Here is a 121,896-nt window from a genome sequence, read left to right on the forward strand (position 1 = left end):
ATTACCTGCCACAGCTGTTAGTCACCTCACAGCACTGCTCCTCCTGTGCAGCTTCTTTTGTTTCTCCTGCCATTTTATATAACTGTACCTTCAATAACTTAATTCCAAACCAGTATGCCCAGCAACAGCACTTAATGTTCCAGTAATGTTAACTGGGATTAAGTACCAACAGTAGCTAAATGCTAAATGAGAAATTTAGGTAACATTTTGTGTCTGTGCTAACGTTAGCTGACACACCTAACAGAAGCTCACAGAGCTTTTGTTGATTTTAAAGACACTTTTTATTCGTTTATTAGTCTATTAATTTTCTGTTTCAATCAGCTTCTCTGCTTATTACATCAATAAAATCTTCAATAATCACATTCGACAGTTTCAATAAAAAACTTTCTTCCGTGATATTGTCTGATAACAAGGTTCAAATTGTTGTTCCAAATGCTAATTAATCAAACCAAATTCTTTAATATGATCCTTTTACACTGTTTGTGTTTGTAAATTCCCTCTGAAATCAAACTTAATTTAGTTTAAAAATAGACTTCAAGACAACAGTTCAAGTGATGAGGAGGAGATAAAAATAGGAAACACGCTGAAAAGAAATTAGGCTAAAAGGAAAAGAATGTGCCCTCCTCGCCGTCATGTGGACTGTGGGAAGTCAGGATTTATTCCTCTGATATCATGTGAAAGCAAACTGGTTTGATTCCCAAAGCTCTGCTGAACACTGTCACACAGAAACATTCATCAGGAACAAATCGGCTGTTTGTCTGAGGAGATACGAGCTTCACAGATTCACTGTTGATTTTCATTCGCGAACATGCCGAGAAGAACTGAAGCTGTGTCTGTCGCTGTCTTTGTTTTTGCATCAACCTGCACATTCATACGAACAGAATGACGAGGATAATAAGTTGCTCCAAAGCACGACTAAAAAACTCCCGAACAAAGTTGTTTTCTCATGATAACAAGAAAAAAAACCTGTTAAAGCAGGAAAACACCTTGTTCTCCTGAGATGACTCGTTATCTGTCACTGTTTGTGTCTAAAGGCCTGAAGGTTAGCGCTCTCATCAAGTCGTTTCCAGCTGTTCTCATCAAACCAGCTGTGATAGAACTGCTCTACAGTTAGAGTTGAGCGCTTAGCAGCTGGTGGAGACCAAAACCAGAGCTAAAACAGAGTGAATATTGGACTTGAGTTCATCAGGTGACACAAACACGACACCATCTGTATGATCACGTTGCTCCGTTACTGCTGGATGTGGAAATGAGCAACTAACAAGTTCACCATGTCAGCATCAAGGTGAGAAATTTGTTGTGTTTACAGCCTTGTTCTGCTGCCCCCAAGAGGACAAAAAATCATGCCTCATGTCTCCATGGTTTTTCTGTGGAGTCAACATTTTGGTCACACTGTTACAGGACTTCACGTCTGAACGTTTGTTGGTGAAAGAAGAGTTGATTTGGTTCATCTCAACAGACGACATAGGTGTGTGTGTGTGTGTGTGTGTGTGTGTGTGTGATTCCATGAAGGCAAGTCGTTGCCAAATCTGCAGCAGAGCTGGTCGGACTGCAAACACACACACACGCACACACACACACACACACACGCCTTTGACAGTTTGCTTAATTGCTATAAAATGACTGTAAGCGATATTTTGTTCACGCTGAGCCAAAGACAGACAGACAGTTCATTACCTGGTCAAAGGAATTCTGGGTAATTACTTTGTGGCTATTTTTACTCCGATCTTGTTGTTACTATAACGGTTCCCATAGCGACAGTTGAGTCGAAGTCGCACAGCTTCGCCACATTTGTCTTTAGAAATCACCACGAAAGGCTCAGTTCTTTAGCTCACTTGTTTTTTAAGATTTGTCTAACAGATTTTATGAATGTGTCTAAATATTTTATTCGTTTTTTCCACATTCCCCCAAAACTCAGGCCAACTTATTCCCACTGAAGCTGAAAATAAAGGTTTGAGGACGATGAAGACGAAGAAGTCGAAGTTAATGGGATCAACGCTGCGACAGGCTTTTTTCCTTCATAGCAGACAGGAAACATTCAGTATAGATATGAGCAGCCAAAATCAACAGTGCTGCTATGTGGTTCGTCCTGTCAGAGACACACAGCTGGCAGACTGAAACAGCTTCTGTCCCTGCTCGCATCCAGGTTTCACCAGGAGCCCGAGTCTGGTTCAGATCTACCGGCCACACGTCTCAAAAACCTGATGCACGACGCTTTCTTCTTCCTGACTCAAGTAATTTAATGTGGTTAGTTCACTGTCTGTAACAACAGCAGGACAGTCCAGTGTCTGTGGTTAGTTCACTGTCTGTAACAACAGCAGGACAGTCCAGTGTCTGTGGTTAGTTCACTGCCTGCGAAAACAGCAGGACAGTCCAGTGTCTGAGGTGAGTTCACTGTATGTGAAAACAGCAGGACAGTCCAGCGTCTGTGGTTAGTTCACCGTCTGCGACAACAGCAGGACAGTCCAGTGTCTGTGGTTAGTTCACCGTCTGCGACAACAGCAGGACAGTCCAATGTCTGTGGTTAGTTCACTGTCTGTAACAACAGCAGGACAGTCCAGTGTCTGTGGTTAGTTCACCGTCTGCGACAACAGCAGGACAGTCCAGTGTCTGTGGTTAGTTCACTGTCTGCGACAACAGCAGGACAGTCCAATGTCTGTGGTTAGTTCACTGTCTGTAACAACAGCAGGACAGTCCAGTGTCTGTGGTTAGTTCACTGCCTGCAACAACAGCAGGACAGTCCAGTGTCTGTGGTTAGTTCACTGTCTGTAACAACAGCAGGACAGTCCAGTGTCTGTGGTTAGTTCACTGTCTGTAACAACAGCAGGACAGTCCAGTGTCTGTGGTTAGTTCACTGTATGTGAAAACAGCAGGACAGTCCAGTGTCTGTGGTTAGTTCACCGTCTGCGACAACAGCAGGACAGTCCAGTGTCTGTGGTTAGTTCACTGCCTGCAACAACAGCAGGACAGTCCAGTGTCTGTGGTTAGTTCACTGTCTGTAACAACAGCAGGACAGTCCAGTGTCTGTGGTTAGTTCACTGTCTGCAACAACAGCAGGACAGTCCAGTGTCTGTGGTTAGTTCACTGTCTGCAACAACAGCAGGACAGTCCAGTGTCTGTGGTTAGTTCACTGTCTGCAACAACAGCAGGACAGTCCAGAGTCTGTGGTTAGTTCACTGTCTGCAACAACAGCAGGACAGTCCAGTGTCTGTGGTTAGTTCACTGTCTGCAACAACAGCAGGACAGTCCAGTGTCTGTGGTTAGTTCACTGTCTGCAACAACAGCAGGACAGTCCAGTGTCTGTGGTTAGTTCACTGTCTGTAAAAACAGCAGGACAGTCCAGTGTCTGTGGTTAGTTCACTGTCTGTAAAAACAGCAGGACAGTCCAGTGTCTGTGGTTAGTTCACTGTCTGTAAAAACAGCAGGACAGTCCAGTGTCTGTGGTTAATTCAGTCAAATTCTGTTTTTACATGAAGAGCTTCACGGTGAAGAAACACCAAAATAAAAAGTCTGAATTTGGGAAAAATATATATCAAACATGTGTCTTTATTCCTCTCTCAGTTTGTACATCTTACTCAAGGGTCGGCAGCTTAAACAATATAAATATGCTGGAATAGTATTATCATATGAAACACATTCAGCATCTCTGATTTTTCTGTTGCACAGAACGACAGAAGGAAAGGTAACAGATTCTTGTTATTTAGCTGATGTCAGAGGACTCTGATTTCCTCCGAAGGCTTCAGATGAACTGTGAAACTTGTTTTTAACATGTTTCCGTCATCGGAAAGAACAAAAAAAGCCACAACACTGCTGTTCTGCAAGAAGCAGAAAAGGTATTTGGTCGCAGATGAAAGTTTCTGTCGAGACCTGCGTTGTGATTTCAGAGCAGCGATCCTCCTCGTTTCAGCTCATCGTCTTCCAGAAAACTTCCTGCAGCTCCATTAGAAACTGGTAGAATCACCTCAAATCATCGGAGGAACGTTTGCTTCAGAAAAATAGATATCCAGTTTATTCCAGTCTCAGTGTGAGAGACTAGAGATCCTGTTGATGCGAGGGTCAGTAGAGTCCAGTAGAATACAGCAGTGCTGGACTATTGCCAGGCTGAAGTCATGCAGTCTGATCCTGGCATAAAGTAAAGCTGAACGGAGTAAGACTGAAGAAGACTAGCTGAACACATGAACTGGACGACCTCACAAACCCAGCGAGAAGCCAACTGTCACATGTTCTTGTACCAATATTAAGATGGATGCAGCCAGCAGCGGGAACTGTTTCTAGGCAGCGACATTTGTGCTAAAAAGGCTAAAAAATTAGTAGAGTTTGGTGAGATCCTGGATGGAGAGCAGGTAGCACTACAGAGGGAACTGGCAACAGCTGGATCTGAAGACTTCAGATGACACTCTCTACATATCACGCTCTATATGATTCTATCTGCAGACTCTCAATATAAACTGACCCAGACTGCTGCAGACCTGGTCTAACCTGGTCCCATCAGTCGTCACGCAGAGTTAAGTTAGCGGCAGGATGAGATGCTCGTGGGCGGAAAGCAGACGAGAAGAGGAAACAGTTCATTGTGATCGCTGTTGGCAGCAGGTGGCGGCAGTGTATCGGAGGCGTTTCTATTGGCTGGAGGACTTCATCTGCTCGTCAGTTGATGGACCTCGTTAAGATGCTTGTTGTCACGGCAACACTTCCTGTCCAGAAGCTGTTTTATTGTGAGAAAGAAGAAATAATTAAAGTGAAGCTCAAAAACCTGATACTAAATCAAACATAACCAAACTGGCCCTTTAAGCAGAAGCTCGGTCGGCCTTCAGCTGCTTCAAATACGACGTAAACGTCCGGCTGGTTCTTTTTCAGGGTGCAGACGAGCGATTGGCGCTCTGAATGCTTCCCTGATTGAAATCAGGAGCTGTGAAGAACAGCAGTGAGCCGAGAAGACGAGAGGAGCTGCAGTGATAACAAACTCCGAGACAGTCAAGGTCAACAAAAGCGAAGAAGGAGTCACGTGAAGGAACATGATCAGCTGTCATAGTCCACCACTCTTAAAAGACGACTCCACTGATTAAGTGTTGCTCTTCCATAAAGCTGAAGGACTAAAGAGACAGACTAACTGTAGCAGAGGCCGAGTTATCCTGGTTTTACTGAGTCTACAAGTTCCACAGATTCAGGTTCTCTTGGTTCTACCAGTTATAGAGACTTTTTAATCTTTAGGTTGCACAGTGTCCTGGGTCCTTCTAATTGTATTTAATTTACAGGAATTTACAGGTTCTCAGACTCTTAGGGGTTCTACAGACCGAAGGTCTAAGAACTTTACATGTCATATAGCCTTTATGCCTCACAGGTTCTACTGATGTTTGGCTCTACTGGGTCTGTATGTTGTAAAGTGTATTTCATGGGGTTCTCTGTGTTCTATAGGTTCTGCTGACCAAAGGCTCTACAGATTCTTGCGGTTTGAAGATTCTTTGTTCTCTGGGTTTTTAGGACTCTCTCTGCTGGTTTATCTCATGGTTCTTTAGATACTCCTGATCTGCAGGTCCTGTGGTTCTGTCTGATTTACAGTTTTAAATAAAATATGGGTTCTATGGGATCTAAAGATCGTACGGACTCTGGGCTCTACAGGCTCTCCTGGACACCACAGGTTCTTTGGCCACTTCTGACGTTAGAGTCTACAACCTGCATGTCAAACAGACCCCAATGCTCTACGTGGTCTCCTGACCTCTGGCTTTCCACAGATTTACAGGTTCTTCAGTATAGGTTCCACAGACTTCAGGGCCTTCAGGATCTGTAGACTCTTTCTAATACTGACTTTGCAGACTCTGCAGGTTCTACTGACCTTAGTAGAACCTGGCTTGGCTCCTACAGGTTGCATTGACAATAACTAACAGGTTCTATACACTCTAGGTTCTGCAGGACTCTGTGTTCTGTTAACATGTAAAACCAGGGAAAACAAAGTTTAGGTTCTACAGGTTTCATAGCCTCCAAGTTTAGATGGTTCTACAAACTATGTTCTGCAGAATTAAACAGACTTGGGCTTCGACTGATTTGAGAGACTTCTTCACGTTCTTCTGACCTTTGGGCGCCACATACTTTTCAGAGTCTGTGTTCTAAAGGTTCTAGAGGCTCTGGGTTCAACAAGTTCTACAGCAGTGGTTCCCAACCTGGGAGTCTGGACCACTCCAAGTCATCACATCATGCCTGGTGGGCCTTCTGGTTCTTTAGTCCTGCAGTCTCTGCAGGCTCTGTGGTTCTGTCTGGTCCTTCGTCTCTCAGAACTTTTCAGGCTTTGGTTTCAGATTTGGACTGAGCAATCGTCACATTGTGCTGTAGCTGTTTCTTCTTCTGTGGTCTCTCTTGAAACGACTGCTTACTGTCAGATAATTAACGCTTAATTTCACACAGAAACGCTGGGCTGGTTTCTGGATACGTCGTTATCATCCAGCGTTCTTTCATTCGTTCCACCTGCTCAGACCTCTGACTGCTGTATGTTTGGTCCCTGCTGGTTCAGGACTAAAATCTATTGGTTTAAGTCCACAGGAGGAATAAATTACAGATGTGTTCTCCTCCTCAGAGAGCCTGGACACCATGCTAATGTTTCAGACGTGTAGTTTGTTCTGTATATGAAATGTCTGAGCTGGAACGCAGTCTTACCGTCTCTCAGAGTGTTTATCTTTCTGCACAGCGAGGGCTGTTGGCTAATCGAGTCAGCAGACGAGCACATCTCTTATAATCTGCAGGAGAGGAAAACAAACACAACATGTTTGTCTGCAGTTCACAAAAAACACGCTCAGTTTTTCTAAAAACAGACGCAATCTACAGCACCAGGGTCACAAGGCCCAGGGTGTGTTTAGCCTAGCTTAGCACAAAGACCGGAGATAAGGGGAAAGCTGCTAGCCCCGAGCAAACGTCCGATTTGTTTGTTAAAAGTTAGGAAACAGATCATGTGAATTCTTTAATTAAATCAAGGACTCCCAGACTTTTTCCTGTCATACTGAGAGCGTGTCCCACCTGGCTCGTTGTGGCAGGAGAAGCACAGGTGGAACTTATCAGATTCCAGCAATGCAGTGCTGCAAGATGATGCATAAAACTAGCAAAAGGGGTTCGCTCAAGCTGAAATTCACTCCACATTTTTAGCCCCTGGATACGAGCCCATCTGTAAGAGGTGTGGTGTCATCCATGAAAGTCCACACAACATATCTGCACTCTTTAAAATGAGAAAATGACGTTTTATCTAAACTCAGTTTGCAGCACATCGGGCAGCCGAGAAGGCGCTTTATCACGTTTAATCTCCCACAGGAGCATCCCTCACTGTTACTGTGTCGTGTCGCTGCAGGAGTTTGTTTGAGATGGAAAACAGGATAAGACTTGTTTTAACACACACACACACACACACACCTATACATAGGTACATACACACATTTTGTTCACGCACACACTCACCCTCTCCAAGATAAACACAGTGCAGCATGCATGATTTAAGATCAGAAGAGCTGCTGTTGTTCTGACATGATTACACTGATAACCCAGTGTGTGTGTGTGTGTGTGTGTGTGTGTGTGTACTCACAGGCAGGTATTGTGCAGTCTCTGGTGCTGTAGTACAGTCTGTTGAAATGTTTCCTGCACTTTGGTTTGAAGTAAAGGGGTCCTGAGGACAGAATGAAACACACTTAAGAATACTGGACTGTGATTGGACAGAAGGCGCGTGTTACCTTCAGGGACCCACACAGCTGTGATGTAGCATCTCATTGGAGCTTTAATTTAAACTTAATCAATCTTTAGCCACAGTGTTGTCACATCAGGCACCCCCAGGTCAACCCCGGTGACCTGAAATGTTTAAGTTCGAAAACTTCATGGTGAGCAACAGAGTTCATTTCTGACCTTTGACAATAATCAGCCTCTTTCAGAGCTTTAAGCCACAGGTTTAACGGTCTTAAAGCTGGATCAAGACCAGCTGTGGTGATGATGATCATGGAGTTAAAGGTCATCTTGTGAAACAAAACTCTATCCAATAAAACTGGATAGAATAACGCATTTTTATACGAGTTTTACAGAGGCTGAAAGGAGGATATTGATGATCAGGGTTTGGTTTATAATAGATGCCTGTGTCTTTGCTTGTGGTGTATTTACTGCTGCAGGGTTGGACAACCTGCTGACCTGCAGCTTCTCGTCTGTTCTAAAAGAGATGGGAGGCCAATGGAAAGATTACAACCACAGCATTACAGTCACCTGTGTCCTCGTGTATGACAAAAAAACAACGAAAAAATACCAAGAAAAAGAAAAATAAAGACCTGCTCATAAAAAAAACTGCTCCGTAGCTCAACAAGAGGTCAAAAACTTAACTTGAGGAGCAAAATAACAAACAGAGGCAGGAAACTGGAGGCTCAGAGGAGGGTGGGGGTGTTCAAGCAGCGCTGCTACATTCGATGGTGTTCGTACCTGTCAGGTGTCTGATGAACTTCTCCTTGTGTCGTGGATCTCTGGGGGGGTCCTCTGAAATGAAAACAACCTCTGGTTAAAGACGTGCGCTTTTAATAGTCGCACTAATGTCAGCAGCAGTCTGATGATAATAAAGTTTGCTTTTATGTCGCGTTCCACAAAGACCCTATTCAACTTTTTAAGACGGCTCCTAAAACGCAGTCGCTTGAATGTTAACAGCTGCTGACATCACATGTGGACAGATCCATCTCCATGACAACTCAGCCAACAGATGATGGCGGTCACTGACTGTCACTGGAATGTAAACACGTGTTGTTTTTTGGGCCTTTTCTGAATGGAAGAATATATCAAGAACTAGTCAGCAGTCTTTACAGGTCTCAGATCAGTCCTCACCAAGACCAGGAGAGACCGCATCAGTTCTTGTTTGTCAAGTGCCAACAAAATCCAATGATCATTTTGCTGATTTTTTGCTTCATATTCAAGCTGCACAGCAAACTGAGGCAACATTTAATCCAAATATCAGTCTTTAAATCAGTCTGACAGCAAAAGGAAGCAGAAGCTGCGTCTCAGACTTTCATGATCATGATCGAGATCTGTCAGTCTGGACCAAACAGGTCCGAGCTTTAGCAGCTGAGGTGCGATCGCACCGCGGCCTCCGAGGTCTGATCATGTCTGAAGGTCTGGCACCAGCTGACTGCTCTAATGGACCCGACTGTAAATGCTCTGATGAGTTAAAGTGGACTTCGTCCCACTGATCCAAACAACGAAAAGATCTCAAGTGAGCCTTCAAACAGGCTGCAAGACACGCAGAGCTGCATCTTTTCTTTCTGCAGTGAACGAAGTCTGACCTCAAAACTGCCACAAATTCACTGTTAGCTGTACGAAACGATGCGCATGTGATGATGAAAACTGCAAAGGAAACACGCATCATGTCATTTACCTTGAAAAACAATCACACCGGCCTGCTGAACATAACCCACAGTTTATAATCTCCTATAATCTGGACAGGATCACGACATGCTTACTTTTGTATGTACACTGGAGTCAAATTGATTGTGTCTCCAAAAACTCGGCAGTAAAGAAGCCAACAGAAATGTGAAAAACTACAGTTTTTACATACTTATACTTCAACTGCACTACATTTATCTGATGACTTTAGTTGCTTGATTCATATTATTAATACACAATATAAATCAAGTAGTAAATTATGATGAATGTTTATAGATTAAACTACAGCAGTAGTTAAAATCAGCTCCATCTTTAGCAGCTGCACATGAAACTGAGGAACACGTGAACGCATCAGATTTGTGATGGTGAAACTGGTGATTCTGCTGAACGAGCTCTTCTTCTTGTTAAGAGCTCAGATGAGAAACCAGGAGTGATGTTGCCTCCATTCATAACTTCACCTCATCGTGAATGGCTTCCCCAGTTCCGACAGAAACCACAGACCACAGTGACACAGATGTCATCTCACTGTTTGAAAGCTTTGATCAGCGCGCACACGAGGAGCGGCAGGTAGCAGGTCTGCAGGCCTGCCAGGTTCAGTACTGACCCGATCCCTGGAGTGACCTGCTCTCTCTCTCCGGGCTTTTAACCTCCGCCGCCGGCTCGGTCCTCGACCCCGGGTTCCGGCCTAGCAGCTCCAGCATGCTGCGTCCGTCCAGACGTCCGTCCGCTCGGGTGCCGGAGCCCCTGAGCAGGGCCGCCGCGGTGCAGCGTCCCGCGGCCAGCAGCAGGACGAGGAGCGCCGACAGGACCGGGAGCCGCGGGAGCAGCATCACTGCGGACCTGAAGGAACACACTTTGGACTTTTATTGCGCCTGCTTTCACTGATTGATTAGTTGGTTGACTGTGAATAGCTCTTGGCTTTCAGCCACCTCTCATGGCCTGAAAAAAAACTTTTCCCTCAAAAATGTTGTTTCTAAAAGCAACACTGATTCTTCAAGATAAAACAACTGATTGATTGATGGTTTGACCTTTTGTAGCTGCATCTCCGTTTTATGATTACCCTTCATTAACTAAAGTACATTTATTTATACTATTCATCCCTGGAAAAGTGCAGCTTCTAACAATAATAATAATAATAATAGTAATAATGATAATAAGCACATCCTATTTTCCTCTTTATTTGTAGCAAATTGCACAGCTGGTAAAAAGATGCTTGTTGGAAAAGATCCGGACATTCAGGACTAATGATAATAATCAAGCGCAATAAATGTGATTTAATTCAAAAGTTCAATTCAAACTGGTAAAACGTTTCTTTTCCACACACTAACGACAGCTGAGTGTTTGACAGCCGGACAGTGGAAGGTGAAGTTACCTGTCTCCTCTCTCTGTCGCTCTTTGCGCGTCTCACTGCGCCTCTGCTCCCCGGCGCGCCGCTCTCTGATCCACGGTTCTCCCTCCCGGCTCGTCCCGGCTCGTCCCGGCTCGGGGTGACTCCCCGAGTTGCTGGATTTCTGCTTTTGTTTGAGCTTCCCTCTGTGTTTTTATAATCCGGGCTATTCTGATCCGAGCCGCGTGCTGAGCGCCGGGGCCCGGTGGCATCTTAGACCGGCGCGGATCACTGGTGGAGCGCGTGGAGCTGGGGAAGCACCTTCATCATCATCATCATCATCATCAGCTTACGGCAGCGGCTGCAGAGCTAGACGGGTTCATGTCTCTGCTCTGCGGACCGAGGAGAAGACTTCAAGTCCTGTCCCGAAATTAACTCTTGTGTCCAATTTAAGGCGCGTTTGGCACGAGACGCCCTGCAGCTGTTGACTGTCTCTGTTCGGTTCCGTTCTAATCAGTCTATCAGTAATCTATTGGGATCTATTTCTGATCAGGTGTGTGCGCACCGCGTGCTCCTCTGTGGAATTAATCATGCGCCTTTTCTTCTTTCCACACGCGCAACTCTGCCAAATTACGGAAATACAGGAGGAGGAGGAGGTGGAGGAGGAGAAGGGAGGTCCGCGCGTGCACATGCAAGCGGACAGCTAACGTGCACACACGCCGACACTAACAGACAGTTTGGCAGATCGGGGGTGCAGCCTGTTGCCTTGAGCAGTGCACCACTCCCTCTCAGCGGAAAGAATTAAAAACGCTTCTTGTCTCCATGTCTTCTTTTAATTCAGTGCGTTTCATTGACTTCAGGCTCATTTCTATAACACAGCAACTATGAGAAGAGCAGAATAACACTGATACTAGCACTGATATTGTTTCAGTTCAGTGGTTTCTCCCATGAAGCTCCCAGGAGTCACTGGAAATATCTGAGGAGGTTTCAGGGGTTTGGACGTGACCTGGACGGAGTCAAAGACCAACAGTTCACACCTGCCTCTTAATTAACTGTGATCGTGATCTCTCACCTACCTTTGTTAAGTCTTTAAGTTACATAACGTAACCATTCTTTAACCATATCATACTGGCTGTAACCAACCGCACCATAGTTCTCATGCACAAAGACGGCAGAAAGTGAGAATTTCAAAAAAGTTGTGATTGATTGTGAAAAAGTGGTCACTGAACAATCCAAGGTTACTGTCTGGTGAAAGCTCTGGGGCAATGTTGCTCTATAAAGCGCTTATTATTTCAGATTACACCCTGAGCTAGTGGTGCACGTCTCCAAGCAGTTTAAAACCACATTACCACAGACCAGCTGACAACCAAAGGACATGGTGCCTTCACGGTCCCTGAAAATCTAGGATCCTGGTGTCATTGCCCTTGCCCGGTTGGTAATCCCATTTTGCTTGAGGAGCTACCTGAGTTTGACAGGGTTTGATGATCATTAGGTTCTGAGGCCATGGTCTTTGAAGGAGCTCCGAGCGTTCCTCAGGGGTCCAGTGGTTGTACAGAAGGCCAGAATCTTGCTCCTTGTTTTTGAGACTCTTTAAAAGGAGTCAGGAGTTTTTGAAAGGGGTTTTAGTCACATTTGTAAGATTCCAGAGAGAGAGAGGTTATTTAGAGGGTCTTTAAGAAGAATTGCACTGATCCTCGTACAAATTCCAGACATCATTTAGAAAGTTTCAGGGAATCTTCAAGAAGATTCAGGAATCTCTGAGGGGTCTTTGAGGTGGTCCCTTGAGTCTTTGGAGATGGAGGGGGCTCCCAGGAGTCACTGAGGAGAGTTCAGGTGTCATTGAAGGCAGTATAAGCAGTGCCTGAGGAGGTTGCGGGTGTCTTTATGGGTTCCTTGAAGAGTTCTTCAGAGGCTGCTGAAGTGGTCCAGGCATCCATTAGAAGGTCCAGAAGGCAGATTTCAGGGAGGTTTGGACATGTTTTACAGGGCTTCTTTTGTCTTCACAGATACATTGTGAACAGATTCCTTTGGTTCCTGGGGGGGTTCCAGTGATCATACAGAAGGTGCTGGAAGTCCAACAAGATCAGTTCAGGAGCTCCGAAGCATTTTTCAGGGGCCTCTATGTAGATTTTAAGGTTTGCATGGGAGCTTGTAAAGATTCCAGAGACCTTTGAAGAGGTTTCAGAGGTTGTTTCGAGAGTTTCACGCATTATTCAGAAGGTTTTGGGGGTCTGCCTCGTGAAAGGTTCCAGACGTCTTTGAGAGGCCGGCACCGGATCATAGAAGGAAGTCTTGTGTATGTGCAATATGTGCTCAGGTCAACAGCCAGAGATAATGCACAACAAAACAACTGCACACAGAAACACAACAGCGAGGCCTTAAATAAACCTTTAGACAACACATTACAACAGAGAGCGTAGAACACGATGATAAACAGCACAAAGCAGCAAGATAACGTTCTACAACAACAGTAACGGAACACTGAATGAGAACACATGAGTGATGAAGACTGGGAACCAGCCAAACTGTCAAAACGTCAGGATTCACTCACTCACACACACACACACACACACACACACACACACACACACATACACACACACACACACACACACACACACACTCTTTCTGTTGATGTGAATGGCCGTCTGTTCTCACAGTTCCACCCTTATTTGTTCATCTGCTCTATCAGATATCAAATCACTCAGCTGCTCTAAATGTGTGTGTGTGTGTGTGTGTGTGTGTGTTGGACTGTAAATGTAAACACATTTGCACATTAGTGTGTAATAGTGGTGATTTACTGGAACCAGGAATTACCAGGAATGTATGTGGAGACGCTGCCAGCTTGCATGTTTATGTACACAACATACATGTACGTGTGAGTCCGTGCGTACATGTGAAGGAGTGACTGCTAATGTTGTTTAAACCTGTATTTATACAGGGCTTAAGGGGAGGTTTGCGGAGGAGTGACACCCTGTATCTCAGAGTGGAGGCTGTTTATTCACACAGGTCAATGCAGTCAAACTTTTCTCACGACCATTAACTTCACTTTGTACATATCCAGGCCTGTAGCACAGCACTGTAACATTTATTATATGCCATGTTTTGGAACATCCGCAAGAACCTCTGGACCCTACTTCAATTCTCAAAAGCCAGAAATGGATATTCTACCAGAATTTGTGGGCCTTGACTGAAACTTCCACCCAGAGCACCTTAACTTCTTCTTTGTTCACCTCCTCTAACACTGGAACCTCCTCCTGATCCCTCCCTTCTTCAGTCTTCAAATGTCCTCAAACCTCTTTAAAGGCCTCTTGTCTCTGGAACCACTGGACATCTACAATCTCCTAACATATGACTGGAATCTCCTGAAGAACCCTGCAGGGTCTCTGGAGTCACCTTGAATGACCCTGGAACTTGGCTAACCATTAAAATAGTTTTTTTTTTCTCTACTTGCAGCTGTCTCAAACACCCATGGAAAAACACCAGAACTTCTGGAGTCTTTACACCTTGATCCTCTGGGATCCACAGAACCAATGCCCTCGAACCTGGAGAACCACTGAAGCATCAGTAATCTATCTGATGAGCCAGGCAGCTTACTTTAGAATCACTGGAACTTTCTTCAGCACCTCTGAAACCTCTTCATGAAACTCACAAACTTTCTAAAACCCCCAGAAAACCACCTAAAACACTTCTGGAGCCTTCACAAGAACCGCTGGAACCTCTTTCAAGGCCTGTTTGACACTGTCGATTTCTCTGTGGGGTGTTTTGTTTTTCTCTAACCAATCACAACAGACCAACACATCTGCCTGAGTCAGTTTGAGTGGACACTAACGCATAGCCATGCTAACATGCTGCCTTTGCAGAGGTTTTAAGAGAAGAGCGAAGCAGCAGTGTCTGTCTTGTCCATTAATGTTTTCACCCGTCTTTGGTTCTGATAACGTTAGCTCCGCCCGTGGCGCTTAGAGCATCGATTGCTTTTTCAACCGCTGTTTCACGTCATGACGCCAGGGGATTCAGTCAACTCGGTGGAGTGGCCGTATTCAAAGGTCTGAATCCAGGTCAAGTCAGAACTGAAATGCTTCCACAACCACAACAGTCTGATGTCCATCAGTCACAGCACAGTGAGCGTTCTACTGAAGGAAGAACAGCTATGAAAGTCTGACTCATCTGAGGAAGAACCAGTTTGTAGCCTCTAGCTTCTGGAAACATCTGCTCAAGTACTCAGATCATTGACGGGAACAGCAGCAGTGCCACAATGTGAGAAATGATCTTTCAAAATTAGATTTGAACAAAAGTACGTAAGTATTACCAGCAAAACCTACTTAAAGTATCCAAAGTAATAGTAGTAGTTATTATGTGGAATGGCCCCTTTTAGAGGGCTAAATTATAATTATACTGTTTTTTTATCTTATGAACACAAAATGGTATCTAGTTCACACCAGTTCTGAATGTGTAAAAAAAATACGATCAAAATGAGAATTTCAGGGCTCTTCAGGACAACTTCATCATTCTTACCGATGATTTCACACAAGTCCCAGCACAGCAACTCTGACCTGAGCAGGTAACTGAAGACACCTGCGAGGGTCTGCGGGCCCTTTAATCTTTAATAACATTAAATATTTTATGCGCCGATCACATGGTTTCTACTCGCATGTGGAATCAGAGTAACTGCAAACATTAATTAAATGCAGTGGAGTCGTCATGAACAGAAAAGTTCCTCAGCTGTACTGAAGTCCAGACCTTCAGTTAATGTATTTTGTCTTCAGAAGTGAAGTGTCTTCAAACACTTACACAAACTTGTCTGAAGTGCATGATGACCTGAGGAAGCAGAAAGAATCAGAGAAGAAACAAAGCACATTTGTTGACAGAATAAAGCGGATAAAAAGTTTGTGCGATGAGAGATGTAAAAAAAACTAAACACACACTCAGTGAAAGCGTTCCGTTCTGCCAGGTTCACTGAGTGTTATCATTCCACACACACGCACACACACCTGCTGTCAGCAAACTGTTGCCACGACGACAGAAAAGTGCACACACACAAATTCTTAAGCACACATGTGATTAAGTGCAAAGCCAAAAACAACACCAGGTGTGTGCAGGTGTGAAACATGTGATCTCTCTCTCTGTCCGCGATGCACCACGCTGTCCAGCTTTGTCTCATTCTTCTGACCTTTTAATGTTCATATTTGTGAACTTGTTGCACTGTTGACCATCGCAGGCTGTCACTTTAACACAAAAACAACCCGCACTGAAGGACAGCGGAGAAACCAAGCAGAATTAGAGCAAACTGCACGCTAATAAAATCGGAAAGAAAAAGAAAAACAAAACCGCTGATGTTTTTGGCTCAACAGTCAGACAATTAAAACCTCTGAGACTTCCTAAAGACACAGACAGGGGTCAAAGGTCAGAGGGGGTCGTGGTAAACTATGTGTTCGTGAAGTCTTGGAGACTGTGGCGACGTCTGAACACACCAAGTCTAAAACATGAGAGTGAAATCTGTCTCGTCTGTCTTAATGATTGACTCTCTCTGTGTTTTCTGTCCCAGATTGATCTGTTTTAGTTCATTCTGTTCTCAGATCTGATACCTCCCCAAACTACCACCACGCTGCTGCTCGGCGTTTCACCCGGCAGCCACACTTGTCCTGGTTTCAGCCTCGACCCGGCTGGCATAAACGCTGGCATAAATAAAAAAAACCTCATAAATAAAACGTCTTGTGTCTTGCCTCTTAGAGCTTGGACGCAAGAACATAACGTGTTATTCCTCCAGGACAGACATGCTGCTGCATCGTCGTGACAAAACAGATACTTGTCTGACAGTTTGGTGTGACCTCCTTCACCCGAACACGCACGTATTTGCAGCTTCTGGCAGTTTGAGGAACAGACGGTTTAATTATTCCCTCAGAAACCTCAGGACAGTGCAATGGAAGGTTTTATGGAATTTAACTGAAGACAAAATGGCTGAGCAAGCACAAAACTAATCTCAGCAGTGATCAATCTGATAAAAACAATAATATTAATGTAGCTGGTGAAGATAAGAACATGTGGAAGCTCCTTCACAGCCCCTGAATCTCACTGCCTCGCTGGGAACCTTAAAACGTCATCTGAATCCTTTCAACCTCTCTCCTTAAGAGGCCCCTTAACAACCTCCTCATGGACCACTTGAGCCTGATCAAGAACCTTTGGAGCAACCATCTTCCTGATGAATCTGGTACAAATCCCAAGACCCCCTCAAAAACCCTAGTAACAGCATCTGGAACCACCACAACCTCCTAGTTGACACACAAAGGAGTTCTGAAACCTCCTTGAAGACTCCTAGAGGTTCTGCAACCTCGTCATGACCTTCCCAAGAACCTTTGAGGCATCCTAAAGGACCAAGGACCCTTCAGACCTTTGTAAGAACCTTTGGAAACCAATCACCTTCTCTGAAAGACGCCCTTTGAAAACCCCTGAAACATCTTTAAAAACACACTGGTCCTTTAGAACATTCTCAGTCATGTGTGAAACCTCATCAGAACCTTCAGAAAATCACTTTGAATCTCTGGAACTCTGAAAGGGACCCTTGAATACCCCCAAGAACTTCTTGCACTCCATTAAGGATCCCTGTAATCCTCTCCAGAACACTTCAGAACCCAAAGAACCTCGGGAACTGCATAAACCGCATTAAAGGCCCCTGAAATCTTTACAAAACCCCTTTAAACCTCTGGAAACTGTGCATGCAAACAAAACACACAGTCCAGGCTGAAAAAAACAGCCTGAGAGGAGGCAACACCCGACAGACCTCATTGAGGGACTAGAAGCAGTGATTTAACAATTCTGAACTTGATGGATCACCAGAATTGACCCACAGCGCCACTCAGTGGTTAGCGTTACAAACAGCACCCTGACAGACGACGATATCCATCAGACACTCTTTAACCTTTGACCTTTAGGAGCAGCTGAACAGTGAAGCTGATTTTCTCCACACATTCAAGCATGTTTCTCCTCTGGTCTGACCAATCAGAGCAGGCGTTTCGCCCCAGCACTGATGGAAAACAACTGCTTTGACTTCAATAAGCAGAAAGTTGCAAAGTAATATTTGGATACTTAACTTGAAAATACTCCCATTACAAGTAAAAGTAAATCCTCTTTAAGTGAAATCATTTTTCAGTTTCATGCAGTAAAATACTGGTTTACGAGTGCAGGACTTTTACCTGCAATACAAAGTGCTGTGTTGGTATATTTACTCAAGTGAAGGATCTAAATACTTCTTCCACCACCTAAAAGTATTATGAATCAAAACTTTCTCTTGTTGCAGTTTCTTCTTCTTCCCGTTTCACAATAAAAAAGACAAGAAATGAAATGAATAAATCGGTTTGTCCTTTATTGCTTCCGTTTCTCTATCTGTCCATATTCATACACTTTCCTGTATTTACATTTCAGTGTTTCCAGTTCCATCTTCTTTCTGTCCAAACATACCAACACTCTTTTCATTTACTTTTCACCATATTTCCAGTTTTCCAGTTAAATTGTTTTCATTTTTTGGTTAATAGATAAAATCTGAACTGCTTACATTCGCACAGAGAAGATACTTATGTTGCTAAATTCAAAGTTCATCATCTTTCTGACTTTTACGTCGTCTTTACTATCTGCTACTTCGCTGAGGCTCCGTGACTCATTGAGATGGAGGCTGAAGCTTAACAAGTGCAACAGAAAAGAAGTGAAGACCAGCAGAAGCAACAAAAAACAAGATAACAGCAAGAAGAGAGGAAGAGGAAACAGGATTATTTACAGTATCAGACAAACTACATCCCTTATTAATTACAGCGTCAGTCAGTGTGGCTGGTAATAACAGAAAAAATGACTTTTTAATTATGAGGAGTCAAAATAAAACATGTCAGCAGGAGCTGCTGTTAAAATATTTCCAGTGAAGAAGAAGCACAAACGGCTCAGCGTGACCCTAACCCTTTAAAACGTTTGAAATCATAGTAATAATAAATAGATCCAGTTAGTTTCTCTTAGTTCAGGCGTTTGGAAACTGGCAACGTTTTGATCGTCATGATGTTGAAACTGGCTGATCTATTAACTGATTTCATGTGACGAAGTGTAAAAAGGTTATTGGTTCAATATATTAGATTGGATGTCATTAGAATCTGTTGAAATTAAAGAAATACATATTATAAATCAAATTATATGATAACGGTTTAGTTGAAATGTCTTTATTTGACCCCTCCGTCATTACGAGGTGGTGTGAAGATGACTTTGGGGAAAACTTTACAACATAACAGCTTAAACTTATTATACTATATTATGATTATCGTAACATTTACTGTGTGATCTCAAAGACCGCAAGATCTCGTCAAAGTAAAATAACTCCACGTCCTCTTTGGTCAAAAGTTGTGTTTGCTACAGTGCGCCAGAGAGAAGGTGGACGTACGTGGTCGTGAATTTAGATTTAGCAAAAGACAAAAACGCAAGATGATTTAAGTTTAAGTAAATTAACTGGAGTTAATTTTTGGGGTCAAAAGAAGATTATTGTGTTATTTTTTTTCTTGAGATCGTGATTCTGCAATTGTGAGAAAAAGCGTGAGGGGTAATTCCATGCATGGCCCTTCCAGGCTTCTGTAGTTTTCTGACACATCAGTGTGGCTACTGAAGACATGTCCTTTATCAGAGAGTTGCCAAGTGTGCTTCAGTACATTCAGTTATTCAGTTAAATGCTTCCGGCCGCAGTCCAGTCCAGTCCAGTCCAGTCCGGTTCAGTTTGCTGAGGCAGTGCAACAGGGAACAGTTTTAACCTGATCTGCAGGAGATCTGACATCGTCACATTCAGGATTGTTTGTGATCTCACAGAACTGGATTTGGGGCAAAGAATCACAGGGATACCGTCCATCTACTTCCTGCCTAATCCAAGTTGCAACTGCGTCTATAAACTTGGTCTGTCCATCAAGAAGTCTCAACCAATCTCTGGCTCAGTTCTCGTTCGGTCCCTGGAGACTCGACAAAAACCTCGTTGTCTGCCTCTCCGTCCTCCTCCTCGCTTTCCACTTCAAAGATGGCGGTCATGGGGGCGGCGTAGAGGCGGCAGCGAGCGGCAAAGCGCCGGCTGGCGGAGCAGGGAGGAGTGAGGGAGCGAGGCCGCATGGAGGGGGAGGAGAGGAAGAAGAAGGGAGAAGAAGAGGAAGAGGTGAGAAGGAGGTGACTGTGCATCTGATCCCTTCGCCTCCATCTGAACATCATGGAGAAGTTCTGAGTGCACGGAGATGTGGGAGACACTGGAACGTCTAGAGTCAGGTGGGCGTTGATATCACATGTGTCCGTGGTGGCTTTGACTTGGTCTGGTGGTGGTGACAGCGTGCTCTGGTGGTCAGCAGCTGTCGTCGGAGAACCAACTATGCGAAGCCGCTCGACGGCAGAGATTCGAGAAGATGAATCAGACCGACTACCCTTCCTCAACACGAGAGCCTTAAAGTTTTCGCTCCTCCCTGATCTCTGACTCTTAAAAGACGCAGGTCGCGTCTGGCAGGGCAGGGGGTCTGTGGGGGTGACCGGAGGGGAGGAGGAGGAAGAGGAAGACGAGATACGTTGTCCTTCGTCTTCAGTATCCCTTCTTCCTAGCATCTTTCTCTTGGACCTGAGAAAAACAGAAAAAGACCAATCACATTCTGGTTCTGTTCTGTAACAAGAACATGCAAGGTCTGACAAGTCGAACGGCCTCTGAGCAAGCCACTCAAACCAGGCCTGTGGCCTCACTTTGCAAACGATTTTGCACGACTCCAAACAACAAAACTCCTGGGTGACCACAAAACCAACTCTTAAATAAAAAGTCAAGATGTGAGAGGATGCAGGGGCAGATTTGTGAGGAAACTTCCAATTTATGGGCACAAGAAAGAAGGAAGGTAGGAAACAAAACTAGAAGCACCGGAGTTTGGGAACGAGAAAGATGGAAGCAACAATAGTGACAGAGCAAGGATACAAAGAAAACAGATGGTTAGAAACAAGGGGCCAGTAAGCTTCAACTGAGGGTACAGGAAATAAATAAGGTCCTATTTCTGGAAATTAAGCCAGGAAGGGAAAGTTAGTACACATGATTGAGAAAAACTAAAGAAAGATAACTGGCTATGAGTGGCAGTTCATCTAGTAAAACCTACCCAGGGTCAAGAACTACTACTACACATTCAGTGACCAATCACAGGCTTTACCTGCAGTCAAACCCCGCCTACCAAGGGCTTTCATGCTGTGCCTTCCCATACTGCACTGCTCCACAGAGGCAGAGGGAGGAATCAAACAGACAGGTGAGAACACGATCGATTGGCTATCATAGCAGCAGGGTTTGAGTGTATTTGTGTGCTCCTACCTGTGGATGACAGCGAACAGATCCTCTGTGGTTCGCGGTTGACCAGAGACAAACAGCTGATCCGCCGAAACGCTGACGAACAGATCAACTAGAAAGAGAAACAAAGAGAAAACTGAAACAGATATTTCGGCTTTTAGTCACACATGACTCAGAATAACAGGGTGTCTATGATTGTGGAGCAGAAATCTGAGCTCTGATTTAGCAGCTTTCTGACTTTTTCACTGATGAAAATAAGACCATAATTAAATACAAACTAAGTGATGATGAGCTAGGAAGAGATCCAATCAGAACAAATCTCTTTGTGTTGTGGTGAGAGAACAGACATATGGATAAATTTCACATCCGATGTCAAGGAAAACAAGACGTGTTGTAAAAAGACAATTGCCAGTAAAAACACAACGACATTTGCTGACGAATCATCCTGAAGTCCATGCAAAGGTAAACATACTTAAACGTTCCTTTTTTTCAAGCTAACTTTATTTTATCAGCCAACCCGAGCTGGTGTCTTTTGCTGAACCTGGAATACAATACAAGCCAGAAGAAACCACCACTGCCTGCACTGACTAGAGAAGTGAGTCAAACTCTGGTCAAATCCAGCAGCCATATATATGCCAGAGCTGTCTGCACTGCCAAAAGCATGCCAACATGTCGGACAAGACAGGCATACTGAGACAGAACAATCGAGTGGTGACATCTCTTACCATCTGGAGTTCCTGTGGCCTCTTTCACCTCCTGCCTTCTCCTGTCTGCTCCCTCCTCGGTGTTCTCCTCCTCTTCTTCCTCTGGTTCCTGTATCAGGAGGTCTGGAAGCGACAGCTCCGCCCGCAGGCTGTCAGTGGACAGCGCACTGCTGATGGAGTACTTGCTCTGACCAATTAGAGCACAGGAGCTCTCTGAGTCACTTGTGTCTTGATTACATACTTTTGTCGCCATCATCCTCGCGCCAATTTGCATTGTTCCCTCTTTCACCACATCTTGTTCATCTCCAGATGAGGATGAAGATGATGATGAAGAGGATGATGATGATGATGACGAAGGGGAAGGCTCCATTGCAGATGACATCATTAGCAGTTGCCTGCCTGCCCTCCTCTTCCGCCTCTTCCTTGCTTCGTCTTTTTTCTTTGTGGTGGGTGGCATCATGATCATTGTCGTCTTTATCCCGGACTCTTCCACCCTTGCCTCATCCTCTTCATCTTCGGCCAGTGACGACCTCATCGTCCTCTTATGAAATGCTTTCTCTTCATCCTTACAAAGTCTTGTCCTGATGACCTCAGCAGAACATGGTTCGGTTGTTCCTCGTTGGGCGCTCCCCTTCTGGGTGGAAGTTCCATGGGCCTCTGAGTTACCTGAGGTGCAACAGATCTTCAAGGTTCCACATCTTCCTGAGCTACCACAGTTCTCCAAAGTGCTCATGGCCTCACTGATAGTGTTTGGGGCCCCTTTGATGCTGCGGGTGCCTGAGAAACCCATGATCTCAAAGGCGCCACAGTTCCCATAGATGCCCATGGGCCCTAAGATGCTACTGGTCCCCATTGTGTCACAATTTCCTGAGGTATCACAGTTCTCCAAGGTACCCATGGTCCCATTTAAAGTGTTGTCAGCTCTTATAGTAGCCAAGATTCCAGAAGTGACCATGGTCCCTAAGGTACTACTGGTTCCTGTGTTGCTCTGAGTCAGTGACGTACCAGTGGTCCCCAGGGTGTCAAAGGTCCCAGACGTACCTTTGGATGCTTCCAATGTATTTCTAGGTGCAAAGAGTGGTTTTGCTCTTTTGGGTGAGGTCAATGAGAGATTTGGCTTTTTGTGCAAAATCGGTGGCTTCTGCCTCTGAGGGGAGCTGGCAGGTGAGTGTGTAGTGATGTCAGCAGGTGTTGTGTTCACAAACAAAGAAGCAGCATTCACTGAGTGAGCAGGTAAAGTTGCTTTGTCAGAAATTGTCATCTTGTCAACAGTGGTGCATGTCAAGTGCTTTGGTGAAGGTGTACTATGGGTCAGATGCATGTGCAAAGGAGTGCAGAAAGAATCAACAGGAAGCTGTGATTGGCTGCTGAGCCCAGGAGGAGGTGCTGTCATTTGTCCATTGCTCTTCCACCCATCTGGTCCTTGTCTGGCCTCAGATGACGCCATGAGACCCGGAATGCAAAGATCAGGCTTCTTTGGCAGGATCGGCTTCTCTGGGGAGCAGAGCCTTCTTGGACTACCCGTCTTACAGACTCTATTATTCTGTTTTAAATCACTATATGCTGTGGAATCCCCTTTAGCTGCACTATGACTGCGCATTTCGGAATTATTCTTGTCATTTATCTCGACTTTATCTTTGCTCTCTGACAGTATAGTTCTGCTTTCTTTCTGAGACCCTTGTTTTGTTCCAGAGAGGGTCCAGTATGAAGGATCTGTGTGCCAAACACCCTCAGTGTTTTCCAGTTTCTCTGCAGGGTCAGTTAGCTTAGCATCTGCTAACACTATATCTGTGACCTGTTGTTGCAAAGAAGTGTAATGGATAGATGTGTTGATGTGGTTTTTGCTAGTACAATAAGACATTTTGTCCAAGGGGTTATCAGGACTGGAGGCTGGATTGTTTGCCAGTGTAGCATACATGTCTGAATCTTCGTTCTCTCGTTCATTGTGCTGGATGTCTTGGGGAGTTTCGCCATTCGCCAACCTATACCCAGAGCGTCTCTGGTTAGCCGGGCTAGCAACAGTGCCTCGTAGGTTCTGCAGGTTAGCATACGATGGCTCATCGTTGGGTGTTCTCACACCACTTTTTGTTATGTTGTAGGAGCCATAATCTAATTTGCATTCAGGTCGCTGAACATCAGTGTTGGCTGGGCTATGAGGACTAGCATTCCCCATTAAAGCACTAGTCGTGTTAGAGTCATTGCTACCTACATGACTGACAGTATTTTGTGATCCAGCTCCATCTAGTTTAACATTAGTGTTGGCCCTGCCATCCAGTTTAGCATTTGCCAACACAGCGCTGTGTGGAGGAGCTTCTTTGCTTGGTAAATCATGGAGAGTATTAGCATGGTTAGCATTAGCTGACATCTTGTCATCTTGACTGTGGAGTGTAGCATCACCAGAAGCAACACTGGCTAGTTCGATGCCAGTGAGCAGGCCCTCCTGGTTCTTGATGGAGCGAAGCTTGACGCCCTGCAAAGCTTGGGCTGTGACCAGGGGGCAGGTTGTGGCCACTCTAACCCAGAGGTTTGGAGAACTACGGGGGGGAAGTGGGGTGGCAGGGGATATGGGGAAAGTAGGCAGAAAAGGAAGAGGAGGTGGTGGTGGAGGAGGAAGGTCAGCAATTGGCAATTCGGGGAGTTCTGGTGGGGGTGGAAGAGGAGAAGATGGTAGGGGAGGTGGGGAAGTTGGGAGGGGTTGGAAGTTGGTTGATGACGACATGGTGGACATCAGAACATGATTGGAGGTCTGCCTGATGGCATAGGAATAGGGGGGAGGAGGGGGCCGGGAGGAAGAAGGAAGAGGAGGAGGAGTAGGGAGGGATGAGGGTGGGAGAGGAGGAGGTGGGGGAGGGGGAGGAGGAAGAGAAGAAGGTGGTGGAGGAGGAGCAGCTGAGAGTTTGTTGACAGAAGGAGGAACAGGCAGGCATCGCTGAGAAAGGGAAGGAGCACGAGGAGGAGACGTTTGAATGGGGGAGTAGAAGGATGGAGTGGAGGAGCATTCTGGTAGAGGAGGAGGAGGAGGAGGAGGAGGGAGAAGAGGATGCTTGGCAGAAGAGTCTGAAGAGGTACAGGAGGAGAGGGAGGATGTGGAGGAAAATGAGGAGGAGAGGGAGGAAAAGAGTGATGACTTCCTCTCTGGCACTGGTGGCTTTGGCCTCCTTTCGCCCCGAGACCTCGACCTGGGCAGAGAGGAGACGACAGGGGACATGGGGGAGGAAGAGGAGTGTGAAGAGGAGAGGGGGGAAGTTGGGGGGAGGGAGAAAGCCCCATGGCTCACTGCGAGAGGGGAGGAGGGGGTGAGGGGGGAAGACACAGGAGTGCCAGGAGTGGGGGTGTTAGATTGGCTCGAGTAGCCACTTGAAGGCGAAGCAAGGCGCTGGAGCCCAGCAACGGAAGAGGCAGCTTGTTGGGGGTTGGGAGTAAATCTCAGCCCCTCCTCCTCTGAGCCTGGAGACCCAGGGGTGAGGACATGAGCATGGGAGTGGCCATGGCTCGGTGGTCGGTGCTCGGAAGGAGGGTAGTCAACGGAGGTTGGTACCTGGCAGTCCAGGCTTAAAGGTTCAAAGGTTGTGACTGTCCCACAGTTAAACCCACTCTGGCGCCTTTTGGTGTTGCTCCTGGGCACCCAGGGGTCATGGAAGGTCTGTGGAGACAAAGGGGGCGTCCGCTGGGTGGTGTGCTCCAGATGGGGGCTCTGTTCCAAACGGGGACTGGAGGAGGAGCGGAAGGGTTTGCTACGACCGGGACGGCGCCTCAGAGAGTCAGAGCGCAATGGTGGAGGAGGCGGGCGCTTGGACTTGCGGAGGGAGATGCTGCGGGTGATGGTGCGAGAGTAGGAGGAGGAACTACTGTACTTCCTTCTCTCCCGGTTTGGCGAGGGGGAGGAAGTCATTTTCTCTGAACACAAAGAGTTGCTGTCAGTGTGAGTGGGAGAAGAGCAACCAGAGGAGAGCAGGGGCTCACAGTTCCAACCTTCCCCAGAAACACATCTCATCTCCTGGGTGATGCTATTCCAGTCACCCCCAGTCTGGCTGCTGTGGACACTGGAGCTGGGGGAGAGAGGCTGGTAGCTCCACGTCTCCCCATTGTAGGTGTCACCATTGTAGGAGCACCGGGTATTCTGCCGGCTGGCAGTCTGGTAATGCAGAGCCTGGTGGCTAAACTGTGAGTCTGAGTCTGTGATGGAGGAGGAGGAGAGGTAGTGGGAGGAGGAACTGTCATTCAGGAGCTTATCACTGGGGTAAGACCACTCTGATTGGAGGGAATGGCTGGGGGTGCCTGGGAGGGAGGAGGTGACGGGAGAGGTAGGAAAAGAAGAACAGGAGGAGGAAGGAGACTGGGGGATGACTCTGGCAGTGGGGTCAAAGGGCAGAAGGGGCTGGAGGTCACTGGGGAAACCCTGCATATCCTGTGAGTGGAGAAGAAAACAGGAAGAAAAAAAGAGAAGGAAAAAGTATTTTTATGTTGTTTTAGATACTATTCTCCTTGTGTCAAAGATTTCTCCTCAAACTCACCTGGCAACAAGATGAGGAGGCGCTGAGTGTCCTGTAGGAGGTGCTGTTACAACTGGCCTCAGAGTTCAGCGAGGAGTTAGTTGCCAGACGTGGCAGGCTGCAGACCTCTGAGGAGGAAGAGCAGCAGGAGGAGGAGCAGTCATGACAGGTGACTACAGGTGAGGACGAGGTGAGGGAGGCCATGAGGCTGGACATCCCCTGTCCTCTTGGGGCTCGGATCCTCCTTGCTGGTACCTGCCCCTTCTCTCTGACTTCTCCCTTGTCATTCTCTTCCATCTCGTCCCCTGCGTTCTCCTGCTGGTGGGCAGAGGTGCAGGAGGCAGGTCGACCCACGGTGGAGAACTGACCGGGAAGAACCGAAGAGACTGAAGGCGAGTCTGGCAAGACAGAAGGTAAGAACAGAGAAGAAGAAATGCTTTGTAAGAAAAAAAGGTGACTATTTGATGTACGCATTGAGTGATAGAGCGCTGCAAGAAGGGACATGAATGGAAGATGAAGTGACTGATTAATGAATGGGGCGTTGAATGGATGGAGCGTATACCCAGCTTGCGGTTGACATCACCAGGTATCCCAGTAACTGTCTTACGGCGGCTCAGGTTACGGGATCGCCGGGATAACGAGTCAGTGTTGGAAACCACTCTTCGAAAACTGGCCTGACGATCAAAGCTCTCTCCTGAACGTTGCATACATACAAAAACACAACAAACACAGGAATATGAGAAAACCCTTTTAGAGATTTTATAGAACAAGAGATTCTGTTTGTTTAACAGGTTCCAAGACCGAGACAAATCCTTACTCTGTCAAGTCTCAAGTCCGACTTATGCTCCGAATCATAGTTGAGTCCTGTGCTAGAGTCAAGTTTCAAGTCTAGAATCCAGTCTGAAGACCTGCTTAAGTCCAGAGTCTGAATCAAAGCTCTATTCTGAGTTAAGTCTTAACTTCAAGTAGAGTTTCAAGTCAGAATGTCAAATCCTAAACCCAGGGCAAGAATCAAGTCTGAGTTTAATCTCAAATCCATGTCATGTCCCAAGTCTAAATTGAGTCTCTAGTCGAAGTCAAGTATCAACTTTGAGCCTCTTCTCAAGCGGGAGTTGAGTCCAAAAAAAGTTTCAAGAATAAACTGAATCTCAAGTCCAAGTCAAGTCCAGTCAGAGTTGAATTTAAAGCTTGAATCTTGGGTCTGAGTCAAGTATGAAGTCCACATCAAATTTTTAGTCCGAGATTACTCTCAAAACCGAGTCAAATCTCAAGTTTACGAGTCCTTAATATTCAAATCTGGATGAGAGTCCAGTCCCCTACCTGTGATATTGATGGGGACTATATCAGCTCCGACTGCCTCAGCCTGCTGCCTCATCCTCTCCTCTGGAGTTGGAAGCCGGGGAGTTGGCTCCATCTCCACCTCAACTGTTGGCTCATAGGTGGGGGCCAAGACGTTCCAACTGGAGGCAGGGTGGACAGGGTTGAGGACCAGTGGGGTCTGAGGTCGAGTGTTGTTCAAGATGAACCTCTCATCTTCATCTGTGAAAGCTGAGGACTGAATACACACACACAAAAACACACTATTAACGTACACATTTGTCTGTCAGCAGGCCCTGGTTTAATCTGGTAAATTCAAGTTTTACCCCCGTAGGTCCATCTGAACTGCAGTAGAGTCAAATCTACCCCTGCAGGGTTGGATTAAACCCTGCTGTAGCTGAATTTAACCCCAGCAGAGTCTAACAGCCTGAAAGTTTTGAGGTTAAGCACTGCAGAATCTGTGAACTGGAGAGTTAGGTTTAACCAAGGTGGACTCTGGTTTAACTACAGCAGAATCACAACTAAAACAGGTTAAGTCTGGATGAACAAGAACCAGTCAAAATTGAACTCACCAGAGTGGAGCTGAATTCTAGTTTAGCCTTGTAGTTTAATCTTAAAACTCAGGTTTAACGTCAGGATGGTCTTTCCTGGTTCTAGCTAAACCCATCTAGCATCCCATGGAATCTGATAGGGACAATCTTAACCACGGCAAAGTCTAGTTTAGCCCCACTTAAATCAAGATAGAATCCAATATAATCTAGAGTCTAGTTTAAAATTAAGTATCCAGGTTAAACCCTGTAGAGTCAAGTTTCACCCCAGTTAAATCCAACTGGACTGCAGTTGAGCCAAATTTGTGGTTTATGGTTGGGTTAAACCCCAGTACAGATGATTTTAACCACAATATAGTCCAACCCAGACACAGTCAAGTTTAACCTCAGTAGAATCTAATTTAACTCGTTCTGTTAAACTGCAAAATGTATCTTAATCTCATTGAGTCTGGATTAACTCACTGGTTTAACTCAAGATCAAGCTAGAGTCAAATTTAAACACTGTTGGGTCTGGTTTCAACGAACAGAATCTAGCTGTGACCCAGTGGTTGGTGATTAACTTACCCCTGGTTGGGTGTGAGTAGGATAGTACTCTAGTTTAGTCTAGTTAATTCTGGTCTAGTCTACTTTAGTCTAGTTTTGATCTAAATTTACCTTTCTCCTCCAAACTGAAAACTTGAAACAAACTGTAAAGCAAGAGTGAGAGAAAAAGTCCAGGACTCTGGACCTCTGAGAGGAGGGAGGAAGAGTAGAGAGAGTGAGAAACAAAAGAAGAAGAAGGAAACAATGTAAATGAGTGAGCAGGAGAGAGGAGACGCTCTGTGGTGAAGACAATATGACACACCATGGTTTCATAACTGTCAGTAGTTCAGTTTGACCAGCAGATGGCAGCAAAACAGAGTGATTATCTACTAATGCAGGGAGTTCAAACCAGTCCAGAACTGGATCGAAGCTGATCAGACAGCATCCGGCTGGATTAGAGTGGGTCCACAATCAAAATGAGCCTGTCGGGTCTGAAGAGTTCAGTCCTTGAGTTTTTTCTTTTTCACCACATCTCAGAGGGAAATGATCCTTTTTACTTCATGACATTTATCTGACAGCTTTAGTTATGAGTTATTAATTTTTACACACAAAAACATGTGAAAAGCTGATAAAATATGTTTGTTTAACAATTATTGAATTAAGAAAATTAACTTGAAAGACAGTTTAAAAATCATATTAAGTTTGAGCTTCTCAGATGTTTGATTTTTCCTCTGAATGATCTGAATGTGTTTGTAATAATGTGGAGCTTTGGACTAAACAAACACTGTGAAGGCGTCACTTTGGCCTCATCGTCACCACATTTCTCACTATTTTCACAATGTTTCCAAACCGAACGATCGATCGATTAATGGAGGAAATAATCAGCTGATTGATCCAGAATGAAAAGAATCATTAGTTCAAATGAAGCTCAACCAGCTCCAACAGTAAAATCCTGCTTTGACATGAACGACTGAGTCACAGTAATCTGATGAGGTCAGAGAGAACAGGAGAACAGGAGAACAGGAGAACAGTCACAGGGTGACTTTAAGTACATTTTACTCATTATATTTACATACTTTTACATTTTCAATTTTTACTTATAACAGTGGGTATTAATACACTGGTTGTGTATCAGTGTCAATAATAATAATAATTAACCTGTGACAGCTCTCTTATACGCAGTGGTGGAATTAAACTAGGAAAGTGTATTCAAGTACATCACTTAGTACAAATACAGTTTTAAGGTACTAGTACTTGAGTATTTCCACACTCTGCGACTTTATACTCGTCCTCCAGTACATTTCTCACTACATTTTTGTACTTGCTGGACTGCAGTCGTTTCAGCCTCATTAATATTCACAACACTGTACCCATATTAATATCATGTGTGTGTGTGTGTGTGTGTGTCACTAACCATCTTCCTGCTTTTGTCCCTCCACCGGCTGCGTGCTCTGCTGCCCTCTGATTGGTTGAGCCCAGAAGAGGATGGACTCTGTGGGCGGGGCTGAGAGCTGCCGGGGAGGCTATAGCCATGCTGAGTCAGCCCGTTGCATGCTACACACACACACACACACACACACACACACACACACACACACACACACACACACACACACACACACGAGAGAATAGAAGCGAGACAATAAAGATGTTCACACAGCAAATAACCAAAAAAAAAAAACCAAACAAATCCACAACTAACAAAAGGTTTTCAGTCAATTTATCAATATTTCAGACAATTTTATGATCATTTTGGGCCAAAAATATCTAAATAAAAGAACATGATTATGATATTTATTCTTTAAACTGCAGTAAATCAATAGATCAGATGAGAATATGTGAGTTTATGATGCCGATTCCTCTAAATCAATCAATCGAGTGGAAATTCTGCTCTAACGGGTGAGATGAAAGGAGGTCCTTTGTCTGGGAATGGGGGGTCACATGTAGTACTGCAGCTGCTGTGATGCAGTCTGCAGTACTGTGTGGTGTGTGTGTGTGTGTGTGTGTGTGTGTGTGTGTGTGTGTGCTGCAGCCCTCTGCAATCTGCTCTCAGTATTCAATAATTGAATTCATCAGTTAGAGCCGCAGAATCAAGAGCTAAAGTCACCAAAATAAGAAAATAAGAGCTTTTAAATCTGGTTCAAGAGCAAATACCTGATCTCTAAAAACCCACAAAATGGGGTTTTATTTACAGACAGTCATGAAGTACTCACATCTTTTACTGAAGTACCACAGTGTAGAAATACTCTGTTACAAGTCACGACTTCAGTGAGACTGATTTGATGATTAACGTCTGAATGTTGCTGAAAATTCAGATTCAAGTAAAAATCCACCTTCTTCTTGTCAACATAAAAAGACCCAAACCAACAAGGTGTCAGCGCGTCTCTCAATACTGTCTGACTTCCTGTCTGCAGCTCTTAGCTCTAAGCCCATTGGTTCCTTCCTAAGATGTGAATCTTTAAAAAGCACCTCACAAATATACAGTTTCCCTCCGTCACTGCGGTTTCTAAACAAACAAACAGGAGGAAATAGTGCATTTGTATGGGACTATTTTCAGCGGCGGATTAATCCACGGCAGGACGGTGCACAGTGTGAGTATTCAGGTTCATTATCAGCACAGGTGTTGTTCTCTGTTGACCTCTGACCTTGCAGATCATCAGCGCTGCCGGATCGTCTTTTTCCAGGGATGAAGAGCAGACTGTTCTGGGGCTTCTGGGTAGTGTAGTGAACAGACCACTTCCTGTCTGCGTCCCCTGCTGCAGAGACAGACACAGAGTGCAGCACAGTTCAGTGTGTGTTTAATCTAGTTCCAGCACATTCACACACACACACACAGAAGTGATGATCAGTGTTGCAGCACTCAGCACTCCTCAAGGTGACCTCAGACACACACAGTACCAGAGGGCTTTTATTCTGAAGGAGCAGCAGATTGATTAGTTCTGGTATTTCGTGGACAGATGTGAAGTTACAGTCTCAGTTTAAAGGCACTTTAATTTAAATATTTCTCATTTGACGGACCAGAACAAGCTCTCAGTGATTATTCGTAGCGAAACAACACATTACATTTATCTGGAAGACATTTCTGTCCAATTCGTCCCCCGTGGAACAAGTTTGGGGTTTGGGGTCTTTCTCACGGACACTTTGCCATGTGGACCAGAGGTGGCAGCAGCTGATATATAAATCCAAACAACTAATTTATTTAAATTTACAACATTTTGATCTCAAAAAGGATTTAATCATGAATCATCTCCAATTATTGACGACAGCACTCAAACAACATACAGCACAACTCATCATGAGGCCATGCAGTGATGCTCAATGATGCGGCACAAAACACACCAGGTCACTAACTATCTGCCATGACGCCATGAATTAGAGACTATTTTAAATGCTTTAAAAGCAACATTAAAGACAGCACGAAGTCTGAGGTGTGAAAACGAAATGACACACAAGAAGAAGAGAGTGAAAAATCAACAGATGATCCTTCTGAATCCAGCAGATCACCAGAGCCTCCATCAGGTTTAATGCATGCATCGTTCCAGTCCTGCATGTTGGGCACACGTGTTTCACCATCGCCCAAACAAACTGTGATGGTGATATTTCAGCCTCCTGAGAGCTCACAGACCCTGATGAATGAACTGTGCTGTTGACTGAACAGAAGCTGTCGCAGGTGAGAGACTTCCATCACCTCTGCACCTGAGCGCTCAGATAACGTGAGAGTCCTGTGGTCAGCACACACGCTTCAACATCTTCAACCAGGTTGCACAGAAAGCAGCGCTGAGTGAGACAGGACAGGTTTCTCTATGCCGACACATAAACTGACATAAGTGGAAATGTTTGAGAATTGAAGACATTTTCTGAGGTGGCAGGTTCCACAAATCACTGCAGGCTGAAATATGTTTGGAATGACTGTAACTGACGCCTGCCAGCCGATCAGAGAGCGGAATTTTCTGTTGCCGTGGTTAATTTGGTTTCCAGTCTCCACGTTCTGGGGGTGCTTCAGAGGTCCTTGAGGAGGTTCCTAAGAACCCTAAGTGTCTCCAGAATCTGAGGGGTCCTTGAGATGGCATCAGAAGCCCTTTCAGAAGCTTCCCTGGGTCCTTGAACCAAGCGTGAAGATTTAAAGGGTCCTTGAGGAGGTCATTGAAAAGGTTCTAGGGGTCCTTGAGGAGGTACCAAAGGTTTAAATAATCCTTGTGGAGGTCCCATGGACTTTGAAAAGCTACCAAAGCTTCTTGAGGAGGTTCCAAGGGTTCTTGAAAGAGTTCTTCAAGTTTAATGGTCCTTGAAGGGATTCTGGAGGACCCTGGGTGTTAAGGTCCTTGAGGAAAGTCCTGGGATCCTTGAATCAGTTACCTGTATTGTTGCTATGGTTACCTGCGGTTTAGCATGCCTTGAGCGCGGATTTCGAAGCGTGGCTGACCTGAACTATGATTGATTTTAACACCTGACAGCCAATCAGAGAGCTGCTTGTTATGAGGTCATCTTTAGAGAACTATTATACTGATGCTCTGCCGCCCAGCAGCACAGATCTCAAATCAGTTCATCATCGCCGAAACACAGCAGGAACATGAATATAACACAGACACACAGACACACACACACAGAGAGACACACACAGACACACACACGCACACACACACGCACACACACACAGACACACACACACACACACTCACCTCTGGTCTTGTTGAGATATTTGAGGACAGATTTGATCGCTGCTCTGATCAGAACCATAACGACGCCCCACACACACACACACACACACAGACACACACTCACTCACAGTGGACACACACACTCCTGAGGCTGCAGCAGACAGAGCAGCAGCAGTAATGCAGCTCGACTCTCCTCCCACCTCTCTCTCGCTCTCACTCGCCCCTCTCTCGCTCTCTTTTTCTTTCTGTCTCTCTCACTCACACACACACACACACACACACACACACACACACACACAGTCACATTTGTTGGCAGGAAGCCAGCACACGTGTGTGTCCTTCATGTGTGTCACCAGGTGATGAAGGTTACCCACAAATACTGCATCAACACACACACACACACACACACAAAAATGATGCTTTGAAGATGAAGGCAGATGAAGATAGAGGATTTTGTGTGTGTGTGTGTGTGTGCTTTAAATGCGAGGCTGTTCATCTTTTATTCTGTGTGTTCTCCGTCTTTGCTGTGGTTCTCTGTGTTCTTGGATTTCTGTCTCTGTGAGGACTAAACTGAGGGAGGACATCCCGAGGCTTTTTCAAACAGCTGTTTGCAGAACAGGACGAATGTCAGGGACAGAACTGAAAATGAGGAAGGGCCTGGAGCGCTTCCATGGATCCTTGAGGACATATAACAGGTGCTTGATAAGGTAAAAAAGGTCTTTGAGGAGGTCTACAGGGGCCAGGGGCGGGGTGGGGGTCTCTAAAGAGGATCAAAGCTCTGAATGGAATCTCAAAAGGCGTATTAATATAATACCTAATATTTAGCACGATACAGTATGACAACAATCCAGTGATATGATCTACATTACTCTGAAATGAGCCATACTTAAATTTGAATGCAGTACTTTTCCTGTGGTATTACTACTTTGACTGAAGTAAAAGATCTGCAGGCAGATGTTCCACCAGTGCTTACATGTAATAACATGCAGACGTCATCGTTCTCTACAGAGAACAACACATGAAGACTTAAAAGTCACAATAATCACATTTAACGAACTGATATGAATGAAAATGACACTGAATTAAAACGAGCTTTATCTCGGGTTCGATTGGTGATCGTGTGTCTCTACTTCTGGGTTCTGAACAAGTCGGACAGGAACCAGCTGTCAGGCCTTCAACTGATTTTCTTCTTTCGTGGTGGATAATCTGAGACACATCTGCAAACATTCAGAGTGCCACAAATGAAAATGTCAGCTGTCCTGGAGCTCAGCAGACAGTCATGTTTCAGCCGGATGACGGCATCGGCACAACTGTCGGAAAGATTTCCGCTGAGCGCGTGTCTGAGCGCAGGACTGTGCATCTACGGCGCAAACTACATCCACACCGCCTGCAAACTACATCCACATGCCTGCAAAAACTACATCCACACGCCTGCAAAACTGCATCCACACCGCCTGCAAAACTGCATCCACACGCCTGCAAAAACTACATCCACACCGCCTGCAAAACTGCATCCACACGCCTGCAAAAACTACATCCACACCGCCTGCAAAAACTACATCCACACGCCTGCAAAACTACATCCACACGCCTGCAAAACTGCATCCACACGCCTGCAAAAACTACATCCACACCGCCTGCAAAACTGCATCCACACCGCCTGCAAAAACTACATCCACACCACCTGCAAAACTACATCCACACCGCCTGCAAAACTGCATCCACACGCCTGCAAAAACTACATCCACACCGCCTGCAAAACTACATCCACACCGCCTGCAAAACTGCATCCACACGCCTGCAAAACTACATCCACACTGCCTGCAAAAACTGCATCCACACCGCCTGCAAACTACATCCACACTGCCTGCAAAAACTACATCCACACCGCCTGCAAAACTACATCCACACCGCCTGCAAAACTACATCCACACGCCTGCAAAAACTACATCCACACTGCCTGCAAAACTGCATCCACACGCCTGCAAAAACTACATCCACACCGCCTGCAAAACTACATCCACACCGCCTGCAAAAACTACATCCACACCGCCTGCAAACTACATCCACACGCCTGCAAAAACTACATCCACACGCCTGCAAAACTACATCCACACGCCTGCAAAACTGCATCCACACGCCTGCAAAAACTACATCCACACCGCCTGCAAAACTGCATCCACACCGCCTGCAAAAACTACATCCACACCACCTGCAAAACTACATCCACACCGCCTGCAAAACTGCATCCACACGCCTGCAAAAACTACATCCACACGCCTGCAAAAACTACATCCACACCGCCTGCAAAACTACATCCACACCGCCTGCAAAACTGCATCCACACGCCTGCAAAACTACATCCACACTGCCTGCAAAAACTGCATCCACACCGCCTGCAAACTACATCCACACTGCCTGCAAAAACTACATCCACACCGCCTGCAAAAACTACATCCACACCGCCTGCACCAACAGCAACATTTATGTTAATGCACAGTTGTAAAGGGGGGTTGAGGATCACCTTCATCCTCACCTTCATCATCCGTCTCAAACTGGGACACTTCCAGTCTGTAAGTGTGCCAACTATCTGGGCCAGCGGAGCAGCTAATTACTTCTGTCTTCATGCCTGACAGCCTGTCTGTCTGCGCGTCCGTCTGTCGGCCTGTCGTCACCTCTCAACTGTTTTAATTAGTTTGATTAATTAGACGGTAAGTAGGCCACATGATCATTATGTCACAGTGTGTATATATAGTTGGAATATGTTCAACTCTGATCTCTGAAAGGTTTTTTTCTCTGCAGTCCAATCAGAGGAAAGAGGGGCGGGACTTCCTGCGTGATCATGGATCATCACCTTATGACCCTGTGGTCCAAAATCTGAATCTACAAAGTCAAACAACTTTAGTTTTTTCGTGGATTTCTGTGATTTTTGGAGTCAAACAGCAGTGGGTGAAGCTAACAGCTGAAGCTAACAGGTAGCAGCTGTTGCATGGTAAAGCCTGTTCATCTGTTATTACAGGAATTAGCCATTAGCCTAGCGTATGGAGCTGCAGCTAATCCCTGCTCACACACGCACGCATGCACGCACACACACACACAGATTACACACACAGGGGAGTTAATTAAGGGAGAACATGGAGAGTGTGTGTTTGTGTTTGTATTTGAGTGTGTGTGTGTGTATTTGAGTGTGTGTGTGTGTGTGTGTGTGTGTGGTTTTGCATGTTATCTGAGAATAATATCTGAGTGGAGCTGTGATACATTATTGATCAGATGTGTTTTAGAGTTATCAGAAGAGATCTGCAGGCAGAAAGCAGCTTTGTTGCTGGTCTGACTTACACATGAGAGACTGAAGGCTGAAGAATTGTGCAAAACTGGACCAAACCGGGACAAACCAGGCTAACAGGACTTTTTCACAGCAGACATTTGGACTTGTGGAGGCAGAAAAAGCGAACAGAACAAAACCAGGCTGGCTGAAACTGTGAGGAACCAAACTGGGCCAAGCATGGAGCTTGAAACTTATCGGACCAAACAGAACAAAAGCAGGAATCACTGGGGACCAATGAAGACCCGCTGGGAACCATTCAGGACCAAGAGTACCCAAGCAGGCTAGCTACGACCAAACAGAGCCAACCCTTGGTAGCTGGGAGGGGGGGTCATTCGGGAACTGGAAGAAGTACTTGTAGTGGTATAAGAAGTTCTTTGTATGAAGACAGTGCACACAACTAATGGTCTACTACCCAGAATTCCTAGCAGTACCTCTGTGTAGAAGGGGCGTGGTTTGTGTGGCCTCCAGCCCAGATTTCCTCCCACGACGTGTTCTGAAGCAGAAGATGCCGGCCCGGTGCGTCCTGCTGGGCCGGTAGCGGTACTGCGGCGGTGCCTCCGGCTCCTTGAAGCAGGGCGGGGAGCTGAGAGGGGAGGGGACGGGCAGGGTGTAGCCTGGGCGAGGCTCCGGGGTCGGGGGGCATGAACCTGTCCGGCTCCTCTGGGCAAGGACCGGGCAGGTGGAGCGCGGTGGATGGAGGGGTGGAGAGTTCGGGATCGGTTTCCCATAAGCTTCTGGAGCGAGGAAAAGCTTCCCATGAGCATCCGGAGAAAGAGAAGGGTAGACATGAGGGCGTGGTGGGAGGTGCTGTCGGCGGTGCCAAGTGCTGTTGCCTGGATACTGAAGGTGAGGTGGGAGGGGCTTTCTGTCACCTGAGGGCGTCCCCGGCCTACCACCTGCATTCAACCCCAAGATGGCATCGTGGTGCTGGTGGATCTTGGCACTTAGAAGGCGCCGCCGCAGGCTGCCCTCCGTCTTGGGCTGCAGGGCGGCCATCTTGCGTGGAAGAAGCTCATCCCGCTCTTCATCTGGACCTGTGTTCCAGCAGCGCGCCACGCCAGGCCCCGGCCCCTCGCCGCCCAGACACTCTACGTATGAAATCATCCTGTCCTGGCACCTGATTGGCTGTTAGATGTTCAGCTGCACCCTCAGGATAGATCGGACACGATGAAAGCTATTTCCACAGGAACCATCTTTTCACAATAAAAGCTGCAAAAAACTTCCAACCTTTCATCATAAAAGCTCCTTGTGTCTATTTTTTTAAAATTTTATGTCAGCTTCACAATAAAGCAAAAAATCCCAAAATATTCAGATGTTTTTTTGTCTTTAACTGTAAAGCAGCAAGGTTCAGAGTAAAAGCCCAGAGATCTGATCTGGTTTGAGAAATCCTCAGTTCTTTTTAAAACAATCAATGCTTCAGTACATCACAGTAGAATTTGTGTTTTTTTTAAATAAATATCAAATACTTTTTGTCATCATCTGAGGCAGCTTCAAATTAAAGTCCAAAAATGTCATTTTTCAAAATAAAAACACTGAAGATTCAACTCATAAGTCCAATTCAGAGTTAACACAGCAAACACTTTCGCAACTTTCACAATAAAAGCATGAACATTGCCCAAAAGCTCAAAAACGTTCCAGTTCTCCACAAAAAATGTGTTCGGTCTTTCATAAAAAAAACAAAAAAGCTCAAACCCTTCCTCAAAATATTCAGAGGAGAGGAGCTTTAAAACATCGACGCTGCCAAATGTTTTTCTGGCAGCCACAATTAAAACTTTCAGCAGCTCCGGCAACTTCTTCTCCTTCCTTCACAATAAAAACCTCAGACTTTTACCGCCGAACAACGAAGCCAAAAAAAATGAAGCCAAACTCGAGTCCAAAACCGACGAGAGTCCAGAAACATCTCAACAGTAAACGTGATTCTTCTTCACTGTGACTGTGTGTTGTGTGTTTCGCCTCCTCTCTCCGCCTCTAATCTCCTAACAGGGATTATCCAGGTCTGCAGATGGCCTGTGAGACACAGGTATTTACCTCAGCGCACCACATGTTGCTTGATGCTCTGCTCCTGTGTCAAACTGGGTAATTCTATATTCAGATCACAGAATCAGACAACACAAGGTCAGTGTGGAACAAAGACTCTTCACACTGTCCTCTGAGCTGCACCGACACCACCTCAGGCCGAAGAAGAAGAAGAGGAGTGAACAGAAGCAGGATGGAGTGTCTGCAAACAGCACAAAGTTAGTGCAGTGTTTTTGAATTGTTGGACAGTGAGGAGCAGCGCCGTCAACATCCAGCTCTCAAACAGCTGTTTGAGGAAATGACTGCACCTTTTAAAAGATGAAACTATGTTTCTGTGAGGTTTATGTGTTCAGTAGGAACCAGACCGGTGCAGACAGGAAGTCAGAGAGACGGTGTCTGTAAATGGAAATAAACAGAAAAACACCAGAGCGATCCTTTCAATCATGTTTCATCAGCTTCATCATTATTTATGCAATAAGAAGAAAAGAGTCCTGCTCGATCTCAACTATCTCATCTCATGATCGACGAGCGTGTGAGCAACTCGTCCACTTACTCCATCCACTGACACGGCTTGTGACTGAGCTGAAAGCTCCAGAGCAGGCGAGTAAGTGGACCTTGAGTTGAAGAAATGATGACACGCTTGTCCACAGAATCACTTCTGAGGCAAAGAACAAGCATCGAAAAGCATCGAGCAAACTGCTGAATGAAAGCGGAGCTTCCCGTCTGTGTCTCAGTCACACTGATCTAATGATTGTGTGCAGAGAGTCATGTTGTGGTCACCTGACCTTCAGTCACCGTCTCCTCCTTCAGTTTTTCAGGCGGACATCGTGGACTGAAGTTCTGCTGAGGGCAAAGTTTTGTTCGGTCTGACAGAGAAAACACAAAGACAGAAGAAACCTGCTGTGTTTTTACGAGTACTTCCTCCTCTACATTTATCTGAACACTGTGGTAACGTTAGGTTTGTACGCTTTTTTGTCCACCGGAATAAAAGCGTCCAATCAAAAGAAAGCAGCAATGAATCGCTTAATGCTTCAAATGATTGTGATATTAAAGGTGCAGCTTCTGCGTTTCTGCAGCTGTTGTCTCCATCATGGAGGAATTCATTAAAATCTAAAGCTGCAGATCCATTCAGTCAACATCAGTGTGTGTGTGTGTGTGTGTGTGTGTGTGTGTTGTGGAGAAACAGCTGTGTTTTGGAAGCTGAATGGGATGTTTCAGCCTGCCTCAACAGGCCAGCAGTGATTACTGAGACACACACACACACACACACACACACACACACATATACACACACACACACACGTGTCAAACTCAAGAATGCCTCATGCCTCCCAACCCAAAACTTCCACTTTTGCCACGAGCCACAAAGATTCAATTTCAAAACAAAATATCACAGGAACCATTTTAGCTGCAGCGGCAACAGTAGTACTAGAAGTAGTAAAGTAGTAGTACCAGTACAAGCAGGACTAGCAGTAACCATAGTAACAGTTGCACAAAGACAGCACAAAGGACCGCAGCAGCTGTAATCCGTAAAATACTAAATCTAGTGCACACTTTCCCTCCATTAATCTCTCTCCCTCTGCTCAAAATAAAGCTCGCTCGACCCCCTTTTCCTGCTGACGACATATATGCGCGCGCGCGCGCGCACACACACACACACACACACACACACACACACACACACACACACACACACACACACACACACACTAAAGAAAAGGTTATGGAGATAACAGTGTGAGAGTGCGTGTGTGTGTGTGTGTGTGTTAACAGAGTCCTGACAGCTAGCGGACAAAATGACCTACATCTGATACATCTGAGTGCAGGCGCGCACACACACGCACACGCACACGCACACACACACACACACACACACACAGCTGGTGTCGTCTTCAGAAGCTCTGTGAAGTTTTTGCCAACACACACACACACACACAAATCCAGCACAAATGCACACACACTCTTTTATCTGCAGCATTTCGACTAAATTCTTCATTGTGCATCGTCTCTCTCTCTCACCTTTTAAGCAGAGCATGTTGTCCTCGCTCGCCCGGCGTTGCTCGATGTGTGTGTGTGTGTGTATGTGTGTGAAAGTGAATCTCAGCAACAAAGGCTGAAAACACAAGTTCAAACACAGATTCCTTCCTCGCTCTCCCTCTGCCTCGTTCTTCCACCATAAAAGCCCCCTCCTTCCTCTCTCTCTCTCTCCTCTCAAACCAATCCTCGATCGACCCCAGCTTCCTCGCTCCCGTCACCCCCTCCCACAGTGGTGGAAGAAGTATTCAGATCTTTTACATCTAGTTTTTATCAGCAACATGTACTTAAAGTACCTGAAGTCAAAGATGACTTGAAGTACTTTACTTGATGTATCAGTAAACTGTTCCTGTCAGTGTTCCTCCTCTCCATTCCTGCTGCAGTAATGCTGCATTTTACTGCTGCAGATGTTTCAGGTTGAGCTCAACTGAACTACTTTATATACTGTTGGCTGTTGGATGCATCATATTCTATAAGATCATTCTATAAGATTTGTCCTGTGAGAACCTCGTATCTCAGAAAAACAGCTGATCCAAGAGGCTTTTTAAACAAGGACGAGAATTTTCTCACTTCATCCTTCAGTTTATCACAAACATTCAACACATCTGGAGATACGGGCTTTTCACTGCAAGGGGATGAAAAGTAACTAGTAACTTAAGCTGTCAGATAAATGTTGTGGAGCAAAAAGAACAGTATTTGCCTCAGAGATGAAGTGGAGTATAAGCATAAAGTTGAATAAACTGTAATTACTCAAACTACAAGCACCTCAAATATGTGCTTGAGTACAGTTCTGGATTTATAGTCTCTGTGTTGAATCACAGAAACCAACAGACAAAATATCTCCCCCAGCAGCCAATTAAACAGCTGCATGATGGATGAGATGTCCCACACACACTCACATGCTGAGATGGCTGATGGGAGACGTAGTCCTCTTGTCTGCTCTCTTCCCTCCACAGCAGGTATTTGCCTCTTGATAAAAATAGCATCATTAATCACCTTAGTGTGTCCTGGATGCACACACACACATGCACATGCGCGCGCGCGCGCACGCACGCACACACACACACACACACACACACACACACACACACACACACACACACACAATAACCCAGTTACTCAGCAGTATATGAATCATCTATAAAATATTCTGTCTGGCTTTCAGGTTGCATAATGTTGTTACACAACAAACTGTAAATTTCTTTTTCAGTTCTTCAGCTTTTTGGCTGTCACAGCAGATAAAATAGTAACAGCAACTTTAAAATATCTAAATGAAACACTAATTTGAGTAAGGGTTAAAATAAACTTTATATGAACTTCTTGGGCATGGCAGGGATATTTGGTCATTTATTTTTAATAATACTTGTGTTGAAAATTTGTTTCTCTCAATGAAAACTGTGTTTATTTGGTCGTTCTTGCATCTATAAAGGATTACATCTCGGAAATTATTGTGTATTGGATGTTGGACTGATATCTCGTGATAACTGTGGCTGGGGCGAGACCTTGGTTACAAGCGCTGTGGTGATTGGTCAATCGCCAGACTGCTGAAGCGAGCCAATTGGCTGTGCTGGAGGTAAACAGGGAAACGAGTGTAAGCGTCCGAGCAGGCTGGATCTTGTCGGTGAGTTCGATCCAAATACGAAGATTTAATAATAATAAATTGTCCTCCGGAGTGATTTTCTTGCCAGTTCAGGTTGAGGAGCTTTATTACACATGCACATCTGGTGGTAGAGGCATCCGGTTGTATTTAGACCATTTAAAAAGTAGTTTTAAGCACGTTAGCCGGGGAGTTAGCCAGTTAGCTGCGGTCCGCCCGACTGTTCACTGTTAGTACATTGTTGTTACAATTCCGGAATAACGTGTGATACGGTGAGACAAATATCCGTTCTAAATGAGTGCTATTGTTCCCACAATGGAGTTTTGATTGGGACAACAGCATTAATATAATCCACATCTGGTTAAAGGTTGTTTTTTTCTTTGGGTGATGGAGAGGGGTTGAAAAGAAAACGTACGCAATTAATTTGGTTCAGGTGACAAAGGTGAAATCAAATGTTGGGCTGTTACTTACCATTAATCTCATCCTCGGTGATCAATTAGTCTGTAAAATATCAATAAAAAGTTATTAATGCCCATCACACTTTCCAGGGCCGTAGCCAGGATTTTCTTGAAAAAAGGTTTGGGGGAAAACAAAGGTGGATGAACTCCTGGTGCCTTTCACATAATTTGCATGCCAGTATACATTTCCATCACTTTAGTAATTCAACAATATAATCATGTTATTTTCAACACTTTGCTGTTCAGGGTTACTCATCTTAAGTGTTATTGTCCTTTTTCAGTCACTGCGGGTGCCACATGATGGCTATAGCTACATTTGAAGCACCATATGCAAACTGTGCAAGTCTCTGAATTTTCCAGCAGTCAGTAGAGGGCGAACTCGAGGATCATGGCACCCAGACGGAAATTTGATTTTGAGTTCAAAGAGAGAGTTTTGCAGTATGCAGAGGAAAATTCAGGAGAGAAAACTGCAAAGCACTTTAACATTGACACGAAAAGAATCAGATACTGGAGGAAACAGAAGGAGGAACTGCTGATAGCTGACAGGGGGAGAGCACGACTAGCCGGAGGCGGGAGGAAGAAAGTTAGCCTGGAGCTCGAGAAAAGGCTTTCAGAGTGGATGTCCTCAATGCGATCCAAACATAAGCAAGTATCAAGGAACATGATCAAAAAGAAAGCGCTGGAGATCTACCCGTCAGTGAGCGACGGCGGCAAGGCGTTTGTAGCTAGCACGGGTTGGCTACAAAGGTTTCTGCAGCGCAACGACCCCTCACTTCGGCATCCTGTCGCCGCGGCCCAGAAAGAGCCAGATCTGCTCACTGACAAACTTGTTTCCTTTGTTGACTCCGTTGGCAAGGCTGTCAGCTCCAAGGGGATTTCAGAGAAGGACATCATTGCAATGGATGAGACCGTTATTTGGTTTGACATCATGTACCCCACCACTGGTGGGAAGAGTGAGGCCCCGAAAACCAGGGGACAAAAGCAAAGCCACCTCACCGTTACTCTCGCCGCCAAGGCCGACGGCACCAAACTCAAGCCTTATATCGTCTTCAGAGGGGCCGTCGATGAAGTGAAGGCAGTGCAGCAGCAGATCTCCAGCGCAGTGATCACCACTTCTCCGAATGGCTGGATGAACGATGCGCTCACCGCAGACTGGCTGCGGTCTGTGGTGGGAAAGGTCAACGCGACCCCGCGGCTCCTGGTGTGGGACTCCTACAGCTGTCACATTGGCGATGCTACCAAAGCCGAACTTCAACGTGGCTACAATATCACAACAGCAGTGATCCCGGGAGGCTGCCCCAAATACGTTCAAGCCGCCGATGTGATGTGGAACCAGCCCTTCAAGCAGAGTCTGCAAGATGCCTACGACCAGTGGATGGCCGGGGACGCGGATAAGGAATACACAGCCGGAGGTTACTTAAAAGTCCCGTCCCGCCGCCTGCTGGTGGACTGGGTGGTCGCAGCCTGGGACAAACTGGACAAGGATTTGATCAGAGAGTCTTTCAAAGTTTGTGGACTGTCTGTAAAAACTGACGGGAGTGAAGACGACCTCATCCTCTGCTTCAGGGAGGGGCAGCCGTGCGCCGCCGGGCGGGAGGCTCTGATCCAGATCCGAATGCAGAGTGAGGCGGACGGGGGCGAGGCAGCCCAGGATGAGGAAGATAAAGACAATTATGACAATGAACTTGTGGTTGTTGATGATGAGGAGAAGGCTGATGATGATGGTGAGGATGCTGAATCTGACGATCGTTGGTGAATATTTGACTAAGCTGTTAATCAGAATGGCCATTAGTGTTTGTACCTGGAGTACCTGGGGAGGGTAAATACTGGGTGTGTTTCCCCTCCGGTACCGGACTGCTCGTAATAATGAAATTGATCGTACGTGTAGATTGATATTGATGACAAGTTAACTTTTAAGAATTTTCCTTTAGAATTACTGGCACTTTGCATGAGCCAGCTGAAATGTACTGTAATAACTTTGTCTCGGGAGAATCTGCTTTCCAATAAATGTATTTTCACAGGCCTCAAACTGACACAGTGGTGTTGTTTAAACCTTCATCCGTTCATTCAGTCACTGTCATCATTCAATCGCCTGCACTGAAACTGCAAACATGTCACAATAAAAGCCTCGTTAGGAATGAATGATTGTGTCCACGGAGGCATGAATGAACAGATCAAAATAAAGGCCTGGGACCCTCTGCTGGGGGGCGAATTAAAGGCCCCTGCCACTGACCTGTACTGAGGTCCTGTCCTCCAAAAAATCCTCCACTGTCAAGAAAGTCCCCATTTTGCAATTTAGGATTATTTTCATGATCGATTTATGTGCAGATTATTTTGTCCTTCCATGGTGGGGCTTCAGCTAACAATTATTTTCATGATCAATTAACATGTCAGTTGTTTTCTGTGTTTATTGTCTGCTGAGTGAAATGCCAAAAAATGTCAATCACAACATGCCGTCTTTAAACGTCTTGTTAAAACCTGAAGATCCTCCGAAGAAAACCTGCAAATATTCCCAGTTTAGCCAACTGGAACCAGTGAATTGTGTGTCTATCAACTAACTGGTTGACTAATTGTTTCTGCTGTATTTTCTTTGTCAAACACGATCGTCGATTTGAATATTTCAGTTTTTTGTCCTGATGGTCTGATATAAAAGTCATATTTTACTGTGATAAATTCTAAAAGGCACTGTTGCACCGAGGTCTCGTGCCGCCACGTGAATCTCAGGCTTGTCATGTGACCACTGAAGACTGTTTTTGAATGTGTGAACCTTTATTCGTCTCTGTCCAGCCTCTGTAGAAGCAGCCATGTCCGTCATCATACAAACTCGTGGTGAAGTGGGCGGCGGCGTCGCGGCTCACCTCCAGTGCCCCCTCTGCGGCCATTTCTCCAAGAGCCACGCCCACCAGCTGTCCCACATGGCGGCCTCTCACCCCACCTGCCTGGACTGCGTGGCGGTCGGTCGCCTCGGCAACATCCTGATGTACCAGAGCACCGCCCGGCTGTTCCACTGCTCCGACTGCTTCTTCACCAGCCGGGACTTCACCAAGCTGTACAAACACATCATCTCCAAACACTGCGTGGATGAGAGGGAGGGGGGAGGAGGAGAGGAAGGGAGCGAGAAGGGGGAGGAGAAGGCGGGGGAGGAAGAGGAAGGAGAGGAGGAGGAGAAGGAGGGAGGGAAAGACACTCGGAAAAGAAAGAGGAGCAGCGAGGCTGAGGAGGAAGGGGGAGAGGGACATGATGAAGACAGCGCCCCCCAGAGGGCGGCGTCAGTTAAAGCAGAAGGCGAAGGAGAGGACGGCGTGCTGATGTTCGACGGCGCCGGTTACCGCTGCCTGATCTGCGGCTGGAAGAACAAGCTGAAAGGTCTGGGGATCAACCACGTGGTGCGCAAACACAACATCCCCAAATCGTACGCCACCCAGGCCATCAGACGGGACGCCGCCGCCGCCACCCCCAAACAGACGCAGAGCAGCGGGGCGGAGGAGGAGGAGGTGGTGGCCGGGCTGAGCGGGGAGCTGCTGAAGGAGGAGATGGAGGCCACGGCCAAAGTGGTCGGCTTCAGCTCCAACCGCTTCTTCTGTCTGATCTGTGGCTGGAAGACCAAACTGAAAGGTAGCGAGCTGGTTTGGATTTACAACACTGTCAGGTTTAATTAGTTCTTATTCATACTTTTAATTCCACAACGTTTGTCAGCCCCACACACCTGGCACCCACATTACCCACATACAGCTCGCCTGCTGACAGCTGGGCGGGAGATTTCAGCAAATCATGAAATGTTTTTACATATAAAACGACGTCAAAACTTATTAAAATAGTTCATTTTCTATCAATCGACAAACTGATTAATCGACTAAACCTTTCAGCTCTACTTGAATTAAATGTTAATTGATAACAAAACATTTTATAAACTTTACATTTTGTGTGAAAATCTTGCAGTAAATACTAAAGTTATTGTTTAGCGCTCTTCTGTCTATGAGCACCACCTTCTTACAGATACAGCTGTTTCCTCCACCTGTGGGCTCACCTCTCCCTGTGCGCGTCCTTGCAGGTTTTGCCATCAGTCACGTGGTGCGCAGCCACGACGTGGAGCGTCCCTACAGCTGCAAAGACTGCAAACGCTCCTTCTTCCTGCCCAGCCGGCTGCAGCAGCACGTCAGAGCGGCTCATCGGCCCGGACGCTACGCCTGCCCCTTCTGCTGCTTCAGGTCTCACTTCCTGGGCGGCTTCAGGAGGCACTGCAGCCGCTGCAACGCCCGGGAGGAGGGGGAGGCGGAGGCGGGAGGAGTGGGAGTGGGAGTGGGAGTGGGAGTGGAGGCCGAGGAGGAGGAGAACGAGGAGGAGGAGGGAGAGGAGAGGAAGGAGAGGAGAGGGGCGAGGAAAAGAACGGGGAGGGTGATAAAGGAGGAGGCAGAGGAGGAGGATGATGATGATGAGTGACAGGGTGGAGAGGGAGGAAGGACTCTGTTTGTTGACATGTGACTGCTCAGTGCAGGTGAGCTTGGCCTGGTTTTTAAACACATTCAGAACTTCATCAGTTACATTCAGGAATTATGATCCTTCATCACTTTGATGTGACTTCAGTCAAACATTAAATATATCGTCTTTGTGCTGTTTTCAGGTGAGTTTCTGTCAGAGGCATCAGCAGGTGATCACACTCTGTCTGAACTGTTTGCAATGAGTTTTATTGTGTCATATTGAAAAATGTTGATGAACCAATACTACAATACTGTAGCTGCTGTTTATGAATTCATTTGTATTGTTTATTGGTGACAATATTTGGATGAATTTTTTCATCAGTTTGGGCAGATTTTGATCAATTATTGGGCTGGAAAACATCAAACCGATCTGGCAGCACAGGTCACTGTGACGTCAAACACAATGAGCCAAAACAAGATCCAGCCTGACTGAATGGTGAATAAACGTCTTTTTGGAAACTTCTTCCTCTGATATTTTCTGTCATTATTTTACAAGTGAGCTGGACTTGCTGATTATTTTAGTGTTGCAGAGAAGAAACTCAGGTTTGAAAGGTGTTTTCAGGTGTTATGTATTTTTGAGGCTTTGAGGCCGTTTGTGCTGGAAACAGGCTCAGGTGCTCAGTGGCGACACCTGCTGGTAGAAAAAGTTTACTACAGTCAGCAGCGTCCCTTCAGTCGAATTACAACTGCAGCAGAACAAATGTCTGAATTGTTTCAATCATAGATTTAAACACTTGTCAAGTATTTGTCAGACAACTAATTCAGGTTTTATGAAAACACAGGAAACAAACTGCCGGATCACGGAGCCTCAGAGCTGCATGTTTTCCATATAACGATACTGATGTGAGTTTTCATTTGATTCATTCTGTGTTTGTAAAGAAGTTTTTCTGTGGTCTCAGGCGTGCTCAGATCTTAGTACAAAAGTATTAGTATCATTATATACTTATAAGTACCAAAAATAGAAGTACTCATTATGCAGAGTGGCCCATTTCAGAATCCTGTCTTTTATTCTTGAAATAGAATTATTGATGCATTAATGTGTTCATTCATCATTTTAACTTCTTTTCTCACTGCTGGGTACTTTAATAACACATCATAATTTATCAGTTGATTTGTATTCAAACTAAAACTTTAAAATGAATGTAGTGCAGTAAAAAGAACATCTGAGATGTGGAGTAGAAGTATAAAGTCATAGAAAAGGGAAATACTCAAGTACAGAATTGTACTGAAGTGTAGTACTTGAGTAAATGTACTTAGTTACTTTCCACCGTGGCAGATTGCAGGTTTATCTGCTGATCGTCTTGAACCTTCGTCACAGCTTCACATCAGTAAAGTGTGAGTGTGTGTTTTTACCTGATTCCTGCAGTGACGACACCAACAGCGTGGTCACATGACAGCAAACAGCCAATCTGCAGCAATGAATATTTGTTATTTATTTAACCAAAACATACAAAACAAACCCACCAATCACAGCAGAGAGCCACACGTGGTCCAGCACACAGAGAAGGAGGAAAATCTGCTTTATGTGATGAACAGAAGAAGAAAACACCGTGAAGCACAAAACATGAAACACTTCAGCAGCCTCCTCTTCCTCCTCTTCTTCTTCTGGCCTCGTTAAAAACCTCCTGGACCATCACACTCACTGAAAAGAGCTGCAGGAACCCAGAGAATACATGATTTGTAGTTACTGAAGAACGCCACCGTGATTAAACCCTTTTCCACTGCAGGAACAGCCGTCGTCCCCGCTGATCTCAAGCCAGCGCTTCAGCAGCCGGCGATCGTGATTGGCTGAGCAGATGTGACGGATGTTAAGGGGAGTCTCCAGTCACGCTAGCAGCTCTGAGAGGCTGAACTGAGGCCAAAGATGCTCTACAACAAAAGATGACTCATTTCGAAGCTGTGAAATGGTAAAAACTGGGCGTGGTCACTTCTCTCCATCCTCACTGGGCATTTTTAACTTTAACACATCACTCATGGACTGTTGCTCGTCCTAAAAAAATACACTCGAGTCAGTACAAATATAATGTCCTGATTCGTCATCATAGGTAAGGTCATAATCTGTGCTCACAGACCCAGGACCTGCAGGAGGCGACAGTTTTGCAGATATTTGGTCATAAACCAAAGTACTGGAGACATTTTGACCTGATGGGGGGGCTACAAGAGAAGGATCACCACAAACAGCTGGATGAATCCTGTCACTGACATGAATGTCTGAACCACATTTCACCCAATATTTGTCCAAATATTTCAGCCTGGATCAAAGGACTAGCCGTTAGCATAGATGCAGCCAACACAAGCTGCGTGCAGCCTGGAAGGCAAAACCCGGGGCGAAAACACTCTTCAAGTCTTCTCTCATCTGGATTTCGGCAGCTGGACAGTTTGAGGACGACAAAATCAGGCTCAAACTGTAAAAGTGTGGGACAAAGACGGTCCAGCTTGTGTTGATTCATGAGCTCACACACAGGTGGTTCGGGTGGAGTCCAGGTGTCGGGTTCCTGCGGTGGAAAAGGTCATTTTAAGAGCCTCCAGCATTCCGACAGAGGAACCTCTGCAGATCGACCAGAGACAGAACATTTTACTGGCTCGCTCCCGACTGGCCCAAAAGTCTCACATTTGCCTTTTTCTACATCTGCAGTCAGAAACCGGCGACGGCCGTTCTGCGTCCCTGCTGAGTCGCTGAGTCGTTAGAAGAAAACGGCGTCCCGTGGTTGTCTGAGCTCATCAGACAGTTTCATATCTAACAAAAAGGTTTAAACAAGAAAAACATCTTTTCTATAAAACTTCTTTCACATTATCTTATTTGTTTGATACACAGCTGGAAGTCGACGTGATTCTGTCCCGTGTATGGCTCTGGTTGGTACTTCCTGTCCCAGAATCCCCTGCTGTCTGTCAATCACTCAGGCCATCGAGGAGGTTTCAGCGTCATCAGTCAGACCTGAATGACTGACAGTCCGTCCGGCCTCCTTGACAGCGCTGCAGCGGGGGCGTCGGGGACCGGGGTCGGAGGTCAGATGTGTCGAGGGCACCACGCTCCCTCCAAGGCGGCCATGTTGATTCCTCTCAGGTCGCCGAAGTCGTCGCCGTCTCCGTCGCAGTACTCGCCGTCGTCGTCGTGGTCGTCGAAGCGGGGCGCGTAGCTGGTCGATGCCTTCTGCTGGAGAGGTGTCAGTCGGGAACATTCGCCGTGAGAAACAGGTTTCATCGCGTAGGACAACGACAGCAAGCTGCTTGAACTCTTTAAATCTGAGACGCACAGCGGCGCCACAGCAGAGGTTTGTGTCGAAAACAAAAGGCTCACTTTACCGTTCGAACCACCGGCTCTCTGAACGGAGGGCAGACCATGTGGAAGCGAGGGATGGCCACGTGGAAAACTTCCTCTTTATTGGCTGCAAGAGAAACAACAACAAGAGTTAAAGAATCACAACTGCTGCACAGCGAAAGAAAAGCTGCTCAGACAGTCCAGAAGTTACCCAGTCTGTGGAAGGTGTAGTGACCCTCCATGTACTCTGACGGCGTGGAGAAGGTGGTGCAGCTGGCGTATTCATGGACTTTTCCAGGCGTCATGACTGGAAACTCTCCTGCACAGACACAGACACAGACAAACATTGAGCAGGTAATATCTCAGTGGAGCTGTGCAGCTGGTCATGTGATGCGAGCAGCGTACCAACCACGCCGGGTCCCTGGACTTCCTCCACGTTGCCGTCGGACGTGGTGATTTTCCAGTAGCGGCTGTCGAGCTGACAGGCAGCTTCGGGCGAGGCGCTGCTCGACATCTCTATTCTGAGGACACACATTCATTAAACCGCAGAGGTGACGTGTAGTGTGCAGACAGACAGACAGACAGACAGACAGGTACCTGATGCGGTAGGTGAAGAAGAAGTGCGGTGGATGGACGGAGGAAAGCTCTGGCAGGAAGGAGGTAGAAACAGAGACGGTGATGTCACCAGTGGTCGCCACGCAACCCTTATCATGCACATACCTGCAGACACAAGTGCACAATGATGAACAGGTAGATTTTCAAACCACCAACTCTCGTCAGTTTCATCATTTATTGTAGAATTTGTAATGTTTCATAACGTCCGAGAGAGAAAAACTAATTCCTCTTTGTCCACGAGCTGAACGTGAAGCGTTTTGCTCGATATTTCAGATCAGACATTTCACGGAAATGATTTGATGTTAGTTCAGGTTATCCATAAATGTAAATAACTGTTAAGTGACTGCAGTGTTCTCCTCTGTAAAACGAACCGTTCTCACCTGAAGATCTGGTCTCTGATGATTGGATACTCTCCTGTGACGACGTTGTGGACGTAGGTCGTGAACCACTCTAAGAAACAGGAACCTGAACACAGAGAAAACGTGGCAGGAGTCTGACATAATAATCTGATTGTAATCATTATGTATGTCTGTTTGGGGGATGTAAACAGGAAGTATAACGTCGTCATCACTTAGTTTCTGATTTTAAGTATATTTGTCTCAGCTGTTAGCAGCTCGTTTGCACTGTACGCCTGTATGCACTGTGGACGAACAGACAACTGTCACTGCTTCACTCTGATAGTGAAGAAAGCTTAAAAACAGGAGGATTCTCAGGCCTCCTCACAGAGGAGATGAATGAACAGACCTGTGATGAACATGTCGATGGCTGAAGGATCCTGAGCCGTCTGATCCTGAAACACAAAAACAGTCGACGCGTTCGTGAACACGTTTCACACTCCGCTTTGTTCGCGCTACACGCACACACGCTAAAAACTGCTGGTGTTCACTTCTGAAATAACCTCTGCAGGACTCAAAGGGACAGAATCATGTGTGGCCACAACTCGATCCACAGAAATGTTCATCAGATCTGGTGTGATGGGATCCTGAAGAGCATCAGCCGTGATGTGTTACTGCTCACCGTGTTAAATTCAAACCTTCTTAGAGCCTGTTTTAGGAAGTGTGGAGGAATGATGGAAAACCAGCTGGGACGGTAAGACAAGATTTAACACGTTTGTCTTCCTCCATCTTTAAACTTTTAGGTCAAAGTGAACTTAAAGGTCACGTTGTGCTCGCGGCTGAGCCCACAAACATCTTTTAGGTCATTCTGCTCTGAAGGAACTTTAACTTTCATGTTTTGGTTTCAACTTTTCAAGATTTTTTTCCCTCTTTTAAGCCTGTTATGACATTTATTTTGAAAGGCGAGACAAGCAGGAAGGTGACTGACGGGGCAGGGGTAGAAGCTCTCGAACATCCTGCGTCCCTCCGCCGGCTCCAGGGCCATGTACTGGCTGAGTCCAGTGTGGAAGCAGAAGGTGAGCGGGAGGCAGCGTCTCATCCCCTTCCTCTGCTGGAAACCTCCGGCCGCCGTCTCCACGTCCAGCAGGACCTCCGACCGGTAGTGGTTGGACAGGGACATGCTGCCCATCAGCCTGAGGGCAGACAGACAGACAGGCGGTGGTTAGACAGAGAGCCGACCAGAGTAAGGGGGACTCTGTCAGACGGATACCGACCCGGGGATCACCAGCTTCTGTCCGTTGTGGATGCGGTACGAGCAGCGGTAGTCGTCTGGGAGTCTGCAGCTAATCTGAGCCTCGATGTCATTAAGCTCCACCTCTGTGGCGCCCTCTGACGAGCAAAACAAACATCTTGTTGAACTCTTCATGATGATTCAGAATCACAACAGCTGTTAGATGGATATTGTTTGTCCTTTGGCTGCAGTACATGATCACACATGACTTTAATTCATCCCCACCAGCAGGTGTCAGCAGTGATCTGTTACTACAACTGTTGGCCGTCACCTTTGAGCGATGCGATCATGCGAGGACACCTCTGCTGCAGGAAGTCCTTCAGCTGCTCCCAGGCTCTCTTCAGGACCGGGTAGTACTGGATGTAGCGGCCCAGGTCCCTGTAGTACTGTTTGAACAGAGAGTACCAGGACACACCACTCTGCAGCCGGTCCACACTGAACACACACACGCACGCACGCACGCACACACACACAGAGCAGCTAATTACTTACTTCTAGTTATTTGACACCTTTCTGTCACACGGTCTCTAACCAAACGTAAACTAACCAGTCCACCATTGTTGTTGTTGAACCTGATGAACCTGTTTATATTTTCAAGCACATAAGGCCTGGTTTCAAACCTGAGATTCTTTGCAACAAAAATAGTAAAAAGTCAAAAGTAAAGTTTGGGAGTAAATAAATGTTTTCATGTTTCCTACTGATTTTAACTTCACACCTGTCCGGGAAGTACAGATGAAAACTCGCCTGTTGGCTAATTCTGTCATATTTACAGTAATAATGAGTAATGTCTGCTGTCCCTGAGAAATAAACTGAATAAACAAAAAAACATACTCTTTAACAAGAACTTGCTCGAGCACGTAACTCCCCCTCAAACATTTCGTTTGGTTACAGATCAAACAAACGAGATACAACATGTTCATGAGGGAGCTTAAGACGGTTTAGACAGGCTAACTGTTTCCCCCTGCTTCCAGTCTTTATGCTAAGCTAAGCTAAGGTAAGCACATTCCAGCTCAGAGTCTCACAGAGAAAGAGAGAAGACAAACAAAACCAAGCAGAGGAACTCACTCTGTCAGCAGCCAGTGTTTGGAGCAGAGGGTTTTCCACAGCGGGTTGTGTTTGGACAAGTCATTCAACCTCCTGCTGACAAAACTACAACTGGAGACAGCAAAGGGGGACAGAGACACAGGTCCAGGTTTTAGTTCCTCGTGTAACAAACACACTGAGGTTAGGTCAAGGCATTTGAAGACGTCACCTTTAATTCTGGGAGATTATGATGCACATTTCTCACGTTTCTGACGTTTTATGGACGAAACAGCTGTGTCTATGGATCAATCCCTCATTCACGAAATTAATCGACAAGTCGGTCGACAGAAAATCAATCAGCAATTTTGGACATTTGAAAATCATAACTAGATCACAGAGTAGAATAAGATCATAGTTAGTCATGGAAAGTAGTAATTAGTACATTTACTCCAGTACTTTACTTGAGTACAATTTGGAGTACTCCACTACAGAGAGGAATACTGTACTTTTTACTGCACACCATTTGTCTGACAGCTTTAGTTACTTTACAGATTTTCCATAAAGAAACAAGTTTATCACATACAACATATATAAGCTGCGTCCTGTTGTGTTCCTTATATAAAATAAATTGCAGTTGTCTCTTGTCATGTTTTGATCATTCATTTCAATACCTAAATAATACATTCTTCAATATTCCGATAAAAGATCAGAGATGTAAGAATAAAACCCAGAAACTGAAAACAGGTTTTGTTTTTTCCTCATTCTCCCATTAATCACCTGACGACCCTCAGATTAGGTGATCTAGTGACTCTTTAGGACTCACACTTGAACTACATGAAGCTGACAACACTTCAATACTTCAACTGCTGATGCTTCAACTACATGAAACTGAGAAAACTTGAGAACTTAATTTAGTTTAATAAAGTATCTGAAAACTTCCTCCAGCTAAATTACACCCACTGACAGAAGATGAAAATCAGCGATTAATCGTGAATCGAACAAGCTAAGACATGTAAACAAAGTTAGCAGCTGCTAACTGCTAACTCGTACTATACACAAGATCGTTATCGCATCGAAGTCGCCATGCTAGCTCGGTGCTACATGACAGCTACCGTTTAGCTGTAAATCGTATTTATACTTCTTAGACTCGACTAATAGAACATATTTCGACCACTCTATTAAAAGTTAGCACAAAATCAACAGCTAGCTACAGATATTAGGACAAGCTACTGGAATGAACGGTATTTAAGCAGTCGCTCTTTTGACATTAGCTTTAGCGTATACCCTGACAGTTACTCCTTTTCCATTAATTTTCCTTCAGCACATTTATTTCTTCAGGTATCTTTTGTTGCCCCGTGTCACAGAGCAGCTTCGGCTCTGCTCACTGTCACCGCTGGGGTTTCTTCATGTTGTTGTTAGCCGCCTGGTAGCTAAGCAGCAGCCGCTAGCCTGCTCGCATTCTGCACCTTGTTTACTTCATTTTTTAAAAAAACAACACCGTTTACTGTCACTCTCTGCCGTGTGCTCTGGAGGGGTCGGCTGTCAGATACATACTGGATCAGGTCTCTGAAGCCCAGGAAGGATAAAATGTGCAGCAGCGGGTCTGAGGGGAGGTGATCCATCCGCAACTCCATGGAAGCTGCCATTGTTCCCAACACTTCTTCTTCGTGCGTCTTTTTAATGGTGGCTGCTAACCAACGTTCGGGGCATCACCGCCACCCTCAGTAACCAGGTGAACTGTTGTAACTCAACTTTGACCCACAATTCGGGTGACTTTTTAACATCAACAACTATTTGAACCGAAACAAATTCTCGAAGGAACAATGCAATACAAATAAATTTACAAAACTAAACAACACCAAGGCTACAGTAAAAAGGTACACCGATATGAAAATAGATGAATGAGATTAAACATTTTTTTTCTAAATAGTTTCTCTTCCAATCACTTTGCATGACCTTTAGTACATTTGCCAAGAAATGATAGAGGCAGGTATGAGTGATGTTTGGATCTAATGAAGAGCAGATTATCAGTAAACTGACCACCAGAGGGCAGCGTTAGCTCTCTGTAACCTGAACATCTGCAGCAGTAACTATATAAAATATACATGTGTGCTGTATTATATTAACTCTCACTCTCATTTTGAATGCAGGACTTTTACTCATAACAGAGTATTTCTACACTGTGGTACTTTGACTGCAGCATGAGGTGTGAGCACTTCATGCAGCTCTGTTTAGACGTCAGGCTGCAGGCAGAGTGGATGAGTCTCGTACTATGTGACCAAACTGTGGTGAAAGACTTTCCCCTCAGTATCTGAGAGTAAATATTTGCTGTGACGACTGCTGAGTCAGATGAACTGAATCAGCGGAGATCCAGTCTGTCTTCAGCAGGTGTGTTAATCTCTAGATTTCTTTTTGATCTCCTGTTTTCATTCCCATCGTGCTGTCACTGTGTTTAGTTTGTGCAGTTTTAAAGGTGAGGTGACTGACCTCTGACCTCAGCAGTTTACTCAGGTGACGTCTTTGTGCGGAACAAAAGTTCATACAGTCACTGCAGAGGTCACGCTGACGGCTGTGCCTGGAAACTGCTGAAACAATTTATCGTTTGCTCTGGCGCCGCCGTCAGGTAAAGTCACGTCAGTGAAAAACACCTGGAGGGCAGATTGTCATAATATGAGACGTTACAGGCAGGTTTTTAAGGTGTATTCGGTGGTAAAGCACTTTAAACTGCATATATTACACATTATCATGATTATTACCACTTTTTTTTAACCACCATTACTATCCTACTACAGTACTTAGTGGTGGTACATGTTGTGTACATGTACGTGTACTGGTTAAGTCAAAGTAAACATGTCGAAGATTCACATTAAATCGACTCATCGGTCCAACTCACACTTTGACCCCCCAGTCAATACTCCCCCACCCACACAGACACACACACAGACTGACTGACAGACTGGGACAGAGCGACAGACTGAAGAGGGACTCTGCTGGATTTGGTTCTGTTTGCAGGTCTGGATCATGGTGGAACCAACACTGAGACCAGCTGCTGTTCTGCTGCTGTTCCTGCTGCACGGCTGCCTGGCGGACCACGGTACCTCCACCCGCTTTTTAAAGTAGCTGTAGTAGTTTTTGTACTCTCAAAGTATGACAAAAAGAACTACATTGGTCGTAATACTGTGAGTTAGGACGCTGTAGTTGTAGAGTAGCAGTGACTTCTAGTGCAAAGTGGTAATAATCCTAATAATCTATATTAAAATCATGTACAAATACATGCATCTTACTGTGCTGGATGGCCCGGCAGCCAATAAATATTTAAACTGTTACTAAATGTTACTGCACTTCCTTCTCTTCTCTTCTCTTAAAACCACTTTCCAAACTGACTCCAGTTCAGTACTTCAGTACAGGTTTGTACTTTGAGTATTTCCATTCTCTGCTAATTGATACTGGAGCTCCACCTCACTTCAGAGTACTTTTACTGCAGTACATTTATCAGATAGCTACTTTTCAAATATATAAATATGCTGCATTGTTACAGATTAAACTACCTGTATTTAAAGTAGTTCAACATTAAAATACTACAACAGTGTATCAGTCGCAGGGGCCTCTTTAAAAATCAAGAGTACTTTAACTTTCAGTACTTTAAGTACATTTAAGCACTTTTTGCTGATAATACTTGTGTACGTTGACTCATTGCAGGACTTTTAGTCGTATCGTATTTTAATGTAAAGGATCTGAATACTTGTACCACTGCTGATCAGACGTGTCTGTACTCCACCTAAAAACTTTAATCTCTAATCTAATGTCATGTGAACTTCATTTAGATTTTCTGTCTGTCTGTAGTTTTCCTCGACGGTCACCAGGCCTCGCAGGTGCTGGTCAGGAACCGCCGGGCCAATCAGCTGTTTGAGGAGGTGAAACCAGGTAACTCGTGTACTTCATTAATCTGTTTTACAATGGCAGCTCCTGTTTGGCTGCAAGAAAACTGATCCTGTAATTCATTCATTCATTAACCCTTATGTTAATCATGTGACCCCAACAGTAACTAAGTACATTAACTGAAGTACTGCACTTTAGTACAATTTTGAGGTTACATGTACTTTACTTGACATTTCCATTTTTGCTACTTTATATTTCGATTCCACTTAATTTCAGAGGTAAAAATATACTTTTTACTTCACTATATTTTAAAGCTATAATAACTCTAATAATTCTGATTATTTATAGAAGATTTGAGCTAATATTTGCTGATGTGTTGTTAAAGTACCCAGCCGGATAGAAAGTGATGAAACGAGCTGCTTCACTGAACAGATGAAACGAGCCTTTTGCATCGGGAGAAGTTTTACTTTTGAAACCTTTTAAATGCAGGACTTTTACCTGCGGCAGAGTACATTTTGAAGTATAATATCGCAGTATGTGTATTATGATTTTTCATGTGTACTGTTTCGTACCAGGGAACCTGGAGAGAGAGTGTGTGGAGGAAATCTGCGACCATGAAGAAGCCAGAGAGGTGTTCGAACAGACGGACAAAACAGTACGAGTCCACTTTGATTTCATTCACGTCACTGTCGTCTAACAGTACTATTAATTACAGTACTAGTAGTACTGCTGAGTTTACAGTCTAACCAGAAACTCTCCCCTCTTCAGGAGGACTTCTGGGCGAAGTACCTGGGTAAGTCCGACTGCTCCACCACACAGTCCTTCAGTCAGTTCAAGTCATAAAGAAACATTCAGTCACAGTAAAATGTGTTTGTATATAAATGATGTATTATATGGATTAAAGTACCTGGAAGTACAGGAAGCCATTGAAACGAGCTCCATGTTTACCAGCTTTGCCAACATTTAAGTAACGAACACATTAATTCATCGATAATCATAATCCAGTCACATTTTTATTCTGAATTATTCCGTGCTGCAGTCTTATTTATATACAAACGTCATCATACCATTCAATTCTAAGTTTAATTAATTAGACTTCTCGTTTTGCTTTACTTCTGATCGCATGCAAACGTTTTGCAGCCTGAAATAAAAGCAGAGAAGAAGAGTTTCATTTCAGGAGTTTGTTTGTGAAGTAAAGTTAAATTAGATGTTAGCAAACATGAACAAAGTCCAGAACAGATCACACGTACACAAACATCCAACTGCCTGTCTGTCTGACTGCCTGTCTGTCTGTCTGTCTGTCTGCCTGACTGCCTGCCTGTCTGACTGACTGCTGTCTGTCTGTCTGACTGCCTGTCTGTCTGTCTGCCTGTCTGTCTGACTGCCTGACTGACTGTCTGTCTGTCTGTCTGCCTGCCTGTCTGACTGCCTGTCTGTCTGACTGTCTGTCTGTCTGTCTGCCTGCCTGTCTGACTGCCTGTCTGTCTGTCTGTCTGTCTGTCTTTCAGACTGTAAAGGAACTGAGATGATAAGAACACAAGACAACATCAACATTGTCAGACAGTGCATAGAAGGTAAATAAAAATAAACTAATGTGGAAAAGTTAATTTTATAAAATGTACATATACACTGACAGAGTGTGTGTGTGTGTGTGTGTGTGTGTGTGTGCGTGTGCGTGTGTGTTTTCAGGTCAGTGTATTTCTGGTACAGGAGTGAACTATGAAGGAAACATCAACATCACAGAATCAGGGAGACAATGTCAATACTGGAGGCACAGCTTCCCACATCCCATAATAAGGTAACTAATCAGCCAGCTAACCAGCCAGCTAACCAGCCAGCTAACCAGCTAACCAAACTACTAACTGTCAAAGTAACTAAAAATAAAGTAACAGATGAATGAACAGCAGATTTAATGATGGTAAAAACAAGCTGACTAACTCCCAAATGAATAAACTGATAATCGTGATAATCGTAAACAAAGTGATTAATAACAAAACAATTGATTAACAAGCAAACTAAGACCTAATTAACAGGAAACTAACAAGGAATAATGAACAATGACGTAATTAAAATAAAAAGAAAAGCTAATGAGCTCATTACTACCTAACGAGGATGTGAAGCCTGTGAACTAAAACAAGTTAACTGACGAGCTGACACGATTAGTTCACAAACAAGTGAACTAATTAACGAATCAATGGAGCCCGTTAATTAAACCGGTTGACCCACCACAAATACCTACACTAATGCACAAACTATGATTAGCCACAACACATCAAGTAATTCAGCAATGAATTAAGTATGAGACTGATCGACCTTTTGACACTAAATGATTGTCTGTGAACTCACCTGTCCGTGAACTCACCTGTCCGTGAACTCACCTGTCTGTGAACTCACCTGTCCGTGTGCAGGGAGTTTAATGCTTCAGAGCCAGGCAGCATCCTGCACGAGAACTTCTGTCGAAACCCTGACAACCGTCCAGGGGGACCCTGGTGTTTCACCAAAGACCCGACAGTCCAGAAAGAGGCCTGCAGGGTCCCCAAATGTGGCAAGTATCTGCTGGCACTACTAGCGTAGTACTCGCTCAATGCTAGCTTAATACTACAACTGCAACACTGAATATTCTAAAAAAAAGAAGTTCAAACCTGCCTTTTCAACTCCTCTGCTCACCTGGTCAGTCGCTGGGTAAAGGGGGTCTGACTGACAGTTTTCAGTCTCCGACCCTGGAGGGAATAGTGCTGTAAAGCTGAGCAGACGCTGCACACACGTCTTGTTTTCATGAATTTTGCTCGAGCTTGTGATGGACAGAACCGATCTGGGGTTCCATGTTTAAGTTCAGCGTTCAGGTTCTGATGAAAACTTGTAGTTTGGAATTAAAAAGACGTACACGATGATCGTGAAGAGTTTAATACACTCTTTCTCTGTCCAGGTGAGCCCTTCGTCCCGCCCACTGTGACCCCTGAACAAATCAAATCTGGCATCTGTCTACAAAATTATGGCATTGACTATGTTGGCGACCTGGCCGTCAGTCTGGGAGGCCACACCTGTTTGCAGTGGTCGTCGCCGGAGGCACAGGCCCTGAGCAAGGACAAGGAGTTCATCCCCGAGGTCATTCTGCAGGGCAACAAGTGCCGTAACCCTGACAACGACCCCGAGGGCCCCTGGTGCTACGTGGAGATTTCTGGAAACGTGACGGTCGACTACTGTGACCTGGAACTGTGTGGTAAATACTATGAGTACAAATCACTAGAAGTACTAGTACTGCTGCAGAATATCACCCTGCTGATTAGGGACCCCTCACCTGCCTGTCTGTCTCTCCACCTGTCCATCTGTCTGTCTCTCCACCTGTCTCCCAGAGGACCCGTTGCTTGGTCAAGAGTTGACGACAGAGACGGAGGGCAGGGAGCGTTCCGTCCTTGGGCCCACCAGGAAACAGTTCTTCAATCCTCGCACCTTCGGACAAGGAGAGAGTGGTGAGTCATCGTTCCATCAGTGAGCACCTGATTGGCTGATAATGAGCAGTCACTAAGCAGGTAATGTAGCTAACGGGTTAGTAGCCTGGCTGAGTGATGAACTGGTGCTATGTGTCACCTGAGTGATTGATCAGTGACTGACGACCTCCCAGCCTGACTGGTCAGACAGGTGAACTGGTTCACATCCTGTTTGACTGACTGAGTGGAGATACTGCACCTCTCTGAGCATCACACAACCATTCACTGATGTGACAACGTCACTGGTTGACTGACTGATTGACCAAATCACTGACATGTGCATTGACTGGCTGATTAACTGGTTTACAGTCTGGTTGATTGCTTTACTGACTGGTTTACTAGCTGGTTAACTGGCTGATTGAGTGGTTTATTGACTGGTGTATTCACTGGTTGACTGGCTGGTTTGAATGGCCGATTGACTGGTTTATTGACTGGCTGACTGGTTTATTGATTGGTTTGCTGGTTGTGTCACAGTGTGTGGAGTGCGCCCCCTGTTTGAAAAGCAGAACAAAATGGACACGAAGGAGGAGGAGCTGTTGGAGTCGTACCGGGGCCAACGCATTGTTCTGGGCGATGACGCCGATGTGGCCTCAGCACCATGGTAACCACACTTTGAACAATAAGATGTCACTAAGGTAACCACATTTTATCGACATCTCCGGTAACAATGTGTAACTTCCTGGCTCCTCGGCTGCCGCTATTACCCAAACACTGCACAGGAGTCCACTCGTTGGAGCGGTCACAATTTATTGTGAGAAAAAAGGAAATAAATACAGCCACAGCTCAGCAGGTAGTTGGTCAATTTCCATTCAACCGCTTTGTGGGATTGCCATTCTGCTATATTGTGATCATATAGTGATATATAGTTTTTACAGACAAAGGTGTAAAAAAATATAGTTGTTGTTGTATGTAATAATGAGCTACCATAAACAATAATTTCATTATTAACCTTTTGCGCAATTCCAAAGTTCCATTTTACTAGTGTAACACCGTAACATAAGTTTTACTGCCACCCTGTGGTGAGAACTAGCTATAACACTGGCAGCATAAACATTACCTGCCAGCTTTAACTAGCAAACTACATAGTTTACAACACTCAACAGTTAAACATACCTGAGACAACAGGAAATAAACACAGCCACAGCTCAGCAGGGAGTTGGTTAACTTTCCATTCAACTAGAAAGCAAAGTTCTGGATTAGTGACGAGCGATCTCTGGTACTTCCGGTTACTTAGCAACTAGCTAACATGCTTCCCGCTTCCTCACTGTATTTTACGATCGATTTTAAAGTAAATGAGCGATGTAACCACATGTTCTATTCTTCTCATTTTTTATAGTTAATATCAACAATAAACTTCCTATTATTTTTTACACATTACATAAGAATTAAGTTACTTTTATTCATTAATTTACGTATTACTGGACCAGAGTACAATTTACCCGCTTTGTGGGATTGCCATTCTGCTATGGATCCCCCACAATGCACCCGTTATAGCATTTCCGGTGAGATTTCACCTTACCAAAATAAAATACAGAGACTTCACATTAACAAAATAAAACACACAGTAGAGCAATGGCTGGCAGTCCCAAGTTTAACATGAATTTAACTAAGCTATTTATTTCACTATGTTACAAGTGCTTAAAGGATGATTAGTAGAATTATATTTACTGCTAAAGTAAAGCATGAAAGCATCTTCAGGACAAAAGTCTGAACTTGTTTGGATGAACACCGTAATGTGCTGTTCCACTCGGTGTTAACTGATGGTGTTGTCGGTTGCAGGCAAGTGATGCTGTATAAACGCAGCCCACAGGAGCTGCTGTGTGGAGCCAGTCTGATCAGTGATGAATGGATCCTCACTGCAGCTCACTGCATCCTTTATCCGCCCTGGAACAAGAACTTCACCACCAACGACATACTGGTCCGCCTGGGAAAACACGACAGGGCCAAGTGAGACTTCCTGTCCGTGTGATTTAATGGATGACACCATTTCTTAGGTTAGAACAAGACTGATGAGAACATTTGCACAACTTTCCAGGTTTGAACGCACCACGGAGAAGATCGTCGCCATCGATCAAATCATCGTCCACCCGAAGTATAACTGGAGGGAAAATCTGAACCGTGACATCGCTCTGTTGCACATGAGACGGCCAGTCACATTCACCGATCAGATCCACCCCGTGTGCCTGCCCACCAGGAAGGTCACCAGGATGTAAGACCAACCCACCAACACCGTCTCTGTCCGCTGTTAAACCTGTATAAACCCTCCACGAAGCAGATTTGTTTCTGAATGTTAGTCGTCTGACGGCAGCTCTTCTCCAACAGGCTCATGACCGAAGGCTTCAAGGGTCGAGTGACCGGTTGGGGGAACCTGAAGGAAACCTGGAACCCAGCAGCGAGAAATCTACCCGCAGTCCTCCAGCAGATCCATCTACCAATCGTGGATCAGGACACCTGCCGCAGCTCCACATCAGTCAAGATCACGGACAACATGTTCTGTGCTGGTAACGTTTCTGTTTCCACATTTATTTGATTTGTTGTTTTAAGATTCAGTTTCAGCCACGCAATCAACATGTTGGTCCAGACTGAAGTATCTCCATGACTGATCTTCATGGTCCTCAGAGGCTGAATCCCACTGACTTTTCCTCTGGCGCCACCATGAGGTTAAAACTATACTTTAGATTTATAACATCTGCAGAACTAATGACACTCCCATCAGTCAGTGGTGAGATGTATATGTGCTGATCAAAGATGGTGAACATGGTAAACATTACACCTGCCAGTGCCACTTCTACGAGCTGCTGATTCTCTCGTCTCCAAACCAAACTGCTTCAGTTTCTGGTCAATACCGCCTGTTTGTTGCAGGTTATAAACCAGAAGATTCTAAACGTGGAGACGCCTGTGAGGGAGACAGCGGTGGACCGTTTGTGATGAAGGTGAGAATCGTCTTACTGACAGACAGAAGAATGAAGCGATAGCACCTGTTTTATTAGTGTGAATTGATGTATTAGTTGAGAACTAAAACTCCTCCTGTGGGCACACGAGTGGTGGCTGCTGTACAAACACATGATGAATGACAACATGGAAAAACACAGCTGGAATAATGTGAAATGTCTTTATATGAGAAAACTGTGGACAAAAACTGGACTTTAAGATTTTAAAATGTCTGAGGCTGCAACTGACGGTTATAATGAACCTGTCCATAATTTCCCCAGTAATTGGTCTGGTCTAATGCCTGATGTAACAGTTGATTATAAATCATATATAATGATAAATATGATATAAATATCTTCCTATTGTCACATTACAACAAAGAAAAGCAGTAAATCATCGTGGATACTGATTTGTGTTTCTGTGCAGTACCCGGCAGAGAACCGCTGGTACCAGATCGGCATCGTGTCGTGGGGCGAAGGCTGCGACCGGGACGGAAAGTACGGCTTCTACACTCACCTGTTCAGGATGGGCAGGTGGATGAGGAAGGTTATTGACAAGGCAGGAGGAGACGACGATTAGACACGTTTCCTGTTCTGCCCGTCATGAAAGATATTGCCAATAAACTCTGTTCACACCGTAGTCCGCTGACCTCGGGTCTGATTACAGTCACAGTTACGTTTCATCATGTGTGACAAATAAAACCTCTGCTGGTAAATAAAGTCAGAAGAGTCAGAACATTAAACACAACAACTTTTATGTATGCAAAGCACAGATACAAAATCTCCATGGCAACACAACCAGAGTTTCCCTTCGGATGCTCAGCTCTCACTGGCGTAGCGTCACCGTCTGCTAATCATCAGTTTACACGGTGGTTGAACGAGTAGTGTTGATCTTTACTGACAAGTACAAGAAAATAACAGCGACTCTTTACAGGTGTGACGTTTGTTTGTGTTTGTTTTGCACGTTCAGGTCACCATCAGTCAGACTGACAATCAACCAATTATTACAAACACATCTGGACGTACGAAGAACCAAACTTCAGGTCTCGCAGTCTGTTACCACATTGTCGAGTGGTGATGCAGCTTCAGATTATTATTGATTAGTGTTGATTACTTTGTGATTTAGAGTATAAAAAGGTAGAAAAGAGTGAAAAATGCCAGTGAGAAACAATGAATCTTCACAGTGGACAAGCTGCAGCCACAGAATGGTTGTTTTCACCTGATGAAGACTTTAACGGTTGTCCATCAGGACACCAAAGATGCTCTGATTAACTAAGAGGACGATGACGTCTTCACATGTCCGGTGCAGTCCAAAAGAACTTCAGTTAACAATGACAGAAGCGGAGAAAAGAGCTTCGTATTTGAGAATTAATTGATTGGCTGTTTACTATTTCTGTCATTAATCACTGAAGCGTTTCGCTCTGAGTGACTCCTGAGGACGAGAAACAGTAACGTGTTGATTAGTTCTCTGCAGGAAGGAGCTCAGTCGACAACCTGACAGACGATTTGATCAGCAGGATGAGATACGAAGCTCAGAAAACATGCAAAAAAACACGTTTTCTCGTCAGACAGCAGTCAGACTCTCGGTGTAATAAAGCTCAGGCATCGTCAGCCATCTCCACCACCACCTCGCCGTCGGCAGTCCTGTGCGTCAGCAGGTGTCTGTTCAGGTGAGTTTTGCGGGTGTAGCTCTTGGGACAGTAAGCGCAGGCGTACGGACGAACGCTGCTATGAGACAACATGTGTTTCTTCAGATCGAACTTCCTCCTGAGACATTTACCGCACTCTGGACACGAGAAGGGCTTCTCCCCTGGACGACAGACAGACAGACAGAGAACATCAGTCAGTTTCATGAAGGCACAGAACCACAGAGGCCTTGCAGCAGCTTTGAGGGAAAAGTTTCATTGAATGTGACGCGGACACAAAGACGAAGAGTCTAAAAACAATTTTCAGGGAATAACAAAATTCAGTTATTTTAAAGACACCAATTATCAACTTTATGGAACGAATTTATTAAAAGGAGGGTATGAATGACCAAACTGAGTATATTTATGCCACAAATTAGCAGAATCTTATCTCAAGGTTTCAAACATGTCTGAAAAAAGGCAACAGGTCAACACAACGACTGTAAAAAATTAACATCAGCTGGGCTCTGAAGGACTGTTTGTTTAAAGCTGATTCACACCTGCAGCTTTAGGTCAGTTTACCAGGAGAGCTCCCATTGGTCTGTTTCCTTCCAGGTGAGCTTTGATTCAGGTGCAATTTTGTTCATCACGCGAATGAGCTACAATGTATGTTGGTAGAAAAACTAAACGTTATGTACTGCGGCCCAGTGGGTGACACCTGTACCTGAAAGAGCTCCCCAGATGGCGCCCCTGTGGTGTGTCTCACCTGTGTGAATCCTCCGGTGTTCGGTCAGGTGACAGGAAATGGAGAAGGCCTTGCCACAGTCTTGGCAGACATACGGCCGTTCACCCGTATGAGTCCTCATGTGTTTCTGCAGGTCTCCTCCCGACGGCCAGCCTTTCCCGCACACCGTGCACACGTACGGGCGCTCCCCGGTGTGCCGCCGCACGTGCACGTTGAGGCCGGCGAGCGCGGTGAAGTCTTTGGGGCAGTAGGGGCAGCGGTAGGGCCGCTCCCCGGTGTGTGTCCTCAGGTGGCCCTCCAACCCGTCGCGGGTCTTGAAGCGTTTGCCGCACTGCGGACACAGGAAGCGGCTCTCGGCGCTGTGGCTGGCCCGGTGCGAGTGGAGGCCGGTCAGAGAGCCGTACGTCTTGCTGCACTGGTCGCACTGGTACACGCGGAAAGTGTGTGTGCGCTGGTGGATACGAAGCTGAGTCACTCCTGGAGAGCAGAGACAAACACATCTCAACTCAAAACGGCCGTTTGTTCTGGAGCCTTCAACTGGATCACACTGTTCTCATCAGCAGAGAGCTGCTCAGGTTCAGCTCCACCTGTAACGACTACAGCATTAAAATGCAGGTAACGTCACAACTAATAATTCTCCAGTAGTTCAATATTTACCAACAGAACTCTGACAGGGGCCGTTCTGCCTGAATGGTGACACTTTCTTTCTTTAAGCAGGAGTTACAGAAGAGTGTTACTACGTTCACTTGTAAAATGATAAGAAAGGAAATGACTGAATAAAATGTCCAACCTCCAAACTCGATGTAATGTCATAGACCCTGCAGGTGCATCCAGGTGTTAAACTGAGACTCAAGGTGAGCTCAGAAACTCAGTGAACGTCATCGATTAATCATGTCTGTGCAGAAAAAGTCAGTGAGTGGCCCTGGAGGGGGCAGACTCAGAGTCGGTGGTCTTTCCATCACCTCTTGATCGGTCTACCTGTGCTACGTTACCTGAGAAGGTCTGGTCACAGAAGCGGCAGTTGTAGCGGGGCTCGGCTCCCTCCACAGAGTGAGTCTGCAGGTGTCGCAGCAGCTGAGTCTGAGAGCTGAACGTCTGGTCGCACACCGTACAGGTGAGGTCCGGCAGCCGGTGCTGCAGCCGGTGGGCGTCTCTCTCCTTGGCCGACTCAAACACCTTATCACACCTGCTGCAGGTGAACCCTCCCTTGTCCAGGTGAGTCTGCTTGTGGTTGGACAGACTGGACAGGTGGTGGAACTCCTTGTCACACTGGCCACACTGGTAGACGGGGCGCGCCCGGTGGCTGCGCTGGTGCGACAGCAGCTCCGCTTTGGTTTTGAAGATGGTGCTGCACTGGAAACAGGAGTGGGTCCTGGAGGGGCGGGGCTCTGGGAGGGGGGGCTCTGGGGGGCGCGGCTCTTCTTCAGGATCACCAGGTTGGATCTGCAGGGTCACAGCTCCAGTCGTCGTTAAGGCCGACCCGCAGGACTTGTTGGTGCGCAGGTGACGGATCACCTGCAGACAGCAGTGGTGGAAGAAGTTCTCACATCGTAACTAAAGTTATCATATAAATTTAGTGGAGTACTCAGATAAAGTACCTCAAAATTGTACAATACTTGAGTAAATGTACTTAGTTACTTTTCACCAGTGATTGGACAGTTGGTCCTAATCAAATCTTGTCCTGACCTGAGAACGGTAGATGAAACATTTGCCACACTGAGGACACTTGTGAGCCACCCGCTGAGAATTATGGGAGATGCTGTACAGAGCATTGGTTGTGACCTCAGAGCAGGAGTGATCTGATTGGTCAACTGTGAAGAAAGGTGGGCACAAGAAAAGATATTCAGCGTGTTTATTGAGTTCATCAGTGTGTACCTGTGTGTGTGTGTGTGTGTGTGTGTCTTACCTGTGTCTTCTGATTGGTCAGCAAAGGTTCCAGGTGAGTCTTTCAACCTGACATGAGACAAGGTGATTGGTGGATTCAGCACATGAGCTGGGACACAGTTAATTACAGGACACAACAGGAGGAAGTGTCTCACCTGTCCGCTTCCAGAATCACAGGTGCAACAGCACATTCATCACCGCCCACCACTGAACTCTCATTGGACGCCTCCTGCTCCACTTGCGTCACGGTCTGACCAATCACGGTCTCCTCTACCTGCTCCCGCTCGTCCTCAGTCATCACCACCACCTCCACCTTCACCAGCTCCACATCCAGCTGGATGGGACTGCTTACATCAGGGAGTGGATCTGATTGGAGATCTGTGTTGGCGGGAGGAGGGTCAGGATTGGTCAGTTTAGTGAAGAGGGGGTGGGTCCAAGCCGAGAGAAGGATCGTCTCTGTGTCATGACCCACTGTGAAAAAAAAAGCGATGTTAGATAATCAATAAAAAATAATAAATGGTGAAAATGTAGTAAGGTGACCCAGAAAAGTAAAAAGATTTCAGCTTTTAATTGTGTTCTTATTCAGTGAAGCTTTCGTACCTGTGGCGCTGGCTCGTCCCAGCAGACAGCTCTGATTGGTCAACAGCTCCCTCAGATCCTCCCTGTCCGCCTCCTGCAGAAAGTCGTCCAGACCAGCAGGGGCAGCATCGAGCCAGGAAGCAGCCTGAGCGAGACAAACGTTACGTTCATATTCGCATCAGGATGAATCGTAGTAACACTGGTGTTGCTTCAGACTGCAGGTGTGACCTGCAGCTCATTTACATACTTTATAAAACACTGAGACACCAAAACTGCTTTCTTCAAACATACAGACATAAAATATATCTTTAAATTCCAACTGCTAACAGATAATTCAGCAGACTTTTAAGAGTGACAATTTCACACAACAAATACAGGCTAGAAAAACGAGCTCAAGTTGCAGCTCACAGCATGACTCACTGAATCTGTGGCAACATTACACTTCCTGTTTACATCCCACAAAGCATGATGGGAACCAGAGGACAAAATCAAACAGCACATTTAAAGCATGATACAAACAGGCAAAAGACAACAAAAATCACACAGAGGTCACTGAGCACCTGTTTGAAGTCGGGCACGGGGAACAGCTGCTCAATCCTGGACAGGAAGTCAGATATGAGGGACTGGAGGGCGGAGTCAAAGCTCTGGTTGAAGACCTCCTGAATCAAACAGAGAAAACAGAGTCTGTTAGAAAAACTGCAGCAGGCCTGCAGACCATTCACAGAGCTCTGTAGTCCCAGCACTGACCTGCAGGAGGCGCTGTCTGTCCGCCAGACTCTCTGCCAGTTTATTGGTCAGAGACAACAGAGCAGAACACCATTCGTTCGCCTCTTCATCCGGCTGCTGCCAGAACACAGAAACACAGGCAGCAAAGCTTCGTGAGGAAAATTCAATTTCATCTCATGAGAGAAATAATTTACACCGACCTGACTGCCACATTCAGAAAGCTCATCGTTTCATTTACTCTGATCACTGCTTCTTTTACCCACATTTGGAGGACACAGCCATTTATCCTTTGGTCCTCCGTATCCCAGAATCCACTGCATGCTGGTCACATTTAGTCATACCTCATGAAGTCATATGTCAGATGAGAGCTGCAGCTAACTCTTATTCTCATCATCACTTAATCTGCTGGTTACTTCCTTCATTAATAGATTTATAATCTTTTATTCCATACAGTGGTGAAACAACTTTTAGTCTGATCTGAAGGCGATGTCTTCAGCAACAAAACCCAAATATATTCAGTTTACAATGAGATGAAACAGAAGAAAGCTGAACCTTCTTCACTCTGGTTCTCTCATCTCATGAAAACAGCTGCAGATTCATATTTTGACGCAGGAGTTTGTGGTCCGGTGGTGAGTGAGCGCTAATGTTTGCAGCACATTTGTGACTTCACAAGACAACAAGGACGACTGTCGACGAGCAGCAGGTTACAGCCACAGTAAGAGTCCTCCCTTCTCACCGTTGCCTTGGAGACGGAGTGGATTCTGTCCAGGTGGGAGTGGATGGCCTGTGGGTCCGGATCACAGAGGGTCACCTGGAGCAAAAACAGATCCAGTTATGCTGAAACACATTGAAGTTTTAATTTATTTTATTGAGGTGAAAACTGCCAAACCAGTCAGTCGACTGTTTGTGTTAGCATTTCATTTAAATTATAAATACTGGAGGATGTTTGAAAAACCCAGAATCAAGTGTGTGAACACAAGGAAGGAGTCTGACTGTGGTTGTAGTTTTCTCTCAGTGTTACACACAGTTCTGATAGAAACAGACTCGAGCTGTACTGAATAGTTCAACGCTTCATTCATAACACTGACATTTGAATTTTCAATCAGCATTTGAATGCTGCACAGCTTTCTCATTTGAATGTCTGTTCACTGTTTAAATCTGGTATTTCTGCACAGTTGCAGATAAAAATGAAGCAACGATACAATGATTTGTATGAAACTACTTGTAGAATTAGATTCTGGCTGCCTTTTGTTATTCTGCAAAGGAAAACTGGCTCTGAGGTCCTGAAAACAGACTTTTGCCTGCTACTGGAGAAACTGAACGACTCAGTCACAACATGTCTTCATATCAGGCCCCATTCCAACCTTGGGGAAAGGCATCAGATCTTTCAGTAGACCCCTTGCCCTGAATACATGGCTGACATCGGCATGCCTCGCTCAATTTCAATATCTTTTAGAACTGTAAAGACCGCTTTAGGCCAGATGGGATACATCCAAATATCAGTGGTTGCAGACTACTTGGCGCCAACCTGCGACATGCTCTTGGTGTGCTGTACCAAAACAAGAATGTATAGATAAGTGCCAAGGTCAGCCTGCACAGGCAGACAGCCTCACCAGACCCTCTGCTGCTATAAATTACTATTAAATGGAAAAACTCAAATACAAATACCTCGCATTTGTACTTGAGTAAATGTATTTATTTACATTACGTTACATTCCACCGTCATCATTTGGGCCATAAAAACTTGACCAGGACATTTCTAGTGTGCAGTTTATTAAGTTCCTGCGGAAACCGCCCATATGTATAGTACCAGGGTTCGACCGCTCTGTGTCGGTCTGAATCAAGGCGATAGATCAGCTCACCTTGGCTCTCAGTGCCAGCAGCAGCAGACTCTTCTGCCTGTCCGTCAGCAGCTGCGGGACAGCCTCGGTCACCAGGGAAACAAAGTCCTCCAACATCCCGTAATGCTTCACGCTTTGCTGCCGTGCAACCTGCCACATCGCAGCCGTCAGCAGGCGGAGAGGAGGGATGAGTAGGCGCAGGGTGGAGAGGGGGGGGGCGGAGGCTGGGAGGGAGAAGAGGACATTGTGACATGTCATTATAAGAAAAGCACGGGTGTTATTATTCATGATGGCTCAATTCCATTAAGCTGCTTCAGTCTCAGGGGTGGTATTGCTCACGCTGTCACACTGTGGCACATGGAACAGAGCCATTGTTAATGTTGTTACTAACACCTGTGCTTCTGCTACAGTGATGAGTCAAAATGTGATTCTGAGAGAAATCCATTTACCTCTGCAAGAAAGGTTATATGTCTAAAACTGAATAAGTATCCAAGCACAGTCCATTAATTCTGTATTAGTTGAACAGAACCATCACACAGTGGAACAGAAGAAGGGCTGCAGCTACATCCAGTCATGGCCCATTAAGGTGTGTCAGTACTGCCACTCCTTTGCCGCTTTGCAATTACACTAACTTAGAAGTTGTTCGTTAGACTTTTTGATACTGCCAAAGTGGTTTGAGATAATAAATGAATCCGTTACTTCTGTCGCTCTGGCCACGGAAATCAGAGTTTGGAAATTTCAGCATGGAGTCTGGCTCTCTTCCATTCCCGTCAAACTCCATTAAAAAATCTCAGATTTAAAATTCATTGTCTAACAGTGAAGATATTTTATAAATAAATAATAACAGGTCGTCAATTCGGCATAATAACGAACACATGATGTGGCTGGATTTTTATTTTCTAAAACTTTCAATATTTAAAACAGCAGCGTCAGTCGATATCACCGCCACACTTGGCTCCGTGTGGTGCGTCTCCCATTAGGTAATTATTGTCTTAAGATGTCGGTGTTGATGAATGAATGCATATAATTATGGATGCAGTCCTCTAAATATGAACACGATGTGTGGCTTTACAGGAGAACCACGAACTGGGGCTAACTCAATAACGTTAACATTTGCTAATCAAACGACCTGGTGTTATTAGCAGCTCTTAACGCTTTAAATGCTGTTCTTAGCTAAAATAATCACCGCTTTGGATGGTGCACATACGCCGAATTAAACTTCATGAACAACCGACTCATAGTAGCGATTGCAAGGTTTTTAAATTATATATAACTTTCCACAAGTCAAAGTATCTTAAACTAACAGTTTTTTGCATTGAGTTTGGAACGTATCGGCTCAACGAACAACCACAAGTTGGGCTAACTGGCTAACGTTTGCTATTGAATTAATCTGACAAATTAGATAATAGTGCTGATGAAAATACAGTAAATTGATCACCAGACATTATATGCACATACCCATTCTGCTTCTGCTGTCGCACACTTCTTGTTCACGTTTCAACACTGCACTAAAATCAGGCTAGCTGGGTGAACTAACAGCTATCAAATGTTTACAGTCCAGCTAAAGGCAGCCCCGCCTTCTGACCGGAAGATCACAAAACACTTCCGGTTCCGTAAATGCGGTTTGTTTTAATCTCTCGTGCGGGTAAAGGCTTTAAATGAAACAATCTGGCAATTACATGAGTAAATTTATCTAATCTTAATATAAATATTGCAGCCTATAATTAAAAAAAATACAACAACAATTTATCAGCTTATGTGAAATAAGAAAACATAAAATAAAACTTTATTAATCCCACCCATCCCATTGTTACAGACAGCAAAGAATAAAAGAGAGACATAAAAAGATAAAAAAGACAATAGAAAAAAGATACAGAATAGAAATTTACTATATATGTACATTATATATTATATAAGGTTATTTTGTTTTTTTAAGACCTATGACCTATCATTCAGGTGCTTGTTTAAAAAATACATATTCGGAGTAAAAACCATCCAAATCAGGTCGACTGAGAACAACAGTAGACATATTTTAGGTGAAGAAGATAGGCTATTCAATTAATCAACTGAAAAAAGATACGATTGAGGTACAAGTTTGAGGTCATTAATGAAATCATCTTACAAATGAGCTACAGAGTGTGAGAGACACACAATATCACAAATAAATGGCAGAATGAGGAAGATACAGTGACTAAACAATGCTAATAAATCAATAATTGAACACTGAAACATACTTCTTTTTAGCTGTAGCTGGCAATTTGACATAGTTAATATTGAGTTTATACATTTTTGTTGGATGATTAAAGCTTTCATGTGAATAACAGGGGTTATCAGTAGTTAACTGCTAATGTTGTATATCTGTCACACAGTCCAAGACTTAGAAGATCAATCATGCAGTTAATCAATTCGGTCAAACATTTTAAATGGCAGTGAAATGACTCTCTTCTCTGTCACCTCTCACCTGGTCTGACACAGATAGCACAGTAAGCCAGGTGTAATCCTCCTCCCTCCTCCTGTGGTCCAGTAAATGGATTAACAGTGTTCAGTTGACAGCAGCACAGGAAGCAAGACAGAAACAGGAGAAATCAACATCCAGGACGAGGAAAGACGCCGTGGAAGCGGACGCGTGGAAGAACTGCAGGCCGTTGAGGGCTGACGGGTTTTATTTTTGGATCTGTATGGATCCGAGGGGAGCAGAGAGAGATCGACAGTCAAGACTGGATTTGTGGATCTGTTGCTCACATAATCCGTCCATCCATTACTTCTTCATCCATCCAGACACCTACCTCACCTACTGCCGCCTCTCGAACTGTCTACCTGCCGACTGCCAACTGAGCTGCTCATAATTTAGCTAGAACTAATGCAATTTAGCCCATTTTTAACTTGTTTAACTCGCTTTTTTTAGCCTGCTTGCAAACTTAATATGGCTGGATGACACCTGTTTTAATTCTTGTTGAAATTCAGCCTTGTTGTACATTAGCCTGGCTGAAACTGAGCCTGATTATAATCTAGCTGGCTAAAATTTAGCCAAGCTCCAGTATAGCCTAGCTGTAGCTTTGTGGAGCTGTAATGTTAGCTTGGCTGGAACAGAGCCTAAATTAAATGTTAGCCTTGTTATGATTCATCTAGTTTCTGGCCCACTTTTTAGCCAAGCTGTAATTACTTAAATAGACTCTAACTTTTGTTGTTTAAATATGGTTAAATGGTTATAAATGAGCATAACAGTAACTCTGCTTGGTGGTAAGCTAGCCTAGCCTATCTTAGCTTGATTATAGATTTTTGCTGATTTTATTTTGCAGAGCTGTAACTTAGCCAGGATGTAAATTAGCATAGCTGTTTTTCAGCCTGGTTATAAGTCAACCTGGTTGTAACCTAGTTTGGTTAATATTTGGTTTGGTTGTAAGTTAGCCTCGCTCTAATTCAGGATAAATAAAACTATGCCTGGTTATATGATTGTGGTTGTAGTTTAGCCAGGTGGTGTCTTACAAAACCACCAACATAGCCTGGTTGTACGGTAACCAGGCTGTAATTTATCAAAGCTGTAGCTTAGCATAGAGTTTGTTTGCTATTGAAGCAGAATTAGCGTAGCTTTTCGCTCCACAAACCCACATATCCCCGCAATGGATCCAGACATAGAAGAAGCTGAAGAAGACGTGTTTTTAAACACAGAAGACCCCAACCCTCTGACTGCAGATGAGGAAGGGGAGGATGGGGAGGAGGAAGAGGAGGATGAGGAGGAAGATGCTAGGATCTTCAATGCCTGGATGCAGCGGTACAGAGGCGGGGGACAGCAGGAGAAAAGCGAGGAGGTGGAGGGCGGGGGGGAGCAGTCGCAGAGGGGAAGAGGGGAAAACAGAAGGAGCATGGAGCCACCGGTCCAATCGAGGGTCGACCGCCGGGCGTCGCTGCCGTGTCCGGTAAGAGAACGGAAAGCAGCAGCTGCACAAGTCAAAGCTGGCTGCAGAGTATGTGTGAGGCATGAGATACACTGTGCATCAACATGAAGAACTGTATCCATCCATTAAAGGTGGGCTCAGTGATTAAACGTGAGGGGGGGCTGTCGTTTGCTGTCTCAGATATAATGAAGCTTTCAAAACCATCCAGTTTCCAGGTCGTACCTATGACTTGGATCTTATGAACGGTATTTATGAGTCAGAAAGTGGTCGTTGGTCAGACAATCGCACCACAAGGTCCATTTTAGCTGTTCCTCAGTGTTCGATTGTAGCATTCGAAGGACATTTGGATGGGAAGTCCTGACAATCCTCCGCTAAAGTCTCGAGGAAGATCGTGCGATACAATCAAAAGGTCCAGAACTGCTTCCAGTGGAGCACGTGGTGAGATTTTTTGCCCATTGCTGTTTCCAGGTCCAGTGTGAGCTTGGAAAAGGTCATTCACATGGCATTAACGTTTGACTTGCAAGTTGTTTCACCAACAGACAACTCCTGACAGAGACTGGAGGTCTATGGAAGACTGTTCATTCCAGTGGAGGGTGAATGATGGACAGCAATGCATTAGTGATGGACTAGAAAGTAGTGCCTGTTGTGGCCCTTCGCCAGTTTGCTGATAGATGACGAATAGATGTTGGATTCTCTCAAAATTCACTTCAGAAACAGAAACATACTGATGGTGCACAGAGTCGGCGCTACCAAGCTTGAGGCTGTGGTACTGTGGAGGATGGTGGATTCATTCCCTCCATTGGAATAGATGACAATCGGTGAAGGATGTGGCGTTGAGTTGTCTGAAGGTTTCCCAACACAAACTTTATTGACTTCTGAACATCCAGGATGTAGATATAGCAGAGAAACTCACATTTCAATGAAAGCTCCATTCAATAATATGCAAGTCCCTGAAAACACAAACATAGGGGTTTAGTGCTTTATTGTCACATGATCAACTCTGCAGTCGTATGGCCGTCTTGAATGGTCCAATGATGTGACCGCATGCATGTTTTAAAGACGGGGGCCTTTCTCATCACTACCATCCATTCCTCTCGACATGAATGCATATTTGGCGGCACCAGCTAACTCACATGACTTGAATCTGCAGTATTCTTGGACAGTTATTTTCATCTGGAGCAGTCAGATCAGCCCACCCCACTTCATTTAAGCTGATAGCTCCTGATCAGGGACACCCCGAGGCTGAGGAACAGTCAGGCTCCTCTGCTCCAGTTAGCTGTTCACTTCAGCCTCTCAGAGCCTCTCAGGATCCATTTTTAGTTGCATTAGCAACGAGTGTACTGCTCTAAGGAGGGCAGGTCAGTTGGCTCGGAGCAGTTCGGTCCAGTTGGGTGTTAGAGAAAAACTCGGCGGCTCAATGACTTTCAGACTTTTGACGGGATGTTTGGAACAGGGAGTCATTCTGTTCTTTCATATTATTGTGCTTATTGTTTACTGATACTGCTGGATTGGATGCGTTGGACTTAAAAATAGATGTGGTGACCAGTTAAACCAATTAACCCCCCCCCACCCCCTCTCTGTCCAGGCTACTCTCTCGGCCATGCAGCTGTCTCGTCTCCACTCGTCCACTCGGGCTCCGGTGACGGCGAGGTTTCTGCTGCGTCGCTCCTCCTCCCGCCGCCTCCTGCCGTCACCGCAGGAAGCCTCTGCCCTGACCTCCGAGCGAAGGCCCTCCCTCATACCCACAATCCCAGAGGCCATAGCGCCGGAGAGGCGGGCCATGTTCAGGAGACGCAACGTCATGTCGTTGGTGGGTGAAAAGGTTTCATTTCATACATGAGGCAGGTGTTTACATTTGAAAGGAACATTTGGGGGAATAAGCTGATTTGCTTTCTTGCTGAGAGTTCAAAGAGAGAAGATGGTCAAGGTGGCAGCCAGGTCAGTCCCTGGCTCAGTTACCATAGTAACCAAGGTCTAATAGATCATATATCATCATCACACTAAGCTCACTGAAGGCTCCAGCGTGACATGATGAGCGGTCTCCTTCTTCTTTGAGATGCAAAACTGAATTATTCCCACACGACTAATCAGACACAGATAATTTTCTCAAAACATTGTCCAAACTTTTACTCTGGTTTGTTCTAGATTATGTAAATCTATTCTGGAAATTTCTATAGAATTACGACTAACTACTACTTTAATGGCTACTTCATGCTGTTGGTTAGTTTAATCTATGAGAATAATTTTTATTCTCATCATATGTTTTGCTTTAATAATCTTGGTGAAGTAACTGAAGTCATTTTGGATGAATAAGATGATTCTTTGAACAGCAGTTCAAACATAATTATTCAGTTTAAATCAAGATGCAGAGTCAGCAAACTGAGGACATGAACTCTTTCAGGTATTTCTGCATTAAAAATGACTCAAACACTGAAACAGTTGCTGATTAATTGGCAAATTAATTGAGATCAATATTGTATGAGCTGCTAATTAATTTTATAATGCATCATATTTTAAAGGTTCTTCATATGTTTTAATCTGCAAAGTAACTGATGACTTTATCCGTCAGAGAAATGGAATAAAAAGTCCAGTATTTCCCTCTGAAAGAACAAGAGAGTGTCATGTCCTTGACAAACTCAAATACAGTACAAGTACCTCAGATTTGTACTTCAGTGCAGTACTGAATGAAATAACCACGCATCAGAGTGCAGCAGCGGTTAAAAAGCCTCCACAGAGAACAGCGACAGGTCGTGTTCTGAGGATCTTTGTGACTGTAAAGTCTTTGTGTTGCAGAACGATGCAGACAGTGTGTGTCTGATCTGTCACAACGACTTGAATCAAGGAACCGGCGGCACCAGAGAACTGCAGTGCACACACACCTTCCACAAGGAGGTAACACACACACACACACACACACACACACACTCTGAACACAAGCAGTGATACTCGAACAAACACAGAGGATGAAGTGCAACCTGTAACAGGAAGCAGGTGGAAGAGCTATTCAGACTTTTTATTGAAGTAAAAGTAGCAGTATCACACTGTAAAAAGTATAAAAGCAATAGCAAAGAAAAAGTACTGAAAGTACCAAAGGTAAAAGTACTCATTTGGCAGCAGAATGGCCTCGGCAAATACTACATTACCTGATTACTGACTGTAACAGTACTATTAATGTTGTATCTGGTCGAGGTGGAGCCAGTTTTATTCACCTTACTTTGTAAATGTTGCTTTGTGACAGTTTGACCTTGAACCAGATATAATTTTAGAAACTCATCGTGACAGGTTTTTATCTAAAATTGTAATCTGAAAAGCAATCAGTTACTAAATCCATCCTAGAAATGTAGTGAAGTAAAAAGTACATTATTTCCCTCTGAAATATAGTGGAGAAGTGAATGAAATGAAAAAAATTAAAGGTACAGCACACCAGATCTGTACTCATGAATAGTACTTAATGTTTCCAGTTTTGATGGAGAGGATGCAGAAAACAGAAGATGGTAGCAAAACGCTAATGCAGCATCAACAGTGTGGAAATTCAAACAAAAGGAGCACATGGAGCTCCATTAACAAACAAATCTGCTAGCATTAGCTACCATTATGTTTTTAAAAAATTAAATAAATTTGGGGGGGTCTCCATGTAGGTTTTGTAGCTTCAGAATTCATTTCTAGAAGGGAAACGGTAACTGGCCCTCTTTCTGTCTCTCTGCAGTGCATAGAGGAGTGGTTGTGGGGGAAACAGTCCTGTCCTACCTGTCACGTTCAGGTGTCCACACCCGTCAACTGGTGCTCCGCAAGGGTCCAGGTCCCCTAAAACCACCAGGAAGAGAGAGTTACATCATCGAAAGTTACCTAAAACCTAAAGCGCTGGACTGTGACATCATGCAGATCTCCTGAAACCTAAAACAGGAGACTCCGACATCCTTTAAGTCCCTGCGAACATCCAGCAGTTTCCTGTGACATCACCAGTCTCCTACATCTTCCAGCGGTGGACTATGACATCATCAAATCCCCGAAGAGGCCAGCAGCAAGAGGATAGTGAAAACCTTTGAGTAGTGGACTGTGACACCATGATCATCTAAAACCACTGAGAGAGGAAAGAGATGTAAGGGTTCAGTAAAGTGAAACAACACGAACAATAACACAGCCTGACCTACTTTCTCTGTATGTATCTGTGGATCTGAACATAGTAGACTTAACACTAATATTAATAATACTCCATAAAAGGCCAATTGCCAAGTGTTACAACCACAGTAACCTCACTCGTGTGTGTGTGTGAGTGACTGTGTGTTAGCAATATTTTACTAAACTGACTTTGTTTTTGCAATTTTAGCGGTGTTAAGATTTTTTAATAAAGTTTGATAGTACCTGTGCAGGAAAAAGTATTTCAACTGCTGATAAACAGTAAGACGAACAGTCAGCTGTGAACAAGTACGAGTAGTAAAATGCTCACAAGTCACTTCAATAAAGAACTGCCATATTGCATTCCCCTCTTAACTCTTAACTGAGCAGTAAACAGCAGTAAAATAATGCTTTTTATGCCGTTGCAAGACTGACAGGAAGCCGGTCAGTGGTGGAGGAAGTATTCATATCCTTTACTTCGGTAAAAGTGCTACTACCACACTGAAAGTACTCCACTTCAAGTAAAAGTCCTGCATTTAAAACCTTACTTTGGTTAAAGTATAAGTATTACCAGCAATATATGAAGTATGAAAAGCAATAAAAAAGTCACTTTTCTATTATATATGAGTAAGTTTGTGGAGTAATGTGACCAATCCAAAAGGCTTTTTAAACAATCTATTTAGCTGAACAAGGTTTTCTGCCTGTTGTTAATGTGGGGGAAACAGCGCCCCCTTTACTCGACTTGTGGCCGGAGGCGGGACTACAGGCGGAAGTGCTGCACCTGTTGAAGCGTCAACTCCTCTTCGGTGTAGCTTCACCGCGCAGCGACCTGTTGCACCTGAAACTAGAAACATCTGGGAAGCTTCTGGAAAATCAGCGATTGTTTTATCCACAGTCAGACAGAAAAAGGGACTTTATGGATAAATTAAAGAAGGTGCTGAGCGGCGAAGATGAGGGAAACCCGGACGGACCCGGTATACTGGAGGTGACGTGAACGGCAGCTAGCATCTCAGTGTTGTTGTTGTTAGCTTGTTAGCTTCTGTCTGTCTGCTTTTTATTGAGAAAATAAACCAATTATCACTTTTGATGTGATGTTCAGTGATTTAACAAGTATTTACACCCGTTAGTGAAGTAAAATACTACTACCAAAACTATAGAAATAAAAAAGTAAAAGTATGCAACTATAACCAGGAAAAAGTACTGAAAGTATTCAAAGTAAAGGACTCAGTGTCTAAGAAATATTTTACACCTTGTGAAAAATGGTCTTGACTTTATTTTCAACTTTGCCATCCTGTTTCTGACCCAGTGAACCTCTTCACTCAGTGCAGGTGAATGTGTCTCACCTGTCCTGTCCAGTGTTGTAGTGTTACACACACTCTCCATGTGTGCATCCTGGTATCATCCTGGTGTGTTTTTCATTGATGGTAATCATGCTTTTCTTGCACATCCTCCTTCAGTATTTCGTTTAGCCTGAAGGAATCTCTTTGTGTGTTCAGTGTGAGTGTGGATCTGAACAGACCAGGTGGTTTTGGATGATCTAACAACATCAAACCACATGTAAAAACGTTTCCGTGTTCCTCTCCAGAACCTCTGACTTTTCTCTGTTTGTACGAGTTTCAAGAGTTGATCATTAGCTTCATCTATGCCCATAAAATGTCCATATAAGACTTCCTGTTCAGCTCTGTTTGTGGGCGAGTTTCATTCAGAACTGTCATCAATGAGCAAAAAGAAGAATTTCACACCACAGAGCTTCAAGTCCTGCTTTCAGACATCAGCTGATGAAAAAATAAGAAGTTTATCAGAGTCAGAAGTCCTATTAGAAACCTGAAACAGTAAGAAAATATTCACAAAACAGCTGCCAACACCGTGTCTTGGGACAGACGTCCAGATGTTTTACATGAAGTCAGATGATGAGAGCGTCTTTCTAAAGCAAAGTGCTCCCATATGAGACAATAGACAGGAGGCTTTATATCCTTCAGCAGGTGATGTTAAAGTTAATGTGTCGAAACATGAGGAACTTAGCATAAACGTGACGTTGATGACATCTCTGCAGAGAGCCAATCAGGCGTCGACGCTGGCCTGGGGGACGAGGATGAAGGGCTTCGTGATCTGCTTCTTTTTGGGTGTTTTCTGCTCCATCCTGGTGAGTCTGTGTGTCTGTAACACACCACTGTCTGTTCCTATGGTCACAGCCTGTCTGTCTGTTTGTTCCTATGGTAACAACCAGTCTGCCTGTTTCTATGGTACCAGCCTGTCTGTGTCTCTGTATCCAGGGTACCTGTATGCTGTGGCTCCCAGGTTTTGGGCTTGCTGTGTTCGCTGTCCTCTACAGTGCAGGAAATCTCTGCGCCCTGGCCAGGTAACAGCCATGACCCAATCAGAACCAAACAAGGTCTAACCTGGTCTAACGAGATCCAAGACACACAGAAACAGACTCAGCTAGTTCAGATTAGGTGAACTGGCTCCAGCAAGGTCAGCAGGGTCATTATTTTAAATATATATTTACTATTGTTTGGCTTTTAAAAAGGGGAAATATCGCCCTCTAGTGGTGGAAATAAGTGTCACATGCTCCAAGACCTCCTCACAAACAAACCGGTTTGAGGGTTTTGAGTGTCAGAAATCCAAGCACGCAAAGCTGCCCGAGCAGATTTAAACCTCTGACAACATCACATCGTGTAATACTGCTGTAATACTGTTGAAAATCCATTTCAACAGTATTACTGCAGTACTTTTACTCCCAAATCCTACTTCTCGCCTCTCAAACCTCAGTGTCAGCTCATGTGAGGTTGTGTGTTCTCTTGTTATTTCAGCACCATGTTCCTGATTGGTCCGTGTAGGCAGCTTAAGACCATGTGTGCTAAAGAGAGAGCGTTGGCTACTGTCATCATGCTGGTGAGAACACACACACACACACACACAGTATATACTTCAGTGCATGTCAGATAAGAAAGGCCTGCAGTAAGTTAAAAGAAACATCTGTACACCTGAGGGTTTTAATGAAACACTGGCCAAGTGCAGAAAAATGGCAGAAAGTGATCCCTCTCAGTGTATTTCTATTATATCTGATGTGTAATGTGGACACTCCTTCACTCACTGTTTGCTCGAGTCCGAGGTTCAGCTGAAATGAGAATAAACACACGCTCGCTGGACTTCCTGTCTGTCTCTGCAGGTCTGTCTGGCGTTGACGCTGTGTTCTGCTTTCTGGGTGAGAAACAAACACACAAACACAAACTGTGGATGGTCGTTTGTCATGTTTTAATTCCTCTGAATCTGCGTCTGTCTGCAGTGGAAGAACAACGGCCTCGCTCTGCTGTTCTGTGTCCTTCAGTTTCTGGCATTCACCTGGTACGAAGCACACACACACACACACACACACACACACACACACCTGTTTGACCTGTCTGACCTGTCTGATTCGCTGCTGTTGTTCCTCACAGGTACGGCCTTTCATACATCCCCTTTGCCAGGTATAACACACACACACACACAATAAAAACAAAATAATTGATTAATTCTGAAAATCCTAAAATGGTCAAACTGTGTTTTAATCTTTCAGGGACGCCATCATCAAATTATGTTCAATCTGTGTGTAGACGTCTCGTTGCTCTGAGCGACCGCCTGTCTGACCAATCAGGACGCACTGTGTGAGGTGTGTATGCACTCAGCAGCGAGCAGCCACTCTCTGGGAACCTCTTGAACCGATCCAGGCCTTAAACATTTCAACCTCCGAACCTGTGAAAGTTTAAACCGGGTGTCTTTAAACCCACGTCAGAACTGGTGTCCATGGAGACCAGTTCACTCTACATGTAAATTTGTTGTTATTGTCGCTGTAGCCACTTTTAGCTGTTAGCATGATATTCCCTGTCTGTCCCATCTGGAATGTCACCTGTCCCACCTGCCAACACTGATTCCTAATCAAACATTTCTACTTTTTAAATTGTGACATGTACACTTCATGTCCACTGTTTTCAACCAAAATACTGACTTTTAACCTCAGCTGCACTACCGCCACCTGCAGGTGGAAGCAGGAATAACAGCATCAGTGGAGGTCCTATATTTCTTCATATTTATTTAAAAAAAAAATGAATGAGTGGGAAAACACTAAATAGCTTCTCTTCATAATCCAAAAGGCTTTTTCTTCCTCAAAGTGCATCATTCAGGAGATTCACTGAATATTCAGCTGGCAGTCCTGGAACATCAGCCTGAGAGCGAAGAGGACGTCTCACTTACTGTAACTCAACTAATGAGGCTGCAGATTTTACTTTGAGGAAATACTGACGTTGAGTTGAGATTTTCAGCTCCATCATGAGTGTTGGAGCAGCAGCTATCAGGCAGCAGGTGTTTTTCTCTTGAACTGTTACTGAATACAAGATGATCCTGTTTTTAAGCAGAGCAGATCTGTTCTCTGCCTCCAGCTCAGCTCGTTGTGAAACGGATCATTTCAGCTGAAACTCTGAAGCAGACTGTCAGGAAACATTTCACGTGTGTCCGGCTGTAAAACCGACTGTTGGAACTGTTTTAATAAATGTGTTTGTCTGTGTGGACAAAACTTTGTGTCTGAGGAGTTTCTGGTTGAACGAGAGCTTCCTCCTGAACCTGAATTGTGGCCTTGATGCGTCCTCGCAGTATTTCAGTTGATTCGCCTCCACCCTCTGGACCGGAGGAGTCAACTCTGATTTCCATGTTGCCAAAAGAACCGAGAGGGATTCAGATTTGTGCTCTGGGACAGAGATGTCACCTGTGGGACAGGTAAAAGTTGTCTGTGTGTATTTGTGTGTGGTTTTCTGATGTTTACCTGCCTCCTGCGTTTACGTCTTCTCGATGCCTGTTAAGTCTCTAAAGCCTGTAATCTCCACCTGTCGTTGCCTGCTGATTAAAACACACACACAATGAAACACACGGGCTCTGAGTCCAGGTGTCGGATGTCGCCGCGGGCGGAGCTCTCTGTGTGTGTTTCCAGATGTTCTCCGGCTGGATTTGACCTATCCTCCATTACATGCTGATCTGAGCAGCTTAGGCTGTTTGTCTTCTGACGGTCGTATGACATTTAAACCTGCAGGAGGGAGGAACAGGCTCGTTTCTTTCACCCTGACGACTGGGCAGGAATCATTGATCAGCAAAGTCACTTTATTCATTGATTCGTCAGTTAATCGACTTGTGGACGACATCCACCCTCTCATTCAAAAGGCTTCACAGAGGTTTAATGCTGCCACAGTGTTTTCATGCTCAGTTTGACACAGTAAAATAAGAGTTTTTGCTTTTCTCTTGACTTTGGGAACCTTTTTCATGTTTACAATCACAGAGGAGGTAGGGCTGGGCGATAAATCGATTTTATCGATTAATTCGAATTTGTACTTAATCTCGATTTGTTTTCATGAAAATCGATTTTCTTATCAACATCCGCCACCAACGCCTGCCTGCTGGACTCCCGTAGTTCAGAGTGCGCGCGCCCCCGCCCCCCGTGCTTGATACACAAACAACATGGCGGCGAGCGGTGCAGATCTCACCCCGAAGAAAGGAAAGATAACTTCTATGATTTGGAATTGGTTCGGCTTTGTGGCGTCAGACACTGAACAAACAGCACCTCGCTGCAAAGTCTGTTTAAAGGCTGTCGCTACAAAAGGTAGCAGTACGACCACTTTACTGCAGCACCACAAACAGAAGCATGCTGCCGAGTGGGAGAGGTGTTGCTCCATACGAATGGATCAAGACCGCGGCAGCCCAAGCACCGTCACCAAAATAACAAACTACCGTATTGGAAACATTGACAAACTGTATCCCGTATGATAAGAAAGGAGCCCGGTGGAAAGCTGTCACGGATGCAGTCGCGATGTATATTACGAGAGATATGGTGCCCATATACACCGTGGAAAAGCCGCGATTTATTCACCTGCTGAAGGTTTTGGACCCCAGGTACGTGCTACCAGGCCGCAAACATTTTTCTGAAGTTGCCTTGCCTCAGCTGTATAACAGTACACGCCAAAGGATCGCTACAGAGCTGGAAGAAGTTCCTTTCTACTCCGCGACAACCGATCTGCAGTCCAGCAGAGTGATGCAGTTTAACGGTGCACTTCATAAGCTGAGAGTTTTGTTTGCACTTTATTTTATGTTTTATTTTTTCAAGTTGGTTTTAGAGTGCATTGTGTCATTTTGAAACTAGATAAAGCTCACTGAAAAGTTACATTGTCACTGTTTACGATGGTAGGAGGGCTTGCCATCTCTTTATTGTGGCTTGTTTATGTAACTTAAACCCCAGAAGGGAGACTTTAAACAAAATAAAATTGAAACTTGTTTTGAACTATTTCTTTGTCATCTGCAAATTGATTTTAGGTAGGGGGTGAAAAAAAAATCGATTTAAATCGTGAATCGGGATTTTTTGTGAAAAAATCGGAGATTTTTTTTTTAGGCCATATCGCCCAGCCCTAAGAGGAGGTAGATGTGGTTGATAAAGTGACACTGATTTCAGGTATTGGTCGAGACAGAAATACATAATAATAATAATAATAATAATAATAATAATCAGACAGTCCAGCGTTGTTCTTTACTTTTCTTGTCTATTTTGCTGGGGACATGTCATTCTCCAGCCACACGTCAAGTGTTTTGTCTTCTCCAAACAAATGAAGAGCAATGTCCGCAAAATGCTCCATATTTTGCCTCTCAAATCAGCTGCCAATGTGTTTTTGAGCCTGGTACATTAAGGGATTGCCCCTTCAGTCTCTGACTGGTAGGAATTCCTGAGCAGCCGCTCTTCTATCCACAAATAAACCCGCTCCATTTGAGCCATTTACCACTCACTATGGAGGATTTACAACTGAGGTCTCCATAATATATATATTAACTATATATTAAAATAGATAGCGGCTTTAATGAACCTTGCCTGACAAGAATAAACCTCTGACAGGAATCTCTGGTGGCTTTCTGGGGTTACGATATTACATACAGAACGCTGCCTAAATTGTGAGCTAACGTCGGCTAAAGGATGCTAGCGTTAGGTTCCGCCCTCATAACCGAACCTTCTTTCCAGCTCTGTCTGTCGCACGGTTCACTATGAACCATCACAAAGGTAAATACTTCAACGTAGAACTCTACTTTTGTGTCTGAATGTTGTCTTTTGTTCAAGAATATGTACCTTTCCAGGACTGTCAGCAAACAGCTTGGGCGGAAGTGCGCTGCGCCTTCTTCGTGTTGGGTTAAAACGGAGCGGCTTTGACTTGCTGCCCCCTACAGGCTGTATGTGATAGATTAGCAAATAGTATTGGAAATTGTGCGAATAGGTCAAAATAAAAAGAATTTAAAAATTAAAAAAAGGCTATGTACAATGAATCTAAGAAAAAATAGAAAAGGTGTTTTGCTCAGCAATAATATAACTCTGACAAAGAGGATAAAAAATACCTTGTAGTGCAAGAGGAGTGGATTATAGATGTTTACAATCACAGAGGAGGTAGATGTGGTTGATAAAGTGACACTGATTCCAGGTGTTGGTAGATACAGAGGTTGCACATAATAACTGTACAGTAGAGTTGTACAGTCTGACAGCAGTGGGAGGTTCCGCCCTCAAAACCAAACCTTCTTTCCAGCTCTGTCTGTCACACAGTTCACTATGAACCATCACAAAGGGAAATACCTCAACGTACAACTCTACTTTGTGTCTAAATGTTGTCTTTTGTTCCAGAAAATGTACTCAGTCATACTCAGTTACTCCTCAGGAACTGCAGGCTGCTATACTCCTACTACTACTTATCCACTGTGGCGACGGTTCAGGAGCTGAGACGAGGACCTGAATGAAGAAAAGAATCCTGTAGTTTGTGCATATTAGCGTGGACATAGTTAAAAAGATAAAGTCATTTGTACGCTCTGGATTATTGATTGCTCCTTTTTACTCTTTTTAATAAATCTTTTTCTCTTGATTGATTTCTGATTCACCTCTTTGATGTATTTATTTGCTTTGGGCCCACGTTTTTTGATAATTAATTCTCAAAATTACCTGTAATCACAGGCTAATAAAGCTTGAGTGACATTAAATTTCAGTGGTCGAGCGAGGTAGTGTGTGTGTGTGACGGAGAGAGAGAGAGCGGTGGAACGAGCTGTAGTCAGACTGATGTCCTCTGATGTGCTCAGTTGGAGGTTGAGCAGCTTCACATTACAAACCCAAAGAGAGTCAACTCTGATTATTAGCAGTAATCTGAATTAACACTGAGTTTTATTTTGGGATTATTTCATCTTGTCAGCACTGTGTCGTGTGTCACAGGTAAGTCCACCTTTGTTTTTTATTAGCTGTTATTTACCTTTTTTAATTATTGGCTGAAGGAGTTTTAGCTGTTTTTTTAAAAAATGCAGCTGGTAAAATATTAAAAAACGTTTATTATGTGATGATTTTAAAATGGCATTTTTATGTTTTTTTCATGCTGTGTGTCAGTGCAAGAATTTAACATTTTTATTTTTATTGTGTTTATTTATGAGCGTTCCTTTGAATCCATCCACCACAGTGAAATCCTGCGCTCCATCCACCTCAGGAGGTCAGAATTCATTATTTCGTTAGGAGAAGAAGAAATTAACAGTATATTTATTAACACGTGTGTGTATCCACTAAAATAATAAGTACAAGTAGGAGAAATGTGGACATTTTTTTTGTTATTTGTACCAAAGCAGGCTAAGTTAGAAATATTCTGAGAATACAAAAATGAACATGATGCAAAATTAAAGACTCAAAGAGGATTATTTTAAAACAATAAAAAGCTGTAAAGTGTAAAGATGCTTTAACTCGACATACGTCCTGATTGTTCTTCCCCATTATTGTTTTCCACTGTTTTATAATCAGTATATAATTAAATATAACAATTATGCTGCTTCAAAAACTCTTCAGATTAAAAAAGTAAAACTGAAAAAATGAATTAAATGACATGTTTTAGAATAAATTATGTGACTGCATTAAAGTGGCTGGAGTTAATACGTTCTCACGATGAAAGATGAATGTAAGGATTATTATTATCTTGTGTCGTTCCTTTTTGTTTTTGAATTAACTCTGAATCAGTTAATGTAATGCTTGAAGCCTTGAAAAGTTTATATTAATCCACCAGATCTGAAGATAAAATAGAGAAAACACAAAATAAAAAGTATTTATGAAGGATTCTATAAACCAGCACTGATTATAAAAATGATTAGAAATGAATTATAAGGAGGGTAATAAAGGAGTAAATGTGTCCTGTACACTCAGTCATGAAATGAATGAATTCTTTCACTGTCTTTGATAAATCCACCAGCGGCATAAAACTGGAAATATGTGAAGCTCAGAGAGCAGAACGAGCGATGGAGGAAGTTTTTCCTCAGACTGATCCAGCTTCTTCTGCTGCAGATGTTGAGTTGGACTGATAAGATAAGATAAGATAAGATGAGATAAGATAAGATAAGATAAGATAAGATAAGATAAGTTAAGATAAGATACACTTTTATTGTCCCCATGAGGAAATTTTTCCTGGACTCTGTCCAGCTGCTGTTTACAGGTGTAAACAGAAAAGAGAGAACCAAACAAAGTACAGCAGTGACATACTTCACAGAAGTAAATATATATATATGTATATGTATATAAACAAAAGTATATTAAAATATATAAATACACACACGTGTATATACATATATACACACCTATATACAAGAGAGATATAAACAGATCATGTTGCACAGACAGGAAATTATTGCTCCATGTATCTAATTGCACTAAGAGGTGCTGTTGGTTGTTAAGCAGTCTGATGGATGTCGGCAGGAATGAGTTCTTGTAGCGGTTCAGCCTGGTTCTGGGGACCCTGAGTCTCCTGCCGGAGGGTAGGAGCTGGAACTCGTGGTGTAAAATGTGAGTCGGGTCAGACACAATTTTCTGTGCCAGTCTGGTGACGGTCTGTTCATGAAGCAGCTGGAGGGGAGGATGGTACGGAAGTTTTGGCCAATGTGTGACGTGCTGTTCCAAATTTACAGTGACATTTTAATTCAGAGCAAATGAAAAGCAAAACACCTGGTCAGGTGTGTCCACTGTCCCTGCTGTGCAGACATGTGAGCCTGTTTATGACAAAAAATGTGCCGGCTGTGGAAAAGTTGTTCAGATTTGGTTGAAAATTTCAGGCAACAGTGAAGAGTTGATGAAGACTTCAGCTCTGAGTGGCAGATTTGGATGACCAGGGGCGTAGCATCAAATTCTGGATCCTGTGGTCAGGCAGTTCTCTTTGGGCCCCTCCCCAAATCCACGTCTTTTCATTTTTGCATGTTTGAGTCCCGTTTGTCTGACGCTCCTGAACACAGCAGGTGTGTCCTCAGTGTCCACATGTTGGAGTTTCTGTCTTCAGAGTGAATGTGTCTTTGTGTGTGTGTCCAGATGAAGGTGGAGGGGCTACAGGAGGATGGGGAGTCTGGTTCTGTGTCTTCAGCAGACCGGACCGCCGCCGGCAGGACGGCGGCGTGCGGCTCCGGCTCGGCCGAGCGCTGCATGTCCCGGCTGCTGAGCGCGGTGGAGAGCGAGCTCCAGGCCGGCCGGGAGAAGGGCGACCCGACGGAGAGAGAGCTGAGGGTCACGCTGGAGGACGGCGAGCTGTGGAGGAAGTTCCAGCACATCACCAACGAGATGATCGTCACCAAGAACGGACGGTAAGCAGGACCGGCGCTCGCCGATTCACACGACAGACAACTGCGTCAAATCATCCGACTGTCGGCCAGAAGAACCAGAAGAGCCATGGCTGGTCTGCGGCTCAGGTGTGAGGTCAGGATGAGGCCACGAGAAGGAACAGGTAGTTTCAGGAAGTACACACACTGCTTCCCAGTGGAGAGGAAGAGATCGGTACAGTCCAGTACGATCAATACAGCTCTCACATGTGTCTCTCATTCCTCACTTGTCTCACTTCTCACCTGTCTGTCTGACTCCTCACCTGTCTTGTTGTTTGTTAACAGAAAAGAGGACCAGTAAGAAGATATTTAGTTACTTTCATATTGTTCAGGTGTTTCCTTTTCGGTCGACGTCGAGCTGCTGGTCTGAAGCAGACTCAGTTCTCTTTGATTGAGCTCTTCATCGTGAAGTCTGATGATGATGAAGGTGAATCTTCCCAGACCACGTAGATCCGGTTGCAGATTTATGCAGAATTTAGAAGTGAAGGTTTGGGTCCTGCTGGGTCCTCAGGGGCTGAAACGAGTCATGCTTTAATTGACATGATTTGAGTTTTATCCACATGTGTTTTCGGTCACGTTGAGGAGTTGTTTTTATATTATTTCCTGTCAGAAAGCGACTGTGGTGCCTCTGCGGTGCCTCTGCGGTGCCTCGGCCGTCTGTGTTTGAAGCTGGCTGCAGATCAGTGATCCTGCTAACCGGGTTATTCATTAGTCTCGATGGCAGCCGTGAACGTCGCCTGTTTGTGCATCTCTGTGTGTTTTTTTTGCGTTGAGCGGTCGCGCCCCGCGGTGGGAAAACACTCCATTCACACCTGCAGAACGCCACTTCAGCTGCTGTTAGTGGTGGAGAGCCGTCTGTTTGTGTGAATGCTGCTTCAGACGTGCACAAACTTAGACTTTTTAACAGAAGGCGAGAGATGCGCGAGGTGCAACACATTCATCGTGTTTCTTTGCAGAACATCTGAAGAACTATTAAAACATGAAGCGTTAAAAAGATTAAACGACTCAGCAACCGATTAAATTTAACTTCACCAATTTGTCAGAAAATGATTTGTTTAAGTCATTTTTCAGGCAAAATGTTTTTATTTGCTGCTTTCATTTGTCTGAAATGAAAATTAATAATTTAAGAGGAGAAGTTTGAACTGTTGGTCGAGCATTTTGCAAAATTTTCACTAACCGATCGATTAATGAAGGAAATAATCAGCTGATTGATCCAGAATGAAAAGAATCAATAGTTAAAATGAAGCTCAACCAGCTCCAACAGTAAAATCCTGCTTTGACATGAACGACTAAGTCACAGTAATCTGATGAGATCAGGAGAACAGTAGAACAGTAGAACCGTCACAGGGACGTTTTACTATAGTATACACTGAGTAAATACACTCAGTACTTTTACTTTAATACCTGAAGTACATTTTACTCATTATACTTATCAAATCAAATCAAAATTTATTTATATAGCACTTCACAGCACTCAAGGTGACCAAAGTGCTTTCCAGTTGAAAACAAACAGTAAAATTAGAAATGAAAACAGATTAAAAGAAGCAACAATAGAACACATATCAGGGAAATAAAAAACAGATAAAATCGAATAAAATAAAATATGATAAAATAAATTAAAATGTCACCACATTACTGTGTATTAAAAGCCACTCTGTTTGTTCCAGAGTCGGGCCCAGCGACGGAAAAGGCTCGATCCCCCCACTGTTTATACCTGGCCTTTGGGACTTCCAGTAATAACTGATTTGTGGACCTTCGCGCCCTGTTTGGGTTTCGGACGGAGAGAAGCTCTGTCAAATAAATAGGAGCTGGGCCGTTGATGGCTTTAAAAACAAAAAGTAAAATTTTAATTTGTATCCTAGAAGAAACTGGAAGCCAGTGGAGGGAAAAGAGGACCGGGGTGATGTGCTGACGCCTTGAAGTGTTCGTCAGGAAACGAGCTGCTGCATTTTGCCCCAGCTGGAGGCGGCTCGGGGCAGACTGGGAAACACCAACATAGAGAGCATTACAGTGGCCTATTCGTGAGCTGATAAAAGCGAGAATAGTCCTTTCAAGGTCGTGCGATTTAAAAAAGGCTTTACTTTAGATAAAATACATAGTTGATAAAAACTTGCTCTGATCACGTGATCAATCTGTTTGTCAAATGAGAAACTGCTGTCAAAAATAACCCCAAGATTCTTTACAAATGGTTTTAGCTTCAAAGAGTCCGAATCTGCAAGAACATTGTCACCAAATAGAATGAACTCGGTCTTGTCCTCGTTCAGATGAAGGAAATTGCTCCCCAGCCATGACTTGATTTCACTGATGCAGTCTGTGAGGGACTGAAGAGCAACACTTTTGGTTGGGAACACTGGTAAATACAGCTGGAGGTCATCAGCGTAGCAGTGAAATGCTAAATTATGTCTCGCTATAATTGACCCCAGCGGCAACATATAAAGTGAAAAAAGCGAAGGTCCCAAAATAGAGCCCTGGGGAACTCCACAAAACAAAGAGGCAACAGAGGAGGACAGGTCACCAATCATTACAGAAAAAGTCCTGTTGTTTAGGTAAGACTCAAACCACTTGAGTGCAGTACCATGGATACCAACATAATTATTTAAGCGGGACAAGAGAATGGAATGGTCCACTGTATCAAATGCTGGCGTTAAGTTAAGCAGCACAAGGACGACAGGCCGGTTGGCATCAACAGACACAGCTATGTCATTGTGTACTCAAAGCAAGACTCTGTGCTATGCCGTGATCTGTTATGTCTGAACATGTTGGATTTTCAGCCACATCCCACTGAAATGATCAGTGTTTATATTTTGCAGGGTTAAATAAAGTTGTATTGAATTGAAAGGATGCTGAAGAATAATTGTGTGTGTCTGTGCAGCCGAATGTTCCCGGTCCTGAAGGTCAGCGTGTCCGGTCTGGACCCCAGCTCCATGTACTCCTTCCTGCTGGACTTCGTGCCGGCCGACGGCTGCCGCTGGAAGTTCGTGAATGGGGAGTGGGTGGCGGCCGGCCGGGCGGAGGGCCGCGCCGAGGGGCGGGGCCACGGCGGCATCTACATCCACCCCGACTCGCCGAACTTCGGCGCTCACTGGATGAAGGCGGCCGTGACCTTCAACAAGGTCAAACTCACCAACAAGGTGAACGGAGGAGGACAGGTGTGTCCCGGCTTCACCTTTTAACTCCTGAAGAAAAGTTTAAATGAGACTGAAGGCTGAATCAGCCTCTTTCCTCTCTTCTATTTGTTCATTGTTTTCTCTCTTTCGTTCTTTTTGCTCTTTATTTCATCGTTTGTTCGCTTGTTCCTTCATTTGTTCATTGTGTCCTTTTTCTTTCTTTCATTCATTTCTTTCTTCTTCTCTTCCTCTTCTCTTCTTCTTTTCTTCTTTCCCTACTCTTTCTTCCCCTCGCGCTCGTCTTCTTCTTCTTCTGTCTATTATCGGGCTCTCCATGTCAAGAGCACGTCTTCCTCTTTTCGTCTCTCTCTCTCTCCTCCCTATATTGTATTGGAGTGGGCGAGAGACTACTGCCTCTAATTAGCCACTTCAGTCCCTCTCCTCGCTCACTTCACCTGCTCGCCCCCTCGTAACCACGGGAACGGGATAAACAGCTCTTAATTGGCCGGCAGCAGTTTAATGCACTTCCTGTCGAGAGCCGTTCACCACTCAGAGAGGCCTTCACACACACACACACACACACACACACACACACACGTCCAGCACTACAAAATTGGCAATAATGTTGTTTATATTTACCCCATTATCCCTGTCCAAACACACACACACACACACACACACACACACACACACACACACAGTGGGCAGTAATGCAGAGTTGGAACAGAGAGCTCGGCCATAATGAAATAATTGCTCAGCTTATTTGTACATTATGGTAATTATGTTTTTTACTGTGAAATTAATTTACCCATCATGCTTCAGATGGACGAGAGAGAGAGAGAGAGGTAAACTATATTCAAACACACACACACACTCCAGCTAATGTGGGCACTGCCAGCGTAAACACACACACACACACACGGCGTCGGGGTCAGATGTGAAGCCAGCCTCTCAATCTGAATAGACAACAGTTTGTTTTTGTGTGTCCCCCTGGAGAGCTCCGATTGGTTAATTGGGCCTCGTTAGTGAGGGGGAAGAGGAGGAGGAGGAGGTGGAGGTGGAGGAGTTGATGGAGAGGTGGACGACAGATGGATAAAAGAGTGTTTGGGCCAAAAGACAAAGATGGCTCCACTCCATAAACTCTCCTGCAGGCTGACGGACGGACAGAAGCCACACCTGGCTTTCATTTTTCTTTGTCGTTCGTTCAGAAGTCGCTTTTTAAACTTTCGGTTGAAGCTCTGAATGTGTTCAGACACGAGTCCAGTTTCTTCTTCTACACCTCAGAGGGAGGTGTTGTTCCTGCGCAGATTCAGATCATCAATACAAAACACATCAAGTCATCGATCGGGATGTTTTACCACCACGAGCGATAAGACCTACTGAGCTGCATAGAGAGGCACGCTGAACGAGGATTTCACAGCAGGTGTTCCTGACCTGGGCCTGCAGACCAGAACCTGACCAGCAGCTGCTGTCAGGAACCAGAAAAACCTGCTTTTGTTTCAATTTGGTCGGTTTGATCAATACATTCAGAGATGGAGACAGGATGGACTGAAAGGCATGAAAGCATCGTCATGATTTAAGTATCGCTGCTTCAAACAGCTGTGGACACGTATAAACGGGTGTGAACAGGTGTAAAACAGGTGTGAACAGCTGTAAACAGGTGTGAACAGGTGTAAAACAGGTGTAAAACAGGTGTGAACAGGTGTAAAACTGGTGTGAGCAGGTGTAAAACAGGTGTGAGCAGGTGTAAAACAAGTGTGAACAGGTGTAAAACTGGTGTGAGCAGGTGTAAACAGGTGTGAACAGGTGTAAAACAGGTGTGAACAGCTGTAAACAGGTGTGAACAGGTGTAAAACAGATGTGAACAGGTGTAAAACAAGTGTGAACAGGTGTAAAACTGGTGTGAGCAGGTGTAAACAGGTGTGAGCAGGTGTGTGAACATGTTTCTCTGTGTCTCAGATCATGTTGAACTCGCTCCATAAGTACGAGCCTCAGCTCCACATCGTGTGTGTCGGCTCTCGTCACCGTTTGGTTTCCAACGTTTCCTTCAAAGAGACTCAGTTCATCGCCGTCACGGCCTACCAGAACGAGGAGGTACGCACACACACACACACACAGACACGCACGCACACACACACGCACGCACATATGCACACGCACGCATGCGCACACACACACACGCACGCACACACACGCACGCACATATGCACACACACACACACTGACATGCACACACAGAAACACTCACACACTCATGCACACACACACATGCACACACACACACACAGGCACGCACACATACACTCATACACACACATGCACACGCACGCACACACCCACACAGACATGCACACAGAAACACTCACCCACGCATGCACACACACGCACACACGCACACAAACACACACATGTACGCACGCACGCACGCACACACACACGCACGCACGCACACACACACGCACACACACACAGACACACACTCACATGCACACTTACACACACACTTACACACACACACACACACTCACAGACCTGAAACAGCCATGTTTGTTTGTTCTTGTCGTCTGTAACTTTATTTGAATTTAAATGTTTTAGTCGACAGTGACAGAAGAAGCTTCGTGTGTGTTCAGGCTGAAAGAGTTCATCATGTGTTCTCTGACGAGGAAAACAGGAAACGGACAGAGAGGAAGAATGTTTGGGATGTTTTCTGGTGTGTTTCTCTGTGCAGATCACGGCTCTGAAGATCAAATACAACCCGTTTGCTAAAGCCTTCCTGGACGCCAAAGAGAGGTTTGATCTCCCGTGACGATCCATCGATCATCTGGTTACTTCACAGATTTAGATTTCACATAAAGCATCATGTGATCGGCTGCTAGAAATGCAGGACTTCCTGTTGTGGTGGAGTATTTTGATCTTGTTGTTTTAGTACTTTTACTCCAGTGAAGGATCTGAGTACTTCTTCCACTGCTGTGATTGTGTTCGTGGTGGGGTGAATGAGCGTGGTGTGTGAAGCAGCCAGGTGTGTGAAGCAGCCAGGTGTCGGTCAGCAGACACTTAGCGTTTAGCATGTCTCACCAGGATACCAGAGGAAGTTAGCATTAGCATGTGATTAGAGAGTTATTATCAGCTGCTCAACGCTGCACCGTCTCGCTCGTTTGGAGCGATGGTGTCAAGTGAGAGAGCTACAGAAACCACACACACTCTCTCACACACACACACCCAGGCTGTGCCCTGACGGTGTTTGATTTATCCTCCTCAGGAACCCGGGCGGACGGGGCTTACAGGAGTCACTGGAGAGTCGCGCTGGGATTCAACCCTGTGAGTTAATTAATTTATTTCCACATTTCATTTTGTTCCTCGCACACAAAACAAATCTGCATTTATGCAAATATTCTTCTGTGTGTACATTACAATATTTATATTGTGTCTTGAATATTAAAATTTTTTACATTTGAATGTTTTACTGTTGTTCAGTTTTTCTTATTAATTAGAATTATGTGTATTTATGTCATGAATACGTGAATGTAAAAGTAGTTTATATGTATTTGATTTATATACAATGGAAGGAAGTGTATGAATAGCGTGTAATTAACCATAAAAATCTAATTAACATATTTCAGAAGAACAAAATGTAAGTTGTGCGTTATCAATAAGATTAATGTGAGATCCATCCATATGAACTATTGGTGTGTGTGTGTGTGTGTGTGTGTGTGTGTGTGTGTGTGTCTCAGGTTGGTCATTGTGCTCAGCCGGAGGAGGCGGGGCTTATCCTTACGGCAGCAGCCTCCCACTGACGTCACATCATCACCACGGTTACAAACACCATGGTTACCCGGGGCGACACACACCATACCCCTCTGCCTACCTGCCGCACCGCTCACACCCCTCAGGTAACTGTGTGTGTGTGTGTGTGTGTGTGTGTGTACAGCATACAAACATTTGGACAAACGTTTCTATAGAAACATTTATGCAGAATATACATGTACAAATATTAAAATACATTAATATACACACACTTTTTACTGTTATAAACCCACATTCATATCCACTGACACACATTTACAGCAAACAGGAAATATAAAGATCAGTGTACATTTATTTACAGTACTCTGAGTATACATACAGTATATATATTATACATATATACACACACACTGACTCTCATTTATGTACATGTATACTTCTACTCACAGTCTATAGAAACACGTGCTCTGTTCAGTCTGTCTGTCTGAAGGTGTTCAGGTGTTATCTGACGGGTGGAGCAGCTCCTCCCCTCGTCCGGCCTCCTCCTCCTCCTCCTCTTTGTCCTCCTCCACCTCTCTCCCCCTCACCAGCAACGCCTCTTCCTCACAGCCTCCTCCTCCTCCTCCTCACACCTCCAGGTGAGCCTGTTGTACATTTGGCAGTAGCACCAGGTACAGTTGATGTCTGCTGTGCGTGAAGGTGAGTCTGTGTGTTTGTGTTCAGTCAGTATCCCTGCCTGTGGACGGTTGGATGCGGTGAGCTAAGCCCCTCCCACTCACCGTGCCCCGCTCTCCACGGACCAATCAGCGGCGAGAGCCTGATGCAGCCTCCCAGCCACGGCCGACTGGGCGGTGCTGGGTGGCCACCTGGCCCCACCCACTCTTTCTGAGCAGTGATTGGCTGAATTTCTCTACATGCTGACCACTGACAGCTGCAGCTCCTGGCTGCTCGTCTGTACCACCAACTATCTGTGCACACCAGTAGCCTCAGCTGGTGGCTACTGGTGAATGTTTGTACATACTGGTATCTGCTGGTGGCTCCCAGTAGGTACTGGAGGTTATTGTTATGTACTGGTACTTTGACTATTTGTGGCTGCCATTATCTACTGATGGTTACATCTTTCTACTGGGGGCTACACATACTGGTAGCCACTGGTTTCTACATGCACATACTAGTACTGGTGGTTACCAGTATCTACTGGTGGCTCGGAGTAGACACTGGTGGTTTAATACTGGTATCTACAGATGGCTCCTGACAGCAGTCCCAGTGGTTGCTTTTCCCAGCTGCCATCTGTTGGTGCTGCGTTAAGCTGTACTATTAAATATGTGTAATTATATATATCATAATTTTATTTCACCAGTTAATTATTACAGATAATTAGCGTCAAAGTTAGAAAATTAGAAAGACCACAGTTCTGAGAGCTTTGCTTTGTGAAGACGCCCCACATGTTGACATTGTTGGTGTTATGGCGCCCCCTAGTGTCATCCTGTTCTGAGGGTGGTCTGTCTCTATTCCAGCAGGTGTGTGTCTGTGCAGCCATCAGCTGTGGTCTGCAGCACAGAAAGTGATATTTGATTGATATTTGATTGACAGGGATAGTTTCCATCACACTGACGATGTAAAAAAAAAAAAATTCATGTCCAGTTTCGTCTTTTATTTCAGCTGCTGCGTGTCGATTGTTTGCTGTTGTTTCTCTGCTTATGATTGTTGCTGAAAAGCAGAAAAAAGATGTTTAACAAAACGAAACAAAGAAATTGTTCAGTTTCATGTCTTTGGCTCTGCTGCCTGTGGAGGTCCTGAATTATTGTTCTGCTCTTTGTTGCTTTTGCATGAATTTCACTTCATGGCTGAGACAGAAAGAGAGACGGCTTACTGTCACTCTGCTCTCTGTCAATAAAGGTTTGAGGGAAGTTTGCTTGTGATATTTTATTTTTCCCAGCAAGAAGAGGCCTTCACTCAGATGCACATACAGAGAGACAGCCGCAACAACCAGGAACATCTTTTAGATGCACTTTAAATAAAATAAATCCCTCCAGCAAGTATTTTTATAGAGCAGAAAATTTCCCCAAAAGAAAAGTAATGGATGACAACACAAGAAATGAAAAAAAACAAACAAACATTTAGTCTTATTGTGTCAAAGCTAATCAATAATAAGTTAAAAAAAATGTCCTTGTAAATCAAGATGATAAAATATTCATCTTTTAATGTGAAACAAATGAAATGTTGTATGTAAATTATGTATTGTGAATTTCTGTATGAACTGTATGTTTATTCTTGTCCACAGGTCTCTCTCAGTGAAACTACCTGTTTGATTAAATAAAGAGAATAATAATGATGAGGAAACTCTAAATTTCATGTTTTATTTTAACATAAAAAAAATCACAATTTTTTGTGTGGTTTCATTTTTGTCATTCCTAACATTTTAACTGCTATATCTTAGCTTTATTCTAATTTAATATTTTCAACAATACACTTTAAAAAGTCATACTTGTACCTATGACGGTGGGTTTGACTAGTTTTGTATTTCGTGTTTATAGTGTTAATATATAGAAAAGATGCGCCCTGTGCCTCAAAGCACCTCATTTAATAGTGTTTTAGAGTTTCTAAAATGCTTAGTTTGGGGAAGGTTTTCGTCCTGTTTTCTAAAATTGTGAAAGAAAACTTTAATCGAAAATGTATTTAGCATGGCTGTAGTTTTGATAAATGTACCCTTTGATTCTGAAACATTACCGGTGTATTGATAGTCGTAAGTGCATGTTTCGTTCAATCAATGAGACCGGGACGGCTCCGTATGGAAGCGCTGGCAACCATTTATTGAAACTCTTTAAGACAGCCTCGCCACAAGAGGGCACCCGAGGGTAGCGCATAGTCTTAACCACAACCGGAAGCCGACCTTAACGACCCGGAAGTTGTTTGGAGTCGCGGTTAGCATGGTGTGCATCACCGCAAAACAGTCCGAGTTTATCGCTGAATGAACCGACACTGGATGGGTTTAATCTGGATTAAAGATTAATTTTAAAGGTCGGTGATTGTTTGGATTTGTTTTTTATATTTATAAAGCTGTTTGATTTCTGTTTTTAAGCCTTAACACTGCGATTTAGCACCCGTTTTTAAACCTAAAGTGGATCATTAACGAGTCGGTTAGCATGTTAGCTGTTGACCATAAGTCAAACCTGAGAGTACTTTCTTTTTCATTTAAAACTTATGTAGAGCTATAACGATGGATAGATTATTCAGTACCTGTTATAATTGAATGACAGGTGTGTTTTTTTCATTGAATTATCCCCAAATTCTCAAACAGTTGTCACGTTCATGTGAAGATTTACTGATTTTTATTTTTTTCCGACAAAATGTAATTCCTGTCGGTCAACTAACCAGCTTATCAACTAGTCATTGCAGCTCAAATGTTTTATGTTAAGACCTGAATACACTTAAACGTGGAAATAAGCAGTTAAACTCCTTCCATTCCACCCTTTGTGAAAGCAGCAGAGGATCGGTTCATGAAAAATGTTTTTGTTCCTGTGTGTTTCCAGCTGCCATGGCTCACATCACTATCAACCAGTACCTGCAACAGGTAACCTCTTATCTCTGACCCTTTCCTCTGCCTGAAAAACAAAGCTGTAGGTACTGGTGCTAACATACTGCGGAACTATTGGTGGCTACATACTGGTGATAGTGGCTGCTGGTTTAATCCTAGTGGCAGCTAATTATACTGTACTGGTTATCTGCTGATGGCTACTAATAAGTACAGGTGGGTAGTTGCAGGTCTCAGTAACCATTGTTGGCCACATGTAAGTACTGGAGGTTTTAGGTCCTGGTTGGTACTAATGACTATCATGGCTATGTGTAGCTGCTAGTAGTTTGTACATGTACTGACAACTGGTGGACACTGTTCAGAACTGATGATTACTTGTATTTATTTGTAAGCCCTTCTAACTACCAGCGGTGGCTACTGATTACAGGGCTGTCATGGTGGCTAATTGCTACTGATGACCTCTGACCCCTGACCCTTTACTCTGTCTGAAAATATCGGCACAAAGAAGATACTGCTCCTACTACCATTATGACAAGTGATACTTCAATGTGTAATTCAACCATATGACCTTCAGGGGGCTTCATAGTGTTCACATAGCCACATTAAGACTTGTTGAATCATTGCCTTCTTCTTCGTTGGTGCTTTCAATCTGCAGGTCTACGAGGCCATCGACAACCATGAGGGCTCGTTCTGCGCCGAGCTGCTTTCCTTCAAACACCCACATGTCGCCAACCCTCGGCTCCAGGTGAAGCTCCGCCCACTCAGGTCGATGCACAGCACACAGCGTTGCTAGGATACAACCTCACCCTGTGTGTGTGTTTATTTCAGCTGGCCAATCCAGAAGAAAAATGTCAGCAGCTTCTGGAGCCACCATATGATGAAATGGTTGCAGCTCACCTCAGGTAGGACAGCTGGCAGTCCATCAGAGGTCAATCTGATTTTTAATGTATTGATTATTGATCGGTCAATAATAGTCGCTCACATAGTTGAGTCCTTCGTCTGAACAAACGCACATGCCTCCTTCAGGGAGACTTAGATACTTACATTTTTGGATAGCCAATGAAATGAAAGTGGTTCTGAATCAGAGCTCAAGGTGCATGAAACTGCAGGTAACCATAGCAACACGACTGTGTGTATGTGTTACAGGTGTACCTACGCAGTGGCCAATCATGACTTTGTTGAAGCCTACAAGTTCCAGACCCTCGTTGTCCAATATCCTTCATGATGAAATCACACACACACACACACACAATCAAATAAATACACACTGACTGAATAATATATCATGCAACTTCCAATCGATAGTCTATAATTGATCATTGTCGCTCCTTGACCTCTCACATCCTTCCTGAGGGCCTTCCAGTCTCATAAAGAGGAGAACTGGTGAGTAAACACAGATGTTCATGTGAGAAGTATATTAGCTTAGCTTAGCACAAAGAATGGAAGCAGAGAGAAACTGTTAGCTTTGAAGTAGCTGATGTGAACACGCTGCCTGTGAACGCAGCGTCGCTCTCTGCAGGTTGATGAGTGTGTGTTGTTGGTTTGTGGTTTCAGGGCTCTGCCGGTGATGTTCGCTGTCACGCTGGATCTCAGGATATTTGCCAACAATGTAAGAAGCTTGAAATGAACAGACAAGATGATGATGATGATGATGATGATGAAGATGATGAAGTGAGCTGGGGTTGAACTGTGCATGTTTGTGTGTTCGTCCAGGCGGAGCAGCAGCTGCAGAAGAAGGGCAAAGGTCAGCCGGGCGAGATGTTGGAGAAAGCAGCAGAGCAGCTGATGAGCTGCTTCAGAGTGTGTGCCAGCGACAAGTCAGTTCGCACACACACACACACACTGCATACACACTGAATACACACTTCACACACATGTCAGGACTAAAAGCCGAATGTTATTGGTCTGCAGCAGCAACACACCTGCTCTGTCAGCTGTGTCCTTGTATGTGCAACGATTCCTTATTTGCACACATTAGCCCACATTAGCTTTCCTGTGGAAGTCTCTGTCTTATGTAACTCACAGACACGAAGACTCGTCCTGAAACTCGGCTTGTCGAACGAGTGACTGAACAAACATTCGCCGGTTAAAAGTGCACGGCTGACGTCAGTTTGCAGGCCGGATAGCTGCTGAGCTGCTGCTGTGGTTCTTCCTCTTCGAGCTGCAGCACAAGTTTTAGTTTCCTCTGGTTCTCTGTGGTGTAACACCAGCCAGCTGCTGTCAATCAAACACAGACGGGGACACGCCCCTAACCAGCTGAGCGGAAATGGAGGGTTTCTGATGTTTCCCCAAAAACCGTTTTCTTCCTTTTAATCATGAAAACACATTCAAAGACATGTTGAGCTTATTTCTGGCTACAAAAAGGAAAACTCGAAGACATTTGACTTGAATGTGGAGCTCCTCAGGGAAGCATTCTTGGTCCTATTCTTTTTTCTTTGTATCCTCCCTCTTTTATTACCACCTGCTTAGATTATTCTATCACAGCACATTGAAGTTCCTGAAGACTCCCATTAGAAAGGTGGTGAAACTCACCTTCTTGTCTTTTTAAAGCCTGATTTGCATTTCGTTTAAATATGTTCTCATCACCACCGTTCCTCTTCACTGTGTTTATTTTCCAGTCGTGCAGGGATCGATGACTCTAAGAAGTGGGGGATGATGTTTCTGAGCAACCAGCTCTTTAAGATCTACTTCAAGGTCTGAGCTCACTGTGAGCTGCTCATTCACGATTGACTGAAACTGATTGACGCCTTAAATCAACGTCGACCTTATTATTATGTTGTGTTGTTGTGATGAATCAGATCAACAAGCTGCACCTGTGTAAGCCTCTGATCAGAGCGATCGACAGCTCCAACCTGAAGAACGACTACAGTCCCGCTCAGAAAGTCACCTACAAATACTACGTGGGCCGCAAAGCCATGTTCGACAGCGACTTCAAACCAGGTAACACTGAACAGCTGAACGCTGAGATCAGATTTGTTCGGTTTGGAGGATGTTCTCTAAAGAACGTGGCGTTCAGACTCACAGGTGCTTTGTGACGGACGCCTCAAACAGAGAGAAGATGCGTCTACAGATAATCTGATTGTGTCTCTGCAGCTGAGGAGTTCCTGTCTTTTGCCTTCCACCACTGTCATCGCTCCAGCCAGAAGAACAAGAGGATGATCCTCATCTACCTGCTGCCTGTCAAGATGCTGCTGGTTAGAAATCAGTTGCTTCAGTAAGTTCACACCAGTCCAGATCCCAGTTCTCCCAGTGTGACTGCAGGCTGTCGCTGCCGTTTCAGGGTCACATGCCGACTCACCAGCTCCTGAAGAAATACGACCTCATGCAGTTTGCCGACGTCACCAAAGCTGTGAGGTGAGCAGAGGGTTGGAGGCAGTTACGCAGGAAGTGACATCATGCTGTCAGGCGTTCTCACGGCCGACTCGTTTCTGTGTCTCAGTGAAGGAAACCTGCTGCTGCTGAACGAAGCTTTGTCCAAACACGAGACCTTCTTCATCCGCTGTGGGATCTTCCTCATCCTGGAGAAGCTCAAGATCATCACCTACAGGAACCTCTTCAAGAAAGTGTGAGTTCAGCTGCCGGTGGCAGGTTTTCGATCCCCGTTTGAGCCGCAGGTGACGTCACGATGACCTCCGCCGGCTTCTGTCTGCAGGTATCTGCTGCTCCGGACTCACCAGCTGCCGCTCGACGCCTTCCTGGTGGCTCTGAGGATGATGCAGCTGGAGGACGTGGACATCGACGAGGTGCAGTGTATCCTGGCCAACCTCATCTACATGGTGAGGTCACACATCAGGAAACACCTGGAGGTCGACACAGGAAGTAGACAAACGTTCATCTCTTCTTCTCTGTTTTTTTTTTTTTCTCTCAGGGTCACATCAAAGGTTACATCTCCCACCAGCACCAGAAGCTTGTGGTCAGTAAACAGAATCCGTTCCCTCCTCTCTCCTCTGTCTCCTAGACTACGTTACCCACAATCCCCTCTGGCTGTGACGCTCCATTCAATTCATGCTTTTTTTTTATTTTGTACTGTAAAAAGTTGTTGAATAAAACAGATGCTGGTTTGTACAGCGTGTATCGATTTATTATTGAGCCATCTGTGTTCCCTGGAGGCTTTGGACGGTGCATTGTGGGTATTGGAGTCTTTATTTTAGGCCGTTAGTGTATTTACTCACAATCACTTTTTGTATTTTAGCACTTTAATTTCACAACAAATTTAAATGTGCACAGTTTTGCTGAAGGTAAATTTTAGTGATGATGTCATGTGTGTGCATCCAGGTGAGTGTACACGAATGAAAACACATCATCAGTACAATTTGGATCCTTAATTAAATGGTAAAATAAGGGTTTATTGTCAAAGTTATGTTTGTGTCTCTCTCATAATACTGGAACCACAAGCATCAAGCACATGACAGCACAGACAACACATCCAGAGATCCATCGGTATCTCGTATGAACACAGTTTCAATCATTAAAGAAATATTTGGAGAATGTTTTCTAGTTTAGGAGATAAAAGCCACCAGTTTGGTCCACCGAAGAGATTTTGAGTTAACAGGAAGTTTGATGATGAAAAAAAGCGTTAGCGATTCTCAGGATACTGCGTCACTTGGGGGGTCATGTGATCTTCGGCGGTCTCCACCCGGGGTTTGATCCAGCCCAGGTAGCGGGAAAGTTTGGTGAACACCAGACCGCCGCCATCACAGCCTGCGGATGATGACATCAGAAGCCCGGTCAGAAACGCCGTCTCGCGATCCACAGTGGCAACGGGCGTCCCTGGCAACAGACCGCCGCACTGCCTGCTGCTGACCTCTGACCTCAGACTGCCGTCAGCTTCCGAGGTCTCATGGTTTTGAATCTTTGAACTGTCACTTTTTCCTGCTCCAGTCTCCGTCCCGGGTTCTTCATTTTCATAGTTATGGGCTGGATTCTGGTTCTGGTTCCCTGTTTGTCCATTCAGCCTCTCCTGGGCTACATTTCGGTACCCTGAAGGTCCATTTGTGCTCCTCTGGACTCTGTTTTGGTTCACTAAAGGTCTGATCTGCCTCCCCGCTGCTGCAGTTTCCCTCCTCATGCAGAACATTTTGTTACTGAGCGGATGCGAGACGTTCAGCTGGCGGCGACACTCGTCCAACGTCATGTAGACTAGTTTCTGGGTCCGACTGACCCCCTGTCTCTCAGTGATGCCCATCCTCCCAGAATGCATCAGGATGTTTTCGCTGAAGTCCTTAGTGGGCAGGCAGAGGTGGATGAGGGAGGGGCTGAAGGTAAGGGGGCGGGACAGCTCGAGGAGGGCGAGGTCGTTGTCATGGTGATTTGGATGGAAACGGTCATGGATGTACAGAGCCCGGACAGGGATGAGCATCTTCTCGTCACCTAGGAAACGAGAGACGAGAAAACAATGACACCATCCTAACACAGTATTAAAAAAGAAAGACAATCAACAGTTTAAATGTGGAAATAATATATTTGGTAAATTCAGTTTAATACCGGCGAGCACGTAGAAGTTGGAGGGTCGGAGATCAGATCCTGAGTCCAGGACGAGGCAGCTGACGGCTGTCAGGACAGAGAATCGACCCAGCACCACGCCACCGCACACCTCCACCTGTCTGCTGTTCAGCACGGACACCTGGAGACGACAACAACACCAGGTGAACCCTGATGATTTATGAGTCCTGATGGTGGCGCCACAGGAAACGTCATGGAGTCATTACACTGATTCATCCTCAGGGCTGCAGGAATGTGACCAGCTGACATGTGACAGAAATCTCTGCTCGGCCACTAAATAAAGCTTCATGAAAGAATAACCGATAGCTGATACCTCGCTGTGATTGGCTGATAGTGTCTTACCTGCCAGGGACATTTTCCATGGAGACACATTGACGCAGTCCTGTTGAACGTTTCGGGAAGTCTTCCGCAGGGAAACTTCACTGAGGACACAAAGAGCAGTTGTTAACCAGTATGAACTGGTTTGGTAATGGCGTTGCTTGTATTTCCTGTGGGCGGGTGGAGGTTTGTCAGACCTTCAGGCAGGCAGCTCCGCCCGTTGGCCTGTAGTTTGAATCCCGCCATGCAGGAGCAGGTGAAGGTGTTGTAGGACGCCGTGCACAGCTGGTGACAAGCTGTCGGGCCTTCAGTCGGACACTCGGGGTACCCTGACCCAGACATGAAATAATGAGAGAGAAGCGAGTGAAGTCCTCAACCTTAGCAAACACCACGTGTACGCTGTTGCCATGGAAACAACAGATGAAACAAACCCTGTAGCGTCACAGGTCTGAATGACTTTTTAAGCTAAACTGGAAATTTTTGAGTCATCATCTTACAGGCCACGCCCCTCAGTGGAGGCGGGGCCATCTGAGCCGTGGGTGTGGTCCAACCTGCTTTGGTGGTTTGTGCGGCGGAGGGTGGCTCTCCTCCGTTTTCCAGTGCTCCCAGTTCACAGGCTGGTCCGTAATGGGGGTCGGGGCAGGAGCAGTGGAACCCCCCCACTTTGTCGGTGCAGTTCCCTCCGTGGAGGCAGGGGTTCGGCTCACACTGGTTCCCATCTGCTCAGAGACACCGCCGATCAATCAGACCGATCGGACGTGAGATACATGGAGCGACTGGTCATCATGGATAAATAACAAGAACGCTTCAGGATGTTTGCCATTAAAAAAAAGTGTAAGAAGGAACAAGCCAATACTGCCCTGCATGTTTTAGATGTATCCCTGCTCCAGCACACCTGATTCAAATGAATGGCTCGTTATCAGGCCTCAGCAGAGCCTGGTAACGAGCAGCAGAGCAGGGCAGCTGGTGCAAATCCATCTTTATTTAAATTTGGTGGGGGCTAACCCTTTAAAATTGAAATCAGAGGCGAGAAGAGACGTTTGTCTACAAAAGGATCAAAAAATTATGTGTCTCCAATTCACCTATTCATTTATGGCAATTAAAAAAAAAAATTCAGGTGATTTCTCCCTGCCCACTCTAGCTGATGACATCACTCTAGGGGCAGAAATTCTGAGCATTTTTTGAGAAACTTTATGGTCTTCAGATGGTCAGGGATCGAAAACCATAAGAGATATCAAAAGTGAGCCGAGGTTCATTTTGAGCCGACAAAATTATCTACGTTTTAAAGTTTGAATGAAGTCTCTAGGAGAAAGTATGGCGAGGCAGCGGAAACTTGAAAAAGGCTGAAATCTGAGGAAATTTCCCGCTCATTTCTTATGGGAAATTTTTCTCAAAGCTGCGGGACTAGTTACGCGCCGAAATTCTGGCGGAATATGAAAAATAAGAAGAGATTAGAGTACTGGCTCAAGCTATGCTCGTGCCACTAATTAATGACAGATTCATAAACCCAAGATTACTTTCAAATATGCATAAAAAAATACAAATTTATGAAATTCTGAAAAATTATCACTGAAAAAATCAATAACGTTTAAAAATGACTACCAAAAACAAATAAATAGCACCTCATTTAATGAAATCACCATCAGTTTTAATGATCATCCATATTAATTAATGTTTCGGTCCATTACAACGGCTCAGAAATCACATGTATTGATCATAATAAATAAAGTTTCTTATTGGTTGAAAGCTGAGGTGAAAGAAAACTCACCGTAGTAAACAGTCCAGAAGGCCATCTGTCGAGGAAAAACAACCTTTCAGTTTTACTATAAAACTCAGAATGAGAGAAAGTGTGTGGAAGCAGCCACAGAGTATCAGATTGATCGTTATTGACGAGAGTCGACGGCCGTCTGACCGTCTTCTTGGTGTCTTCGAAGTACTCGCGGGCCTCCTCGTAGCTACACAGTTCCTCGTAACACTCCCGCTCCAGGTTCCCCTGCAGGATCTCCTCCACCAGGAACAGGTTGGCCCGTTTGGACCGCAGGAACACACTGTGGGCCCGCAGGAACACATCGTGGGCCCGCGGAGCCCGAAACACTGCGAGGACAAGACCGACCAATGAGGGAGGAGAATCTGAACCCGCACAGGAAGACTTCCGCCTTCAGTTGTGATTATGACATTTTATGAAATCATTTTTTAATTACTGAAAAAAACTGAATGTACTCACAACTTTTACTCAGAAACATCATAAAATAATTCTGATCAGAATCACTAAAGTAATAAATATTGATGACTCTGTCAGAATTATGACAGTTTGTTCTCGTGTGTATTGTCTTCCTAAATATGACACATCGGGTTATGTGTGACGATAATGACAAAACATTTGATTATGATTATATTTCCCAGTGATAATAAGCTTCTAAACAATATCAAACTAATGACGACATATTTCCATACTTCGTCATAATTTATTCTTAATAAGAAATGATTGTTTTTCTGAATAGACCGTCACTCTGATGATAAGACTGATCCACTGCTGTCGAATCAGGATCTTATATCAAAAGTATGAATTATGACAAACCGAGTTCTACTTAAAACTGAATAATTATCAGAAGCAAGTCATGATTGAGACGAACAAAGTGCAGCCGAGTGTCAACATCAGGACACGCTCAGTGAGTTTTTGTCACAAATAGACCACCATACATTTCCAGTTGATTCCAATATCGGTTGTTGGAGCAGTTTTCTGGCTGATTCGTCGGTTTGGATCTGTTCAAAATCAGTTCATCGACACGCCGAAATCAACTGCGAGCGACAGAAGGCAAAACACAGCAGAGGGTCAAAGGTCAGAGGTCAGAGGTCTTACCTTCTCCTTGGACGAGGAGCTGAAGGAAGCAGCCGAGAGGGAAGAGAAACAGAACGGACGCTCGACAACAGGCCGACATGATGCTGACCGCCATGACACTGACTCCACTGCGACACACACACACACACACACACACACACGATGAGTCACAACCGATTCATCGAACAGAAACATGACGGGAACTTAAATCTTCAATCTGTGACAATAATCCAAATCCAAAATGTCTGTCGTAGTTTGAAAAGCTGGAGATTTAATGACCTCAGTTGGTTCTCAGGATTTCGATGGTCCACATTTTACAAACTGTGATCTCCTGAAACTCGTTAGTCCGGTGGAAGCAGTCCGGCTTCACCTGCACGGGTCGGCTCTGTTCCTGTAAAGAGTTAAAGAGTTCTGGGTAAACGGCGTGTTCCTGCGGTGGACTCTGGCCTGTCCTCAAACCTCACAAAACAAGCAGCAGGTCCGACCTCTGAAACTTCAATATGCAGTTGGCGAGTTTATTCGAGGTAAACAAGGAGGAATTTCATCACCGGGATTAGTCATTTAAAATGAAACAGGAACACATGATGACACCGATCAAATAAAGACAGAACATTAAGAAAAATAAAGAGGACTGATTTTCTGCTTCTGCACTCATTTCCCTGAGCATCGGCATCTCGTGATCCTTCAGAGTTCCTAACTGGACCGAGAGTCTGCGGCCATGCTAGCCGCTCTGTTAGGATAAATTAAATGCTAACATCAGCATGCTACCATGCACACGATGCCAACATGTGATGTTTAATTAGCAGAAAACACAAAGTCCAGCTGAGGCTGATGTGAATGTCTTTCAGTCAGTATTGGACACATTAAACTGTTAACCTGTAAACAGCACGAGAGCTCAATAAAGTTATTATAATTCATGTCTGAACCATATTTCATGACACGTGCTTATCAAAATCGACTGACTAATCAATAACTTCACTTACTGTTTCAGCTCTCTCTTCAGCGTTGATATTTTTCGTGATTCTCTGCATTGATTTGCCTCCAGCTTGGTGAAATGGATTCAGAGCTTAATTCAACTACACACTTCTTCACAAAGAGCAAAAAATAAAAGTAAGTAAATGGAGAATTTAGAATATTTTTACTTTAATCACACAAAAAAACTTCTGCATCGGATGTGTAATATTTTTTATTTGCTCAAAAAGCTCATTTTTGGCAGCGACTGATAAAAAACACATGAAATCAGACATCGGCTCCCACAGCTTTAATTGTTTTTCACTTCCTCCTGCTGCAAACGTTCAATTATACTGAACCACAAACAGCAAATCAAGTCGCTTTAGGCTGCTAACGTCGTAGCATCCAGCAGCTTATGAGACATATGTGTGTGCTCAGAGTTGGTGGAGACCAAAACAGAGCTAAAAGAGGGGGGGTATGTACATTTATCACATCTCTCCGGTGGGATGGTCGTGTCTCTTTGTCAGCTTGATGTGGAAGTAGGCTAATGTTAGCTAGAGCTAGCATGTTAGCCACAGCTACTTTACAAACTGTCAGATGTTGTGTTTTCAGTTTGTTCTGTTGCCCCCAAGTGGCCAAAAAACAAATTAATGCAGCTTTTAGAATATCGCCTATAAAATCAGGTGTACATGTCAAATTATCAAAAAGTTTCTGTGGTTGAAATGTGCCTGTTAAGAAGTCTCAAGCATAAAATGGCTGATTACATGAGATCTGCCGTCTTACAGGAACAGCCTCTTGATGGGGCCGCGGTGCCTCTTCATCCTGCCGCCGCTCTGCTCTTTCGGCATCAGTTTGTCAATGCCGTCACGGATCCAGCGGATGTACTTGGACACCTGGGTGTAGATGCCGTATTTGCCTTTGCGAGCGCAGCCTTCGCCCCAGCTCACGATACCGGTGATAAAATAGGTGTTGCGGTAGCGTGTGACGTGCGGCCCGCCGCTGTCACCTTGGCAGGCGTCCTTGGCTATTTGGTCGTAGCCGGCACAGAACATGCGGGCGGAGATGCGCAGCTGGGTGGATTCCATGCAGGTCAGGCGATCCACGTAGGGGATGGTGAGGCGCTGCAAGATGGTGGACGGCTGCCGACCCTCGCCGAGACGGCCGAAGCCGCTGACCATGCCGTCCGGCTGCCGCATTAGCACCTGCAAGAGGAGGTAAGAAAGGTGGAGGCTGCTGTACCCTCATGTTTACCATCAGTCCTCACAGTGCACATATTTCCCAAAATGTCAAAATGTTAAATGAGTTACTTTTTGGAAACATACGGTTTAAGTTATAAAAGTGGTTTGACTCGTGTAAAGCTTCACCTTTTCTGCAAAATTTGGCTCAGGTATGCAGGCGGGTAGGATGAACCTGGTGAACTTGATGGGCGTGGCCAGCTTGATGAGTGCGATGTCATTGTGGTAGGTTTCTGGCCTGTATTTATTGTGGGTGATTATAGTTTCCACTTGGTGAGTGGCCTCATTGCCATGATCCACCAACACGTCAAACTCACCTGATTGAACAGAAATAACAAGCAGCTGAGTCGCACAATTTCTTTATTAATTGGACAATTACAAATATGGACAATAATAATGAAAGAAAAAATGTGAAATAATTTCATACAGGCCAACACATGATCACATCACAAACTCTTAATCTTACCGTATTAAAGTATTTGTATCTCATAATTACATAATTACTGTACACTCCACATATGTGCACCTGAACGGCAGCATGTGATTCGTCGAGTGATTCGGCTGATGGTGACTGGTCAGTCTACTTACCGAGCCTGACGTACATGTAGCGTGTTTGGTTCATGCAGTGGGCGGCAGTCAGGATGATGTATTCGTTGAGGATGGTTCCTCCGCAGAACCCCCGGTCCTCCTCGTTCAGTAGAAGAGCCTGCCAGGATGAGATGGGACAAAAACAGTTCATATTACGCAAATGATGGATTTCCAGATGCCAATATTGCCAATGCGATGACAACAATGGACACCTGGATAAGAGCTGACTTCCAGGTGTCAACATAAAGACAATAATGAACACCCTAATGATAATATACTCCCAGGTGTTTACATACATTACAATGATGAACTCCCAGGTTTCCCATGTACCCAAATAGAGGCAATAACGGACACCTGATAATGGGGTCCTCGGTGTCCATGTTGAGACAATAATTGACTCCCAGTTGAAAACATCACTCTGTCATGGCAATCCTCTTTTTCTTATATTGGGATCTCGTTGCAAAACAGGTCATGATCTGGTAGGTATGTTGTTGTTCATTTAAAAAACTGTACCTGCCACGGGCACTCCCCTGGTGGACAGTCCTCTCCGTTGACGATGCGGGTCAAACCCGCCCTTTGAGAGGTGATGAGTTCCTCGAGAAGCTCGTATTCTGGCAGAATTTTGCTGAGGCTGCTGTTCTCGGACAGTGAGGACCCCGAGAGATCGACCGGTGTGGTGGAGTTGATGGTGGTGTTGAGGTCTGTCGAGTTAGACCCGGGAGCGTCGTTCTCTGTTGTGTTCTTCCGCTCATACCTGAAAACAGTCCGGATGTTTTCGGTGATGAGGGCACCACATTTGAAGTTCTCTGCAAGAGATGATGTGAGGTTTAGAAGTCAATGCTGATTAGATTCTGATATTTCTCATGAACAAAACCTTGAGGATTCTTCACCTGAGGACCCTGACTGTTGCCGGATAATGATTAGCCCGGAGTTGTAGCAATGTCATGCGTGTGGTCATTTGAGACAGTCATTAGGCCTCACCACTCTTTTCTGGGTGAAAATATTATTTATATTATGCCTCATTCCCACAGTCTGATCATGTAGACTCTTTTCTCACCGTTGGAGCTGCAGGATTTGTCATCTTGTTCCAGGAAATATCCATCAGCGCAGGAGCACTGAACGTTTCCTCCGGCAACGTTGCAGAAGTGTTCGCAACCACCGTTTTTGTTCTCACAGAGCTCGGGAATAACTGCAATGACATAGGAAACACTGTGTAGACGGGGATTACAGAGAGGGAAAACACGCTTCCAGAAAACCTTCAGACTGTCTATAAGGTGGTTGGGCGTTTTGGGTTTTGCTAAAGGAAAAGAGCTTGACCCCCTCTGTTCAGAGTGACTGCGGTTCTGTACCGATTTCACAGTTGAAGCCTTGATATCCGGCCTGGCAGTAACAGTCGTAGCTACCAATTCCGTCTTTGCAAAGTCCTCCATGTGCGCAGGGCATCGACTCACATGCATCGCCATCTGCAGGACAAACACAGCAGATTAAATCAGAGTTTTGATGAGATGTAAGTTGTAACATAGGACCCTCTGGACAGACGGCAAAATGCATCAAATATGCACAAACTTTGACCTGTAATGGTGAATATCAGATATAATATAGATATAATTTCTGTACCTGCTTTCCTTTCTGCATTTCAGGCTTTACAAAGATTAGTCTGGTTACTTTTTAATATCTTGGCTATGAAAGGTGCAGCCATTGATTTTGTTACAGCACCTGATAACATCCCCAAACTACCTAAATTTCCTTGCAGCACACTGTTACTGTATTAAATCTCAGTGTTTCTACAATGTTTCTAAACTAACCAGTATTCTGACAACACTAGATAAATGTCTTACCAACGTATTTGGCCCAGAATTCATTCTGCAAAAAAGAAAAACAGAAAATGAAATAGTTCAAAACAACTTCATCAGTTTGCCTCAGCGAAAGGTTAATCCAGGTGTTCTGGACCTCCGTGGAGTTTAAACCAGAACCTGGAGCTTTAAAAGCAAAGAAACCTCAATCAAAAGTCCTTTTTATGTTTTTGTCTTGTTTGCTAGCAGTCAACGAAACAAACCAAGAAATGGCTCCGATGCTGATTGTTCCTGAAGCTGCTGTGTCTTCTTTTACATTCCTGTTCCTGCACTTGGTCAATAAAGAAAATAATCACGTAAATTAGACGTTGGAGCTGTTGGAACTTTGGAGTTGTTTATATTAGGATTTGTTTTCTGCTACTGATGGAGCTAGGCTAGCAGCCGGCTTCCAGTCTTTGTGCTACACTAGCTTAAACTAGGCTAGGCTAGGACGCACAGTCTTGTCTTCTAACACTGGGAACCACTTAAGTTTTGGATTTTGTTTGACAGCAGTGTTTTGGTGTGTAGTTTCAGGAGGTGCCTACAGTTTTCTCAGCGTTTTCGAAGATCTCTCGTGCCTCCTCCCAGTCGCAGCGCTCCTCCACGCACTCCCTCTCCATGTTGCCTTGTTTAACCTCCTCCAAAAAGCTGTTGGCTCGTCTCCGCCGGGTCAGCACCTGACTGGCTGCCTTCCCGTCCATGAAGACTGGCGAGAGAACAGAAATGATGCAAACATTCATTACATTACATAAACTGTTAGCATGCTAACACGCTAAACTAAGATGGAGACAATGGTAAACATTATACCTGCTGAACATTAGCTTGTTAGTATTGTAAATGTGAGCATGTTAGCATGCTGATGTTAGCATTTAGCTCAAAGTAAGCTGTGTCTAAGTACAGCCTCGCTAAGCTGCTAGCAACTTTCGAAACTTTATATTATAACAATAATGGCAATAAAATAAAATGTCAAATAAAAATGTCTCCAGATGTGAAAAATTTGCTTGAACGGACATGATGCGTCTGAATGTTGTCCTCGTGTGATGTCACTTGAGTCAGTTGGGGACTTAAGTGGAGTAATCATATGTAGGAAGTTTCTAATTTGAAAACAGACAGAAAGGCCCAATCATGGCCCAGCAGGAGGTTGATTTGTCCAATGAGATGTAAGAAAGGTTTCATGTTGGTGTCTGAGTGAAGGAAAGAGCTGTCAGTCATCAAGAATGAAAAATATGTTGACACACACACAACATGCTAAACACACAAAATGGAAAAAGGTCAAATGTCACCTGCCGGCCGCCAGTCAACACACAGCCCCCACCCCCACCCCCATCACCACCACCCAAAACACACTGTCAACATGGTGGTGCCTCTTTCCCCCCCGCTTTAACTCCATATTCTCCCTCTCTTCTTCATCCCTGAAGGTTCAGATTTTAGCCAACGTACCTACGTGAGCGGCGGCCAGGTGGAGCAGCAGGAGGCCGAGGGACAGTCGGTGAAACCACAACATGGCCCCGGGTGGATGTGAGCTCGGCTGGAAAGACCTCCGTGTGCTGAGGGGAAGTAATGGAGTCTGAATGTGGAGAGGGAGAGAAGGAGGGGAGGTAGAGAGGCCAATGACCTGTATGAAGAGAGAGGGAGAGGGGGGAGGAAGAGGTGGGGACATGTTGAAACAGCACCTATTGGACCGGCGGGGCTTAGCTTCAGACTTCCTGCCGAGACCTGAGCCAAAAAAGACTGTGTCCATAACAACGAGAGTCAGCCGCATGAATCAGAGTGATGGTGGGAGGAAGCAGTTATTCACATTTTCTTTTGCAGGTTTTTTGGAAATTCATATAAAATCTATGCTGCATTTGGATGGAAACAGGGACTTCTGGAAGTGATTGATGATGGATGATGGAGGATCTTCCACATCTCCCTTGTACAAGCTTGTACGAGGGAGGAGGAGGAATTCATCTCTGAAATGTTGCCTGATTTCTTTTGGCAGCGCCTCAGAGGGGGCAGAGATTTACAGTAACACTGACTCAACGTTGAGGTCGATGGGGTCGCCACTTCCTGCACTGCAGCCAATCACCTCAGGGGGCCTAGTAGTGAATGTCCAAACTGATCAATATTTACTCTGTGGACAGAAACGCTGATCAGCTGCTGCCCCTCAACCACCACTGAGCAAGTATTCAGTCTTTGTACTTCAAAAGTAGCAATGCCACTATTTAAAAAAGTAAAAGTCCTGAAAATGACTCGTAAGTTTTCTCAGCAAAACGTACTTACAGTATCAAAGTAAAAGTACTTATTTCTCAACATGTTAGCAGTATTTTAATGTAGGTGACTGTAGTTCAGCTAGTTTTATAAACTTATGGGTAGTTAAATTTACTGTTTAACAATACTTTAAATCTCCATCTGCAATTTAACTTCATCTGTGAGATAAATGTAGAAGTAAAAGTAAAAGTAGAAACAAGCATGAAGTGAAAGTACAAGTACCTCAGAACTGGAGTAAATACTCAAGTAAATGTAATCATTAGAGTCGTGATTTAGAACCACAAACTCGCCCACAATAAAACAGACATTTTATATTTAGATTTGAAATATTGAAGAAAAACTAAGATATAAAGTAATAAAAGCAGAAAAAAATATTGAAATTAATGAATAAAGTGATAATATTGCTAATAAAGATAAATATGAAAAAAAGAATTATCGCACACATTTGTTATTATTAAGAAATTCAACAGACTCAATTTAAAATGTCTGTTTTGTTTTTGCCATAGAAAATGCTGTAAATTGGTGTTTGAACAGCGTAACAGGTATTATGTGTGAAAATATTCTCATTGATCACAAACGATCCTCTGCTTCTCAATCAGTAACATTTATTCAGCATCTCAACTTTACAGCCAATAAATCACCTCTGATCATAAATAAAGAACAAACAGGCCTGATTGATTTTTCACATTTCAATCTAAAAAACACGAAAATGTTTCATGATGACAAAGAATTAAATCTTCAGCGGCAGTTCGCTCATAAATCATCTTTTATTGAACTAGTTTCTGTTCCAGCAGGTCAAAATCCATGACTGCAGCTTCCGCTGTTGGCTTCTCATTGGCTGTCGTCATGATGCCCTCCACCCAGTCCACAAAGTTGGCCATGTTGGTGTACACCCCATAATACCCTGGTTGTGGACAGCCCCGCCCCCAGCCGACCACGCCTGTCAGGAAGTGGGTGGAGCCATAGGGCGTGACCAGTGGGCTTCCGTCGTCACCACGGCAACTCTGCTGGCCGCCCTCCAGGTACCCCGCACACAGCATGTTGTCGGTGAAGTTGAACTGGGCTCTCTGGGAGCACTGGGAGTTCTGGATGATGGGGACGGAAAATTTGCGGAGGACAGGGGACAGCGGGGCAGTAGGCATGGCGCCGTGCTCCTCATTGCCCCCCACGGTCCTCTTTCCCCAGCCGGACACGGTGTGGTAGCGGACCAGCAAGAGCTCCCGCTGGGAGAAGTCTTTGGTCGGCAGGCAGACGGGGATGGCGTGACGGTTCAAGGTGACGGATCGGCTCAGCTGCAGCAAGGCGACGTCGCTGTCGCCTGTCTCTGCGACGTAGCTTTCGTGGGCCATCGCCATGGAAACAGGTATCCTCTGTTCTGTGCCCTCTTCCACATCCAAGTTGTGTTCCCCTGGTAACGGAACAAAAACCGTCACGTGAGACGTCAGACAGCTCTACAAATCCAAACACCTTCCAGGAACAACTTCATAAAGCAACTTCACAGAACGACTTTACGGAACAACGCGACAGAAAAACCTTTTCTTTTTTCAAGATTTTCAAGATATTACGGAAAACTTCTCCTTGAAACCATTTACGGAAAAGACAACTTTAGTAAACTTTACAAACTTTTTCGAAGTAATGACATTTACATTTGACACTACAGAAGAGTGATTTCGAAGTGCAGCTGAACTGAATCAAAAGCACAGATTAGTTACCTGCCACCACAGTCAGGTCTTGGGGGTTGTTGCCATGGATACAGTGGGCAGCTGTGACAACCCAGTCAGGATTGATTAGAACACCTCCACAGTGACTGGATCCGTGTAACTGAACCAGAACCTGATGAACAGACAGACAGAGACGGAGTTTCTGGAACTAGCACCGTATCTGCAACATTTTGGTCCAGATCAACAACTTTTGGCCACATTTCTGTTGAATTTGCTGTGTATATCCCTAACTAACGGGACGAATCTTAAGGGTTTTAGTGAGTCGTTTGACTGAAATATCAAACCCAGAGGATGTCCCGTTACATTTTAATAGTCCAATGATCAAGCAGCAGAGGTAGAGCAGTGCTTACCTGCCAAGGACACTCTCCTTTGGGACAGTGATTAGCTCCCACCAGCCTAGTCTGACCCACGACACTCAGGTTCCCGCCTGTCTCCTGTGGAGCCAGCTGACCACACGGATACTCCACTGTCACACAGGGAAAACAGACCTGGTCAGACCTGGTTTCACCAGACCACTAATTCTAAAGAGCGAGCAACACTTGTGATATACTGGCTTTTAGCAATGTGCAGAGGAGCAGCTGGCTGTGAACCTCGCTGATCACATGTTCTGAATGTGTAACTGAAGGATTCGATTATCCACAAGGAGCTGAATCCTTCCGAGCTGACGCCTCAATATCTTCCTGAACAAATTCTCATTTAGCAGCTTGCAAGAGTGTTAATATTTAGATCACAGTTTGAGCTGAAACAGCTGGTCAGTTAATCGATTATGTAATTTTTAGGCAGAAACACCCCCAAAAAGTCACACATTCTGGTTTCTTTCCTGGTTCCACATGTAAATATTGGTTTTCTGAGACATCTGTGATATTAAACTGAAAACCAATGTTTCAGCATTTTAGAAACAATAATCGGCAGTTTAATATAACATGAAAACACTCATCAGTTTCTGTCCTGTTTATTCTTTCCTCTGTTTTTGTTTTTGTTGTTCAGAGCTGTACGTCCTGAAATGCTGCCCTCTGCTGGTCATTGGCTTAATCCTCTCAGAGGGTTAATTTCACAGGACGCTCAGAAGGAACGCTGAATGCACGGGTAGGCGTGTATACTACCAACTATAATACTCACCAACATGTTATCACAGTGAATGCAAGTACAGTAGCGCTTTAAAGAAGCAGTAGTTTGGGAGTATTTGTACCCTGAGGGACACACTGTCGTCCGTCTGCTGCCAGTTTGTATCCGTCAGCGCAGAAACATCTCCGAGTTTCTGCTGAGCCGTCACAGAAGTGCTGACACTGTCCGTTCTGGTAAAGACACTTCAGTAGGTCCTCCACCACTGAGGAGAGTAAACGTTATTCAAACATAGTATTATAACATTCATTTACATTTAATTTAGAAAGAAAATAACAGGATGAGTGCAAAGCTGCGTCCATGAAACCTGTTTTTATTTGCATTTTTCTTACCCATCTCACAGTTTTGTCCTCCAAAGCCCTCAGGACAGTAACACTGGAAGGAGGTCCCCATGTGGACACATGTCCCGTTGTTCTGACATGGGTCGGGAATGCAGGGGTCACGACCTGATGGAAAATAATCCTAACACTTTTTAATAGAGACCCATTTTATCATTATTAATATTACTAATGTTGTGATCATTTCTGATGTACAATCATATGCAACAAAATAATTATTGACCAGACAACAAAGTGTTAAACTATATTAATGTGTTACACTGCAGAACCAGAAGAGGACAACATGCACAGCAGGCTGATTGGATGTTTGTTTCCCAGACAACAGAAGAATGAGGATCAATAAGATGTGATCACAGTGTTTGGAAAGAAAGATACTGATAAATCAATATCTGAACAAATCAATACACTGATCACAGGTGGAGCGTGTTAAGACAAACGGACATTTCACAACATGAAACTTATTTTTCTTCATTGTGTCATCTGGTTTGTTCAAGAAAACCGTGATGTAAATCAGCTCATTTAACTTCTGCTCTACAGGAAAGTCAAACCCTTTTAATAAGATGTGAACCAAACAAAGATGGCCACACATGAGCAGCGACCAGTTCAGTACAGTCGTTTTATTTTTATTAAAAATTCAGTCATCATGTAGATAAAAGCATTAAGCCTGATCCAAAAACAGCCACACAGATATTAGATATTTAATTAGATATTTGTTCTAAACTGTTTTTACGTAGTTTAAATGTTTTAATCCACAGTATGCACACGGTTAATCGACCTTCCCAACATTCCTCAGATAGTGATATAAAGGTGTTACTCACGGTTATACGTCAGCCAGAACTGATTCTGCAAAGAACAAACACATGAACATAAATAACTTTTACATTTCTGTCCTATTAATTATTAATAATAATCAGGTTGCACCAATTTGTAACAGAAGTTTTGCCACCAAAATGACCTGCATCCAGTAGGTAGTTCAGTCGAGTGAGGATGCTAACGTGCTAACTGTTTAGCACATTAAGGTGTTTTTGTGTAACATGTTTTCCAAACTTAGGATAAATGTTCTGTTACTGCTCAAAAGACAAAATGAGGAAGCTGCAGACCTACAAGTTCAACAAAATCTTAACTTCTAAAGAGCGACGCTTTGCTAAAACCTCTCTTACTATGCTAACAGTACTGCTAGCTGGTGTTTGGCAGTTTGTGCTAGGCTAACAAAGAAACTAAGTGAAAATTTAGCTTTTTTTAGTGATGCACAATTAACCTGCCTGAAAATTTGACAGAAAGAAGAATGAACAAAAGATGTTTTTAATGTAGCTCATGTTGTTTGTCCAGAAAGCTAAAGCTAATGCTAACATTTAACGCTGTAGAGTTAAGCCACGAGAATTAACTCAGTTTCATATGAACATATATCTTGTGCAAACCTCTCATGTTTAACAAAGAATGACGGCCATATTTTCCTGAAATGAACGTCTGCTAACAGCTAAAGTTCGGGAGTCCTCATGCTCGTTCTGTTTCTTCTTTATGCAACAACCTAAATTTGGTGTTAATTTTGTGTGAATGAGTACGATTGGAGGAGCCCGCGACTCTGACCGTCTTGTCGTCGTCCTCGAAAACTTCTCGAGCCTCCTCGTAGTCGCACACCTCCTCGATGCATTCCCTCTCCAGGTTTCCTTGTTGCATCTCCTCCAGGAAGCCGCTGTTTGCTCGCCGCCATCGCCGCAGCACTGCGCTGGCCTCGCGCCTCTCGACAAACACTGAGCCAGATGATGAAATACCACCACATCACACGTAGAAACACTTCAGGGAGGTTGCATGAAGAAACTTTTGCTTCTAAATGTCATGAATTAATTCTGAATTCTAAATAAAGTGTCCCAGATGTGTCCTTAAGCTGCACCTTTAAATTCTAGAGCTGTTTTATGGTCATTTCTTAATTGATGCTGTCTAACTGTGACATGTCTAACATGCTAACTGAACTTTTTTTTCCCAAGTGAACTGACCTGCAGCAGCAGCGATGCCTGAAAGCAGAATCCAGCTGGTGCAGCAGCTCCTCAGCAGCATGTTGTGTTCAGTGTCTCAGCAAAACAGGACAAATGGTGTTTTCAGGAGAGATGGGGCCTTTTTAGTCCACGCCCCCCGGGCCTCAGACCCTTGGAGTCAGTTTTTAACCAGGTCAGTAAACACATCTGCATTTCTAGTTACTATTGATCGATAGATTATCTGCAGATGAGTGAAAAATATTAGTACCAGGGCTGGAAGTAGGACTCACAGCACCAATACAATGATCTCAAGGTACTCCATTAAAATCTGCATTCAAAAACAATTAAGAAGAAGTACAGAGGTACCATCTGCTCCATGAAGTTAGTATCTGTAGAAGTATTCATTCTGCAGTAAAATGTTTACTGAAAACAATGTTATTAGATTGTTAATTAAGTGCAGATTAAGTTTGTTTTTCTGTAGAAAATCTTGAAGTGGACGAGAAGTATAAATTAGCTTAAAATGGAAACACTTCAGTCAGGACCTCAAGCTTGCACGTAGATCAAGTACAATAGTGGAGTAAATGTACTCGGAAACATTCCACCACTGAACACGTGACACTCTCCTTGGACTGTAGGAACGTAAAACACACACACACTTACACACGCACACACAGCCATTTACACAATTGCGAAATTAGCAAACAGACTTAAAACTGTGTGAGCATGCAGCGCACACACGCGAATACAAGGCACTACACATGTACGTGTACACTACACATGTACATGTGTAGTGAAATG

General features: G+C 44.6%; 12 protein-coding genes across 17 annotated transcripts; 6 read left to right on the forward strand and 6 right to left on the reverse strand.

Moving 5' to 3' along the window:
• Positions 1-3,528: 3,528 nt before the first annotated feature.
• Positions 3,529-11,439, reverse strand: alkal2b (ALK and LTK ligand 2b). Of its 2 annotated transcripts, none has more exons than XM_041966670.1 (6): positions 10,751-11,439; positions 9,983-10,231; positions 8,431-8,484; positions 7,559-7,639; positions 6,646-6,725; positions 3,529-4,702 (listed from the first exon to the last, which is right to left on the reverse strand). In XM_041966670.1, the coding sequence occupies exons 2-5, from the start codon at positions 10,206-10,208 to the stop codon at positions 6,661-6,663; spliced, it is 426 nt and encodes a 141-aa protein (XP_041822604.1). In that variant the 5' UTR covers positions 10,209-10,231; positions 10,751-11,439; the 3' UTR covers positions 3,529-4,702; positions 6,646-6,660. The 2 variants fall into 2 exon arrangements, with proteins under 2 accessions (XP_041822604.1, XP_041822603.1); XM_041966669.1 differs by having other exon boundaries at positions 9,983-10,218; positions 10,751-11,435.
• A 6,640-nt stretch (positions 11,440-18,079) lies between these two features.
• On the reverse strand, positions 18,080-33,335 carry nhsl1a (NHS-like 1a). The gene is made up of 9 exons (XM_041966688.1): positions 33,278-33,335; positions 31,244-31,351; positions 30,013-30,152; positions 27,532-27,766; positions 26,774-26,905; positions 26,233-26,609; positions 21,740-26,126; positions 21,039-21,126; positions 18,080-20,315 (listed from the first exon to the last, which is right to left on the reverse strand). Exons 1-9 carry the CDS (start codon positions 33,333-33,335, stop codon positions 19,628-19,630), a joined length of 6,213 nt encoding a protein of 2,070 aa, XP_041822622.1. The 3' UTR covers positions 18,080-19,627.
• A 12,533-nt stretch (positions 33,336-45,868) lies between these two features.
• Positions 45,869-48,948, forward strand: LOC121627663 (protein glass-like). Its single transcript, XM_041966689.1, has 3 exons — positions 45,869-46,301; positions 46,738-46,985; positions 48,892-48,948. The coding sequence occupies exons 1-3, from the start codon at positions 45,995-45,997 to the stop codon at positions 48,946-48,948; spliced, it is 612 nt and encodes a 203-aa protein (XP_041822623.1). The 5' UTR covers positions 45,869-45,994.
• On the reverse strand, positions 48,222-55,548 carry fbxo3 (F-box protein 3). 2 transcript variants are annotated; one of them, XM_041966637.1, is made up of 12 exons: positions 55,242-55,548; positions 53,730-53,819; positions 52,936-53,099; positions 52,648-52,762; positions 52,362-52,566; positions 51,783-51,828; positions 51,419-51,503; positions 51,021-51,143; positions 50,829-50,944; positions 50,635-50,742; positions 50,468-50,550; positions 48,222-50,315 (listed from the first exon to the last, which is right to left on the reverse strand). In XM_041966637.1, exons 1-12 carry the CDS (start codon positions 55,331-55,333, stop codon positions 50,172-50,174), a joined length of 1,371 nt encoding a protein of 456 aa, XP_041822571.1. In that variant the 5' UTR covers positions 55,334-55,548; the 3' UTR covers positions 48,222-50,171. The 2 variants fall into 2 exon arrangements, with proteins under 2 accessions (XP_041822571.1, XP_041822570.1); XM_041966636.1 differs by having other exon boundaries at positions 48,223-50,318; positions 55,242-55,545.
• Positions 55,549-56,708: 1,160 nt separating this feature from the next.
• Positions 56,709-64,564, forward strand: f2 (coagulation factor II (thrombin)). Its single transcript, XM_041966633.1, has 15 exons — positions 56,709-56,781; positions 57,531-57,611; positions 58,142-58,221; positions 58,335-58,359; positions 59,075-59,140; positions 59,256-59,364; positions 59,975-60,111; positions 60,493-60,786; positions 60,920-61,036; positions 61,529-61,655; positions 62,834-63,001; positions 63,090-63,263; positions 63,377-63,555; positions 63,917-63,987; positions 64,412-64,564. The coding sequence occupies exons 1-15, from the start codon at positions 56,709-56,711 to the stop codon at positions 64,562-64,564; spliced, it is 1,854 nt and encodes a 617-aa protein (XP_041822567.1).
• Positions 64,565-64,727: 163 nt separating this feature from the next.
• LOC121627603 (zinc finger protein 2-like) lies at positions 64,728-72,953 on the reverse strand. Of its 2 annotated transcripts, none has more exons than XM_041966612.1 (12): positions 72,843-72,953; positions 71,406-71,608; positions 70,280-70,354; positions 69,565-69,657; positions 69,378-69,476; positions 68,839-68,962; positions 68,394-68,709; positions 68,261-68,307; positions 68,041-68,165; positions 67,347-67,869; positions 66,376-66,831; positions 64,728-65,794 (listed from the first exon to the last, which is right to left on the reverse strand). In XM_041966612.1, the coding sequence occupies exons 1-12, from the start codon at positions 72,844-72,846 to the stop codon at positions 65,583-65,585; spliced, it is 2,277 nt and encodes a 758-aa protein (XP_041822546.1). In that variant the 5' UTR covers positions 72,847-72,953; the 3' UTR covers positions 64,728-65,582. The 2 variants fall into 2 exon arrangements, with proteins under 2 accessions (XP_041822546.1, XP_041822544.1); XM_041966610.1 differs by having other exon boundaries at positions 69,565-69,660.
• A 2,051-nt stretch (positions 72,954-75,004) lies between these two features.
• si:ch211-207l14.1 (E3 ubiquitin-protein ligase CIP8) lies at positions 75,005-79,088 on the forward strand. The gene is made up of 4 exons (XM_041966691.1): positions 75,005-75,301; positions 76,866-77,090; positions 78,074-78,172; positions 78,987-79,088. Exons 1-4 carry the CDS (start codon positions 75,005-75,007, stop codon positions 79,086-79,088), a joined length of 723 nt encoding a protein of 240 aa, XP_041822625.1.
• A 1,011-nt stretch (positions 79,089-80,099) lies between these two features.
• LOC121627282 (vesicle transport protein SFT2B-like) lies at positions 80,100-83,939 on the forward strand. 3 transcript variants are annotated; one of them, XM_041966115.1, is made up of 9 exons: positions 80,100-80,381; positions 80,725-80,820; positions 81,450-81,539; positions 81,670-81,755; positions 82,207-82,288; positions 82,566-82,601; positions 82,683-82,741; positions 82,834-82,863; positions 82,953-83,939. In XM_041966115.1, exons 2-9 carry the CDS (start codon positions 80,818-80,820, stop codon positions 82,987-82,989), a joined length of 423 nt encoding a protein of 140 aa, XP_041822049.1. In that variant the 5' UTR covers positions 80,100-80,381; positions 80,725-80,817; the 3' UTR covers positions 82,990-83,939. The 3 variants fall into 3 exon arrangements, with proteins under 3 accessions (XP_041822049.1, XP_041822047.1, XP_041822048.1); XM_041966114.1 differs by having other exon boundaries at positions 80,351-80,381; positions 80,703-80,820; XM_041966113.1 differs by lacking the exon at positions 80,725-80,820 and having other exon boundaries at positions 80,102-80,381.
• Positions 83,940-89,759: 5,820 nt separating this feature from the next.
• tbx19 (T-box transcription factor 19) lies at positions 89,760-99,153 on the forward strand. The gene is made up of 8 exons (XM_041966415.1): positions 89,760-90,028; positions 92,916-93,192; positions 95,110-95,244; positions 95,879-95,940; positions 96,410-96,468; positions 96,882-97,040; positions 97,370-97,532; positions 97,618-99,153. Exons 1-8 carry the CDS (start codon positions 89,760-89,762, stop codon positions 97,781-97,783), a joined length of 1,290 nt encoding a protein of 429 aa, XP_041822349.1. The 3' UTR covers positions 97,784-99,153.
• Positions 99,154-99,793: 640 nt separating this feature from the next.
• Positions 99,794-104,488, forward strand: pcid2 (PCI domain containing 2). The gene is made up of 15 exons (XM_041966129.1): positions 99,794-99,915; positions 100,428-100,468; positions 101,085-101,174; positions 101,258-101,331; positions 101,576-101,641; positions 101,771-101,812; positions 101,984-102,038; positions 102,143-102,246; positions 103,048-103,123; positions 103,228-103,369; positions 103,523-103,623; positions 103,710-103,783; positions 103,869-103,994; positions 104,082-104,205; positions 104,298-104,488. Exons 2-15 carry the CDS (start codon positions 100,433-100,435, stop codon positions 104,385-104,387), a joined length of 1,200 nt encoding a protein of 399 aa, XP_041822063.1. The 5' UTR covers positions 99,794-99,915; positions 100,428-100,432; the 3' UTR covers positions 104,388-104,488.
• A 517-nt stretch (positions 104,489-105,005) lies between these two features.
• prozb (protein Z, vitamin K-dependent plasma glycoprotein b) lies at positions 105,006-109,203 on the reverse strand. The gene is made up of 8 exons (XM_041966692.1): positions 109,110-109,203; positions 108,162-108,343; positions 108,018-108,042; positions 106,853-106,968; positions 106,447-106,567; positions 106,274-106,353; positions 105,914-106,052; positions 105,006-105,799 (listed from the first exon to the last, which is right to left on the reverse strand). The coding sequence occupies exons 1-8, from the start codon at positions 109,201-109,203 to the stop codon at positions 105,006-105,008; spliced, it is 1,551 nt and encodes a 516-aa protein (XP_041822626.1).
• A 1,615-nt stretch (positions 109,204-110,818) lies between these two features.
• Positions 110,819-121,180, reverse strand: LOC121627666. The gene is made up of 17 exons (XM_041966693.1): positions 121,120-121,180; positions 120,713-120,876; positions 119,944-119,968; positions 119,120-119,233; positions 118,855-118,992; positions 118,016-118,131; positions 117,657-117,777; positions 116,721-117,352; positions 115,135-115,261; positions 114,240-114,400; positions 113,701-113,725; positions 113,212-113,325; positions 112,920-113,051; positions 112,376-112,668; positions 111,863-111,980; positions 111,404-111,591; positions 110,819-111,241 (listed from the first exon to the last, which is right to left on the reverse strand). The coding sequence occupies exons 1-17, from the start codon at positions 121,178-121,180 to the stop codon at positions 110,819-110,821; spliced, it is 2,952 nt and encodes a 983-aa protein (XP_041822627.1).
• Positions 121,181-121,896: the final 716 nt, after the last annotated feature.

The sequence above is a fragment of the Chelmon rostratus genome, chromosome 24 (assembly GCF_017976325.1).
Source record: "Chelmon rostratus isolate fCheRos1 chromosome 24, fCheRos1.pri, whole genome shotgun sequence".
Lineage (NCBI taxonomy): Eukaryota > Metazoa > Chordata > Actinopteri > Chaetodontiformes > Chaetodontidae > Chelmon > Chelmon rostratus.

Coding starts and splice junctions, on each gene's coding strand:
- nhsl1a (XM_041966688.1), bottom strand. CDS start 33,335: ATGGTTCTGATCAGAGCAGCGATCAAATCTGTCCTCAAATATCTCAAC. Junction 31,352..33,277: donor ATATCTCAACAAGACCAGAG/GTGAGTGTGTGT, acceptor TCTCTGCAGCAG/GGGACGCAGACAGGAAGTGG. Junction 26,127..26,232: donor CCTCCTCATCTTGTTGCCAG/GTGAGTTTGAGG, acceptor CTCCACTCACAG/GATATGCAGGGTTTCCCCAG.
- alkal2b (XM_041966670.1), bottom strand. CDS start 10,208: ATGCTGCTCCCGCGGCTCCCGGTCCTGTCGGCGCTCCTCGTCCTGCTG. Junction 7,640..8,430: donor GTTCATCAGACACCTGACAG/GTACGAACACCA, acceptor TTCTGTCCTCAG/GACCCCTTTACTTCAAACCA. Junction 6,726..7,558: donor AGACTGCACAATACCTGCCT/GTGAGTACACAC, acceptor CCTCTCCTGCAG/ATTATAAGAGATGTGCTCGT.
- LOC121627603 (XM_041966610.1), bottom strand. Junction 70,355..71,405: donor TGCTGGCACTGAGAGCCAAG/GTGAGCTGATCT, acceptor TTTTTGCTCCAG/GTGACCCTCTGTGATCCGGA. Junction 69,661..70,279: donor ACTCCGTCTCCAAGGCAACG/GTGAGAAGGGAG, acceptor GTGTTCTGGCAG/CAGCCGGATGAAGAGGCGAA.
- LOC121627666 (XM_041966693.1), bottom strand. CDS start 121,180: ATGCTGCTGAGGAGCTGCTGCACCAGCTGGATTCTGCTTTCAGGCATC. Junction 113,326..113,700: donor ATTCTGGGCCAAATACGTTG/GTAAGACATTTA, acceptor TTTGTCCTGCAG/ATGGCGATGCATGTGAGTCG. Junction 111,592..111,862: donor CTACATGTACGTCAGGCTCG/GTAAGTAGACTG, acceptor CTGTTCAATCAG/GTGAGTTTGACGTGTTGGTG.
- si:ch211-207l14.1 (XM_041966691.1), top strand. CDS start 75,005: ATGGATCCAGACATAGAAGAAGCTGAAGAAGACGTGTTTTTAAACACA. Junction 75,302..76,865: donor GGGCGTCGCTGCCGTGTCCG/GTAAGAGAACGG, acceptor CTCTCTGTCCAG/GCTACTCTCTCGGCCATGCA. Junction 77,091..78,073: donor GACGCAACGTCATGTCGTTG/GTGGGTGAAAAG, acceptor TTTGTGTTGCAG/AACGATGCAGACAGTGTGTG.
- prozb (XM_041966692.1), bottom strand. CDS start 109,203: ATGGCGGTCAGCATCATGTCGGCCTGTTGTCGAGCGTCCGTTCTGTTT. Junction 106,354..106,446: donor GCGGAGCTGCCTGCCTGAAG/GTCTGACAAACC, acceptor TTGTGTCCTCAG/TGAAGTTTCCCTGCGGAAGA. Junction 105,800..105,913: donor CAACTTCTACGTGCTCGCCG/GTATTAAACTGA, acceptor CTCGTTTCCTAG/GTGACGAGAAGATGCTCATC.
- LOC121627282 (XM_041966113.1), top strand. CDS start 80,313: ATGGATAAATTAAAGAAGGTGCTGAGCGGCGAAGATGAGGGAAACCCG. Junction 80,382..81,449: donor ACGGACCCGGTATACTGGAG/GTGACGTGAACG, acceptor ACATCTCTGCAG/AGAGCCAATCAGGCGTCGAC. Junction 82,289..82,565: donor TGGCTACTGTCATCATGCTG/GTGAGAACACAC, acceptor CTGTCTCTGCAG/GTCTGTCTGGCGTTGACGCT.
- LOC121627663 (XM_041966689.1), top strand. CDS start 45,995: ATGTTCGACGGCGCCGGTTACCGCTGCCTGATCTGCGGCTGGAAGAAC. Junction 46,302..46,737: donor CTGGAAGACCAAACTGAAAG/GTAGCGAGCTGG, acceptor GCGTCCTTGCAG/GTTTTGCCATCAGTCACGTG. Junction 46,986..48,891: donor CGGGAGGAGTGGGAGTGGGA/GTGGGAGTGGGA, acceptor TTTCCACTGCAG/GAACAGCCGTCGTCCCCGCT.
- tbx19 (XM_041966415.1), top strand. CDS start 89,760: ATGAAGGTGGAGGGGCTACAGGAGGATGGGGAGTCTGGTTCTGTGTCT. Junction 93,193..95,109: donor AGGTGAACGGAGGAGGACAG/GTGTGTCCCGGC, acceptor TCTGTGTCTCAG/ATCATGTTGAACTCGCTCCA. Junction 95,941..96,409: donor TTCCTGGACGCCAAAGAGAG/GTTTGATCTCCC, acceptor TATCCTCCTCAG/GAACCCGGGCGGACGGGGCT.
- f2 (XM_041966633.1), top strand. CDS start 56,709: ATGGTGGAACCAACACTGAGACCAGCTGCTGTTCTGCTGCTGTTCCTG. Junction 57,612..58,141: donor GTTTGAGGAGGTGAAACCAG/GTAACTCGTGTA, acceptor GTTTCGTACCAG/GGAACCTGGAGAGAGAGTGT. Junction 63,556..63,916: donor GGACAACATGTTCTGTGCTG/GTAACGTTTCTG, acceptor TGTTTGTTGCAG/GTTATAAACCAGAAGATTCT.
- pcid2 (XM_041966129.1), top strand. CDS start 100,433: ATGGCTCACATCACTATCAACCAGTACCTGCAACAG. Junction 102,039..102,142: donor TCAGGATATTTGCCAACAAT/GTAAGAAGCTTG, acceptor GTGTTCGTCCAG/GCGGAGCAGCAGCTGCAGAA. Junction 103,624..103,709: donor TGCCTGTCAAGATGCTGCTG/GTTAGAAATCAG, acceptor CTGCCGTTTCAG/GGTCACATGCCGACTCACCA.
- fbxo3 (XM_041966636.1), bottom strand. CDS start 55,333: ATGGCAGCTTCCATGGAGTTGCGGATGGATCACCTCCCCTCAGACCCG. Junction 51,829..52,361: donor AGAGCTTCTACCCCTGCCCC/GTCAGTCACCTT, acceptor TTTGTGTTTCAG/GATCAGACGGCTCAGGATCC. Junction 50,945..51,020: donor TTCTTCACCTACCGCATCAG/GTACCTGTCTGT, acceptor GTGTGTCCTCAG/AATAGAGATGTCGAGCAGCG.